Source organism: Dermacentor albipictus, chromosome 5 (genome assembly GCF_038994185.2).
Source record: "Dermacentor albipictus isolate Rhodes 1998 colony chromosome 5, USDA_Dalb.pri_finalv2, whole genome shotgun sequence".
Taxonomy (NCBI): Eukaryota; Metazoa; Arthropoda; class Arachnida; order Ixodida; family Ixodidae; genus Dermacentor; species Dermacentor albipictus.
The window spans coordinates 106,471,216-106,604,085 of NC_091825.1; the positions used below are offsets into that span (position 1 = coordinate 106,471,216).

Consider the following 132,870-nt stretch of genomic DNA (forward strand, 5'->3'; position numbering starts at 1 on the left):
CATATGAAAGCTTCCTAAGGTAATGCCTCTCAGCTTCCCTTCGGATATTGCTGTTTGCTTTTTTGTATCGTATATGTTTAGAATAATAATAAAGGGAGATAAAAAAAGCTCAAAAAATAGTTAAACCAGCTTGTCTCCCTAGAAAAAAAAAAGGCCTCCATTTTCTTTTAATGCGTAAGCACTACAGGGCTACTTCACTTGGACATCTGTCTGTAATACATGACGCGATGTGCTCCATAAGTATCCATGGGATCTTATGGGGTATATATATATAACGAAGTATGAGAAGGGGTGCTGACGCAGAAGTGAAAAAAATATTTCTTTAATCAAGTGACGTTTCTGACGAAGGCTGGGCCCACGGCCGTTTAGGTCAGTTTACTAATAAAAACATAATTTTCTCTTCAGTGTCAACACACCTTTTTGCACTTCCAGGATCCGGTGACACCTTGCCTTCAAATATATATATATATATATATATATATATATATATATATATATATATTGTTACACATGAGGTGTTTTAATGCAGAACCAGATGAATCTGGTTGATAGGCGCGGTTGTTGAAGAGCGGTCTCGCGGCAGCTTGGCTCACGTCGTTCTCTTCCTTCTTTCATCTGGTTGTTTGCGCGGCAGGCGTGGTTCATGACAGCTTGTGACAATATACACACACACACACACACACATATACGCACACGACCGGGTGCATTCGGGTACTTCAGAGACGTATGTGTGTTAGATGAGCGACTGGAAAGAATGCTTACGGACTATCTGATATGTCCCACTAGGAAATTTCCACAGTAATTTTTAGAGTGCAGCTCTTAATAGCTTGTTTCTGCGGCGAGCGGTGGCTGCTTAATCGGGAGAAAGAGCGCCGTGAAGAATGAAAGTGAACACAGAGCCCAGCGGCAGATGACAGAAAGGCCACATCGAAGAGAGGAGGAGGAAAGCGTAGGAGGAGGGTACAGTGTAACCATGAGGCAGAAAGTGGAGGAGCAGGGGAGGGGAGACGGCCTGCGTATGCGCTGAGTTGCTGGCGGCCATGGCATCCACAGCCGCTTGGGCGATCTCATGCATTTCCGAGATGGGGAGGGCTACGCTCATCCACGGTACCGGCATAGGTGTTCTGTGGTACCAGCGTGTTTGACCAGTATCACTGCTCCTGCAAGAGGCAATGGCGAGCGGCTACAATTAAGGCTTGATGTGACGCTTCCTTGGGTGTTGTTGCATGCCGACGCTGGAGGCACGATTTATTGGTGGAACGAAAGCGCGAGAAAAAAAAACGTAATGCCACACAAGACGGACTGTGCAGCGACATTGGCTACGATGTGGCGCCAGAGTAGCGTGCATCGTCTACATGGAAACAAAGTGCTGCATGAACAGAGGTCTGTCTGCGGCAGCTGCTGTGAACCCACGCGCTGCCTCTCGCGATCTCCCGATTAGCGAGACAGACACGCCACACTTTGCTCCATTTAGAATGTGCCACACGAGACAGATTGCACTCAGAGATGCACTCAAATTTCGCATTAGGGAGTATCGTAATTGGCGGATTTTCTAGTTAGCATTCAACATTGTCTACTTAAGTTGACATTGAAAATAAGAGCGGTTAATAATAAACAACAGTGATACAAAAAACGAAACACTATATAATGTTGAAGCAGTCAACATGAATAATCTAAAAATTAAATGCAGCTGTTTGTCCAGTCAGTACAGAAATACTACGCCCCAATAGAACGGTGCGCTTCCGATCGCGATCGAGTCCAATTAAGATAAGATTACTCGATCGCGATTGGCTCTTTTCCACAATTAAAGGAATCAAATGCTCTTGAGAAGATCAATACACGAGACGTTCATTTGAGGGATCGCCAGCCGTTTGTGCGCAGGCGCGAGAGAAGGACTGCGGTGCAACGTTTTTAGAGAGATCTAAAAACGCTGCTGCGGAGATCTAAAAACGCTGGGCATGACTACATAGAATAACGCGTACAACACGTTTTCTCTCTCACGCCCGCTCTTACTCGCGCCTGCGCACAAACGGCTGGCGACTCCACAAGTGAACGTCTCGTCATAAATACCACCACTATTTCTTTGAGTGAATGGGTCACCTCGATAGACGATCCGCACTTATCAATTGAAGCACGTGGTGCAATGTTGAGTGGTTCCGGCTGGCACGCACAGAATAAAAGCCACATAAAAGCTCATGCTTCGGCCAAGCTTCGGCCCTGTTCAATAAGCGTTTTACTGATGCTGATCCAAGCGAGGACTGATGTCTCTCTTTAGCCCTGCAGCAAGTAATGGGTACAAATGCTCGCAATAGTGCTGCCAATGTGGTAGAAAGTAAAGTCACAGATGGTAAATTCCCTACGTATACAGCTACAATACAGCTGCTTTTAAATGACCCGCCGCCATACTTTAATAATTTAATATTTGGGGTTTTACGTGCCAAAACCACTTTCTGATTATGAGGCACGCCGTAGTGGAGGACTCCGGAAATTTTGACCACCTGGGGTTCTTTAACGTGCACCTAAATCTAAGCACACGGGTGTTTTCGCATTTCGCCCCCATCGAAATGCGGCCGCCGTGGCCGGGATTCGATCCCGCGACCTCGTGCTCAGCAGCCCAACACCATAGCCACTGAGCAACCACGGCGGGTTGCCGCCATACTTTCCCGTCATGCCCGTGGCTGTTTTCAGAATCGCAGCCGAGCCAAGCCAAGCTTACCAAGCGAGCCCGCATTACCCGCATGTTTTGGAACTGGCGCGCTTTATTGGCTTTATTTCAGGCGCACTCCGAGAACATGTCATTTACCTGAGTCTTTCTTTCTTCTGTGGTTTACTTTACAGTATAGCCTGACATAACTGTACTTGCAATGGAGGAGCTGAAGAGCATATCGCAAGTAAGATTGTGATCAGAATTGACTTGTTCTTCCGTGCTTGTCTTTCGTGTTTAGGATCCCAGCTCTCTCTTCTCTATCAGCCTCTTTTCCTTGATGTCCTGTTTCATACCGTAGGTGTCAGGTGTCCGCTTCATGGCGAGACAACCTCGAAACATGCGCTAACTTCTTGTATTCTTCCCCCCCCCCTTTTTTTTTACTGTAAAACCAAGCCGATATCTAAATTCTTTCTTATATGTTTGACTTACAGGCGTGTTTTGTTTCGTTGCCTCGGAAAACAAAACCAAACAAGCTTGTGCGATCTACGGAACAGGAAATTGGTCGCAGGTATACAATATTCCGGGAGACCTGGGAATACTTGGAAAGTGAAGTGCTGGTGAGAGACCGTCTGTTCGGTCTTGTCCGTACCCATCTCTTTTATTTCAAGTTTTTTTTTCCAAGTCTCATGATGGTTGCTGTACTGAAGTGTAATAATTATTGCCTTGGCTTCGAACGCGAATTCAGTTGAAAGGCTGTTGTGCTGCCTTTCAATTGCAGTTTATTGATAATTTTAGTGGAAGCTTCTAAAAGAAACAAGCCAGTTTTCAACAGGGCTGTTGAAAAGAGACTTGCGCAACGCAATGCTCATTCTTCACAGCTAGTAAAAGCGCTAACAACGTAGGATGTCCTAAGTGGGATGACCTCTCCTTAATGCATACCGTGCTACCTGAGGCCCCAACACACACGAGCAGCAGGTTAAACATACAACTTCACTGATACACTGCGGATTTACTTCACCAGCAAACCTATTTGCTGGCTGTTAGCTTCTTGTCATGTGTAATCAAATATAAAGCTTGTATGATCGCACAGCATTGTTTTATTAACACTCTGTCTACATAGTAAAAAAAAAGTGCAAATTATTGATTAGAAATAGAAAGGTCACGTTTCATAGTTTTGTATCGATCATAGTTTTGTATCTTGCTGTTTCTGTGCTTTTGTAAATGTTAGTATGTGCATGTAGGGACAAACTGTTGCACCCTCTGGCAGTGCAAGCACCTAGTGTCGAGACACGACATTGCGCATGGGCCTGTAAATACAGCCATTTTTTGCCAGCGTGTAGTCAGAATCGTTATGATTGCAGAAGGTTATGCTAGGAAAGTGGTGTATGTTTCAGTTAGTAGAGGGCGCAGTGCATTCTCGCACATCAAAGGCTAGGTGGCGCGCGCCGCCGCCACCCGATTCAAAGGGTTGAGCCTCAATCATCCATCCATCCATCACACCAGTTGAAACAGACACTGCTTTCATATAAGCTACTGCTATCATTGCGTTCTGACAGCACGCTGTCATAAAAATTTACTGCCATTTTTATGCCTCGACACCTGGCGACACCTGGCCATGCCAGGTGTCGACACCATGCCTCGACACCTGGCGTTTGCTATGTAAGAAAGCACAAGGATGCAATTTGGCATGTGCTAACAGATCCTATACTATTAAGTCCTTGCCTAACATTGCTCCCTGGTTTTGTGCCAAATACAGATGTTCTTGTCTGATCACCTCAGTTAAGCAGCACCAGGCTTGGTTGGTTTTTGTGGGGGACTCCACATAGAAGCACCTAGCATCTGACAGCTTCTGTTCTGCCATAGAATCTGCCTTGAGTATGTCAGTTGCAGTATCCATTGGAGCAGATTCTTTAGTGACCAGATGATGATTTAACAAAAGGGAAAGAAAGGTCAAAATCTGAGATTAGCTGTAAATATTTACTGTCATTCCTCACTGTAAAAGTCCAAAGCAGAACCATATAGCATGTGAATATTAAACAAACTAAAGAGAAAACAATTGGGCAAGCCTGATTCTGAGGACTGCTTGTCTTGGCTTGAAGTCAGTTTTCTGTGCTTTTCTTCCATTGAGCTGAGCACGCTGGTAACACTGCCCAACATCTTTTTCACAGAGGTGCCAGGCAGAGGCACACACTGATGTTCTCAACAATGTAATGTCATTTGTTCAGTCGCATAATCCTGCCTTGACTGAGGCATCGCTGAGACTGGATATACCTGTTGCAGCCCTCATGATGGGTATGTGCTTTTTGTGATAATAATACTTCACATTAGTAATACTACAACCTTATTTGCATAAATTGTTGTCATCCATGCTTACAAAGGCTGCAGAAGGCGTCACTGACGCCCTTACAGGTTGCAGGCTCAACATGAGGTCTAGAACATCTGTCCAAGCACTTCCCACTGCCTGTATCTTTCACTTGCCAATCGTCAGCTGAAAGTTATATCCTCTTGTAACTATATTAATCACAAAATTCGAAAATTTCCTAGTAATAACTTTTTATTTCAACCAGATTGATTTTTATACAAGTTGAATGTTCAGTATAGTCCATAAAACGAAAAGAAAAAAAAAACATTGCTCTACCTGCTCAGCATTATAACTTATGGTAAATGGACAGTACAGTATACCATTTGGAGAAATAATGCTTATGCTTGCACGAGATACGTGGCAACCAGAAATTGTGACTGCCAGTGATTGTCAGCAGTAGTAATAGAACTCCTTGAAAGAAAATGGTAGCAAAAGATTGTTGCAGAAACTGGCTTGCAAGGTTTTTCATCGTACCGGCGGTTTCTAGAAGTAAATTTTTAATACCAGGATGACCTTTCACATTCACGTGGCATCTTACTTTAATTGACCACTTATATGAGAAGGTACATGCTAACAGTGGATGTTACATTTTTCTCTCATGTGACAACTTGCCTGAAATTTCGCATAGCATGCCTGTGATATATATTACCTTCTTTGGAATGACCCGACTTTCTTGCTAAGTGTTCCACATTACACTGAATTCAAAATAAATAAATTCTTTTTCTTGTATTACTGTCTTTCTGCTTTCTGTCCTTTTAATATTTTTGGTTCTGTAATTCTGGTCAGAACAGCCTGTCATAATTTATCGGCATCAGCTGCATTCAATACGCTGAGAGTCCACTGCAATTAAAGTTTCACATGCTAAAGATTAGAAAAAAAAAACTTTTTTCTCTGATATATATTTTGTCCTTTATTGTTGACCACTAAGTTTTGATTGTTACAGTCCATTACAAATTGGTTGTAAAGCTACACATGACAAAAAAAAACCTTTATTGTGTTTTTTGTGAAAAAATGGCTGTGGCTTAGGTAAGGTTAAGCCCAGGATGCGAAGCATACTAGCCTTTATTTTAGTTGTTGAACCACTGTTTAGCCTGGTGAACTGCTGTTGCTTGGCTATATTTGGTTCGGCTAGACGAAGAAACAACTCATGCATTACTTCTTCGCCTTCAAGAGTGGAACGCGACAGCGTTCCCGTCGACCCGCCAAGGGGTGTAAGACAATGGGCTACAGGGCAGCGACTACGCGCCCCGCATTGGACGCGGTGAGCGTCGAGCAAAGCAGCGTTCGGCGCGGCAACGAAATGTGCGCCTGAGCAAGAGACGCACGCCTTAGAAACAGCGCGTTTCTAAGGCAACACCGCATTCACTAGAGGCGCTTTTGTACCGCTTTGAAGCGTTGTACTCGTGGCTCAGTGGTAGCGTCTCCGTCCCACACTCCGGAGACCCTGGTTCGATTCCCACCCAGCCCGTCTTGCAAGAGTTGAGCCAAAGCCACTTCTCCTCTGTCGTGACGTCACGGTGTCACGTGATTTCATGGTCACTGCCGCGCCTGAGGAGCTGGGTTGAGCCCTCGTAATATGCTTCGCATAAAATTGAGCTATCAGTTGCCTGTGCATTTGCTAGCGTTAAACAGGTTATATACTACTGCCATAGGGATGCATAGCATTTTGTTTGTTGTTGGTGCTGAATAGCTCCACTTTTGACTCTGTTCATTGGATGGTGCTCACTGTTGTCTATGTGTTGAACTGTTGTCTTATTTTCTGTGCAAGTACGCATTTGTGTTTATTGTTTCTCATTCTTTCATCCCTTAGCATGCATTAAACCTGCAATGCCATGCCAAGCCTCTTGCTTGGCTAACCTCTCCAGTTATTATAAAACTTTATTTCATTGGCATGTGCATATTTTCATACTTGCTGTTTGATTAGGTTGTCCTCCTGATATGTGTTTGGAATATGCACGTTGTGTGTACAATAGGTAGGCTACGTAGTGCAAAGAATATGACAAGAAGTGTTCAGGAGGATATTGTCCAAGGCTAGTGGACTGGCATAACGCAGTGCCTACTTTCTGAGCAGTTTCGCTCAAAAGACCCGATATGCAAAATAGCTTATCTTTTTGTACCTTGCTGTATAGTTCAACACAATCAAAGTTCTGCATGCTCATGTGGTGCTAAGCTCTGAAGTGGTCATAAACTTTGTGTACTTGCACTGTGGCATTATGTAGCTCTATGGCAATCGTCATTGATGGTTTTTGTTGCGGTTTTTGTTTAAAGTGCTTGTGTTGACCAATAGCAATGTTAAATGGACAAATGCATAAGAGCTCTTGTTCATACATAACAATGCATGATCGGTTAGTGCGGCACGAGCTCTTGTGCGTGGCACAAGACGTCAGAAGTTTCTAACTCTTGCTTTCTTTTACCTTGTTGTTTGGTAAGATATTTACCTATGCATGATGTGATATCTACTAAAGGGTACCTCGCCAGGCCCTATTGCAAATTTTACTTCTACCCTGGAAGTTCTAAAACACCGTCTAGAGATCGTTTTACCAAAATAATTTTCTTGATTGCTTCATTATTCGAGGAGATAAAAGAAATTGAAAGCCATGTTACTAACTGCCATGAGGTGAGCGTGGTTTACAACAGAGACACACTCTCTCTCTGCCTCCAGTAGTGTCCGCAAGCGACGTTCCTTCCCCTACTTCTCTCATACCAGAGCCGAGGGACCACATTAGGTTCAATAGATGAGCCCTGCCACCTTGTTCTTTTTCTTCACATTCAGCACATTGTTCGGCACAATTGTCCAATTTCTGGAGTAACGTGCCATGGTGTGTGACATTGCTAGGACTGGTTTTAGAAGCACCACGGCATTTGTGCATGTTACCTTGACTCTCTTACTGGGAACGTGCCTTTCTTGAGATGGAGGACACACCACATATGGTTTGAAATTTCAGCTGTTCTCCTGGGTGCACACAGCACTGTAATGCTTTGCAGATACGGTCATTAGTGTGTGAAGTAAGCTACGCACATCCATTCAAAATGGCCAAACCTCATGAAGGGCCCTTTAAGTTCACAAAACCCAAACACCATGCCACATCACACACACAAAAAAAAGAATTGCGACAGCTTCTTCATCTTTTCCTTCTTTGGTCATAGAGTGTAAATTTGAACAAAAAAAAGATTGCATGGCACTGAATAAAAATAATTATTCGAGTAATTAGTACCATTATTACTATTTCATTTACAGAACTCTCCATGACTGAAAAATTATATAGACGTTTCATTTCATGAACTCTGATTATGTGCAAGCATATGGGTGTTGTTCTGGCTTTGCAATATTGCCCGATAGACCTGCACTGTTGCAAGCCACCTAGCATTTTCTTCAGGAGCCCACGTCTTTTGGTAGTCTTCGACTCGCGCTTGGCGTGGTGCCGCTTGCGTTGCTGCTTCGTTCTTATTACTCAGTGCTTGGCCTCTCGATCACCAGACGAACCCAGTACATCCAAGGCGCACACTGAGTTCATAGCAACTGATAGAGGAGGTGAACTCAGTGCACCTCGTTCTATCCTCTTCCTCTGCGACACTCTGCCTCCTTCCTCCTTTGCCGTACGCTCCTCCATAAGTTCCCTGGCGCACACTCCTTCTCTCTACCTCCAGGCACCCTCCTTCTCCAGCATTCACTTCCCTCTCCCAGCTCGGCAGCCTCTGGCTTAATCTCGCCAATTTCACAGACTGGGCATGTACACTTGTGCATAAATCACTCCACCTTATGAAAAATGCTATAATGGGCTTTCTGTTAAGTTATTCTTGGCTAAGTCAGAATTTTGATATATCAAAGTCAGCATAGCAAAAAGATACGTTGGGCTTTGGGGGGTAGCTAACGAATTTTCATCTTCCATTTTGGGATTTGGAACCCTTTGTACATCTTTGTGATTATCAATGACAAGACAAGCACTCCAATTCTCTCACAAATCCAGGTGTCAACATGTCTGACCACAATGCTGTCTTCGATCTTCTGGCGACGAAGCTGCACACATCTGTTACTCAGATGGTTGCTAGGCTACATGCAAAGGATTGCAATTCCATTGCTGCTATGATACAGAAAGTCGTCATGGACATTATGCAGGTAATTTGACTGACTTGAAGCATTAGTTCGACTTCTCATTGCTCAGAATGCACTACAGTAAAACTTCACTTGACAAAGCACGACATTAGAGTGCTTTAATTTGTCTGTAAAGATACTGCACTTCACAGAATACTGAGTTACCCAGAACATTTGCAGGAGTGCCCATGTTGGCGCCATCTTGTGACCATAGAGGACACAGTGCTATCATTGAAGGGAGCAACCATATTCTAGTTAGCTGCTGGCATAAACAGTCAGAAGGGACATAATGATGTCCCTTTTAATATTTCCTTCAACGAGAGCACCCATGTAACAAAATATATTGTAACATGTTGAGGTTGGACATAGCATCACAAGAGACCACTACCAGCATTGCTGCTGCCATCCATGACACTGGCAACATGGTATTCCCTAACTGTAATATGTTTACAGACAAGCTAAAACTATCTATTAAAGGAACATTCATACTTACTGCAAGTAATGGACTTTTGTGTGTTGCAGTGCTAAATAGTTGATGCTTAGGAGCGACATGCCCTGTACAATAAGGATCATTATACAAGGGCTCATTACGTGCATTCAATATGTAATCGATGTTGTTTCATTGAAATCAAGAAAGCATGAGGGGATAATCTGATAAAAGAGCTACTGGGCAAGTATTTGAGTGAAATATGAGGTCACATATTGGAAGTAATTGTTGCTTGTGTACAAATTAGGTGTTCTCTTTCATATTGATGCAACCTGTACTTGTAGGTAGCATGCACTTGTAATATGTTGCATTTAAATTGACATCAGCAGAGAAAAATAGTGTTCATCTGTCATTGATTTTTGTACACATCAACATGGTGTTGCTTGCAAGGGATCATGCCACCAAGTAAGGCATGATGTTTGTTGTACTCAGAGATCTGGATCTGAAGATGCCGAAGTCAAGAGAAATGTATGTACGATGTCCATGCTGGCAGAATGGCATGAATCAGCAGTGGTTAAGGTAAGTTGCTGAGTGAGGTGTATTGTGTAGATGGATTCCTTGAAAAACCGGTCCCACTGTCAGATTCCAGGCTCACCATCCAAGCGACAGAAGAAAAGCGTCTGTGGAATTTGCAAGGAAGACCCTATTATTGTCATACTGGAAGACTTGGAAGGATTTAAGGTATCGGCCTTGCAAGATTTCATACTGATTTGCAGGTAATGTTTCTTGCATTCACTAGGAGGGATGGGGCCATTGGTCGGGCAGTGTGCTAAGGTGTCGGGCTGTGCTTGAGGAAACCGTGGGACGGGGGTTCCATTCCATGCAGCACCGAATAAATTTTTTATGTAAGAGAGCCATATGGCTCATTGAGCAAAAAATCTGGTGTCACGCGTCTGTAGCAGTGAAACGACACCTAAATTCCCATTGATGATTGGATACAACGCCACAGCACGAACGCGCCTTAACGGAGCAGAGTGGGTGAAAGGGAATACTTGCTGTGGCAGTAGCATGCCAGGTGTTGCGTGAGGGGCAAGGGCATTGCCACAACACCAAGTCACTCTTGCGTTCGGAAGCCTGTGTTATCCGCGCATTCCTTGTCCGTGCAAGCTCTCACCCACATTCTAACTGTGCCTTGGTAAGGCCAAATCAAAATGTGCCAAGTGTCTCAATGCACTCACTTGCCCACGAGTTCCTAACTCAGACCCCTCAGCAGCGTTCAATCGGGCATTAATGCTTTCGCATTCGCAACTTGTAAGAAATGCTTAGGTGTCCTTGGATTTTTCTTTTTATACCTAGGAGGGAGCATCACATGACTGTGTGGAAGCCTAGTCATATAATTTACAAGAAGGCTAATGTTAAAAGAACCCTCACTACATGATAGGTAAGCAGCAACATCTAGCCACCTTGCATGTTGCTGCGAGGGACCGAGAGCATGGCACGATACGATCATGATGAAAGCATGCTGATCGCTGTCACAAGAACAAGTACTGCCAGATGCAGGGCCCTTTAGCCTAGAGTCAGCGTGCCACCAATCCCCCGAAGAAAAGGGGTTGGGCACTGTCAGTAGAGGTTGACTTGCCAAGGCTAGCTTTATGATGTCATGCTTCCTATTAATGTTTTTCTTACTCTAGGTCTCAATTTCTCTCTATACTGCCTAGAATGAGTTCTCTGGTGCCCTGTCACCTTGTAAGCAGAAAATGCATCTCCTAAATGTCTTTCTCTAGTTGCAAGAAGAGTACTGCAAGAGTTATGTTGCTTGTGAAAACTCAACTGCAGAGGAGTGTTTTAGGTGCAGCTTAGTGGGAATGTAGATTGCTGTGTGTTGTTAGGAAATTTAGAGACAGCAGTGGCAAACATTGCATTAATTTGTTCCAAATGGGCCCGTTTGTCAGGACTTGCAAACGGCACCAAAGAATTCCAAAGAGAAATTGGTTTGATTTTTCTACAGAAGAACTTCCTGCCAAGTCTCAAAGACATCAAAATGCCTTATGTTCGACACAAAGGGAATCAAGGCATATTGAAAAAGGACACTAAGAGAAAAATGATTTCACCTGAATTAGTAAATTACAGTAACCACAATAGTAACCACAATACAATAACCAGAAATGCCACTCTTATCATGAGAAGACACTTGGTAAGCCAATGAGCCAGAAAAAGTGCAAAAATGAGAGCAAGCAACTTTTCACAATTTTTGATAGGAGAATGTAAATCTCCTCTGCATGCAGGGCCATAATATTTGGCTCATATGTTCATAGAGCCTCTTCTACAGATTGGCAACCTTTTCTTGCTATGTTCAAAAAGTGTTTTAGCGCCCCTTTAAGGTGCCTAGTGATTGTCTTGATGTCTCCCTACTCATCCTTTGTGTTCTCTTGCACTGTATGCAATAAATTATGATTGTTTTATTACTCTTCTAGAAACATCAGCACATTTTCTTCTTTCCATGAGGTGGCTCTAGTTGATGGAAAAGCTGTGACTGAACACAATTATTGCTTAGTTCAAATGCCCACAATTAATTGGAGCATGTTAACATTGTGAGCAATGTTGAAGGTCATGCTCAGCTTGGTTCTACCGAATGTATACTTTATGGCTGGCTCATAGAAGGTGCCACACTTATACAAATAAAAATGACAGGGTAGCAGGAAGACTTGGCAGGAAGTTCTTCTGTAGAAAAATCAAACCAATTCAGTCAAAGTGTTTCTGACCAAGAACGACTAAATGATGCTTTATGTCGAATTTATAACTGGTGTGAAAAATGGCATATGCAAATCAATTTTGATAAATCTGTTTGCATGACAGTTACGAATAAGAAAACTCCGTTGATGTTTTCGTACGCTGTAAATAATAATGTCATTAAGCGTTCCACAAAGCTGAAATATCTTGGCGTAACTATCACTAGTAACCTCAACTGGAATGAACAGGTCAAAAACATATGTGGACCAGCCGAGCGCAAGCTTGGTTTGTTACGGCGTAAATTGAGAGATGCTGCACCAGATATTAAACTTAAGGCATACACTACCATTGTTAGACCAAATTTAGAGTATGCTTGTATAATTTGGGACCCTCATCAACAATACATAACAGATAAACTAGAGCGCATTCAGCGAATGGCGGTTAGGTTTATTTTTTCTGATTACGACAAAACTCACTCAGTAACCTCCATGGTCGCCAGGGCTGGTCTCACTACGTTGGCTGTGCACAGGAAAATCGCGCGCCTTAAGTTTTTATATCAACTCTATCACGATAACCTGAACCTGAATTCCAGTTTGTATTTGAAGCCTCCTGGAAGGGTTTCACCACGAACTAACCACAATTACGCTATAATGCCTTATGTGCCAAGAGTTGATGTCTTTAAGCACTCTTTCATTGTCAAGACAATTGTGTGGAATAACTTGAATTCTTGTATGTTTCCGAGCAATAACAGGGTGGACTGTTTTGAAGAAAATTTGACTGCATTCTTTGCGTGAACTTTGTGCTCTGTATTCCCACCCTGTAACCGCCCGGCAGGGCTCACAGTATTGGAAATAAATAAATTGAATTTTCTTTCATGGTGAAATGCAGCATAATAAACCTTTGCCTTTTACTGATTAACTGCAGCCTACCAATTATAGGCAGGACACATTATGTCATGGGAGCTGGTACTGAATTCTCACTGTAGTGCTAATCCTGTTTTACATCTATGTAATTTTCTTGTTTGGAAACCTGTGTTCTTAGTAGAAGTGACACTGTGGACATTTTGTTACACTCTAGCTTCACTTACTTCTATTTGCTCTTAGTAGCTCTTTAATATGTGTGCAACATACTGAACTCATCCCTATTTTTGTAAACTGTATCTTCATTATCTTCTTTCTGGTGCCATTTAATACAATCTGTTGAAAATTTAGGTTTAGCATGTCTTGCATTGCACAGCAGCAATACAATCAGCCGGCAGTGCCTCACATTTCTCTGTGAGTTTTTTTGTGTATGCATGTGTGGAATGTGTGAAAGTTCTGAGAAATAACATGGTTATATGAGCAAACTTCACTTATTTAATGTGTACTGTACTTGGAAAGCACCAACCATTTTAGATACCTGCATGGTATAAATCATTACTACCAAACGCAACAAAGGGCTAACATGTTACACGACCACACGGTGAACCCACCAGCTACCCAGATGTTTGTCTTCCAACACTTTTTTTCTTGCGCACTGCACATACTAACTGATTTTGCAGCACAGGTCTGATGAGAAGTTAACATATTTGCAGGATATTTCAAAACATAATTATTTTTGTTAATGCTTGCGATTCTGAAGCATTACCTTGGCATGCGTATTTGTAGCAGCAGTTGTTGAACGTTTATTTTCCCATTGTTACAGCTGACCCATATGTTGTTTTCCGTGCAGATATGGTTTTTCTTTTTTTTTTTTTGCATTGCGATGCACTAGTGGCATTGTTCATCTTACTGTGTGACCAAATGCCTGTTGAAGGGTGCAAGTATCTCTGAAGCCTGAAACTGTCTTGCTTGGTGCATGCCCCTTTTCTTTCAGCAAATACCTGGAGAAGCTGCCTATAGTTCTCATCTTTGGTGTTTCAACAACTGTAATGGCAATACACAACATGATCCCACAGAGTGCCTCATCATGCCTGGCCATTGAGACATTCTTTCCCATGCCTGTTACGGAGTACCTGAGTCAAGTTTTCGAGAAGGTAAAGTGGCTGCATTCATCTTACCACTCTTTCTTTTGTATTTTGGTTTTCTTAATCAGCAGTGGTTAGACTAATGCTACGTTCACATTCGCGACAATTTGGTCTTGTTTGGCATGCCATTTCTCAGAGGAAGACCGTAGCGCGAGTACATGGGTAAAAAAAAAAGGTGTTCTGTCTCTATCTTTTTTTTTCTTCTTATACATGTAACTGTGCTACAATTGTCCTTTTAGAAAAAAAGTTCATGATTCTTTGCAGTGGCTTGCATGTCAATTTCAACAACTTACAAAATATATTTTGCCTGCCAGATACTATATCTAGAGGAGTGCTAGCCTGTTGGTGTTATGATTTTGCACAGAGATTGCATTTTTGTTGTCTCATTTAGCAGCTAAGCACGTGATGTTAGTGTTTGTCAGATTTACTCGTGAATGGTAGAAAAATATGTGTGCACATTTGAATCTCAATAAAGGGGACTCTGACACAATTGAACTCAATGTCGTGGCCTGTTTGAATGTTTGTGCTGCTGTTGCTGCTCTGAGGGTTACTTATTTTGTACATGTGATTGCACATGGGAACACTATTCCACTTTGCTGGTTCGGCTTGCATTGTTGACAGCTATGTGCTAGATGTGCTGATGGCAGATGTTTTTAACTTTGTGGTGACATTACAGTAAGGGCTGCTATGAGCTCTTGACTTACTTGGATGTGTCCAGAGTCATTGGAGGCGGCAGTGTGTTTCATAACAAGTTCAGGATGTACATGTTTGCACTGGCACACCTAATGCATGCTGGTGAACTACCACTGCTGGGTAGCAGTGCACATTTATGTGTGCCTTATGCTTAAAAAAATTAATTGCCCCAGAGCCATTAAAGCCACCTGCTGCTTGTGTCTAGCTTCATGTGGTTGTGATTAACAAAATTGGGCTTCTTGGTCCCCCTTCTTTTCGTAGCAAATGCATGTGATTGACAGTGCTGGCATTTTCAGTAGGACTAGCGCCCGCGTGGACCATTAGTCTCTGTTGCTCGATCTGTCCAGTCACCACAGAATCATTAGATTGTATGCTTAACAGGCCTTGAAAGTGAACACACTAGAATGAGTGCGATGCCTTTCAAAGGACACTGTATTAACTCCTGTAAGACCCACAATTTTTTTTCTGGATTATTTGCAAGGTGCAGGCCTAACACGAGGCAGGCTTACGAGTGCTTACTGAAGCCTCAAACTCTGCTCAGACTGCTATTCAGAATAGTGCAACCATTCGTGGTTGGCTATGAACACCTTTAATTAATCATCCTCATGGATTCCGCTGCCCTCATCGTTTGATACGCTGTCGTCATCAGCATTCTCCGAAGCTGGTTGTCCCCTGTACTGTCCAGTTCTGTTTGAGATTGCTGTCACCTTGAAGCTCTTGATGAGCGCATGAAACAAAATCACACATGCCATGTGTTCTACATCCATGGGCACACCTTTTGCAGCAACGCCCTCTTCGTGCACCTAAAAGCATGATGCAGCTAAATAACAAGCTGCAGCACAGCTGATGCTGTTAAAGCGTGCTTAACCTATATCACATGATCCGGTGCAGTACTTAAGATGATGCTAATGTTGGCAGGACAGTAACTTGTGCCATCTAGTAGCAGCATCAGTTAGACACAAGCACTGTGCGAGGCTTAGCAAAACTTTTTTTCCAATAAATTTTCGTTCCAAAGTGGGAGCGGGAGCCTTACATGAGGGTGGCACCTTACGCAGTTAAATATGGTCTATCCCTGAAGAATCTTTTTTGAAAGAACCCAGTTTGCAAGTACGAATATATTGATATAGTGTTAACTTTCCCTGTTCCCCCACAACTCATCCCCTTGGCTCAGGTGGCACCAATAACAATGTCCGGTCTCTATTTCTCCTTTCTTCCTTTTCTTCATTCCACGGTGCACTTATAGTAACCCTTCAAAACTGTTGTCTGGCAAAGGTGCCCGAGGGCAATGAAGGAGCAGTGACAAGACTGATGGGACACATTAAAAACTGCTGCATTTTCATTCTCAAAAAAAAGAGAGAGAAATTTGCGAAAGGGCACGCATTTACCCAGTGGGTAGTCTCTATGGGCCATAATGCTTTATATAATGTCATCACTGCTCTTTTCTAAGGTGGAAAAAGTGCAGTTTCAACAATCTGCAGGAAAAAGCAAGGGATTTGTTGCATGAGATTGTAGGTGCGCAGTGCACATAGTGTACGTAGTACGCACTGCTCGCAGTGTTCAGGGACGGAAGTGCTGTGCCAATTGCACCGTCACGCATCAAACCGTCAAGCTGTGCCAGCCAGCGCCAAAACATTAATTTCGTATGAAGTTCTCAAATTTGGCAGGATATGTGTGTTCACCGGCAACCGCAAAGCCATACACATGCCTTGGCTATCGTCTAGTCCTGCAATCCAAGCCTAAGTAATGTTTCAGTGTCGTCTTTGGAGTGTGGATGTGTTTGGTGGCATAATTGTAACTAGGCTGCAAGAAAATGAAAACTGTTTTGTGCTATGCAACGCATTACGAATGTTTTATATAAGTGTTATGTGTTTGCGTATACGTGGACCAGCTAAGTACAATTTGAACTGGCGCTCATTTCATGGGGCAGTCAGCAAGGAAAGTGTTGCTGAATGACTAGGTTCATACAGTTTGCTCAGCATGTAGCTCATCAGTTTCATTATACATTTTAGCACTTGCTTTCGCACTCTATTGGCACATCTGCATCAATTAATGGGCAAACGCCATCCGTGTGACATTTTAAATCTATTTTGCACCTGCACCACATCTAGTTACTGGGATGATAGTGCATCATGCCGACAAATAACGTGCTTGCTTTCATGAAATTTTTTGGTCATAAATATCCAATGGCAACCGCAGTATTCACTCAAATTTGCACTCAGGCTATACGATTTTCAGCCCGGCCACACCACAAAATCAGGCTCTTGCTGCCACAGAACGCAAGCCAAGGATGTAAAGTTTCGTAAAGGATGTAGTCAACCTTAGCAGCCGAATTGTGGTCGTAATTAAACATTCGGCGAAACCACAAGCTTCCAAAATTGTGTTGGCGGCAATGATGTTCACGACACGACTTGCAGAGGTTGAGTACAAAAATTTTTTAAATCTATCGTTCAGTGCACGAAACGTCGGTTACCGTTTTTCGTTGGCTTTATGGCTCCTGTGGCGGAACCACGAGTAAGCCTGAATAATCGAGCTTATTAAAAATACCGGTGGACGATGCAGACCGGAAAGCCAGTGCATATTTTTATCCCTTTATTGTTTTCAAAAATATCTTAGAGCCTTTTCTTGGTAAGTGATGTGAAATACTGGAAAACGTGCAATGACCAGTATGTCACTTCACATTTATTGTGCAGTATTCTGATATCTTAACTGAAGGTCACCAAGAATTAAAAATGACCAGAGGGCACTATGTGAGTGGCGTTCACTGTACCTTGATAGGTGTTGTTCATGGTGGCGAACTGTGAATATTTCTTGTTCATTGTGCATGAGTATGTTCAATAAGCTAAATTTATAAATTTACATAATCAATGAGATGTCAATGAAAAAGTTATGGATGATGTTGACAGAGGACCGATAATAGTATTTAGAAAAATGAAAAATTTGTGAAAACGAGTTTATTGAGTCTTTAATGAGAAAGAAAGCCTGTAAAATAAAATAAATTAAAAAGAAGATGCTGTGACTGTTGGAAGGCTTCTGCACACCAAAGATTGCATCAATCTTTATGCAAACCTCTTGGGCACTGGGAACGAGCTGCCGCGCATTTTTCTCACTGTGTCAGAACGTTTTGGCGCGCATCTTTGGTCCCTGTCAAAAGCAAAGTAGCATGATCTTATAAAAATTCACTTTCTGAACCGTTAGGAGACAGCAATCTAGGTTCGTATGTTTCTGAGACCAGTTATATTACTGGTGCTGGTACACATTCTCGCGAGGATGTAAAAAAAAAACATTGCAGGCTTTCTTTTGTTGTTTTTCTCTTTTTTTCTTTTAAAAAAAGAACCACACAAGACCTAGGTTGCTATATATGCAGTTGTCAGGAATTTCTCGACATATTTCAGAACCTTTACATTGCCACCTTATTGAATAAGTAAGGTAATAAATGTTAGTTCATTAAAATGAAATACTAGTTTCTTGTTTATTAAAAAAAAGATCACTCAACTTGCATTAGCACAAGTCAAGTGGGTGCTTTCATGTAATGCCCTCGGTTATTTTTTTCTTGGACGCGTATAGTTGGCACATCCAGTATGTAACTTAATGGTGGTTTTTAAGAAACCCGTAGGGGTTGCCTTTGCAACTTCATGGTGGATGTCAGGTGGATGACAATTTTTTTTCCTGTCATGAATTTTTCTTGCCTTTCGGGCTTCCGCTGAACTGATCTGTTGTAACCTAATAGTGTTATAAGTAGAATAAGGAGCACATTTTCTTCATATGCCTGTATTTCACTCATACTGACCTTTATCAAGCTGCTCTAAAATGCCTATTTACTGCTCCAAAACAGGCAATTCGAGCTCCAAACATGCTCCAAAGCGCCAAATTTGCTGCTCCAAAACTTCCTTGGCCGCTTCCATCCCTGAGTGTTAATAGCATCTAGCTTGCATGTTCATGGTGGCTTCGTCTACAGATGGAGAACGTTTTTTTTTACCGTGGCCAAGAAAAGCTTTAGTGCCACTTTAAGTTGCAGTGAGTGAGAAGCATAAGTATCCTTTTTATTTACAACCACATGGAAGTCAATAAAGTCCAAGAAATCAACTTCCTTTTTTTTAAAATAAAGAATCTGTTCCTTGAAGTGCAACTTATTTTTTATGGTGCCGATAGCTCTCTCCACAAACAACTTTGGTGCATTGTGGCAGCCACCTGTGTTGTGCATATATACTGCCGTGCTCAAGCATGATGCTTCTATAGGTCCTTTTAGAGCCGTCCATCTCCTTCAAGCTAGGCCATGCTGTCTTCCAGTTTATCGTGGACGTCGTGCTGTTTCACGACTTTTCCCTAACAAACCTGCTTCAGATGTTGAAGGCAAGTTCTCTCTTCTTGTCACAGTATGTTCAGAATCACTTGTGTGATTATAACAGCAATGGACACACCTAAATATTTTGATCTCTTACAGCAAATAGCGCTTAGGTGCCCATTATGGACTGTTTCCTCTGTGCATGCCTAACTAGTGTAACCAATGTTGGGATTGGCCCAGGTGCTCAAGATTGGAAAGTAATAGTGGGTTACATATGCGTGTTGAAAGTGAAATTAATTGCCAGCTTTCTTGCATTTGCAACCTAAGTTTAAATAATTTAAGATATTTTCGTAAGGGCATGCAAAAAGGTTGAGCTGCAAGCACAACTTTTATTATAGCATCCCAGAGGTCTATACATATCATATGGCTCCCTAAACATGATTGCACAGTATTGGAGTCCGAAATAATTGCTTACTGTGCATGACTCTGTAAGCACTGATGTTTGTATAGATCTGTTCTTTATTTTTTTATAATGTGCTCTTGCCTAATGATGACAGTCATTATCCGTCTGGTAGGAGTTTTCATTCTCTAACAACATTCTTGGTGCTTTCCTGTGGAGAATGCTATGGATTGGTTTGATGTACATAGCAGCCTTGGCAGTAAAGCAGCAGGAATAGATATTTGAAACAAGATGCCCACAAGAATGATGTTCATCCTTGTGTGATGAGAGTAAATTTGAGTAGCTGTAACATTTTCAACATTGCAGCACACCTGCAGGAGTAAGCAGTCTAGTATCAACTGGCAAATACCCCATTATGTTTAAAGGATTAAATGTTTCAGTTAGATATAGGCGAATATCAATTTTTTTTTAATATGGATGAGTTTTGAATATTGAGTAGTCAAACACCAACATATATATACAGCAGGAATACATATTTCAGTATAATTAGGTACCACGCCTTTACTGAATAGTGTAAAAGAAAGGCAGCTAACTATCAGGAACAAAGGATCTGTTTTATACACAAGATCACTAATTGTCATTAAAAAACTGCATGAATAGCTTCTCAACATATTTAGAGTCTGGTTACAAACAAGCTTTTCAAGAGTGAATGGCTGCTGTATGACTTGCTTTCCAAAAACGTTAAAGAAGTGGTCGCCGAAAAAAGACCAAAGTTGTGAAAAAAAAAAAAAAGCTGCTGATGTACTTGTGTGCCGTAAATGCATGTAAACGGACCCATTATGAGGAAAACACCACTCGTCTTAATGTAGAAGGTAAAACTTCTACACAGCTAACTTCCAGAAAGGCTAAAACAAAAGCTACATACAAAAATCACTGTTGTCATGTAGGCTTCTGCCATGAAGCTTAAAACAAAACTTGCATTACCCATTTTGCATCTGCATTGCTTTGAAACCTTTTGTTGTCCTTTCATTTCTGATAATTTTCATTACTTTGTTTAGCAGACAGGATACAGTAGCAAGGATTTAATAGTAAGTTGTGCAATACTTGGTTAGTTTCCAATATTTGAATAATTAATAGTTCGTTTTTGAATACGAAAAATCAGTGTGTAATATTAGATACCCTAATATTTTCCTAATATTATCCCCCAATTATCCCTAAGATTCCCTTCCCTTGTTTCGATATGAATTGAGTCTACTTTTGAAACTTTCACCGGCGACTATGCTACAAAATAACTTTAATTATGTCCTTAGCTCTAAATGAGGTATATTGTCCGAGTGTTTTGGAAACAGATTGGAGGGTTTAATAAAGTGGAACCATCAACAGGAAGAAGTTGCTAGTGGTTGTGTTGAAGACAGTGACCTAGCCAGAAGCAATTTTTTTTTTTTTTTCAGGGGAGTGGGGTCTTGCACTTGTCTGGGGGATACGGGTGGATGCATGTGGGTGTTGTTGCACATTGTTTTACGTCACATTGTTTTACGTCATATAAAAGGCATGCATATAAAGGCACAGAAGTTGACACATTTGTGCAGGGCCACATGGGAATACACGTGCTAATTCGTATTATTTACTGTCACTAGTATGTTGTCATCCACCCCAGTGCAGCATTAATCTACAAAGGAAATCTGTGGATTTTTCTGAAGGAAATTTGGCAGTTGAAGAAATATTATTCCTATTTGTGAAACTTTCCTCGCCTTGTGAATTTCTGCAGAATTTTTTATGTTCAGTGTTCGTGCACTATAAGCAGTCTATTAATTTGGCTTCACTCTGTGTTGTGCTAGCCTCCTGGTTTGATTTTGGCTTCTAGCGCAAAGTGAAACACAGACACAGAAAGGAGCAGACAGGACGAGCGCTAACTCTCAACTAAATTTTTATTAAAACGAAGAACATATATATAGGTGATTGGAAAAACCATAGCATAAGAACATGACAAGGTAAAAGGCATCAGTTAAACATATTAGGGGGTATGGAAGTCAAAGAAAAAAAAATTACTTCAGATTAGTACACGTATTGCGAAGGTACTGAAATTCGCAATCTAACAGAGACAACGAAGCATGGCTGATGCAAGTGTCTGCTAATCTTTTTATGTGGAATACCTCGATAATTTCCCGCGTGGTTTGGCATCTGTGTCTAGAAAGAATTTTTGTGTCTTCAAAGAAAGGTTTGCAACCACAATCGAAACAATGTGCCGCTAAATGTGATGCATTAGGGTTGTTTAGTGAATGTTTGTGTTCTTTTAGTCTAATGTTAATGCACCTGCCGCTCTGTCCAATGTCTCTGTTAGATTGCGAATTTCAGTACCTTCGCAATACGTGTACTAATCTGAAGTAATCTTTCTTTTGTTCTTTGACTTCCATGCCCCCTGATATGTTTAACTGATGCCTTTTACTTTGTCGTGTTCTTATGCTACGGTTTTTGCAATCACCTATATATATGTTCTTCGTTTTAATAAAAATTTAGTTGAGACTTAGCGCTCGTCCTGTCTGCTCCTTTCTGTGTTCGTGTTTCACTTCGCGCTAGAAGCCAAAATCATGTTACCGTACCAACTCGCCCAACTGTCTATCCTTTTGCATTACACCTCCTGGTTTGTTCGGATTGTAGATCAACCACCCCAGAAAGCTGTTGGTCCCAGGTTCTACTCCCAGAACGGGAGGAATCTTCCTCAAATTTCAAAGCTTTCTCATAAATTTGTATGTTTCCTTTTATAGCATTACGGTACTCTTAGCTTGACCACATGTTTTTCTATTTCCTGGAACTTGCTCAGCCTTGCAGTTTCCTGGAGAACTGTAACATTGCCATAATTGTATTGCAGCAATATGTATTCGCAATAGGCTTTTCCTAACTGTTTTTCAGATGTGCATGTTTGAGCATTTTTACCATAATCCTGCTTCCCACCTATGCTGCCGCCAAGAAAAGCTGAAAGATGTCCTTCAGGGCATGTCGCAGATGGAAATGAATGATGTCCTAGGCCAGCCATCATACCAGAGGTACTGCATGACATCACTTCAGTCATTTCATCTGCAGTTGACTGTGGAATTAGTGCTCAAGATGTGCAACTTCGTGTGCTTGGCACTGATTCATAGATTATTATACATGTTTGTGAGCATCTTCTTTATTGCAGGTACTTGATGAACAACAAGCTTTCATCAGAAACAGCATCCAAGGCGAGTGACATTTTGCTGACTCTGTACCCTGCATTCACTAAAGTGAAAGGGTATTCTAGCATACTCTCTTTGTGGCAAAAGTTGTTATGAGGGGAAGTAATGAGCTGCGAAGATTCCCAAAAAAAGGCCTTACTGGGCAGACTTGCCCCTGGTCAATAGCAATGAAATTTTTGGACACGTCTATATGATAGTGTAGATACACAAAGCAGCTTCCGTGCAGAATGTTGTGTTTGATAAACGAGTTGCTGAATCACGAAAGGCTCACAGAAATGGGTGTTTCTGACACCAAAACTGACTTGTAAAAAAAAAAAAAGAAAGAAAAACACCATTGCTGCTTGTCGGATGTGATGCATTTCTCAGACCACGCAACTTCTTGGCATGACCTTTGAGATTAAGCAACGTCTGCAGCTGCCTGCGAATGCACTGAAAAATCTCAGAGGCAACATACTGTGACTTGCATCATTGCTGCTAACCACTAGATGCATGCATTGTCTGCTTAGGCAGCTATTAAAAAAGTGCTGATAGGAAAATTACACAATTACTTGCCGAGCAGCCTTGCCAAGATTGCTTTGGTAGTATGTGCCACTCATTTATTACCAATTTAGCCAAAGTGAAATTTCACTGCAGTTGGCCTTTAAAGGGGCCCTAAACCACCCCTTGGGTTTGGTGAAATAACATAATCTGCGGGTAGCACGCGCTGCTGTGAACATCTGGGCCATGTTTTGCTGTCGTACGCATTGCGTGGAGCTCGCAAGCGGAGCGTGACGTCACCCTTCTCTCAAATTTTCTCTTTTCAAGAGAAGCCTTCTCATCTCTCCTGGATACTTTATTTTCTAATAAAGTGGATTCCCATACATGGCTGCTATAGGTAGCTGTGGCTTGCTACATAGTGTTAGTACCGCGGTTGCTGCCAGGTGCCGCCACAGGTTCACTGGTTAAGCGCACTGTGGCTCGCTGAGGACAACCACGTTTGGCTTACATTTGGTGCGTCGTAGGCACCAAAATGTTAACACACAAAATGAAATTTGAACTGCACGCCATGGTGACATCTAGAAAGCGGAGCATTGTGGGCATGCCCCACTTCGCCATAGCCTTCGCAGGGCAAGGCATTGAAGAAGGAATGGGAGCACAGCGGAGGCCATATTTGATTACCAATAACTCCGCTTCTGTGCAATGCATTGAAGTATTTTTTGTGTGCCAAAGTATTTCTGAAATAGCCTATTCTCACTTCAAATACCTTTCTCCACTTCGATTAAAGGTGTTCGGGGTCCCTTCAGGGTGTACACGTAACAATATAATCAATATCTTGAGAAAATATTTTAGCTCACTGCACCTGACAGGTTTGTGTCCTTTTGGTTTCTCAGAGAATTTGTAAAATGGTGAAGGATTTGCACAGCCACCACAAGAACAGTCTGCTGTTACTTCATGTGTTGTATGAGTTTGCCAAAAAGCTCCCTGGCTGCTCCCTTGGAAATCATGTAAGCTGTTCAGAGTCTGTGAATTCCGATCAAGAACTGTTTGCTGTGATAAATTTCGCTTGTGAGCTGCTTGTTTTTTCTTTTCTTCTTTTTTTGTATTGTTTCAGCTTCGAGAAGTGTACATGACATTTCTTCAGGAACCTGTGTGCGAGACTGAAGAGTTTAGCAAGTTGGTCAAGCTGATTCGGTAATTTTTTTTCTTGATTCATTGTCATGAAGTAGATAGACGATTGTATGAGGTTGTGCTTTGCATTGATTTATGCATAATGCTACAATGTTACTTTGTGAAGAATCTCATTTGTGTTTTTGTGATGTTTGCATTTTAAAACCAATATGTTCTGTAGCCTCCACATCCAATACCACATGATGATATGGGATCCTACACATTCTACATCAGTTGAAAAAAGAAACACATCTGGCAATTGGCACAACCACCTTTTCAGGTGAATTACTTGAACAGGCAGACATTACAAACATGAAAAATAGTGAATTTTTGTAAACTTAATCAACAGAGTATTGCTAGCCAACATTTTAAATATTCATTTAAAGGACTGAGTCAGTTATGAAAATGAAATGTTTCACTTGAATGTGCCACTTTGATGTTTTCAGGTGCAAGTGCCCATTTTAGGGAAAACTTACTGGCTAGGTTTGAGGTAATGATATAAATACACAAGTTTTAATGCACGAAAGTAAACCTGAATATTTACAATTCATGTGCACAAATGTGCACATATAGTACTCCAGTGGTTGCTAGGTAACTTATGGAGAGCAAGGAACGAATTATGGTTCTTTGTTTTTGTTGTACTCTTTTGCATTAGAAGTGGGAAAGTGCCTTTATTTCATCTTGCTGATGTGGCAGAGCTGTCTGCAGTCAGTGACTTGTGCTGCCTTTTCTTCAAACTGCCACAACTTGTTTAACTGTGCTGTTTTCATTAAAATGCTAAAGGTGCCACTGGGATTGGTACAGTCATCTTGTGAAGATTAAGAAACAGGTGAAACTGACTTTATGAGTCTTTGTTTTTTGTTGTTTAAGTAGCTAAACATACAATGTGCATAATTGTGGGCTGAGTGTTTAAAGTGCTGATAAGCTACTGAGGATAAACACCGTGACATTTTAGTATAAGAGAGAATGAAGACCAACTTTTGACCAACTAGGGTTGGACAAATGGCTGAGGCGTAGTGTTGCACAGTGTTATGTTGTGGTTTTGATTGAAATGGTTGCTTACTTTTGGGTGAACGCAAAATTGATTGCGTACCATGTTTTGAGTGCACATTGAAGAACCAAAGGTAGCTGAAATTAATGTGGCGCTCTCCACTGCTCTGTCTCTCATTGCTCCTGTGATGCTTTAGATCTGTGATATTGATTAGCTCTTGGGCTAAACTTTGGAACACATTACCACGTAGCATCACATCACCCACAAGATTTAATTTGCATAAGCAGCTTGTTCATTTTCACCTACTATTTAGCTTATCAAAGGAACTACTATGCTAGTGTGTAATTTTTTGTTTTTTGCACATGTTTGTTAATTTATTCGGTCCTGCCGTTCCCTGCCTATATAAATATAGATTGTTATATATCATAAAGAAACAATAGAGATTGATTGGTTTATTGAACAAGAAACAGCTGCACGGTAGTTAGAGCACTCATAAGATCATTCGTGCCATCTCTAACACATGACACATTACCAATGAAGACGGCTCGGATGAAGAGCTGTTCGTAAAATAAAATTCATCCCTCTCTTGTCGCAGCTGTGCAACTGCGACACCTACTTCTGCCATTGAAGGAGCATCATGCACGCAAGCCTAGCATTAGGCGACACGATAGTCTTGCAGAGAAGGCAAATGTCAGGGGATAAGAGAGTCTAGTAACTTCTAAGGTAGCACATTGGGCTACCTTAGAAGATACTAGAATCTGATTGGATGATTGGCCTGAAACAATTGTTTCAGGCAAATCATTCTATCAATCAATACGTCTAGAACTTCTCTTTATGAATTCTCTGCCCATACTACTGTGCCCATGATATCATAGTGACTGTTCATTTCATTTGTAGTTATGCAGTTTTGCTCATTCTTGCACTATGAAAGGCGGTAAACTGTAAAACTGCTTTCATTACTTTTATAATAGTGTTCTCTGACCAAAAAAATATATATATATATCAAAGATCATCTAGCCTTGGGCAGTCGATGCCAAAATCTACAACATCATGGGTAGTGGTTGGTGCAGAAATATTACATTAGGGCTATTGCGTGTTCTTTGTTTAGACTTTTTAAAAACATTATTAACAGAATGTTTACAGAAAAAATAATGTTTGCAACTTCAAAACTGTCATCTACTGATCTGCATCTTGCCATTTGGATGTAGAGTGATTGTGTTCGTTTAACATTTAAATTCAGGCACTGTCTTCATGCAGTTTTCACACGGGTGATGTATATACTTTGTATTTACAGTATAATGTCCATTGACGAGTTACAGAAGAGGATTGGGAATGCTTTGTCAGTTCTTGAGTCTCATAAAGACCTCTCACAGGCTCCTACAAGCATTGCTGAGCTGAAAACTCACCTTGTGGAATATACAAAAAAATTCACAGCTTTGACTGGTATGTGTCTTGTGTGTGACTGGTTCAACTGAACGTTTTGTGCATGTTTCTGAATTGAATTTTTTGAAGTGAAACTTTCTTTGTGGAGCCAGACGGGTTTTGATGCTGTTATGGTTGGGCTGTGGAGAAGTGTGGTGGAAAATAAGTTGTCTGAGGTGCGGCAGGTGAGAGGAGGGTAATGTGAAGAAAATCAGGGTATGTGTAGGCTGTGGCCCTGATTAGTTGGTTGCACAAATGATGTCGCCATCTCTGCTGTGGCAGATGCACATCTGTGCTCATTCGTGGCAGAAAGGAAAAGGCTCAAGTGGCTTGTGTTACACCGATGCTTTGATTTGGTGCCTGTGTAACACTACAATGATGGCACCAAATGTAGTGGCTTACCAATGAAAAGTGATGCAGCATCGGAAGCTGATTTAGGCAAAAGACAAAAAGGTAGCTAGTGGCGAGAGGCAGCAGTTATGTTCAGGTTTTCGTAAACCAGCCCTAGTTTGTACCCTATTGGAGGTGCTTTCGTTACCTCAACAAGCTTCCTCAGTATTTCTACAGTGCCTGTGCAGTTTTGTTCTTGGGCATTGTGCATGTTATGATTTTATGCAAGGTGTTGTTTCTTTACTTAAACAGTGCTGCATTCTCCCAAACACTTCATTGAGCATTTTGAACTGTCAGGCTAGATGGCTCACAAAATAAAAGAAAGCCCTAATTGAGATGAGTACAATGTACATATCTTGGTCATTTTTTCTTGAATATGTCCAGTGCTGCCATAAAATATGAATGTGGCTCAATTATTTTTATTTGTTTCTGGTTATGAATACAATTAATGTCAGTTTACTTTGAAGCCTTCATTAACCTGCTTTCATGCATGTAATGTGCACTTATGCATACAGAAATATAATGCAGAGGTATATCTTTTGGTCTTCCAGCCTTGAATACTTCGGGAATTATGTTCCCGATATGCGTGTTTTATTGTTTCATTTTTGTTCTCCAAGGTGACTTTTCTGAAGCACAGGATGCGAGTGAAACAGCAGAGCCAGTTGTCTTGGAATGGGGGAAGCTGAGGAGCAGGTCACAGTTTCAAGAGGTTAGGTCTTCTCATGGCATAACGATAGCTGTCTTTATGAAACAATTTTCTGCCAGTCATTACTTTACCTGGAGGCCATTTGACAGTAACGTTTGGACAGTGTACATTGCTGAGGTGATTGCAGTGTTGAGGATGTTTTATTTGAATGCAATTTTTGCTATGTATTGCAAGCTTTATTTTGATGTGCCAAAAGTAGCATGGTCAGGGGGTTGTGTACGCTTGAACTGCCTGGTTTTTACCACTGCGCTGATGTTTTCTGCAGGAAGTAAGCTGCGTCAAGCCATTATAAAATGCCGTTTTATATTGTTACGCGAAGGACAAGTCAGTAAGACGAGCAACTATTTACAGGTTATATTTACAACAGCGGTTGCAGCGCTGACCGGTTAGATTCACAGCGCGAGCCCAGTTCGTTCTTTCTCCTCTTTTCTCAAGTGATGGTGCCCATGCTCCTCGTACGAACAATCAAAAACCACACACGTGTAGCATAATCCCCCGGCGGCAGAAGCAATGTCCCAGAGCATCTAAATGTCATCACTGGGAGGGTGATACTGCTTCAGTTGTGTAACGTGCACAATATCACTGGACTGGGAAGCAGATGGGGCGTCAGGGGCGATCTCGTAGGTGACGGGAGTCACGGCACGAAGCACTCGGTATGGGCCTGTGTAACGAGACAGCAGTGACGTGATTTTATTAGATGGAGCTCCGCGACAACTTCTCACAGACTGTGGCTGGACATTCCTATCCAAAGTTATCGCGGACATCCTGCAGTCCTGTGCCACGAGGCAGAAGCTATCCACATCATACCATCCGCAAACAAATGGCCTCACGGAGCGTCTCAACTGCACTCTCACAGACATGCTTGCACAATATGTCTCTTCAGACCACACTGACTGGGACCTCGCTCTACTGTTTGTCACATTTGCTTATAATTCCTCGCGCCATGACACAGCTGGTTATTCCCTATTTTTCCTTCTGTTTGGCCGAGAACCAGCACTACCCCTCGAATCAACCCTCCCTGTTCACGCGCCACCGACCAGTGAATGTGTACTTGACGCCATCGCCCACTGTGCCCACGCAAAGGAAACTGCCCGTGACCGCCTTCTGAAATCCCAAGAGAGTCAAAGGCGTTTGTACGACCGGCGACACCGAGACGGGCACTTCCTGCCTGGTTCTTTGGTGCTTCTATGGTCTCTGTCTCGTCAGGTCGGCCTGTCAGAAAAACTGCTGTCTCGTTACAATATATTTGTTTAATTTTGAATGGCGATAGCCATTCTATGTATTACAAGGACAACTTTTCCTTAGAGCTTCCATTTGGTTATCACAAAGTGCTGCTGAGCAGAAAAAAAGCTATAATCTTTGAGCCGAGTTCAATCTCATTACTTTTCGGTTATAAAAAATGCGCTTTAACCATTATAGTACGAGAATTCTACTGGAGGTGACAGAATAGTAGTAGATAGCATGTTATGCAGCTTGAACCACATACGACAAGGCAATTAGATGCACCACTTTGTATGAGGACTAGAGCTTAGTGTGCAAGCCTTGAAAGGCTATGCACTGCAGTGAAAAGTCAGCTCTGAAAAAATGTTCCACTCTGCTCCTACTTGGGAGAGGATTAGCCCAGTCGTGTGTGCAACAAGATTTGTTGCATGCATAATAATAAACGTGAAGCACTTGTCACAGGGAATGTCAGTGGGTGGGCAGTCCCTAGGCATCATAACATGGTGTGAACACATTGTAATGACATAAATGCTTTGTGAAGTGCTTGTGAAAACAAAGAAATAGTGGTTTCCTTTGGTCACTGTTTCCCCTTGTTTGTGCTTGTAAGCAAAGGGTCTCCTAGCTTTTTTTGCTTTCTGCTTGTACTACAATAGACTTCCTTTAATTATACTCAGGTAATTAGGTTTTTCAGTTGATTTGATCCCGAGTGAAGATCTTGGCCGCCGTCCATACATTTCTGTGGGAACAAATTTTAATTTAAATCCTGAAATTAGCCTTCACTGGATAATTAGAAATTGGCTGGTCATTACACAGGTGCTCGACCCCAGTGGTGACTGTAGCGGTGACTCCATTAGCGGCAGCGTCAGTCTTGGCGGCACTTAGGGTTTAGTTAATATGTTGAAGACATGTCATCTCCCATATTTTTGACCTGCTCCAGTAAGATTTTAAAGTGCAAATGCTTTAAGTTCGCAATGAATTATTTCAGTATTTACCCAATTCTAGCACGCACCTTCTTTTTCTCATTAAAATTCATCCAAAAATTGCTTGAGAGATGCAATCCTATATGAATTTAAAACCAAAACCACATTTATGGCGTGTGTAGCAACCTACTGTCGGGGCCAACATAGGTTTTGGGATTGTTGCAGAGTCATTTGATAAATGCAGATTATCAAATGCGCTGTGGAACATATGGAGGACGGCATGTTGAGGTTCTACAAAAACAGCGATTAAGTACTGTCTGATAGGGTGAAGGCGGACATTAAATAAGTTTTAATTGTGCGAAGGTAAAATTCGCTGCTTTCATCTTTGTCTTATTGCCAGAATAAAGTGTGCTATGTTCTTATTGAAAAAAAAAAATTGGATGCACGTTTGATTTTTTGATTTGTTTTGAAGTGCTATTGTCATGTTTACGTTAGTTTCTAATTTGAATCCATAAAAAGGGAATGCACATTCGATTTGTGGACAAGTTAGAATTGGGGAAAATACTGCCAAATGAATCAACGGTATGTGTTGATGTTTTTTCTGCCTTCGTTGAATCGACCAACTTTTCTGTCATGCCTAAATCGACTTAATGAATGTGTACTGTATCATGCTCATTATGAGTCACATTACGGTAGCCCATCGCCCAAGGAGCTGCGAGGCTGTATGGCATTGCAAACATTAGAAAATTTGGTGAACTAAATGGCATTGCGATTGATAGTAACAGCCCCATTTACAAGAATAATGGCAGGTAGCTTGCATTTTTCTTAGTGAAAGAAAAATGGCAGGTGTATACAGTGTTACAACTCCTATCGAGCACGATAGAACATGTCTGAAATAAAATACTAAGACTCGAATGAAATAATCAAAACCTTTTTTTAGTAACATGTTTCTAGAGTTCTCAACTGTATGCTCAAGCTAAATTTATCAATTCCATTCATGGTAGTCATGTAAGGGAGCACTTAAAGTATGAAACGACCCTGGATTTAACATACTTTACATTTGTGCATGTAACACAGCTCTGAATATAACTGTGCTTCAAATTACAGCCTATCAGGTAAGGGGGAAAATGAGTCTGCTAGTGTAACTTACTAAAATAAGCACCGTTCTGGTCATTATGAAAGCCACCTCGCGTGCCTATTAGCTTAAAGCAGATGTCCAGAGACATTATTGTTTTGCGTGTTTCATCTCATCTTGGCTCATGTCTTTTCAAGCTGCTTAATCATGTGTTATCACCAATCGCCCACTATTGTGTTTCCGCCATCACCGCATTTGCTGCTGCTGTCTATTGAAGTGCAGTGTGGCTTCACGGCAGTGCACGCTGTACTGCTGTGTAGTTGCATTGCAAGTGGAATTGTACGTGCAACTTGCACTCCTACTTAATACTAAAACTTCTCAAACTTGATGTTGGTTTCATGCACCATACTATACCGCACAAGGAAATCAACTTTCTAACTTGAAATGGCACTATAACTACTTTTTGATTGTGTTTCTGCTTGAAAATTAATAAACAGAGTGCATGTTTTGTGATGATTAAACATAAAAATACAACTTTCCTTGCTGAAGAAATGGCACTCGCTGGAGGTGTTCTGGCCAGTGTGAAATTTGACTTGGTTGCAGCACAATGCGTGTGGCTTGTGGGAAACAGAACATTTTTACAGAGCTTTTGTATATCTGGCTTCTTTTTTAACAGAAACTGAAGAGTCTTACGAAGACAAAGCGAGTGTCTCCCTTCGAAGCATTGAGAGACGAATTTTCAAGCTTCTTTGCTGAAGCATTTAGGTAAGATCATGTGAAGAAAATAGTACTCTTTGATGCCTTACTTGTCTTTTACTGCAAAAGAGAGTGCATGGTCCAGGAGATTCTTTAGGCCTTTTATGGCTTGCTTGAATTTATATGGTGTGACATTTGACTTTCGTTTATTCTATCTTAACAGGCATGTAAAACTGATTTTTCATTTTGGGGAGCTTGAATGAAAGAAATATTAAGAAAGCATGGGCTCTTTGCGGAGTCTATTGATTGTAGTTGAATAAAAAGGAAGATTGAATTAACTTATGCTAAATTAACTGAAGTTGACAGTGCCATGAACAAAGTACTATGTCTTCACAGCCATCGCAGAATTTTCTTTTACTCGTTTTACAAGTTTAAATAAAGAGAGGGAGAGAGAGGAAAGTTTATGGTTAGTGATATTCTGAGAAGGCTGCAAACATGGCTGGGAGTCCGTTTCAATCTTCCATTGAGATTTGTACTAGGCATGCCATAAACTTCTGCACATAATATGGGGTTCTCTTTTTTTTCCAAGTATCAGCACTTCAAATTTCTTTTTTATATTATGGTCAGGTACCAATGTTCTTTTAGTTGCTTTTTAAGTGTTTTATCTTTCGGTATGACGAAGCACTGTTTTATGGCCATAGTGTCCGTGTCTAAAATGACCTGATTATTTGAGCACTTCAGTTTGGTTTGTATATATATGACCGAAAAACTGTCTTTTGACACATTATGCAAGGATATACATCTTTCCTTTTTTTTTCCTTTTTGTGGCTCAAGAACTGCCCCTTGTATTATTATTAGAATTGGATTACAAATGAGGGTTTGATGTATGTGCATGTCCGAGCTTCAGAGCCATTTTTGACGCAGCTGTGGCGATTTAAGCTCCTTGTTTTGGCGCTCTGGCCATGCCCCTTTAAAGGACGCAAACATAGAGGTATTACGGGCAGAGAGCAAGGTACAAACTCTGACAATGTACCATTTGGTTGCCCCTAAAGGGGCTGTTACAGAGAAAAAAAAAGAGTGAAAGATAGAAAAAAATGGCAGTGGTGATGCCTACAATGTCATCAAGTGGGATGCCTCTGTAAAATAGCATAGAGAAGTTGTAGGTATGAATCATGGCATCGTTTGGAACTGTTACTCAAAAGCCACCAGTATTTGTGACATTCACTCTCAAAAACTTCCTTGGCCCACTCAAGCCAATAGCAGACTATACATCACAATAGTGTCACAATACCATGCTATGATTGGGCTCGCACTTTCCAGCCTTTGTTTTCTTCCTTGCTAATTTGTGGGAAAAAGTGTTTAAAGGAGGGATGTTTTCAATGGTTTCCACACGTCAATTTTCAGACGTTCCACCTCATGGGCCATGTTCTGGTTGATTCTAATGAAGAGGGGTAGTTCGTTCATTCCCTAGGACTTGATCCAGTTTCGTATACTGTCTGGCCCTAGTGTCGCAGCACTTCTGCAGGCTGTCCAGCGGCCTTAGAATACTGGGGCATACTTAGAGACCTCGGGTTCAGTCCAGACCTTCGTAACTGCGATGATGATGTAGTGGCATATTAAAGGAAGGCAGTCAAGGGTGGGAGAACTTAATTTTACTGCAACACCTGCTACAAGCAACTTTTGCAACTACACGGAACTTCTGCTCTCCAAGTTCAGGAGGCTGCAAGTGGTGACAGCTTCTTTTTTTTTCATATAGGGTCAGGTTATGGTTACAATTGGGTACTGTATGAGAAATCTGTATGATAGTCGTTTGTGCGAATTTTGAAGGAGGAGGTCCTCTACATCACCTATTACAGGGCCAAAGGCTTCCATGCTAACTGTATAAAGGAGCTCATGGACGAAGATCTGGATTTCACAATGCCTAAACAGGTGCAAAGAGTGGTGCAGCTTCGTTTGCAAAGTTCTTAGTGATGAAATCCTGGCGCGGCCTCCCATAGGCGTACCTGGTGTCATTATCCAGGTCAACAAGCGCCTCACGCATGAAAAGAGGATAGATGACCAGCGCCACCTTCTGGCAGGAGACAATGCGATCGTAGTCAACAAAGCTACAACAGAGATGCATTCAGAGGGCTGTGGGTGTTCAGCATGATGTATGGCTGCTCCAAAGTGCTCAGAAATGTGTATTTTTCTGCTCCCAAAAAATTGCTCCAAACTTCACTTTGTCAGTGAAAGCCCCGCATGAGTGTTTAGTATGTGTGCTGCAATATTAAGTTTGGAAAAGGCATGTCTTAGTCTTCTAGACACTACAGCAGCAGGTTATATAGTATCTCCAACCTCATAAGCATCAGACAATCCGGTAAAATTAAACATACCATAGAATTGCAGTGAATACTTCACTGACACTTCTTAGCTAGTCCCTTGTAGCCAAACATGGTTGGGACGTGTCCAAATCTAATATAGAACATAACATCATCCACGAGACATGCTTGGGATTGGAGTGGCAACGATCAGCTGGTTTTATGATGCTACATGTTGTGAAAGTGAACTGATGTGAAGGTGCTGTAGGTGCTTAGCATTAGCACTCTGTACCTGAATGTTGCCTAAACCTTGCTCTGTTTTGGACTGGTGCTTCCTACGCCAGTGAATATGCAGTGCTTGCCACTACGCTCATCTCATAGCCTAGCACCCACCTTTAGAGTGTCTCTACAGTTATGAAATAGGGATACAACTGCTTTTTAGTTAATATAGAAGCACATCAACATTTATTTTTGGGTTTATTTTACTTTTGTTTAGCGATCTGAAGCCACCGGCAAGCATGCCTCTTCATGAAGTACTCTACTATAATGACGCAGCGGCACTGAAGCAGTACTTCACACCATCTCCGAGGACAGTCCTACATGCTGCATTGGCTAGGCCTCAAACAATACTTAAGGTAAGATTTTAATTTGGTCAATTAACCCGTTTAGTGTTGGGGAAAACTACACTCGCCAGCACAACCACGCTGTAAGCTCTGGATTGTGATGGCCGTAGACCATCTAACACGCTTTGCGTAGACAGCCTGTCTACCATCGAGGACTGCTGCTGAAGTCGCCGATTTCTTTCTACGCAACATTTTCTTACACCATGGTTCTCCGCGCGTCCTCCTAAGTGACTGCGGCAAAGGCTTCTTCTCATCTATGCTTATCGAAGTTCTGTGCTCCTCAAACACAATTCACAAGACAACTTCCATCTACCATCCGCAGACCAACAGCTTGACAGAGCTGTTTCATTGTACCCTCTGATTGCATGATTGCAATGTACATCCACCCCGACCACACGAACTGAGATGCAATTCTGCTGTTCGTGACATTTGCCTATAACACGGCTATGCGATGCACCACCGACCTCTCACCTTTTTCCTTGTCTGTGGCTGCTCACTAAGTTTCGTTCTTGACATATCGTTCCTTTAGATTTCTGTACCCCCAGCAGCTCTTTTCTCGGAACAGTTTCTGTCTCGCCTCACGGACTGCCGTCACCTTACCTGCCTTAACACCGGTATGTCCCAAGACACCCACAAGTCACATTATGACTCGAATCACCGTGCTGTGACTTTTTCTCCTGGCAACAAAGTTCTTCTTTGGACTCCTGTGTGCGTTCCTGGCTTATGCGAAAAATTTCTCGTGCGTTTTATTGGACCTTACACAGTCATCGAGCAGGCGTCACCTGACAATTACTGTCTCTCGCTCCTTAGAACGCTGTCCGATCCCCGTTGCTGGGGGACAGAGATAGTGCATGTCTCTTGTTTAAAACCATATACAGTGAAACCTCGTTAAACCGTAGTTGGCCATAGCTTGGAAAAAGTGCGTGCTAAACGGTAGTACTGTTTAACTAAAATAGCACGAGAGTGCCCACTTACCTGTCAAAAACGGAACATGGAACTCAGAGTGAGTGTGATAAAAGGGGAAAAAACATTCAGTATTTATTTAGTAGTTATTTCGTAGTAGTTATTTAGTTATAGTTATTTAGTAGTTATTTTCGTTTGATGCCTAGCACGACGACAGCGGCCTCAAACTTACTGAAGCTGCGTGCCAGCTTTTCAGCAAACACTTGCATGGCAGATCCCTCGGCGTTACGTATTCTCCATGAACACGCACAGTAATACTGCATAAGTCCCGGGGTGCCTTTTTAATTGCCGGGTGCTGTTGTCGTTGCGAGAATTGCATTCATGAGGCTGACGTAACCAGCAGCTTCTGCCACTGTCGGGCCTGAGTCACCCGTGCTGTCGCTAGTCGACACTTTGGCAACAACAGAGGCAACGATGGTGAAAAGTCGAACCTCGTAGCCTACATCTCTTTGCGGTCGCAGTAGCGCTGCCAAGCAACTTCTTCGCATTCCAAATGCCACACACCGTAGTCAACAGCAGAGCCCTGTCGCGTGCCAGCACCGACTTCTTCGTGTCATGTTCAGTAGTATGGACAATGTCTAATTTTGGTCATGGTCAATGTCTAATTGAGAAAAAGTAGACTTAATGCTCCGCTTGTGACTTCCAAGCGCTGCGCACAACTGCACAGTTTTGCTGAGATGTTTACAGAAGCACATGCTATCCGTGGACTCTTTCTTCACCAAGTCTGAAAGGTGGTTCAGGACCCTTTTAATCTTACCATGAACGAGTGCAAAAATGCTTATCGAACCTGGAGAACTCATGACAATTGACGAAGCATGACAGTAAAATGTGCAGTCAAGTCAAGCATGTCAAAAAAAGACCCAAACAGAAATGCGTGACTGGTGTCTGCTCTTCAATCAACTATTGATAGTCCCCGGACCGCCACCGTTCCGAGTGACGGTGCTGTCGTGATTTTAACAGCGGCCCTTCCATCAACTATAAGAACTCCCATGTTCTCCGTGTGTGCAATGGAAGTTAAAAGAAAATCAAGAAATTGTTTCAAATAAGCGTGCAGCATAGCCGAATGCTACGGGTAGAACTATAGAGCAAACAAAATTGTAACCATGTTGTAGCAACCTTGATGTCCCATTTGTCTTGCCTTTATTTCAGTTTCATGCTTTGGTTTCATTTGTAAGCTGAACCCTCCACTTCGAATTTTCAAATTAGCAAACATAGGTTGACCTGAAATCATGTAAATACAGTAATGTGTCGTTGCAGTTGTACAATGAAAATAGCACTGCTGCCATTTCGAGTGCGACTTGCCAAGGTTATGTTGTATTTGCGTGATGTGTGCCCAGCCTGTGAGAATGGAAAGCTGTTGCTGTTAAATGTTGCTGTAGCACTCTTTTGAGTGAAGTGCAAAGCAGCTTTTAGTACTAGCTAAGCATATATACCTTTCTTCTTCCTAGTGGCTTCTGTTTCCAGTTTCAAATCTGCCTTCACGCTTTCAGCAGTACAGTCGTGAGGATGAGTGGGTCTAAAACACTAGGCTGACTAGTACATGTGTCGTTGGTTCGGGATACCATGTGATCACTACCCATGATTTCTGTGATGTCACATGCAGCACGAAGCCGTGCTGCACTTGGTGCATGTTTGGTTTAGTTGATTGAAAGGACGGTGTAATTCTTTTAATGAAAAAATTCTCATTTGAGCACCTCTTTAACGGAGATTAACTGTTCTGGCTGCACACATTTCTTTGTAAATATCTTGCTTTCATTTCTGTTTTCTTTTTCCTTCTTTTTGCATACTGTCAGTGCGAATGCTGCAGAAACACGAGCAGTTCTAACATCTCTGCATCGCTTCCTGACCTGAGCATCAGCTACAAGTTGCACTTGGAGGGTGGAAAACTGATAAACTTGTATGACATGATGCAGGTGCGTTATCGTAGAATCAAAGCCACAGCTTTCAGCTGACGTATAATGAGCTGCTCCTTTGCGTGCTGCTTTTTTTTTTTTTTTTGCAGTCTTTCAAATCTGTTAAATCTGGAGAAAAGAAGCTGTCAGCACAAGAGGAAAAAATCACCGAGTATCCTTTCGTGTCCACGTGTTGTCAAAGTGTCACCGAACATGATGACATTGAACTGGCGTTGAATTTAAGCTGGCAAGCGGTTAGCCCTTGTTAACAAGCCCAAAACAAGCAAATTATTTCATGTGAATGTTATTGAACCTGTTGTGTTTACTTACTTGATTTAAAAAGCCATTTTCTCATTTGCATTGTCACGCATGTATCGGGGATAGGTGTATCGCTAAAGTAATTCTGGGAAAATTGATCATATACTGGAATTAAAAATGCCTCATTGCATTAAGCAGCGACGCTGATTTCATATGTGCCTCTATTTGTGTTACTAGCAAGGTTTGCACATTTTATTGAACACTTCAATTGAGGCCATCTGAGAATTTTTTATTTGTGGCAGTATTATGCAAGCTGGCTTGTCCATAAATCACACAATTTACTTTCCTAGTGGTTAGTTCTTTCTGAAAGCTTTTAAAGGCATTGTTATAAAGGCATTGTAAAGTAACTCAGAGTGAATGTATCTGGAAGTAAATAAAGGACATAAGGGGGCAGAAAATTCAAAAACTGTTCCTCTCACATGACCCATTGAGCACGACAAAACCTGTTCGTACGAAATGAAAGCGCTTCCAACAGACAAGACAAAATTATAACGGGCTACTAGTCGCAAACTTGGTGTCACTGTTCATAGCTGTATCTGTTTACTAGGCTATGTTTTAAAATCTTCGTTCTGGGTGTGTTACAAATTATCGCTGGGATTGCCTTGTTGCTACGGTAACCTTATAAGTAGAGATTGGATTACAGGCAAATGCCTATTTGTTCTCATGTGCTCAGATCCCACGCTATTGGCAATTGAGCATAAATTACTATAGGTTGACAAGTGCTTTTACGCTGTGTTATATTGCCTATAAATGCCTATTTCCATCCTTTGTGCCTATTTTTCGCTTTTAGCACCTGAAAATATCTTTTTTTTTTTTTCGTCAGACTTCTTGTTTTGAAAACACATTCGGTTACTTCTTTCCACACGACTTGGCAGCATTGGCAGATACTGTTACTAATGGCAATGCGCCTTACAATGTGGCTTAGCAAATAAGCGTTTGTGCTGTCAACCTTAAATGAGCTTTCGATCGCCCCTCACCATCTGACACTGGTTAGAAATGCCAGAGGAAAAGATTACTAGAAGCCTCCTTTTTCATCACTGGACACGCAGCTCCATGTTGCACTGCAGGCGGGGATTTGGGATAGAAAGGCACAGCATTTTCAGAAGGTTGTACCGTACATTGTTGACTATAGATTGCGCAGTGCGCTTGTTAGGCAGAAGACTGTAAAGTCTGTTGGAATTGCCATGGACTGTTGCTACGTGGTCCCCTCTTTTGATGCCTCAACTCCATCTGTTAAGTACAAACAAACTAGCCAGTGGCACCTTATCTAAACTCTGCCTCTCGCCAGCTCTTCTTATTTAAATAAGTGTATGTAAGGATATACATACTCCTGTGCTGCAAATTTTGATGAAAAAGAGGAACACTTTGCAAAGCATAAAGTCATATCAATTATAAAAAAAACCATTCAAGAAGAGTTCTTGCGAAAAGTTAACGAATTGTGACACTGCTAGGGCAACATAACGCAAGTATAATGCATCCCATGTATGCCACAGCGGTTGTCGCAAAAGCTTGTGCAGTGTTGCAGTCTGTCTTAAGACATTGGCTTTTTTTTCTGTTCAGTTAAATTCCAGAGGTACACACAAGCAAGCGCTAAAGAGTCGCAGAGTGCATGAAGCGATCATACATATGGAAATTCAGCACTATTTAACACTTCTTTTCGTACAAGAAGGTTTGTTGACTTCAATCCATTAAGCATAGATTTTAGCATTTCTCATTAATGGTTTGGCACCTTCCCTGGTCTGTTTTGTGTTTTCCATGCTTGTGGCCACTGGATGCACCAGTGTAAGCAGGAGAGTTTGTCTATTAAATGTGCACCACCTGCTGATAGTGTCAGAGCAAATGTATTTAGTCTGTGAACTGTAGTATGTGGATTGATGAAAAGTGGTTTCTCATGTGACCAACAAAGCTTCATGAAGCAATGTGTTGAAAAATATGGTTGCTGCCTTTCAAACCTCACAAACAAGCCAAAGGCAGAAGTTGGCAAGTTTCAAGCATGTCTATCTTGCCACAATGGCCCAAGTTCCAGAAAATACTTTGAAATCCGTGTCGTCACACCCAAGTACTGGACGACGTAGTGTAGCGTGAAAGCACAATCACAAAGAAGACTCAATTGACAGGCGCTTGTGGCATGTGTCTGCGTGTCTTTGTAATTGTGCCTTTGCGCTACAATATGTTATTCAGTAAATACCAACTATACAACAAGTCCTCCTGAGGTACTGGAGTGTTTGGCTTTCGACATTTGATTCAAAAGGTGTAAACTTAGCCTCTGTTTTCTCTTCAAGTAATTAGCTTCTTATCATGACATTAGCAAAAACAGAATATTGAAAGAATACTTTGTCAGTCTAATTGAATTTAGTGTATCTCTATAGTGTCCTTTTAAGGGTGGCTGTGAAGTGCTTGGTTTAGTATGATTTCTGTGATTGCATTTTGTGGCAGTGTTTTGTTCACTCGAGTTCACAAATAAGTGTTTGCCCTTGCTGACAATGGCGTGTATGCCCTTGCTTTTAGTTGACACCTTGACAGTGTGCTGCAGAGCCCAATTTTTTCGTTCAATTGCTGAACTTCAGTTTTTGGGCCTTGTGAAGCCGACCCTAAGGAAGACGGACCACGTGCAACGTATGACGTGGGGATTCTGCTGATATTATGTGCCAAGGTTGTTTTTGATAAACATTTGTATTATATTAAACCATCTCTTTTATATATTACGCCTCTTTATATCCTGTTTATATTGCACCATACTACTTCTTTTGTCATATTTAATTGTTTGTCATTTGATGCTCTGTAACCTCTGGCAGTTTATATTGTGCCTATGAGCATGGAAATCGCCCGCTGTACTGGCTTCTGATGCAACGATGGCTGCGCACACTTCGACCCTGTACGCATTTGCTGCTTAGTGGCTTGCACGTTGACAAGGCAGCGCGGCCTTCTACAGCGGTACAGTCGTTAAAGCGAGACTAAAGGTTACTAAGGCGACGTGGACTGCTTGAATGCCATTCTAGAAACCTTGCAGTGCTTGTTTAGTGCAAGTGCTTAGTTTACGAGAAAATTTCATCTGGAGGATCCGAATGCCTTTATCGCAAAAGGAAAACGCACGGCTATGGAGGAACCGAGCCAAGGCAGATTCGCCGCTGCAGCTGTTTTTGGTCAAGTAGCGTAGGCCGTTCGGGCATCCCGCGACATCACATGCACGTGGAATTCTCTGCTACTTGCAGTTTGTGCAAGTTTCGCAAGCCAGCAAAACTAGCGCAGCACTACGCGATAACGAAACTACTGAATCCTGAAAGCGCGGGCGGCGCGGAGTCGAGCGAAAACGAAACCTTTCGACAGCCCGCGACGTTGTCAAGGGTAATGTCAGTGAGTTCTTTCTTCTAAATATGAAATAAAACTTGGCAGGCCGCATTTTATTTCGTCTTATAATGCAATACAATTATGTCTTTTTTTTCATAACGAGTGGTTGAGCACTAATGACATAATTGGGCAGCGGGGCGTGGCACATGCGGAGGCGCCGGACGTTTGTGCACATGCGCGACTAAGCGGGTGCGAGAGAGAAAATGTGGGGGCTTTTTCTCCCCGAATATATGACTTTATTAGTGCGTGTTCTATGCGTTTGTCCCTAAGCATGCCAGCATTGCGGAGTGGGGTCGAGTTTGTATACGCTTCAACACTGCCTGACGACGCGGTGAAACATGTGATAACATCGCATATGTTTCCGTGAAAGCAGTGGGGACTGTGGAAGAGGCCAATCTGCATATATTGAAAATCTAAAAGGCAGAGCGCCTTAGCAACTGCGGTTTAACGCGAGTGACTGAAAGGGCGCCGGTGGTGCTCGACGCTCCTGCAATCGCTATGAGAATACGCCGCGGCCTCTAACGCGTTTTACGCTAACCTAACGTAACCTAACCAGGCCGAGGCAAAAAGAATAATGCTCGCGACGTAACTTATGAGAATACGCCGCGACACCCTAACGCCTTTTACGCTAACCTAACGTAACCTAAACTAACGTGAACCTAACCTAAAAAGCTAACCTAGCCTAACGTGGACGAGACGCAAAACCAATAATCTTCACGGCGTTAGATCAGGCAATCGCGTCCAAGCGTGGTTGCTAAGACGCCGTGCGCTTTATTTCGCTCAAAGGGGATCACTCAAAAATGCTGAAAAGCCCAGGAGAGCAAGCCCGGCCTCTGTCGCTCCTCGGGAAAATCGATGTCTTTTGTTTTCATTTTCTTTTTGAAGGTAGAGTGCCGTAAGGCACGACACAGTCATAATTCGACATGCCTGACTCGGTTCCAGCCGCACGTGCGAGAAAGTCTGTCCAACGTACTTTTAGCCACAGCGATCCCCAAATGGGGTGTCAGTGCGCGCTAGTTCACCTGTTTCACCGCGCCGGCAGCAGCATCCGAGGGCAAACAAACTCGACCCCACTTCGCAATGCCGGCACACCTGGGGACAAACGCATACAACACGCGCAAAGGGTCTTCACCGTAGTGCCTAGGCAAATTCAAATTGTCGAGGAGCAAAGGCCCCCAGATTTTCTCTCTCGCACCCGATCTTAGTCGCGCCTGCGCAGAAACGCCGAGCGCCTCGAGAAACGCCACGCCCCGCTGTACCTACTAGCAATTGTAAAAATGGATCCTGCGAGAGTCTAATCGTGCCCTGCAGTTACCTCGATTTCTCCATTACTAAGGCTATGTTTGCGTTAATACTAACATCTTACAGATTCTCGAGTTCTAATCTATCACTTTACTGGACTTAAAGGGACCCTGAAACGCTTTTGACGATTTTCTACAAACGTACTGAGTCGTTACAGTAGGTCCTTCTGATCATTAATTGACACATCTAAGTGCTCTGCGTAAAGCGTGTAATTTATTATAAGGTTTTAAAAATGCACATCGCTGCCGATCGCAGCGCACTGCTGAAATAACCCATATGACGTCAGTGGGGTGAGCTATCCGATTGGCTGACCAGGGCGCGTGATCGATAATTTTTCCAACTTTATGGTAAACAAATGATCTTCGTAATAGTTGGAATGTTAGTTAATTCATTTTTACAAAGAGAAAGTAGCAGAAAGAGAATGCACAAGAACAATTTTTCAGTACACTTAAGCGCTTCCGGCACACAGCAAGTGTCGTCTGCTTGTGTTACAACGTACTCCATTTTGACGAGAGCTCCGCGGTCAGAGTTGGTCTCAGTCTTTTCGCGAGCACTATGATTCGACTTTGTTGCCTTGTGGACTGCAAACGTAGCGACTGGCAATATGTCAAGCTGCGACATCGTGTCCCTCTGCAGGGCAGCGTACGAGCGAACTGGCTGCTGCGCATCAGACTGCCGCTATCCGATCGGCGCCAGGATTTTGCACGTTTGTGGCCGTCACTTTACACAGGAAAATTACTAATGCACTAGCGTTTCGCGAGTCCCGTATTAGGGCAAACGTAAGCGCAAGGGGACAGGGTCTGGAACGACAGAAAGCTGAGCTAGTTGGTAAGGATTCATTATGCAAACTAGAAGTGAGGCGTGCAGACAGGACACAAGAGTAGAGAAGTGGATAACACGAACGCCGGCGTTCGTGTTGTCCACTTCTCTACTCTTGTGTCCTGTCTGCACGCCTCACTTCTAGTTTGCATGACAGGGTCTGGCCGCTTGACTGTGCCGTAGCGGGATGATCTGAGATGAGCAGAAGGGCAAAGGTGAATGGTCTGCACGGTGCAGCCACCTGGTGGCGTAGAGCTCAACCATACACAGTAGCAGCAACGAAGCGTATTCTTTTTTGCTGCCGGTGCGTATTTTTCGCAGGAGTGTAATCATCAACACGTTGTTTTTATAAATGTTTAAAATGTTTTACACTTGGTTAGAGCAATATTAGAGCTTTGTTTGGCTGGTTAAGCGCTGCGCCAACAAGTGTCTGGACCGTGCAGAGCTATCAGGCCGCTCAAGTACGTCTGCGCCAAAGTTCCTTCATCAGCTTGAGTTTATGCCTCCAGTCATTTGCCGATATGACCAGCTTGCCTGTGGCTAACGGAATACCAGACACGTTCGGCGCTACGACAGAGTGCTCGCAACGCACGCTGCTTCGATAGCTCTCGCTTGGGTAGGGTGGCTAGTATTGGGAGGTGTGAAGACCGCGCCGCCGCCGCCATTGCCTAGGGAGGCCCCCCTGCGCGTTCCTCCCACTGGGGGAAAATTTGGCGCTTCCGTCGGGGGCGCCGTGAGCTTGTCAGTCTCGTAGGCCACGGTGCAGTGCAAAGTGATCTCTCGTGGTCGGTGTAGTGCAGCTGTGTTTTTCTAATGTTTCCTCAGTTTTTCTTCAACGTAGTTGGCGTGAGCTGCTGTCGCTATCCCTTAACACCCTGTGAACATGTTACAACGACATGGAAGGTCGACAGCAGTGCCTTGACATTGAAAGTTGCACCCAAGTTGACATATTCACACACATATTCTAGTGGATTCGAAAAGATGCGGGTAAATCTGGCCTTCAATATTTTCAACAGTGCAGTTGTGCACGCCATGGACTTGCACAAAGAAAATATTGAGAACAGTACTCAAATCTGGAGCCAACAAGGGTGTTCATCGACCTGATGGCTCAAGCAATTGAAGCCATGACATCACGGTTTCCAACTGAAGCTCTGAGATGTGCCCACAGCAACTGTGCTCATTTTCGTGTGCCGGTGGTAAATGCTTTTCGTGTTTGAGACGTGGCAGTGCTCAAGAAACTGCACTTAACAGCATGCTAGCATTTCTGGATCAGTGGGAGGCCCATGCAAAAGGGCTCGGCTTCTTAAGCAAGGGCACATCAGAAGGTCTGCGTGTGACCATACATTTCACTAAAGACCTCTTGACGTATCTAACTGAGAAGGTTGGGTTCAGGTTCTTGATGACTTCCCGCCTCAGTCAGGACTGCTTGGAGCGTTCATTTGGTATTGTGAGACAGTCCAACGGAGCCAATGATCACCCCACTCCTGCGCAGTTCATCATTATAATGAAGTATGCAAGCTTATGCATTTCAGTCTGGGGGTGCATGGGGACATGGGGGGGAGGGGGGCTTCTGTATCCCTCAGTCTGTCTGTACAACCTCATTCAGACACTCGAGGACAGGTTCACCCATGCATTTAACCCTACGCGACTGCAAGCAAAAGTTGTCAAAAATTTCTTGCTTCTAGCAGCCAATGTGCCACAGATTGGCTGCAGGAAGCATTACGCTGATCTAACAGGATCGGTGTCTAGGTTTTATTGTATAACACGTATTCACTTTTTCCTCAAAGGCTTAAATCAGTGTGCCATACACAACAAAGCCAAGAAGGTTAAGCCCTGTGTTTTGTAAAAATGTGATTTTATGCAATAACTGTGTTATCTCCAATAAACATGTATTAAATCGCAAGCGCGTTGTACTTTCTAGAATTTCTTCACCACAATGCTGATATATTGCATGAACTTCCTCCATTTAAAGTTATGTTACAATCCCAGATATGTGACTTATGTGCGGGCGACACATTCAAGGTTATTCCAATGCGCTGGCCTTGCTCGGCGATTCCTATGAACTATACTTTCGGCAAGGAATAAGCGCGGTAATCTCGGCAAGAGGTGGTCGCAAAAACCGGTGCTGTGTCGGCTGCATAGTCGGTGCTCGCTGTTTCCATGTGGAATGAGAGCAGCGAAACATTAAATTCTCTCAGCATCTACAATGTAGAGAAAGAAGTCTGGTCAGATTCTAACACATTCAAACGCTAAAACTAAGCGCTACCAAATCATTTTCCCGCCCGGAGGTATGCCAACGCCGCGAGAAACTACAGCGCCCTAAACGGCGCCCCGGCCGGCAGCGCCGTCACGCGGCAGGAACGCGTTTTGGGGCCAGCTTCCGGAGGCCGGTCTTCACACCTCCCCATTCTAGCCACCCTAGCTTGGGGTCGACAGCCAAGCGGCTAGCGGAGAGGTTTCGCGCGGACGGGGGCGGGCTTCAAAACAACCGGAAGTGGACGATGTGACGTCGCATCGTGACGCAGGAGCAGTGAAGGCGGAGCTTAGCCCCGCTCGCTCGGCGAACGAGTTGAGGAGGAAAAGCATGGCTGGGGAGGAGGGTAACCTCTAATCGCTTGTAGCTCCATTAATACGTAACGTTTCACTTAAATTGTGGTGCGAATGTTCTACTTAAGCTGTACCCTACGCGTCTACAAAATTTGTCCGAACCGTTTCAGGGGCCCTTTAACATTCGCCTTTAATTCTCCCTTTAACATACGCAGGACTTACCCTACAGTAAAGAATAGTGTGACGCATGACTGTTTGTTTTGTAATATTTATTTTTTGACCTAGTATTCTTTGTATAAACCACTTATGCTATACGTTGACCGCTGCAGGCAGTGGCGTAGCCAGAAATTTTGTTCGGGGGGGGCTACGCCACTGGCCCAATATATATATATATATATATATATATATATATATATATATATATATATATATATATATATATATATATATATGTGTGTGTGTGTGTGTGTGTGTGTGTGTGTGTGTGTGTAGCTGCACGTTGCAGCTCAGCCTCCTCCTTAAGAGGAAGCTTTAGCTCGGGTGCTCCTATTTAAGTACGTGTAGAAGGGGAATTCGTTTTTCCCTGCAACCACTTCACCAAATTTGAGGAGGTTTGTGGCATTTAAAAGAAAAAGTTTAATTCTAGTGACTACTGGCTTCGAATTTTTCATTTAGGAGGTCAATTATTTATTAAAAATTGGCCAAAATTGAAAATTTTCAGGAAACGAAACTATCAAGTTTAAAGCTCCGTGACTAAACAAAGAAAAATGATATCACAATTCTGTGAATTGCATCTAATAGTACATCTACAGCGGACAAAATAAATATGTTACACAGGAATCTCAAAAAATTTAGTATTGTGGAAATACGGCTTTTGCAGAACCCTTGTACACAACGTAACCAATTAACGTAAGATACAAATTGACCCAGCAAACTTGTCCGCTTTGACTGTTATAATAAATGCCGTTTACAGAACCACAATATCTGTTCTTCATGCATAGCTATTAGTTTGTAAACGCCATGTTTCTATTTTTTCAAACTTTTGAATTTTCCAAAATATTTTAAACAAAATTCAGGCCCTAAATCGAAGTTCTGTTTCCAACAGACACTAGGATTTAACTTTCTCTCTCAAATGCAACCAATTTCAATAAAAGCGATTAGCAGGATTATCTCAGAAAAGCGTTTCTGTGTTTTACAAGTATTTGAATAGGCCGCGTCGGATTGGGCCCGAGCTAAAGCTTCCTCTTAAACAATTTATCGAGGGATCAAATACATGAATAATAACTGCATTGTCATTGCCAAAGATGCTGCAAACGAATTCTTGAAAGCTACGCTCTGTAAATACAAGTAAAATATGTATTTTTTTCATAAAATATTATACTCGTATGTGCCAAAAATTGTGCCCAACAAAACTGACGTCAATGCTTCCATGTTTTTGTCTATTTATTAAGTAAAGAAAATATCACACAAACTTTAGAACTATATCAGTTCGAAACCAGGAAAGCAGTGCATGCCGCTTATATGAAAAATTAAAAGGCAATGAACTGAACAAGTTGACGACAAATATTTTAATAAAACTTTGTCATTCAAGAACCGTGCTTACATTCTTGTATATATGCAATGGCCAGTGAAAAATCTCAATGACGCTGTCGTTTGTTCCATTGTATTACGCAGGAGTAGCTGTCCCTTGTCGTGTATCGTGAGTAATTGCACCGAAGTTATAGTCGCGACAGAGAGCACGTATAAAAAGCAGGTGTTCTGCAAGATATATGAGGGCAAGTCAAATGAATGAGCCAACAACGGGGTACTTTATTTAAAAGTAGTCTTCATGAGAATTTAGACATTTGTAATATTGACTAACGAGTTGCATGATTCCCGTCTTATAAAACTCCTTGGGTTGCTGCTTCAAGAAGTCTGTATCTGGTTCCCTTGAGTTGTTTTTTCGGTTGCCCCAAAATGTAGAAGTCGCAAGGTGACAGGTCTGACAGGTTGGCCCGGTCTTGGAATGTCTTTGCAACGTCCTTTGAACCGTTTGCTCCAACGATTCACAGTGGTCAATGAAATGCAGTGTTCAACGTACACGGCAGTCATATGGTGATTAATTTCTGTTTTGGAAACACCTTCAGCTGTCAAAAACTTCGCGACACCGAGTTGTTCAACTTTTGAAGTGTCCATTATGTGACGCAACCATATTCAACCCAGCTGTATGAGAGCATTAAAGAACATTTATCTTCACACCTGCGTGTCACTTTTGTAAATGAGACATGCCGTTCTCCTACGCGTATGCCTCGCAGATAATGAACCGAACCATTATTGCGCGGTTAGGGTAGGCTCACTTTCATTTGACTCGGCCTCGTACATTAGAAATGCAAAGGTACAATGGGATATGCAAATGCGAAAATACGGCTTGATAAAGGACAAAAAAGTGTTACTGAAAAAAGTTCACTGCATGTATACACAAAACCTCGCAACAAGATATTTAAGTATACGTATAAGTCTCCAATGAGTCTATGTATGTAACTGTATAAGTTAACTGTATATAATGCGTCTAATAACTGTATAACTGTAATAACTGTATAATGCGTATATAATACTGTAATAAAGAAGTAACTGTATATAATGCGTCAAACAAGGCAAATAAACATGTTGCACAATCATAGATTCACAGAATCCTAGATTCCGCCCCCATTCCATCCACTCCGCCGATGTATTGCCCGCGACGGAAGGCGGCGCGCTTGCTCCCCGCTTTTCTCCTTTGCGCACACAAGACTGAGCCACCATCGTCGGCTCACCCATTCCACCTCCCCTCCTTCGCTTTCACTCGCACATACAGCATGTAGCGCGTGGTCACAATGTTATCACCCTTGGACTTTATACGAAACATGAGGGCGATGGCAGGAATGCGCCTGGAGTGTCCATATAATTGCTTTCGCAATAATATGATAAACTTATCCGGCAACTGAAGCGTCCCGTCGCCCATTACTTTCCGCAAAAGAAGTATCAAAATCGAACTTTCACCCTGCGACAATTCGCTGCGCCGCAACAATGTATTTTTTTTTCTGTGAGGCGGAGGCACCGAAAGGAAAAAGAAACGCATAGGAAAGTATCTTGGCCAGAATCTAATGCCTACTTCGGGCACCTAATGGGGCTACGGAAGGAATACCGAAGATAACATGAGACGCTTGGTCAACTGAGAACCATACCCATACTGCTCAGTATCCTACAGCGGCGAAAGAAGACTTTCCGGAAAGGTTCCGCTCAAGGAATGCGGTGCAATCCTTCGAGTCCCCACACTGATGGCGGCGAGCGACCATTGTTTTTTTTTTCTCGTCTGCTAGCCAGAAAGAGTCCAAAACTCTGTCCGGTGAAAATCCACTCGGCCAGAGCAAACCGAAAGCGCACCGAAGTGTACCGCACGGTGGTCGGGGCCATACGAGAAAAACGTATGCGCTCTGGTTGGCTCTGGCAGCCCGCGGTTAGGTTAGCGAGAACAAAAAAAAAAAAAAAAATTGAAGAGGCTCAATGTCTCCTCGCGAATAAAAGTCAAAGTAGAAAAAATAAATAAGAACGTATTTACTTTGGCTGGCTTTAGTGTCTTGACATGGATGTTCTGGCGTAGGTTAAAAAAAATGTTTATATTTTTTATGTGACATGACGGCACAAATGAACCACCCCAACGCTTCGTCTCATTGAACCTCGCTGCCTGCTTTGTCAACTCGTCTGCTAGTGTGTTGATTTGGCTTGTCTCGTTGTATGTTCCGATGTAAGACTTTAGCAAAGTCAATAGACATTTGGCGTCAAATGTTTATAACAACATTAAACCCACAAAGTTCCGCAATTGAAAATCTAAAGCACAACTTTGGAAATGTCAATGCAGCTTTCACATCAAGAGCTTATGAGATTTATACCCATAAAGTTTCGCAATTGATATCCATGCGCTCCATAGATTCCGTGGCCTCAGTGAGATGCCGCGGTGAGCCCGCTCACCATCAAAGCGCCCTTGAAACTTGGTGCTCGGATGGGACTGCTTGGTGTTATGTGACTCCCGGTGTATGGGCGTTGCCACGAAATCCAGCCCGAGTTTGCAATCTTCGCGGTTAAATGTCTTTTCGAGCGTCAAAAAGACATTCTAGACAAAATCCAGAGTGATTTCCGGCGCCGGAGGTCACTTTGGTCGGCGGTGCATGAACAGCACGAAAAAATTTCGGGGGGGGGCTGAAGCCCCATAAGCCCCCTCCCTGGCTACGCCCCTGGCTGCAGGGTAGTACAGGTACTGAATTGAAGCGTACGTCACCATGTGATGTCAGAAATATCAAACATTACATAGCGTACTTACCAGTACTGTATTCTGTATGCAGAAATTTCAAACGTACGCCAAGAGATAACGGTCTACTCAAAATTTACTCGGCCCATATTGCGGCCCTCTGGACCCCGTGCTGCCCTCTGGACCCCGTGCTGCCCTGTCTTGTCGAACGATTTGATTGACCACCAAAGTGTTGGACACGGCGCACATCCTTACTTTGAGGCTACAATTTGCGTAGTCGCGAATACCTCCTCAAACACGACATCGCTTTTTGCACTACTGATATTTAACGTCACATTAATTTGCTCGTAGGAATGGCGTTTTCGTGATGGCTATCGTGATTAGTCCAGAGAAGGAAGTCACGTTTCATTTGGTAGAAGCATGGCATCCAGGGACGCGCGCAGAACTTCTGCTGCAGTGACTTTAGCGTTCTCCTGCTGAGCATGATAGAGACCCTACATACACGTGCGCCTACTAAGTTCGTTCAGTAAAGATTTGCTCTAAGCCACTTTACTTAGGCCCGCAGAAAAAATTGGCTGGGGCTTAGCTATGGTTAAGCCTGGATATCTCGAAGCGAAAAGGTTCCGTGATGCTTATGGTTTAGCTTGTGGTTATGCTTTATAATTTAGCCTATGGCTATGCTTACGGTTTAGCTTGTGGCTATGCTTTATGATTTAGCCTATGGATATGCTTACGGTTTAACTTATGGGTATGCTTGTGGTTTAGGTTATGGTTACGCTTTATGATTTAGCCTATGGTTATGCTTGCGGTTTAATTTATGGATATGCTTTGGTTAGCTTATGGTTATGCTATACGTGTGCCTTGCGTAGTTATGCAAATTGCTTATCAATAATATATACCATAAGTTATGCAGGATTATTAAACTTCTTTATTCATCATTGTTGGGCACATTGTCTTGCGATTTCTGTACAGCCATAAACACGTACATCCCTCTGTATCGGTAGTGTCACTCTCTTCTCCTTCCATGTTGAATGCGCACGCCTATTCTCTGGCAAGCGGTTATATAGTCGGCCTCCGCGATAAACACGCGCTTGCGGCGAACGTCAAACGATGACGCATAGCGCGCGGCAGTGGCCACCTGCGCCGACTCCGAACACGCTTACGGAGCCAATTCCGACATACGCCGGCTCGCGCGAAGCGCAGTGTTGACTAGCGTAGTGAAGCTTTTTGCTCCAAAACAAAATCACGCTGTGCTGGACGTGTACCTCTACAGTCCAGAAAACATAACATAGCATTCAGATCTTTCCTAATGCATATATCATTTTTACAGGCCTGAAGACCGAGGAAGGCGTTTGCATGGAGTTAGGAATGTACAAGGAAGTTATTGCCGTTTCCCTTTCTCAAAGGCGACACACCCAAACAAATTTTCCAGGAAATGACGGTGTATGGAACAGATGCCCCGTCGTATGGCGTCGTTGATTACTGGCATCGGCAGTACGAAAGCGGACGGAACTGCATAGAGAAGCCACCGCTTTCTGTTTGACTTTATTCAGAAATAGATCAGTACACTGTCACAATATAGTGGAGGCTGCCATATTGAAAGAATGCCCCGCAAAGGTTCGAAGACCAGCTGAAAAGTTCACGATTAGTGTAGGTTCCATTCGAAACATTCAGGAACACCCTGCAGATGCAAAAGGTGTCGGCGTGTTTGGTTTTGCGCTGCTTTCCTGCTTTTCGCGTGGAAGAGCGAGTGACCATACAGCGGTAAACTTTTGACCACGCGCCTTAAAAGCCAAGATTGAAATTTTTGCAAAACTGATTACACTCGATGAATGTGGATTAATTTTTGTGGCCCGCAAACTGAATCCCAGTCTGAACAATGAAGTCACTACGACTCGCCACTGCTCTAAATGGCACGCTTGTAATCCTCAGAAAGCGAGGTGATGCTGACAGATTTGTGGAAGCAGCAATGAGTGGTGTTGACAGATTTCCTGCCGAAAGGTGCCCACGTAACTGGGACCAGTGAAAGGAATTCGCTGACAAAATTATGGGGAGCCGTTTTGTCAAAAGGCGTCCTGCTTTTGCTGGTCAGTGCTTCTGCTCACGACTCGCATATTGCACAATTAAATGGAAGCGTGCTCTCAATTGCGGATACAAGATTGTTCAGCATATCCTGTACTTATCCGGCCTTCCGCTCCCAGATTTTCACCTCCTTCCTACTACGAAGTTGTTCTTCAAAAGCAAGCAGTTGCCTGGTGACCGCATGCTCATTACTGAAGTCAACTCATGGCTCCAAGGCCAACCTGAGGACTTCTACAAGAGTGGTATCAGCAGCTGCATGCGTAAAACGATGGCAGAAGTGTGTGACTCTCGGTGGCAGCTATGTAGAGAAGGAGAATAAATATGCCAGTTTTCTTGCTCCTCAGCCCGGAAGAAGTGAGTTGGGGGAAATCTTTATTGAACGCTCTTCGCATGTAGGCAGATAAAGTCGCGGGTTCCCGCCACTCGCGATGGTCGCATTAGGACGGATGCAGGGTGCAAAAGTTTGTGTGCTGGGTCCTGACGGATTCACGGAACTAAAGTGTTATTTCTCAATGTTTATTTTCTTTCATCCGGCAGGAAAGGGTTAATCGCGAGTCGATAGATAGAGGTCAAGCTATTGGTCTGTTGCTTTGGGACGTTAAATCCCATCAGTCAGCTTGAAGCTAGCGTATCGCGGTAAGAATACGGCAAACTTATCACGGGAAGAAACGCCGCTATTCGACAATTTCTTGGGAAAAAGCACGTTTACTCTGGTCACATAAACTCTCGAGAACAGTTAAATATGTTATCGGCCATTACACCCGCGAAGTGAGCTGCTAGCTGAAGCTGCCATACACCTGAATCGGGTCCCAGGATCAAGTCCAGGCACTGATCTGAGGGGGCGCGATGCTGTACAGTTGCACCGCACTTCCTGTGGGAATCCGTGGAATTGTGGCTGAACGTTTGTGCATTAACGTATCACGCTGGAATCAGTGAAGAACTTTAAGTCGGCGTGAAATTTTCCCATCCTTAATCTTAAATAATGTTTGTTTCACGGAAATCCATACTTATATTTTTCCTGACCATTTTTTTAGGTAAATAAGTGATGTTATGCCATTATATTTTGGGGTTGTTTAGGCAAACAAAGCATATTTTAGCTGAACAATTAAGCTTGAGATGTAGGCTGTTATAATTTAACGTTAAGTTACAACATAGTATATTGTCACGTTGTAGTGATAACGGGCCTTTGCAGTGACATATTTTGTATTTACAAAGTAACTGAAACAGTGGTTAGACGGTGATAAGAGGTCTCCGAAGAAAAAATGTAGATATGCCGTGACGTGTGTCATATGACATTAACAATACAGGCATTGATTTTCAGGGCATTGTGGAAATATGTCAGTTAAAATGTCCAGCCTTTAAATTACGTGATTGAGTTTCGGCGTTTGCTGTGTCCGGTCGCTTGTTACCTCCGCAAGGCACCAAATGTACTCGAGAAAGTCGGTTGCAGTTCGATAGCTTGAACGAAGTGGTCACAACACTTGAATGACATTCCACGGCGATTCCTGATGGACTGGTTTTGTAACCAGTCGTTGCCGGTGTCTATTCGAATGCACTGAAATGAAGGTGTGCTTCTCTAGCAACCGTATAGAGCTTATCGAAACAGGCGTGGCGGTCGCTCAGCTATGTCGTGGTACAGTGAGCGGTAACCATGGGAACGGTTAGAACATGAATTTCCCTAAACTTAGCGCTTGTGGCATCAAACGTTCTTGTCACATTATTTATTACAATTTGTCTTTCAAAATTTAATTTCAAGCGCTCATAGTTTTCCAAGCACACCAAGGCAAACAGCGGGCATGCATTGTCATAGCTAATTATTGTTTTTTTCCGCGATATATTGTTGAAAATAATGAATTTGCATATTCTCAAAACCGTTTGAAGCTGGGAAGGCGAAGTTCGTAGGCAAATAAATGTACATCCCATCATTCCCATGCTGACTAAACCACCGTACTTGCACTTCCCATTTACACTAGTGTCAGAGTTTCTAGTAATTTTTGCCGGAAGCCATATGCAAGCAACTAACTACTCATTGTAGCCACCACCGAGGAGCATTAATTACTGTTGCAGTGTCCTCGGTCGAGATGCGACGCAGTGTGCTCTCCCAGTGAAGCTCCAGGAAGAGCTTCGAGTTTGTGAATATAGACACGGGTTAGAATAAGCGTGCCAATACACAGGACTATATGATTGCTAATACACGGGACATGTAGTTCTAGAGCTGGTTGGCATGCACAAGCTAAGCTTGGCGTGTATATACATATACTCACCGTATCATACGTAGATGAGAGGGTTGCCCTTCGGACAGCTTTAGGACACCTATAGGTGACAGTCCTTTTTTTCAGAAAAGATTCTGGGACGTGGCCTCCTGCGTCTAATGTGAGCAAACCCACAAATGCGCTGCTGTTTTACTTACCGGGCCTGTAGAAACCTGGCAATTTGATTCACCGTTTTTGTACACGTTGTTAATCATTGCCATTGGAATGATTCTGCTGGCGATGCCACGCACCGTCTGGAATGGCGACTGAACTTTTACTATTGGTCAGATTCGACTATTGCTGGCAGATTGGGGATGCTGGAAAAATTAAATTTCGACTGGAGGCATGAGTGAGTGAGATAACTTACGACCATACCTCGACTGGAGGTATGGTCGAGACTAACCTCCAGTGCTCCTAGCACTTTTTCAATAACATGATGCAAACTGTCCGCTTTGGTCGACTCGGCAACGTAATTTCTAAAGTACATTAGCAGTGAAGATTCAGAAGCCGCTGTCGGGTTGTGTAATTCTCTGATCCGACGTCTAGGCTGTTTCAACGATGTCTCAAACAACGGTAGATGCTCATGATTGCGAGTTATTTTGATAATTGCGTTCCACTAGCATCAAGCGTAACTTTATTTTTCCCACCACGGATTGTTTTTATCCATCATCGTTTTGACAGCGTATGCACAAATTTATTACGAGCAACCCTTCCCTTCGTGTGGTGTTTTCGCTCGCACAAGAGCACGCAGTCGATTTCAGGCTGACATTCAACTGAAGCTTGACTAGCGGCCTAACCTCTTACATTTTGAGCACCGTCTGTGCAAGTGCCCTTATTAAGTACTATGCAACACTGTAAGGTACTCTCCAGGATGTGAAAATGAACGTGGAGGCTCCACCGGTAGTCAAATGCGCACTAGACGACCTTGCTCAGAAAAGCTGATTGGGCGCAATAATAAAGTATGAGAAGGCTTCCGCATGCTCCCTGACCTGACAACCATTGCTTCGCGAGCCTAAAGAATGCAGGAAAAAAAAAAAGAAGCACAAACCAGGGGCCCGCTGCAATGAGTAAGAATAAATGCTCCCAGCACAATAGGAACTTGCCAGTTTTCACATTTGCGAAGCAACTGCTTTCCCGCATAGCATGGACATCACTATGGCAAGTATTGACGCGAGCAAATCTGCATAGTAATTTTATTGCGTGATCTTGCTTACAAAAATTGGGAGCTAGGAGCCAAGCGCATCATATTTAGAAAATTTCGCATTTTTTTACTTTCAGTAATTATACTAAAATAGCAAACTGTTAACTTTCATGTTCCTTGAAGTGCTTCTTTGAAGTATCACATTAGAATTCTCAGAAACTGACCTATCAAATTAGTACTCCATTACATGCATTCAAAACACCAGTAGTAAGTCAGACTATAATTTGAATGAATAAATGCTACGTCTCGAAATAAAATGTTAAAGCATAAAACCACCGAAAATGAGCACATTTTCAGCGGTAAGGCATGAGTTAAGGTGCGCCAGCCAATGTGACCGCTTGTGATGAACTGAACTGTGAACACTTCATTGCGTATGTGTCTGTGCATGCCTTAAATTTCTCTCCTCCTCATTCTTCAGTTCTCTCTACCAACTGCAGGATAACCAACTGGGCTCAGGCTGATTAACCATCCTGCTTTTACCTTATCACGTACATCTCTCTTACCGTATGTTTCGTGGTGTCCGCACAGGTGTCACTTGATGATTGTGAAGACACACTCTGAGGGCCGCCGTTGCCATGACTTGGTGAACGGTCCTATGGGCATCTCTATATGTGCTGTCTCATGTACCACCATGAGACGGCGGAATTCTTTTCCTGTTTTCTTTAATTAAATACATCTTTATTAAACAAAAACGCTCAAAAATAAAGGCTTCTTTCGCTCAAATACTGAAATATGAGGTCAGGAGAGTACTGTTATGTACAAAGAGAGAGAGAGAAAAAAAAATATGACCTGCGGTCCTGAGTCCTGCCCAGCAGTATACGGACCGCAGGTGTCAGTCCGGCAGTGTTAATGCTCAAGGAGTCGGCTCGGCAGCAGGGCTTGCTTCAGCTCGTTGTCGTTCTCTCGTTTCACAGGCGGCCATGGCCGGCCACAAACACCGGGTTAAGTCAGCGTGCGCTCATGGATTCTTTGCAGTTTTTTTTTGCACCCGCACAAGCCCAACCACCCCTCATCTACCCCGTCCCTTGTTTTCCTTTCTGTGCAGCCTTTTCTGCTTTCGAAGGTACCACATATTCCGGTCTACGATCCTGGCACTATGTATGTTCAAAAATTGTTACTCGCGGTGCGGACAATTCGTGATCACGTCAAGATCAAAGATGAAACATCAAGATAACTTCACACAGCGAAGCCTGCCTGAACTACTCTCTCACTCAGCGGCACTTCTCTTACTCGGGGCAAGCTCGAAAGTAACGTGTTCCGAAAACGTCGGCAACGTAATACAAATAATTTAACTATCCCGGGCCCTCAATTACCTTTTTTTTTTGCACGGGCGACAAACAGTTCAGCCAAAAATCGCACGTGAGAACTACACGCTAGGTGCGAAGTGTAGACCGGAAAATGTGGTGGTGCTTCAACTCGTATTGCTCGACCATTTTGTAGAGAATCAGTTCGTGTTGCCCAGCACTTTAGCGTCCGTGCGGAGCGCGACGCATATGCCAGCCACAGTATACGCGGGACACTCTTGCCGAGTTGGCATGTTGGAGGTCTGGTTGCTGCGCCCTGTTGCTGTGGTATTCTGGGACCCTTCTGTCGCATCGTGTCTGTCCTCCGTCTTGGGTCGCCTAGCTTCCTTTGGGGCGACGTTCACTGTTCGAGTGCAGGTCACTCCGCGCTAGATTTGGCGTCTGGCGACTGCGTCGTGGACTGTGTCGTGCTCCGTTGTCGCTTCTGTCCGCCGCTTCCCTGCGACGCCGCGGAGGCCCGCATCTTCGTTACCAGCTTTCGTGCCCGCACGATCTTTCGGTCTCCAGCTTGGAAAGTCATGGTTGCGTTCTGTAGCTTGCCCAGTGCGTACTCCGTGGACGCTCCTGCTTCGCTGCCGGTGTAAGGCGCCAGCGTGTGGGCCTTGGTGCCGGCGGCGACGCTGAAGCTGACGGAACTGCTGTAGCTGGGGGGTTGCGGAGCTTGAGTCGTGGTGGGCTGGCGCACCGCGGGAGGCGACAGCGGCCGCTGCTGCGGCTGCTGCGTTCGGCTGGGCCACCTGTACACGGGGTAGCCGACGTCGTCGGTGAGGCTCTGCAACGAGGACTCCTTGACGGCTTGCGTCTTGGCGTCGGGCGGGCAGGACACTTCGTGCCACCATTCGCACACCAGTGACTGCTGGCTGAAGGCGGTGCCGTTGGGGCACAGGAAGGTCTGCAGGGAGCCGGCGGCCGTGCAGTGGTGGTACACCTAGGTTTGGGAATGCGCAAAAGGAACGAAACAGTTATGTAGGCTTGCGCCTGTTTTCTTTTGCACTGCTGTGTACCACGGGCGTCAATATTGCTTGTCGACTTGACCCTCACTGCGATATGCGGCAGGTTGCCTGTAGGGGCAGACAATGCCAGATTGGGACAGGGACCTTTCCCTTCACCGCGTCCCCCTTCACATTCCTGATTCTAAATTTCTGAGATGACTAACTGATTAATCGACTCTCCCCATCTCAAAGCTCAGAATGTAACAGTTACGGCACTTAACACCAAATCAAGAACTCTCATGTAGTCATTAGCACTGGCATTGCGTTTAGAAGTGAGATTCTCGAGCGCTATCGCCACGAAGCTTTCCCCAAGATCTTCGGCAAACCGCACGCCTGTCTGGTTGACCTCCATGCCTTCTTTCTTGCTTTCTCTTTGGCCCTACAGAACGAATCAGTGAAATTCTTTTTTTCATTTGCGTCTACACACCAAAATCATGTTCCAGTGTTCCCATATTTATTGTATGCACTTCAAATTTGGAAGTTCCGAGGTTGACAAATAAGTGCGCAGAAGTTCCGAAGGAAAGTTGCATTGCGTATACTCATGAATTAATTCTCGTACTCAAGGCGATCCGACGTGGTGAGTGATTTGGCGTTAAAAACACACAACTTCCCTTGGCGTTGCAGATGGCTACAGGGTCGGATGAACCCACAAAGCGCTGAAGTGTATGTCAGCGCCTTGCTACAGCAAACCGCGAAACGTGAAAATGGCTGCATGACAATTGAATGTGCGTTTCATTGCTTGTTGCTCGGAATTACGTTGTTTATGATGATTAGAGCAATACCTGTCTTAGACGCTTCACTTTCTATATTCTGAGGTATGTATGAGCTGAAATGTAAAGATTTTAGGGATTTTAGGGATAGGAATCGTTAATAACCCGCCCTTCCATTATGCATTGCAAATGCGTTCAAGAAGATGTGATATAAGGACATAGACACAGTTATTAGTATTAGCTTATCCAAAGCTAATATAATTAGTAATTTATCTATGCGTCGTTCGTTTATGCCACCTATTGCTACTTGGAGTTCAAAGAAATAAAGCAGAGCTCGCGGATGAAATGAGCCTATTTCGGTTAATGTTATTCTAGCGCTACAGCATCCCAGTGACAGCTGCAAAACAAATTAATATTAAATGCATGACATTCGGTGACTTCCGTATAGCTACACCGAAGGAAGTTAGCGAAGTGCAATAACTAGATTTCTGAAGAGAACTTGTCGAATAGCACAGTAAGGAAAAAGTCATTCATTTTTAAATCACCCTGCATTGAGCTTCCGAAATGCTATCATAGCGAACAGAATTTTGTGTATCAACCTGCAACGCTTACTGTATTTTTTTTTTCGCACGATATGCCGTCTTGCCCATCAGATCGAGCTTCGGAAGGCCACAAAGCGCTGCTGCGATTCCTGAGAATTTCCATTACGCAGGCGACACGAGTGAACAAGTGAACGACTCGAGCAATTGACTTTCTGGCCTCTTAATATTGCCCTTCTTTCCCCTTCTCCCAGTTCAGGGTAGTCAACAGGGCCCAGTCCCTGCTAACTTATCTGCCTTTCATTTATAATTTTTTCTCTCTCTATCTCTATTTCTCGTAGAATGCAATAAAATAGTAACGGATTCGGACATTTACACAATATCCAAGGTGTTATCAAGACTTTTTCTAACATCATAAACTGTTTCTCTGCAAAACGGCCCTTCGAATGGAGGTTCATACCTGACACCTGTGCTCGGTGCTGGCATAGTAGCCGGGGACTTTGTTGTGGCAACTGAAAGTCGTCTCCGGGATCTTCGCCAGCGCCGGGTACTCCTGCGCAGAGTTGTCCTGCACAGCAGTAGAGTAGCCCGAACCGTACGGCAGCTCGCTCAGCAAACCGTCCGATGCCGAGGAGTACTTTCGCCTGGCGTACTGGGAGACATGAGTCGCACGTCTCTGGGCCGCAGCACCAAGGCCCGAAGACAAGGATGGCGCCGGAGTTATTTGTTGCCGGTAGTAACTGTAGGTGGACGACGCCCTCCTGGCTTGGTTCGGAGACGACACAGTCTGTTTCGGCTTGTGATGAGATTGTTGCCGTGGCCTACCCGGTTCGTAAAACGCGGACGCCGAGTTGTACCCTGTCTTGCCCAAATTGCCAGTCTTCAGCTTGCTGTTGGGCGAACCGAACGACACGGAACTTTGCGGAGCGACGACGTCGTAAGGCACTTTCGGTGGGCGGTACTGGGATGTTGGTCGGTGATCGTTGTACGCTCTAGGCGCTGGTGTTGTCGTCTCGGCCGAATTAGCTGGCAAGTGTTTGTTCAGTGCTGTCGCCTGATAGTAAGTATTTACAGCGGGGCTCGAACGTGAATTTGGAGAGCCCATTCCCTGCGTGCCTCTGTTCTGTTCGCTTCTTGGAAGGGCGATGATGACCACCCTACTCCTGTTCTGGTCGTTCCCGGGGCCGTAGCTGTATCTACCAGTATTGTACTGCGGTTCCCCTCCGACTTGATGGTACGGACCCCCGGCGTTTATAGTGCTGGAGAAGACTTCCTTGCTGGTGCCGTCTATGGGATTCCTCACGAGAATGCGGATAGCCGTGGGCTGCGCGTAGTTTTGTGTACCGTCGACAGGTTGGTAAGTGGGCTGAATCCTGTTGTCCGAGGAATCCAATCCACTGGGCGGCCTCACGTACGTAACTGGCATATAGGACTGGGCTGCGACCGGGCCGCTTTGTCTAACATGCCCTTCCTGCTCGAAAGAGTCGGTCATAGGACCTGCCTCCTTCTGCTGCTTGTCCTGTAGACCTTGGTTTCTCGGCGGCAATATCACGTAAGACTGTCCTCTGGGGCTTATAAGGACGCGGTTGCTGGTGGCCTTATCGAACGTCTCTTCAGCCATTTGATCCATGTTTCCTTGGATAGGAACTATAAGCGCTTGAACGTACTTTTCGCGATTAGAAGGTGCCTTATTCGGGAAGTGGAACATTATGGGCTGCATGTCCTTGCCTGGCGACGGCGGCGGCTGAGACTCAAGCTTGTTCGGGAAGAAGCTGGACGCCTCGTGTCTGTCCCTTAGTGACGTGACGGCGTCGATGTGCGGCGAGAGGACCATCTTGGGCTCGTCGAGGAGCCCCGAGAAGTCCTGGTGCCTCTGGTGGGATATCATACTGCTGAAGTCATGAATCACGCTGCCGGGAGAACCCGAGTAAAACCCTGGCGAACTCGTGGCTCTTGGATTATTTCGCTGCTCCGACGCCATGAGCGTGTCGAAGCGGCTGCTGTCCGCCGGTTGGTGAAAGAAGCGTCCCGAGTTGGGATTGTATCGCAGGATGCCCCTGGGTCCCGTGTTCATATCGTGCAGGAAGCTACCGGAAGGCTTGGGCACCTCGTCCTCGAATCCACCGCCGCCACCGCCGCCGTCGCCCCGCATGCCGTACGGCCGAGAGTCGGACAGCTCCTCGATGTAAGTTACGGGTCTCTTACGACTCGGGTACGCCGGTTCGTCCTGCTCGTCGTTGTCGTAGGCGAACGGCGGACGTCGACCACGGCTGCGGTATGGCTTGCGGCCGCGCAGCACTATGGGCCTCGTCGTGTCGTCCTCCTCGCTGGACACGTCCTCCTCGATGACAATGGGTCGCCGCCGCTTGCCGTGGTGCTTGCGGCCGCGTATGATGATGGGCGTCTCGTCTTCAATCTCACCCGACTCGTAGTTGCCGTCGCTACCCTGCGGCTCCTTGTCCGCGAACACCACGTTGTGCCCCGGCCCCGGCCTCTTGTTGACCTTCGGAGGCGGTGGCGGAGGCGGCCGCGGGCTCGGCGGAGGTGGGAGTACACCGAACGGCGATGACGGCGGCGGCATGCCGTGCATCATGCCTCCCGGTCGTGGGTAGTACGGCGGTCTCATTGGGTGGAAGCCGGCCATGTGATGGGGCATCGGGTACATCGGCATAGGAGGGGGCGGGTGAATCATGGGCCTCACCGAAGAGGGCGCTGGCAGCCTGGGCATGCCGAAAGGCATCGAGGATGGGTACATGTGGCTTGCCTGGGGCGCGTTGCCTCCGCCGTGCATCGGAGGCGTGGAGTACTGCTTCAGGAGGAGCTTGTGCAACGTGGGCATGCCCGGTTGCGCGCCGTTTTGGAGGAAGTTGGTCAGGTCGGTCTCCATGTTTTGCCCGCTCTGAAGCGGCTTCGTCGTCTCCTTGCGGAAGAAAGGTAGCCGCAGCCGGCCGGAGAGCCTCGGAAGCTTGATGAGCTGCACAGTGGCACGCGCACTAATGAGAAACTCGTCAGGCAGAGCATGCAGTAAACATCTTTGCACCGTTATGGGTGCTGGTGTCTCATGGCTAACACACTTACTGTTGAGGCATTAAAGGAAGTTACTGAACACGACAGCGATCTCAAACTACACCTCCGATTAGAGAAGCCTTAGTTAATTTAAAACTGCGCACTAATTCTGAACGCCTCGTGCGCACCGAACTATCTTACACAAGTTTGGAAGAGAGAAGTAGTAAAGTTTATTTCGTTTATCCCCGTCAGAGTCTCTATCTTACCCTTTAACGGTAAGTCTGTTAGCCGCGGAAAAAATCAGCACCCCGAAGAGTGAAATAAACATTTACAGTGCACACGAATTCTCAGTTGGAGACAGCACTTGAAACGGCTATGGGAGTAATGATAGGAACAGGCTGCTTCTAGGAAGCTGTTAAGAAGTCTCTGCGAAACGCGTAGGTGCACACCCCCTCTCTGGCGGAGGTATTGTGTGCAGGATGGTCTAACCTACGTTCGTAGAGATAAAAGTGAAAACCCTTCTACTTGCAGCGCAAAAGGTGAGACAAGAAGCGAAACGAACAGAGACTCAGGTAGCGCCGTGTGGCTGCCTGTTTCCAGACAGGGACCCTTGTAAGTTCGCTGTATATGTGCATCACTAGTCCGATTAGCGCATATAAGCGGGAAGCGACCTTTATGCGTCAGATGCAGTGATAAAACTTACGTATTGGCAAATCAAGTACAAGCCGTGGTATATCGTTAAGTGGTACCGGTGCTCGTAAACTCGGCTATAATCCTGTCTAGATGTACCACGACAGCTTTTTCTGCAAAAGTTCGAGCAGTGTTGCACTGTATTCCTGGATCATTGTCACCAGCTTAAGGCACAGTTCGCGCGGATGGGCTGCAGCGGGTCTGATGACGGGGCAGCTGTTGTGACAAAGCCAGTGCCGACGAGCACTGGCGGCAAGCATGCGATAAGAACAGGCTGGCCGCTATCGCGGATTGTTCTTTCGTTCTCTACGCCAGTTCTCGCTCTCCCCGACCAAAAGACGGTTGCCCCCTAGAAGCGCTTTAAATTCTGGTCTGTGGTTGCGTTCGCTTACGGCTCTATCAAAAGTTTTACCCAGTATAGGAATTAATTTCTACGTGGTTAAACTGGTTGGAGTTGAATCTAAGACCGGAAGTGTGTCGTTCCGCTTACCTGTGCTTCTGCGCCATTCGGTAACCACAAGAGAGGACCTGCGTGGACAGAAGGGGGAAACGAGAGAGAGCCATTACAACTTGCTCAAGAAGGTCAAGCGCAAAAGGTAATGTATGCCACGTATAGCACCGATCGCATTCTATGTAGCGCTTTCATTTCGTCGTGGTGCCTGTTGTATGTAGTACATCAATGACAGGGACTCGATGCAACTTCCCGGCATCAAAGTGCGAACCGACAGACGTGCCCGCGATGAAGGGCCGGTGCACGCGTTTCGCGCGTGTTAGCTGGTGACCTCTTCACTGCTTGGTATCGCATATACGACTTGCGTCTTGTAACTTTGTGCGTTCCATATTTTTTTTTCTTTTTTCTTTTTGCTTCAGATCATAAGCTTGTCCCACTTTTCTTTTTAACGGTCCGTCTTCCCGTCTGGTTTGTCCGCGAGTTGTATGTGCTTGTTCGCGCAGGAATGCAGTTGTGTACAGCGTTTAGCGGGGTGCCCGTGAATTCGTGTGCACCTTCCCAATAGAAAAGGAAGCAGAATAAAAATAAAGCGCCAAGAAGACTAGTCACAGCGGTGCTTTGCTTTATAAGAAGCAGCGTCGTGCACCATTTTGTTGTAGAAGCCGTGATACATTCAATAAAGATACGTGAGTGCGGCGTGGTTGCACGCCGTCGTTCTGAAGGGCATTCGCGGGCCCGGCGTGACCGAACGCTTAGACCGTCGTGGCCGCGAGTATGCTCGTCCTTTCTTAGCTTCCTGCATGGGGCTAAAGATGCGCACCTGTATTGCGCAACTCTGCCGGTGGGCTTGTTTGCGGGGAGCACGAAAAAAAGTTAGGCGCGCTTGAGGTGACCGCTGTGCGCGCCCCTGCCTTAAGAAGAATGCGGGCGCTATGTTTCCCAAAAAAGAACGACTGCATGCGTACTGAGGAAAGAAAAAGCAACATCTAACCAAGTTGTAAAGCCGTTCAGCGTGTCTCCTCACAATTCGTAAACTTGGAGGCGGTTCAGCGGTTCAGTTCAGACTCGTGTATATTGAGTCGGTGGCAACATAAAATTTACAAACAAGCTCCACCCACAAAAACGCAGTCACCCCTGAAAATGAGCTGAACCAGCAGGAGTCCACTCACAATTATACAGAAGTTACATACACCCAATAAGGATTGCGTAATTCTCTGACGTCAAACGCAATTGTTCATTTAAAACAGCCGTTTTCTTCATTTACAGTGGAGCTGTTAGAACCTCGCCAGGTTTCTCTTTACGTCCGCAGCTTCGCCGAGCTGGGGGAGAAAGAGCTGAGCGAGAGTGAAAGCATAGTATAAAAATAGCATCGCGCAGCATAGCGACGCGGCGAGGGAGTGTGGGGCCTAGCGGGCGAGGAGGAGCGGCGTGCACCCTAGCCAGGAACGCGGCCCGGACGCGTGCACTGTCCTGCGGCGCTCGAGGCAGGGTGGTCAGGTGAGGGAGGAGGGACATTCTTCTCCGGCGGCTGCCGCCCGCCGCTCCGTACAGAGTGGAAACAACCGCGGCGTCTACTACGGCGCTGGCCACGCGAATCCCGGACGACGAAGTAGACTCCTTTGGCGAACGCCGTATGGACACGTTGCCGGAGCTCATGTGTCTTGTGTGTGGTTTGGCACTACTTTACTCGCCTTCCCCAACTCCACTGGTCTCTGGTGTTTGCGATAGCAGAGCCACGTATATTTTTTTTTCTTTTTTGCGACATGGGGCCCTTGACGCTGTCGCGTTAAGCGGAAGCTTTAGCTCGAGTGCTACTATCGAAAGCCATGTAAAAGGTGAATTCGTTTTTCTCGGAAACCACTGCATCAAACTTGACGAGGTTTGTTGCATTTAAAAGGAAAATTTAAAATCTGGTGACGGTTGGTCTCGGATTCTTTATTTAAGTCGTCAATTTTTTACTAAAAATTGGCAAAATCGGAAATTTTCAGGAAACGGAACTGTCAGGTTTACAACTCCGTAACTCAGCAATGAAAAATGATATCACAATTCTGTGAATTGCATATCATAGTACATATAAAGCGAACAAATATGATATGTTACACATGAATCTCAAAAGAATTAGTAATGCGTAAACGCAACTATTGAAGAACCCTTGTACGCAACGTAACGAATTCACGTAATATATAGATTGACACATCGAATTTGTCCGCTTTGAATAATCTAATGGATGCCGTGTACAGAACCGCGATATCTGTTCTTGATGGAGAGATATTAAAGGGGTTGGGACACCAAATTTTGAGGCTATAAAAAGCATGTTGCAGGCTGCTTCCGTATGCAAGGACACCCAGAACGAGGTATCGGACGCTGCAAACATTTCAAAATAATTTTAATTCAGCTCCAAAAAGTCATTAAAAACTCCTTCTCGTAGTCGAGACCCATCGCTAGCGCGGCAGCTACTACGTCACAGAGGAGGAACGAAAATATTGACGTCATAGCACACCAGCACAAAAACGTGACGTATGATGAGTAGCGATGAAATGCCGATTACGGAGCCTGCTGAGCCGAGCGACCGAGCATAACCTCCACTATGACCGAGCTACAGGCATATAGAAATCCTTTCTTAATGCAAAGAAGGGGTAAGGCGTGCAGACACAGACACAGGAGGAGAGAAGTGGACAACACGAACGCCGCACGGCGGCCCGCGAATGGCAAACTGCGTGCAGCGAGTTGCCGTGCCGACGGGCCTTTGCACGTTTGAGTGTAAAACAGTAGCCTGCCGACTCCGAAAGGGACCAGGATATGCGGCGTTCGTGTTGTCCGCTTCTCTCCTCGCATAGTCGCATAGTTCGGCAGCTCGGAGCCGTCTCTCCTTCGCTTGGCCTTTCTCAATGTGAAGGCCCGTCCACGTTACCGGCACGGAAACTCGCCGCACGCCGTTTGCCGTTCGCGGGCCCCCGTGCGACGGCGGTTTTGCTCGCGAACGGCCAGATTTCCTAGCTGTAGAGAGCACGGGCCCGGGACCCATTTGTGCGGCAGCCGTACGGCGACGCGGCCAATCAGCGTCCGAGGAGTGGTCACTCTGTGCACCGGCGGCAGCTTCACCGCCTCTGATCGTTCGGCGCCGCCGATATCGTGGCTAGGCCTTTTCCGGTTCATTTCGAAGCTAAAGCTTACGGCGCTTCGGAATGAATCACCGACTCTCACAAGCCGCAATATTTTCTTACCGTTGTTGTCGCTCTTCGCAATAATTATAATAATCGCGACATACACTTCGAATTGCCAGTTGACCTCTGCTGGCAGAGCACTCGTATGCGCGAGCAGACGACGCAGCATAGTTTTACGTCACTATTTTTTGTGGCCCACGTGACCAAGCCATGTTGCGTTTCCTCCTCTGTGACGTCATAGCATCCCCCGGAGCCCAGAAACCGAAACCGAAATCGCTCGGTATAATAATGCTATTATTAAATTATTTATCGGATATATATGAATCCCGCTGTGCGTATCGTGCTCCCTGAAGCATGACGCAACGTTTGAATCAACAAACGCATGAACGAAAATTTTGATGTCTCCACCCCTTTAACTTGCAAACTTCGTGCTTCTATTTTTTTTTAATTTCGAATTTCTGAAAATTCTTTCAACAAAATTCAGGTCCTAAATCGAAATTCCGCTTCCAGCAGTCACTAGAACAGGCACGTACCCAGGATTTTTTTTCGGGGGGGGCCCACTACCTCCATCATCATCATCATCATCATCATCATCATCATGTTTTATGTACACTGCAGGACGAAGGCCTCTCCCTGCGATCTCCAATTACCCGTGTCCTGCCGCCAACCGATTCCAACTAGCACCCGCGAATTTCCTAATTTCATCGCACCATCTATAGTTTTCTGCCGTCTTCTATTGCGCTTCCCTTCTCATGGTACCCATTCTGTAACCCTAATGGTCCAACGGTTATCTTACCGGCGCATTACATGACCTGCCCAGCTACATTTATTCCTCTTGATGTCAATTAGAATATCGTCTATACCCGTTCGCTCTCTGATCCAAACCGCTCTCTTTCTCTCTTAACGTTATGCCTAGCAATCTTCGTTCGATCGCTCTTTGCGCGGTTCTTAACTTGATCTCAAGACTCTGCCCCATATGTCAGCACTGGCAAAATGCGCTGAGTGCACACCTTACTTTTCAATAATAATGGTAAGCTTCCAGTAAGGAGCTGGCAATGTCTGCCGTATGCGATCCAACTTATTTTTATTCTTCTGTGAATTTCCTTCTCATGATCAGGGTTCCCTGTGATTAATTGACCTAGGTAAACGAACTCCTTCACAGTCTCTAGTGGCCAACTGGCGATCCTGATGTCTTGTTCCTTTGCCCGACTATTTATCATTATCTTCGCCTTCTGCATATTAATATTCAACCCCACTCTTACACTCTCTCAGTTAAGGTCTCCAATCATTTGTTGTAACTCGTCTGCATTGTTGTTGAATAGAACAATGTCATCGGCAAACCGAAGGTTGCTGAGATATTTGCCGTCGATCTTTACCCCTAAGCCTTCCCAATTTAATAGCTTGAATACTTCTAAGCACGCATTGAATAGCATTGACTCCCTGTCTGACCCCTTTCTCTATAGGTATCTCCTTGCTTTTCTTGTGTAGAATTAAGGTAGCTGTAGAACCTCTGTAGATATTCTTACGCGAAGGACGAGTCAGTAAGACGAGAAACTATTTACAGATTATATTTAGAACAACGGTAGCAGCGAAGACCGGTCAGATTCACAGCGCGAGCCCAGTTCGCTCTTCCTCCTCTTTTCTGGAGTGATAGCGCCCACGCGCCTCGTTCAAGCAAACAAATACCACACGCATGTAGCAATATTTTCCAAGCTTTTTACGTGAGCGTTCTGTACTCTTTGATTACGTAGTGCCTCTATGACTGCTGGTATCTCTACTGAATCAAATGGCTTTTCGTAATCTATATAAGCCACGTAAAGAGGCTTATTGTACTCTGCGGATTTCGCAATAACCTGAGTGATGACATGGATGTGATCCATTGTAAAGTATCTCTTCCTGAAGCTAGCCTCTTCCCTTGGTTGACAAAATCCAGTGTTGCCCTTATTCTATTGGAGATTATTTTGGTAAATATTTTATATAATACTGGGAGCAAGCTATAATTTGCCCTATAATTTTTCAATTCGTTAACGTCTCTTTTTTTGTGGATTAGTATAATATCTGCATTCTTCCAGTTTTCTGGGACCGTTGCAGTCGATAGACACTTCGTATAAAGAGCCGCTAGTTTTCCAAGCATTATGTTTCCTCCATCTTTGATTAAATCGACTGTTATTCCACAATATTCTCTTCCCGCTCTTCATCGTTTCATTTCTTGCAGGGCCCTTCTGACCTCATCGCTAGTTATAGGAGAGTTTCTGTATCCTGTTCATTACTGTTTCTAAGTGAGGTATCGTGTCTCCTCTGAGTACTGTATACAGGTCAGCTTAGAATTTTTCCGCTGTTTTTACTATATCTTCGAGATTGCTGATGATATTATATTTTAGTGTATACGTCATGGTTTGTCCCAAGCCAGGTTTCTTTTTTACTGATTTCAGGCTGCGTTCATTTTTTACAGCTTCTTCAGTCTTTCTCGTGTTATAGTTTCGAATATCAGTTATTTTCGCCTTGTTGATCAGTTTTGACAGTTTCGCGAATAGCGTAACGCTGTGCGGCCGCCAGTCGCACACAACCGCATAGAGCGCAGGACACTGCGATTCTAGATGTACTGCGCTCACCGCGAAAGGTTAGATGAACACCCACATAAGCACAGCAGAGAAGTGGCTACGTGAGGCGGTTCAACCAATAACTGTAGAAGCGTCATTCAAAGCAAGTAATTATTCTCCACTTCCGGCAGCGTTTTCTCTACTTCCTCTTTAAATAAAAAGATGTTGATCCATAAATATTCTCATAAATAACGGTTAACATTTTTATTATTCGATTTTCCTTGCAGTTTGGTTGTCGCCCTGGCTCTCTCCATTAGTAGATCGCTAATTTCTCATCTCCTTGCGATTTTTGTTTCCAGTTGCCAGTTTTGCACGAAAAGTGCTATACAATTAGGGAAAAACAGACGAGGTAACGGGCGACAGTCATCTTGCTTATGGGTTTAAGGGTTATTGCAGGGTTTCATGATGGACGAACTTTCACATTATTTTATTTCCCATCTTATCTAACCCATATCACGTGTATATGGTTGCGGGCATCTGTCAGCCTCGCGGTGAGCCGTAACCCAAGGAAATAATGAAGCAAAGGGATAAGTTAAACGCAATTGGCGTTTACTACGGCCGCAACTCGTTCCACGAGAGTACAGACCAGCTCAGTAACAGCCGCATCCCTTTCCTGGTCCCAGGATCAGCCTAAACAAAGAAGGTTGAGCTAACAAAAGCAACAGCTATGCGCGTGACGGTTGAATAGATGGTGACAACTCAACGCATATCGAGTTAATCGCACGGGTGCGGAATCTATGAGAAAACTGTCCTTCACATTACAAGAGATGCCGAGAACTACCGATATCTAAAAGGAGTGAAAAAGGCAGCATAATGCTGACCGATTAGTAGCTGCCAAGTCTCAACATTGATCTGGTGGCGCTTTAGGAATGTGTGAGGAGTGGTGGCGTGGGTGGGGAGGGGGGCGGGGTATGCCACTTAATTTCGGGGGGGGCCCGGGCCCCCCCGGGCCCCCCCGGGCCCCCCCCTGGGTACGTGCCTGCACTAGAATTTAACTTTCTCTCTCAAATACAGCAAAATGTTGTTAAAATCGGTCCAGGGGTTATCTCAGAAAAGCGTTTTTGCGTTTTACATGTATTTGAATAGGCCGCATCGGAGTTGGGCCCGAGCTAAAGTGTATGTAGCAGCGCGACTGAGTAGAGTGACCCAGCCGGAGACCCCAACGTAAGTGACGCCCCCAGCAGAAGTTCCAACAGCGGCTACTTCTTATTTATTAATTAATTAATTAATTAATTTTGTACAGATCTGTCTGCGTCGCTGGTTTCAGGACGAAACATGAATGTGAAGGGCAAATCTCATGGGTGTTCCTGATATGCATCGGTCAAAGATAATATTTTTAGCTTGAAACATAGCTTTTGTGATCCTGCTAGTCCAGAATTCATTTTTCCAGAACAAAGTGATTAAGCTGTGAGTGGGCTCCGGTTGGGTCGGCCCTCTTTCAGAGGGGAAGGGCAGTTTCTTTTTTTTTTGCACTTGGTTTGCCTCGCGGCATAACGGAGCTAAATACAGGCATGCAGGCTTCTTTAGTGGAGATGTGTCTGTAATCTTCGGACGCTGATCGAGACCTTCCTCAGCACAGAATGCGTTGAACGCGTTCTTGCGCTTCTTGAGAACACATGTGGACTGAGTGACAGACTGATTAATGTCGCGGGCTATACACAGCACTATTGTAAATGTTTTCGGTGTTTTTATTTGTATTTTATTTATTAGAGCGCCGCTCTTGGGCGCCCGTTCTTGCGGCGAGCGTCGGTGTTGTGCCTCGGCGTAACCGAGCGGACGCGAAGCGCAGCGGGGTATGAAAGACGCGCGAGAAGGAAAGCGGAGAGGAGGGTACGGTAAAAGCATGAGAAGAAAATCATCGTGCGGCGACGATGGCTACGAGACGGAGCGCCATCTGGGAGGTCTCTCGGCGGCGGCTACGGTGAATCGCGGCCACGCGTCAGCCACGCGCTGGCTGTCGCGATCTACATATTAGCGAGGCAGTCGCGCCACACTTCGCTCCGTTTGCAACGTGCCGCACGAGACAGTTTGTCCCCGCCAGTCAATATATCGCGAAATGAAAACGAGTATAGAGATGCGCTCAAATTTCGCATTGGGGAGTGTCGTAATCGCTGGTGATTTTTTTTTTGCTCTTGTGTTCTTCCATTACCTTTAATTCCCTTTATCCCCCTACTACAGCAAAGGATAGCCAGTCGGTCTGTGCACTAGCCAACCCCCCTGTACCCCCCCCCCTCCTCCTATTCCCCATTCCCTTGGCACTCTTGTTACGCTGATAGGCCATTGATAATCTGCACTACCCAACTCCACATCAGTCTCGGCTAAAATGCCAGCTGCACCCGTTTGCTCTGTAATCGCCGTCTTCGTGTCTGTTAAAGTTACGTCTCTAATTTTTTCGTTACATTGCTCTCTACGCGGCCTTTTACTTCTTCACAAGCTGCTTCGCTTTCCTCGCAAGTTTCAGCCTTCTCGTGATCCAAGTCCACCCGTGACAACGTGGCTAGATGCACTTTAATACGGCTTCATGAGGCTTACTACCATTCACGAATTGCTGTTCCTATGCAAGGCTGTTGCGCATTTCCTAAACTTATAGCCCATTTATCAGCAGACCTAGCTATTCTTAGGCTGATGATTCACTTTCCCAATCATTTGTTGTAACTCATCTCCATCGTTGGTGAACGGCAACATGCGCCCTACAAATGACTCATACCAATGGCTCATCATCATCAAGAATGGCTCATACCCCCGTAAGCAAGCAAAGATGCAAAGGCGCTATATGAAGAAACCAAAGAATGAAAGACCGAAGGAAAGAAAGAAACAAAGAGGAAAAAAAACGAAAGGAAGAACGAAAGAACTTTTAGGTATAGTGCATTAGGTGCTCGCATGTGTCGTTGAGGAGGTCGACCTACAGCGCAATGCGTTTACTTCACACTGCGGTTCGTTATGTCTTGCAAGAAGTCTGACACCTCCAATAGTATAACTTAATGCACTACCACGCGTACAGCAGGCTTTCGTCTTCACGTGTTACAGGAGTGTAACATGCTGCCGAACTTATTTATTTAGTTATTTATTTATTTATTCATTCATTCATTCATTAAAGAGATCCCCATTCAGTGGCACAACGAACATTCCAAGTTCTAAAGCCTGTCGTGTTCTCTTACGTTAAAAACAACCGACAGTTTCTTTTTCTCTTTTTTTTCTCCACCTGTCAAATGATCGCATAAAATTTTATAGGTTATATTGTATCAGATACAAAAGTGACGCCATACGGCTCGGATGACGCAGTCTGGCGTCATAAGAGGTTCGGTGCCTCATGTGCCTTTGTATATGGATGCGGGAAAAATCAAGTGCTGTAAGTCGAATCTGAGAAAACTAAGCGCCTAATTATTGAGGAAATGAGAGAGGTAAATGCAGCCTGAAGTGCGAAAAATCGAGTGATCGACATACATCGGCACCTTAAAAAAAGAGCTTAATATTTTTCTAGTTAACTGCTTATCTAATAAAGCTTGCTGCTTTGTTCAGGCTATAGCTACCGCGACTGACTGTGTAAAGGCTAGATATAGTTCGACGTTTGTATGAAAGGCGTCTGTGGCATCTGTCTATGCAGCTTGTTTTTGCCAGTTCTGTCCAGTGGTGGGCAATGAAAACACCTCTGACATTGTGCTGCAGATAAATTGAGCCCCATTCATACTCAACATGACTCCGTTTCAGATCAGCGCACTAAGTATTTCTGCTCACGACCAGTGTAGTCAAGGCGCCACATTTACTGACGCCCTCTTCCATGAACTCCGTTTCGTTAGCGATGGCGAACTAATCTTTTCTCGTTAGTTTTTTTTTCTCGTAATGGTTGAATCCAATGACTAATTTGTTCATGCGCTTCGAGCCGGTCAACCAGTTATATATTTAAAGATAAAAAAATCAAAGAGAGCAGGAAAAATAATTTGCTCACATCGAAATTTCATTATTCAGTGATTGCGAATACCGACTAGAACGTGTACGAGTAATCATCCTATACTGTCTTGACTTCAGGGGCGAGTGCAGCGACATAAGTGAAAAGAAATTACGCAACTTTTACGCATTTATCGACAGTCTGTCATAATTCCCGACATAAGGGGTTATAGTCGCCGAAAAAGAGTTCTCAGAAGCAGACTTTCCGCCGTGACGATAAAACGAGCGCATCGCCGACATCGTCCTGCAGGTTAACTACGCCCACAACACCCGGGAAGACGGGGCGCGGAACTGCGCCGAAGTCGGGCGAACTGTTTCGCGTATACGCAACGCCGTCACGATCGCGCTTGCCCTTCCGGAGGGGTCGTCAGCGTGAGGCCACGCGATCTCTCAGCGCACCTAATTCGGCAGTGGAAGATAGCCATCGTTCCGAACGCAAGGGCACCGCGAAGTTACGCGGCGCGCACCGTCGTGCATCGAACAACCGCGCCGCGCGGCGATTCGCGAAGCATGCAGCATGAGGCTAATGAGTCACGTCAAGCCCCCGAGCGCCCTTGCCTGCCTCCTCCTCCTCCTCCTTTTGGAATGGGGCGCCAGCCCGAAACGCAACGATCAACGCTCGGTGCGCGCCCGCCGCCGAGACGGACGCAGCCGAGGAAGGAAGGGGGAAAAAAAAAGAAGCGTGGCGTGGAGGAAGGAAGCGCTCTCCTGGCGCCAATCAGACCTTGACACTGGACGGCCGTTTGCCGCGGGAACGGCCCGCTGTTCATGTGTGTTTGTGTGTCGACGCGCTTGGCCGCGAGGAAGGAAGCCTGGGCGAACCGGGCAAGGGCGCTAATCTGGCCTTTGACTTCTATTTCAATACGGCGACGCCCCGCGTTGACCCCGAGCAGCGTGCCGAGCGAAGCGCACGAGCGGAGGTTATTTTACGAAGGCGAGTGCGAATTACGCGCCACTCGCGGCCCGCCATTTTTTTTTTTTCCGGCGCCTCTTTCCCCACCTGTGCGCCCACGTTCGGCGGCGTGTTTGTGCAGACGAAACAGGATGGTGCTGGTTGTTCGTAATTCCTATAGCTAGCGTTGTCAGCTGTGAGAGACGTTTGCGGGAGCGAAGCATTCTGAACATTGTAGGAATTTCGCCAAATTGACGAATTCTGTAAGGGCGACAACTTGAGCCAATCAGAAAGGCCGTGCCAACGCTCGGGACCAGCCAGAGCTGACAATGTGGCGCATTCTGCAATATGGCGGAATTCGACAATGTCCAGAATTAGCACACTAATTCATTATATAATAGTTCTCGCCTGTCTGCCATATTAGAGCAGTCTTGCCAGGTTGTCACGTGTATCTATTTTTTCACGTTCCGAGGCAAAAATGTCCTTTATAGACCTTGTTCAGCAAGATGGTAAGATTCCCTTTGCTTTCCTATATTGAACGAATTTATTATTCAAATACTTCTAAAGTATCGAAAAAGTTCTTTGTTTGATTCGATACACTTGCTGCTAAAAAAGTCAGTTGCATAGCATGCACATTTATAATCAACTCGTTCAAAATGGACCAGAAAAGAAATGGAGACGCATTCAGCTAGCAAACACCCGAGATACGCGGTAGAGCTTCGCATGTGTTTCTGTGCGGGCAGCCAGTCGGGAGAAATGTTTAATAGCCATTTACAATGTTCTGATAACATGTTTCTTTTCTAAACTTCAGGCAGAAAGCGCTTTCATGCAGCACTCGTTTTCAATACTTTTTTTCCTAATCCATCAAGCGATTCGTAAATGAGCAGCTGTAATTCCCGCTCGCCACGTAAGCAAGTTTCAAGGATCATACTTAGCTGCGAGAATAAAAGATAAATATCACTGAATGTTGAATTTTCGATGCAAGGACGTGTCCCCGCCAAACATTGGTTGATGGCACAAAAACACATGAAGTTCTGGTAGTGGTCGCCATTAATTGGAGCTAGTAACCCCTTTAATTAAGGACTTTCTAAGCACCTTTGCCGGAAACTTCTTCCTACAATTCGTTTTACCAGCGCTGCGAATAATATAAACCTAATTGCAAGGTCGCTTGTACGTTACTCCTGCTTTGCAGTAGTCATCGCCGGTCGGCTGCTGCATGCTCCAACAAACCTCGCCGGCCGCAACGTGAGCGGATTTCGAAACTATGCAACGTAGCGTATGCGCGCGAAGGTATAGGCTGGCCCGATTGACTCGAAATCAGTTGGTTCTTCACAAAAGTAAATGTTGCTGCTACTGTTGGTAGTCGGCACTGTGAGAAACTGACAAAATACTGTTATCGACCACTTAAGAATTTCTGATGTTCTACATTTAAAAAAATAGTAATTTTCACGTTTTCCCTCGGATCCCTAATTTTCCGCTCATCATGGGAGAGTTCCCAGGATTTGGCAACACTGGAAGGACTAGATGTACACAACAGCGCTAGTGGTACCATCTTGTGACACTGAAGCCAACTAGAGCACACGTTACTACAATTGCAGTTACAATTAATGTTCTACCTATCAGATGGTAAAATGGCGTCGGCAGCAACAATCATGTCTTTGCCATTTGTAAAGAGTTGAACTGAGTTACATTCAATTATCCCAGTGCAGTAGGCTTCTTTTTCTTTCTTTTTTTCCACTTTGCTAGAACGATGACGCAACCCCAAAAACACTTCCAACTCCTTGTAGTTGAAACTGTCACAAGATAGCGATAACAGCACTGCCGTCGCCATCTACTTCACCGTTGACGTCTCAGATAATCCACAAACTGCGAGCTAAAGTTCTCTAATATACTACTTTACAGAATACGCAGAATACCGGAGCTTTTGTGTTGCGTGAATGATGTGCATTTCCGCGATCCGCCTTTCCGGTATGACAGGCTTAAACTACCTAATATCCTAAAACTACTGCGAAGACATACAGATCGGACCGTGGACGGACCGGTATACGGACAGCCAGAGGGACAGAAATAAAAGTTGCTGTTTCTCCATAAAGGCGAAGCATCGATTGCGATAGCAAATTACAAGACAGCCATACGAAGTAAGGATAGCACTTTTATCGGCCGTATGAACTTCTAAACGTTCGCTTGCTGACTAAATTAACAAGCATGGTGTCAACTACACGCGAACAGCAAACATGAACACATCACACTCGATAACCGCGGACACCCGCTGTCGAAACGCAGACGTAAGCGAGCGCTGCAGCGGCAGCAGCTGTCTGTCGCTTCAATGCAAACTGAGCGTCGAGAACACACAGCATGTACAAAGCTACGAGCCGTCGACGGACCTAGACTCTGCCCCCAACGCAGATCGCTCTCAAGATACGGTCGTGCTACCGCGTGCAGCCACCACATAAGCAGTTGCAGCCGGAGTAGAACGCCGCCACCTCCACCCCCCCCCCATTACCTCCACCCGGTACCTCGCAACGTTGGGTGCCTCGCGCGCGACTGAAGACGGCGCGCTTCCTTCCTGCTCTCCTATTCGCGCTCGCACATTCAGCGTAAGGCACGCGGCGACGGTGTTATCGTCCTTAGATTTTATAATGAACATCACGGCGACGCCGACGGCAGAAGTGCGCCAGGAGTGTCCGTATAAGTGCTATCGCACACACAAAAAAAAACCAGAGTAAAGACAAGCCGATCGATTGATAGGATACTAAACTTGGCACCATACGGCCCAGCTAAACCATACAACGTCAAAAGTGCCTCGCTAGGGTGACCTAGAATACTGGTCTCTCTATCTTTAGTCTCGGTACCTGCGCTAGAAAAGATGGCTGCGCAAGATGGCTGCGCAAAAAATGAAAGACGCGAACTTGAAAGCATGTCCTACATTCAAAGAGCGATTTGAATTACGCATTACGAACACTTTTTAATGTAGTCGTACGTTACAACACGTGTTAGCGAGTAGGGCGCGAGCAGTACGAATTATCATTCGCTTATGCGGCTGACGGGGCGAAAAGTCGGCCTGCATGCGCCGCCGCTGCAGATGCGACGCAGTCGCTCCGTTTGCGGAGAGAGAAAGAAAATAAAAGGGGAGAAAGGGGATGGGGGGGTGACAGAGTGGTTTCGCTGGTCCATTTTCGTCGCCGACTCGCCTCCAGCGGCGCACAGTAAGCTCGCTTTTCACAGGGAACAGGCTCTTCGCGTGGCCGCTGTCGGTGTGACCCGCCCGGCGCCTAAACGGCACAAAAGCGCCGAGCTGCACGTGCCGCGGGCGACGAATATGAATGGCGTTACGCTCACTTACACTCTTTGCGTGGCCCTGCGCTTCTTTCTTTATTTATTTCTATCTTTTCTTTAATGCGCGTTAGTTACGGTTTGGTTACGTCGTCTCGTATTCCCTTGTTTACGTTTTGTGCCTTCGCGTTTTGCTGCCCGTACAGCTCCACCTGTGTACATAGAAAGTTAGCGCGCCCCGATTCCTAAAAGAGAGCGTTTCGCCGGCCTTCTTGTTTTCCGCGATGTGCACTGAATTTCACGGCAGCCTGAGAACGAGGCCAGTGGCGGCAGTTGTATGATTCTGTGGTCGAGAACAATGGGAGTATTCGTCTTAATTACGCTCGTTCTTGTTTCTATCGGATTTCCCCCCCTTTTTTTATTCCTCGCTTTACACAGAAAATAGCTTCAATAATTGGCTGTGTTTGTGATTCGATGGTTTAAGATGGATGGGTATACAGTGGCCGCGTTTAAGGTATCACGAGTTTCTGCGTTTTGCTTCTGTTCGGTGCTACTGGATCGCGCTTTTGACGAAGTGGCCAGTCATTTACCGCTCTTGAGAACGAAACTGATCTACTGAAGTCCGTCAGAAGGTAACCTTGCGCACAGTCGCTGTGGACTAATTGGTTGGTTGACTGATTCACTGATTATGTTAAACGCCCCAAAACAACAGATGGGTTATGAGGGGTGCATTTAGGGTATATTTCCGGATTAATTATCACGATATGTCGCTTTTTTTTGCCTGTACCTAAATCTACGTGCACTAATAACTTTGTAGTTTTTGAAGAAAGTTGAAGGAAAGGCAGGGAAGTTAACAAGAACAAAGTAGACGTTTTGCTACCCTACACTACCGAAAGGAATATGGTTAGGTAGAAAGATAAGAAAATAGCAGAGAGAGAGAGAGAGAGAGAGAGAGAGCTCATGCATCACAGCCGTTCACCGCTACACGGGGGGTAATGCTTCAATTTCATCGAAAAGTTATGCTTCCCTTAGTGAGCGGATGAAAAGCGCAAGGCGCGCAGGAAGCTCGTAGGACTTAATAAAAAAGAAACACATATTCTCAGAGCCACTTTTTCTGATGTACGTTCAGCGCCAAAAGTTTACGGGGCGCGGTTCTCGCGTGAAAGATGAATTCCCGCTCAGTTTGCGTCCTCGCTGGTAAAATATTATTACAACACTGCGTTGGTCGCGTGTATATACACTGCTGTTGGCTACAGTCCTGAATTCGTGCACAGGTTGCGTAAATATTCAACTTTTTTCTGCTGACCTCGCGCCACGTAGCGTTTTGACGCCGATAGCATACGTTTCAGCTGATACAAATTTTATCGTCTCGATCAGGGATGGTCGCGACTGCTCCCCATCGAGATAAGTGAACCGCTGTAATGCGTTGACAACCGATTCATCCGACACGTCCGTGGCGAACACGACACGAGATGACAGGCACCGATCATCGAAAACCGTGAAACTCTGCGTAAGCTCTCATTTTGTTTATTTCGAATACATCTCCAGTGCTACTTCGTGGGCTTGATACAAGTTCATTTACCAACTGTTCAGAAGTTAGCAGGATATAACGGGAATAGACATCGCTGAAGACGTGTTGGCGTAGAGTTGACTATTTGGCACGGCGTTTGTTCATTCTGGATTTAGCACTTTCTTTTTCAAGTTACAGAAGCGTGTTATCACAAAGTGATAAAACGCCAGTAGGATAAAACAAGGGAGAACATATTATACGCATAAATGTTCAAAATTTCGCTGTGTTATGTGGCATAAGTGGGCGCTAAATCCGCTCGAGCCCCTAAACCATAATCGCCCGTAAATGTGTCACGCCACTGTCACGCTCAGTGGCGAATGTCAAAAAGGGAAATGCACTTTCTCGATTGTCGTTTTTTTTTTGTAACAGTGGAGCTGTTAGAACCTCGCTGGGTTTCTCTTGACGTGCGTCGCCGAGCTGTGGGAGGAGGAGCTGAGAGAGAGAGTGAAAGCAGACTATGAAAATAACACCGCGCAGCATAGCGACACGGCGAGGGTGGGTGGAGCCTTGCGGGAGAGAAGGAGCAGCATGCACGCGAGCGAAGAACGCGGCCCGGATGCGTGTACTCTCCTGTAGCGCGCGAGGCAGAAGGGCCAGACGAGGGAGGAGAGGCGTTCTTCTCCGGCGGCCGCTAGGGTTCCTCGATGTCCTCCTCGCCCTCCGCTTTGTACAGAGTGGAGACAACCGCGACGTCTACTACCGCGCTGGCCATGCGAATCGCGGACGACGTAGTAGACGCCTTTGGCGGACGCCGAAGGGACGCGTTGCCGGCTCTCGTGTGTCTTGTGTGCGGTTTGGCACTACTTTGCTGGCCTTCCCCCAGCTCCACTGGTCTCTGGTGTTTGCGATAGCAGAGCCACGCATATTTTTTTCTTTCCAGTCCCCTTTTCCCTTCCCCCAAGCGTATAGTAGCCAACCAGACGCTTTCCCATTTAACACCTCCATGCCTTCTCTTGTTCTTTTATGCGTTGCATATTGCAATCACTCAGTTCAGCCCTTGGGCGCGGCCGGGCAGCCACCATTGACCTTTAGCGAAACCACGTGACGTGACGTCACGACAGCCGGAGGAAAAGCTGGGCCCCAACTCGCGCAATATGCAACGCACTCTTGGCTTAACCAAGCTAAGCCTGGCCATTTTTTCTCTATCTTGCTAGTTTGTTTTCTCACGCTAGCGTTTCATTCTGGCGTGATCGTTAGCACCTAAATATTCAGTTTAGTACACTTGAAGACACTTTGTACGACCACACAATGTTGCCGGTTCGTGTGGTGGGTATTACGTACCCGGAAGGGCAACCCTGATACTCTTCTATCTTCGCAGTACCCATAGTGCACAGGGCATTCATGCAGTTAAAGCCTTGAGCACCACTATATAGCGGAAGATCAATCGCGGCGCAGGATTGAGTTTTTTTTTCTTCAGGTGCGCTGCTCGGACGGCGTTGTTGACTTGACAGCACAGTTACCAGCACAGATAGGCACGATTCAAGAATGGTCGACGAGTTTATTACGATACATTTCCGCAACAGCATCGCGAACTGGACAATTCGGTGCAATTGCATTCGAAAATAGAACTGTGCTACGTAACACCGAAGTACTCGATTTCGGTCTCTGTCTGTGTGCCTCACCGTTTCGTGGTGCTTTTCTTTAGCATGCATTGCCACCTTGATGTTTAAGTCCTTGAGCAATCAGCATGTTGTGTAATGCTTTAGAAGAGAAAACAGCGTATACGTCGTACGAACAAACGTCAGATGAAGAGTGAACAATGCGTTCCAATGCACCCAGTATAACGGACCTCTTGTGTGACGTGTGCGCTTTTTCCGAGTAGTCTACATTTTGCCGCACTAAGCTGCGATATAATGCGTAAATAATGTCGCTTTCGACAACGTAAAAAGTTTTCAGCTGCGCGTGTAGCGGACCTGCAGAGGGTGCTTACCAGGCTGCGTTGGAGCAACGTGGCGAAGCGCGCTTTCCGGAATCTGGATGAACGGTCGTTCGCGTTGCACATCACTCCAAGTTCCCGTTTTATCTAGTAAAAATCCCAAGATATCCTCCCTCAGAATTTCTGAACTGTGTATTGTTGAGTTTCGAGTGTCCATTACAAAAAAAAAAGAATAATAGTAAGTTGATTAAGAATAGTCGATCCTTGTGCGACATTCACGGTACAAACGGAGGCAATGTGTGCTGTTATTCTTATCACTCGCGCCAGGCGCTCGCAACGAGCGAGCATATAAGAGCTGACATGATATGTCGTAAGCAACGTAGCGTATGCAGAGCATGGCAAGCGTCAGCGTAGTAAACTACGTAGCAGAGCATGTCACGTTCGCCACAGCGTACACAAGTTCCTTCTCTGTCAACTCAAACGTTTTACTTACAGGCCGTATTTTTTCTCAACTCCAAATTGCTTGTTGCTAGAAGCTAACCAAAATCAAACGGATTAACGTGCGTAGATATTTCCATTCGTGATGGTCGGCGGCATACGATGCTACCGTGCTGAGTTATTCCTCGCATGCACTAATCGGCTCTGGCTGATGAATGCCAGATTTCAATTTATCCGTAGGGCCTCCTGAGTAATCAGTGACGCATATTATTTCCGAGGCAACAGTTCAGCACTTGACCGCGCGAGCACGTGACGGTTATTAAAAGAGGCATTCAAGCCTTTGCGGTGAGCGCGTTCAGAACAAAAGGGGCCGAATTCACAAAGCTTTTTGTTCGTAAGTGGTCTTCGTCATTGACCAGCCGCCTTCGCTAATACAGCCGAATGCCTTTATAATGAAGTGCTCGGAGCCTCCGAAATCATTCGTTGTACAGGTCACTTCGTTGTAAAGGTTTGCGCAAAGCACCACTTGCAATAGAACGGGGACATGGTTATTCTATCGTTATACAGGTAATTTCGTCGTAGAAGCGTTCGTTGCAGAGTCATTCGACTGTTATATAAGTCCATCATCAGGATTGACTGATCTTACGAACAGTAGTAGCGTAACATGGTTTTGTGGATACGCGTCCAGATTTTCAGATGAGGGCATGCCGACAGCATCTCTCGTGTTTCCTCGTGAGCATATATTTGCTGTAAAACTGCAGCCTTTGAGGCCAGTGGCAAAAATACAAGCCCTATACTATCTTCAGTGGGAGACATTCAAGGAGACAAGTAACTGCTGTTTTCGATAGATTATCACACCTACCTACTGCTAATCAGCGCCAGCGATATCCGCGCGTCGTGCCGCTATCACACCGTCTAGAAGATAGCGTATGAAAGTGAGAACACCGGTCCGCACTTTCAAGATGGAGAAAACCAAAGCGCGATTGTAGTCCACTTGATTACGATGCTTGCCTATTTGACTGATGACGCCCAACTGAACAGTTGGAGACGTGTATTCAAATAGCAACTTCAGCAGGTCAAATGCAATTGTCCAACACACACGTCTTATCCATCGGTGCATTGACACTGGGCCCCATGATTACGTGCTACAGACTCTCAGCACAGCAGCAACTCAGTGTCGCTCATGAAAGAATGTGGGAAATAAGAGCGCAAGTGCGGGTGATACTCGTCGCGAACTGTTTCTGTATTACAATGTCACATTACTGCGAAAGAATTCTGAACGGAGTGTGATTAAGTTGTGCACGACCTACAATTGATTCACTTTCGCATTCCCAAAATACACACACACTCTAACGAATATAAATATCTCTGAACCCGTTTTGACTAGCAGGTGTTCTTTTAAAGCTCACCAAACTCTCAACATACCAACACATCTTTTTTTCCCCCTTCCATTATGGTGCAGCTTTCCGACACATCACACTAGAAAAACTCTCGATCTGGACGACTCCACCAAAACGTTTACTCCGGACCTGGAGCAAAACAAACTTCTGTCTCTCATACTGCGTCCACCGGAATGCTTCAGGTAGCCGAACGCGCGACCACGCGCCAGCAGAAGGACGCACGTAGCCGCCGACCCACCGTGGCGGGTCCGTACGAGCCAGAACACATATACCCGCCTTGATAGATTGACTGCCTGCGCACAACCCAAGATCCGAGCGTAGGGTTCACCTCGTCGATCGAGAGGTTCACGGCAGAGCTTCCACTCACCGATCAGGAGTAGCAGGGTCGCAGCCCGGGTTCCGTGCCTCAGCATGGGCAGGGTTCGCAGCCGCCGAGGCTGCTGCTGCTGCTGCTGGCGGTGGTTGTGGCGCATGGCTGACGGCTGGACCCACACTGGCGGCGGTCGAATGGCCGTGCGCGCCTCGCGAGGGCGCCCGGGATGATGAGGCGGTCGCCTGTCCCGCTGACACGCTTTTTCTGGAAAGAGAAGCGAGAGCGCCTTTTTTGCTCCGCACCACCGCTGCCGCCGCTCCGCGCTTCCAACCCCCACCGCCACTTCTCTCTACGTCCACGGCGCATCGTGCGTACTAGCGCTATTACCACATGCACTGCTCTCCTCCTCTTCAACCCCTTGCCCGTTCCTCTCTCTGTTCTCGGCGCGGGCCGATCGCCGCCGCCGCGTGCGAGCACCATTCCATTGCAAATGTGAGCGCGCGCATAAGCCAGTGCACCGCTTAGGAAAGAAAGAAAGAAAGAAAGAAAGAAAGAAAGAAAGAAAGAAAGAAAGAAAGAAAGAAAGAAAGAAAGAAAGAAAGAAAGAAAGAGAAACAAATGTTCCTTCGTTGAGCGCTTCTTTCTCCGTGCATCTTTGCTTGCCATCGGTCTGTGACTATGGCGCAATCCACCCCCCCTCTTAGTTCGCCGCCGGCCGAAGCCGAGAACTGTGGAACGCGGACTTGCTGCTGGGAGGGGCGGCTCTCGGCATGCCGTGCGCGCCGGCCTGTACCGCCAGGTTTCGAGAGGAAAAAGTCGCGCGTCAGCACGCGTTGTCGCTGACCCCTGTACCGTTTAGTTCTCTCTTTCGCATTTCGCTGCGTAATACGTTTAGGACAAAATATCCGCGCGCGAGGTTCTGCGCGCTTAAATGTCATTCCTCTTTTCGTCTGCGCCTCGGTTGGCTTATTTTGACGAGTAGGACATTATGGGTGCATGTTGTTACGAGGTACTTTAGAGCCGCGTCGGAATTCTTGTTTGGGAAAACCCACCCGAACTCTTGGTATAGAGACCACAAGTCAGTGATTCTAGTACGACTTCTACGGAAGTAATGTCTAGTAATCAGGGACCGTCATAGATTCCAGGCGAACGGTGCGGTAAACGCATGAGAAGCTTGCGGAATGGTTTCACTACCCACGCAAACGTTCTGCAAACGCAAACGCAGATCGTTTGTCCAACGGAAAAACGATCTATCCCTTGTTAAATTATCATGCTTAGAAGAACGTGTCCCTTCACGGTTCACAAGAAACACAGAACCCTGGACTGTGCACCATTTTAGGACTAATTACAGCTCACAAATGCTAAAAAACAACTTACCAAGGCTTTTAAATGCTTACAACAAATCTGGCATTGATATATATGCCCTTACCCCATCAGAATTTTCTCGACTAATTCAGTGTGACTAATATTAATGTTTATATGGCTATATATGTTTATATTTCAGAAGTGCAGAAGATGAGTTTTACAGCTTTTTGTTCTCATTTATATTACATATATATGTGTATACATGTTTTTTTTTTGTCTGTCATATGTGAAACAACTACTCACTTTTTATGCATTCTTGCAAAACTGTGTATATTTTTTTTTTGTTAAAAACACGCGGCAGCTCCGCGCTGCCCATGTCTTGTGGTCATAGGGGGCAGGGTGTTTTTTCAAGCTGCACTTGCAGCTTTTCTTCCCTGTCTCCCCCAATCTATTGGAAATAAAGATATTCATTCATTCATTCTAATTGAAATGGGTAGTGTCACATAACTTTGCGACGATCCATGTTTGCCGTTTTGGTAAACGAAGGCCAGTGCAGAGCCCAGTTGTATTACCGGAACGGCAGTGACTGGCGCGCAGGCGGAATTATTCCCGAATGCGCACTGAGCGTTTTTATCACCGGCGTCCATGATGCCTAGTCAGCTGCTAAAGAAGAAGAAAAAGACAGCCTTAAAGCTGCCTGCGTCATCTTGCCTGGGGACCGCCAACTTCTGTGTTGGAAATCGTTTTTGTTGTTGTTCCTTTGCAAAAATGGCACCCACCCACCGTGGAATCGGCTAAACTGGACTCCTCCTCCTCCTCCTCCTCCTCCTCCTCCTCCTCCTCCTCCTCCTCCTCTTCCATCTTCTTCTTCTTCTTCTTCTTCTTCTTCTTCTTCTTCTTCTTCTTCTACTACTACTGCTACTACTACTTCTTCTTCAGTATCCATTATGCACTGCTCGTAAAGTCGAAACAGGAATAATACCAGTCACTCGCATGTATTAAATTAGAAACGTGAATGGTCATTTGTTCTTGTTCGGAAGCCACTCTGTAATTATTCCAGCCACTCAATCACCGTGCACGTGTTCACCAAATGCGTAACGGAAGCGTTGTTTACAATCGTCGTAACCACTGCTTACAATTTCGAGGAGAGAGAGAGAGAGAGAAATAGAAGACAGGAAAGGCAGGGAGGTTAACCACATGGACAACTGCGAGGACGTATTGAATATAGCATTCAAGCTGACGTCACTCATTAAAGGAGTGCCAGAAGATATCTGAACGCGAGTCCACAGCTCTCTCGCCGTTGGTGGAATTGAGTTAGTTTCGATGTGCACATCCAAATGAAGCGGCGGCCTCGGAATTCTTTCTTTCTTTCTTTCTTTCTTTCTTTCTTTCTTTCTTTCTTTCTTTCTTTCTTTCTTTCTTTCTTTCTTTCTTTCTTTCTTTCTTTCTTTCTTTCTTTCTTTCTTTCTTTCTTTTCACCCCAACCCCTGTCCATCTGTGTAGGGTAGCAAACCAGATGTGCGTCTTGTTGACATTCAAGATTGCCTGTATTTTCATTTTCTTTCTTACGCTCTCTCGCTCTGGTAGCGGTTGATGGCCAGCTCTTTTCGTTCTCAGCTCTGTGAACACTTTATGTTTTCAAACACGACAATATTAACTCAAAATGTTGAAATAAACGTGATCTGAAATGTTGTTATTGTCGTTTATTAACTGTGATAATATGGGAAGTTTGACTTCAGTTGACTTGAAATGAGGCTTCCTCTAATCTTTAAGCTTTAAATAGGTTATAGTCTGGACACGCTGTAATGAAGTGAATGCAAACCACGAAATAAGATAAGTGAGTGATAAAACTCAAGTGCATGTGCTGAGATAAAGCGGAAAAGTTTATAGCGTTTGAACTATAGCTTGGGCTGCTGATTTGATTGACGGGGTCGTGACAACGTCAGATGGTAGATAATCCGCACACATCGGAGGGCTCCGAGCACAACGTGCTGGCGGTAGTATGGATGAGCACTGCAAACTCAGCTACGAGTGTGGAACTGCCGCCGTCGCAGTAAAACGAAATTGAAAGCGTATACACACGGGCATACGCGAACGGCAGTGTATTCTGCCCGCAACAAACATCCTACGAGAAGCCCACATCACGCTTCGATTGCTCGGACACGTTCAGACGTCACACTTATTAGAGAGGCATGACGAGAGACCAGAATGGTCTCCACTTGCGCCCTATTAATATGCGTATGCCGAATCAGTCTTGCTCGCTACACACACCGTATAGGAAGGCACTCACGTCATTCGCACACTTCGCTTCTGAAAAGAGCCGCGCTTGTAACCAAACTTCCTTATCTCTGTGCGAGTGTGTATACAATTGATCGCCGAGATGCGTCGCGGCAGAACTTGGCCGAGGGTTACGCCCTGCATTAATTGCAATCGCGACACTCACGCTTGGCAGGCATACACTGGCACACCGAAGGAGATTAAGCGGGGTGCCTCGATATAACGAACAGAACGCGTCGTTTGCGCCGCGTCAAAGAAAGAACGCGGCTCGCAGCGCGTCGCGAAGCCGAGCTCCACGCGAACAGCTAGGCGCATCTGCGGAGCGATAGAAGCGAGAGGGAAACGATCGGAGGGAGATGCCGGGGGATACGCGACGATCGTTTTTTCCGCGCTTATCTAGGACGTATACACTTTCATCCCGGCTGATTTATATAGTCTAAATACCGCACGGTGCGTAAGACGGCAATTGCGAAGCGCGTTTCGCAACGACGTCAGTGAATAACGAGCCGTCAGCCGTGAGCGCGTCGTGAGATGGGCCAAAGATGGGCCGAACGCTATAAGTAGAACGCTGAAGTTCGCTCTGCTTTTCTGTTAATGGTGGCTGCTGCATGCGCAGCTTTGCGACATTCTCGTGTAACGATCGCTAAATGTATTAGTTAGGTTTTGTTACGTCTACTATATATGGCCATATATACCAAAACGTCGTTTTACTTTCGGCCACCACCACCCACCGCGCTAACCCAGTGGCTATGGCGTGGCGTGCGCTGCTGAGCTCGAGGTCGTCGGTTCGATTCCGGTCGCGGCGGCCGCGGATCGATGGGGACGAAATGCAAGAACGCTCTTGTACTTAAATTTAGGTGCTCGTTGATGAGCCCCAGGGGGCCAAAGCTAAGCCGGAGTCCCCCGTATACTGCGCCTCGTAATGAGATCGAGGTTTTTTGCACGTAAAACCTCGAAACTTAAATCAGCCATGTTTTCTTTTCTTTTTAGTTTTGTTGCTCGTCAGGCGCTGGTTTATGGAAAACAGTGACTTTTTAATGTCGCCTTTTTTTTTTCACTCTTTAGCAAAAGGAATCTGTACGATATGCGAGATTATTAAATTAAAAAAAATCTGGAGCACAGGTGTTTACGAGTGCAGAAAAAGTGGACGCGAAACGTAGCTTGACCTCCCTAAGACACAAACTCGGATTCTCTAGGTAGGCCTCGGTGGTTTCGCACTGAAAGAACGGTATAGTTAACTGCAGGTCTTAGACAGAGCCTTATATCGCGTACTCCGAATGCACGGAGATTTCTTTTTAAGCGAAGGATTTTCTACAAGTTTTGTAAAAAAAAAACGAGCTTGAGAGCACCGCGCAGCTATATATACGACGTGCAGATTACTGCAATGGCGCCTTAGTGAACTTTGTTGCCTCTATGGGACATCTTCGGGTTGTAGATGTCTCGTACATTTGGCTTCAGCCTGTCAGTTTGTTATCGTCTTGCGTATTATCGCACGCGTTCCAGGGTATAGCAAAAGCAGGTGCATAGCGCCTACCAAATCCTCATGCAGTGCACCTAAGACGTGCTCAAAGTACTGGGTTAAACTTCAAGAACCTGCGCAGTGGGCTAGGAGAGAAGGCGTATAGTTGGTATCTCCGGATGGATTCTTACCGTACACCATGGGGTTCTTTAACGTGCACCCAAATCACGGCACGCGAGTGCTTTTTGCATTCCGCCTTCGTCAAAATGCAGTCGCCGTGGCCATGTACCGAACCCTTGACATCGTGCTCAGCAGTAGAATGCCATAGTCGCTCAGAAGTCATGTTCTGTGGTCACCACGTGGCGGCTGCTGTGGTGCCTGGGTCACTCCGGCTTGAAGTTCTCAAATAGAGAGAAATCATGTAGTCCGCTTCTGTTGCCGGGAACCGGGCACTGTGGGCCAGCATTGAGGCTGCTTCGTCAGAGGTTAACAGTTAAAGCGCGAAGAATAGCTTGAGGTTAGAAGAGAAGAAGGAGTCGTGGGGTATCAAAGGAAGAACGCGATCGAGCCATTTGGTCGGCCGCGTGGTTGAGTCTTCGTAATCGATACGCCCACTCCAGCGATACATACTTCAACCAATATCTTGGGGCCGAATTTACGATGCTTTTGGTTCGCAAGTGCTGTCAACCTGAAGATCTCTGCCACTGACCGGATGCCTTCTGGAAAATGACGTGCAAAATGACGATAGGCTGAGTAGCGACGTTCTCGCAGTTCCCACCAAGAGAGAGAGACAAAGTTCATTTTCGCAGGGCGGGTAAGAACTTTCAAAATCGGAGTGCGTGAAAGAACAGAAGAAAAGGAAAACAGCCGTTCGGTTCTTTGCCTTTGGCAGGAGCAGTTGCTCGAAGAGCTCCGCGGTCTTTTACATAGGCCCAATCGAAGTATTGTCATGTCAGGGTCCTCACGTGGTTTTCTTCACTTTCTTTTTACATAAATAATAAGTAAAGTCCAACGCCTTTATGAATGCGCTACGCATCTCTCTTTTCAGGTAAGCAGAGAATATCCGTCCTCTGGAGAACTGCTTGTCTGTTATCTCTGTCTTAGATAACATATCATTCAACACCTCGCTATTTCTATCACGGTGACAGCCCTCTGTGCCCCCTTTTTAAGCAGCCCTTTCAACTTCGTAACGCTTTCCTCTCCTCCTTCCCCGTCCGAGAGGGCTTGAATTGCGACTGTTCGCTGTTGCCCCAGCGGGCGCAGCAGCACTCGTCGAAACCTGGCAACCTCACCGAAGCTCCTCGATTGTTCTCCCAAATTTCAGCGTCCCAGTATAATTATTTTTTCTTCCGAAAGGCAGGCTCGGGTGCACGACATCAACAAACGTCAGGCGTATAGTGTGTTTGCGTGCGCGTGTGTGTACGTTTATAGTCTATGTCAAAAGCACTAAAGCTGTACTGCGTGCCCGCTGTATAGAGTGTACTAGATATCCGCTAAAATTTAATCATGGCCGCGAGGGGTTGCTCGTGCAGCACTCTTGGTACCGTAGTGCTCTAGGAGTCTAGCTAAGGGCTCAACGTGAGAGATCGCACCCCATTTCAGAACAGTGCGCATACAACGGGTGGCCCACTGCGTGGCGTGGAGCCAGTTTTGCTCATTCTGCGATTGCCAAATGTTTGTGTTTATCGGGCTATTGGCTGTGGTGGTAGAATCGGCTTCACGTCAGGCAAGGTGAAGTCCGTCGCTGTGGACAGGCAATCGGCCTCGTGTGCACAGATGTTTATGATGCACATCCTGCGTGCGTTTTGCGAGACCGCTAACTATCACAGCGGGGATGTGGGCACTTTGCTTAACAATAAGCATTGTCACCTCCCACGCCCTACCCTGTTAACTTTCGTATCTATTTCCGCTGATTTGGGGTGCAGGTCAGAGCCAGAGCCTTCTGGCTGGCATCTCCACCCTTAACTTACCTTTAGATCTTCTGTGCGTCTCTTTAACGTGTGCTTGAACAAGCGCTTGACTGCTTCGTTTTCGAATATGGACCATTGTCCAGCATCACTTGGCGTAACTCGCTGTGCCCTTCTCACGCATGCATGACCTGAAAGAGAATAACGTCCCATCCAACGTTTTTATAGCCAACTTAACGATGATCATATCGAACTATATTGGCACGCCTGCCAACTTTGAAAATGGCCAGCTGTTGATGCGTGGCATTCACGTCGCGAAGTATTTGCAGAGAAGCGCCTACTAGTATGACATTTGATTCTGGACGGAAGCATGGCCACATTGTGCGAAATGCTATTCGAATGAAGAGCGGAAACGCACTTCTGTTTTGGTACTTTTGCACGACTCGAACGTTTATTCAATTCGTACGCAGCGTTCGGTTGGTCGTCCATCTACTTGAAAGCAAACTCCCGCCCGGCTCATGCAGGGATGAAATTAATAAGACACGTGTCAGGTCTCCTCAGCTTAGAAATAGTGGTGCACACATCCTGACACCATTTTTATCGTATAGTAAAAAAGCACGTGAGAGTTTGAACTGTCCGAAACAAGAGCTCGCTGTGCGATGACTGCCAGCAAAGCGTCGTGCTCATCTCTGATCCTAAATGCTCTTGTCAACCACATTTCGTCGACAAATATTCGCACGTACGGCACCGTCTCTAGGTAAACCATCATTTATGAAACACGACGTAATGGGGGCTTCTTAGGGTTACGAAGTTAAATGAGGCGACGTGGCCAGTGTGGCTCCCTTGGCGTGCCTGCGAAACAAACTGCTTCGTCTTCGAGTTTCTCGCTGCACGTCGCATATGGCATACACGCACATACAGCCCCGTGAACCGCTGACGAGACAGCCGGTATGGGAAAAGGAACGACCTGCTCTCGAACGAGATCACCGCTCGCGCGAAGCTCGGCAAATGGCCCGCTTTCGCTTCGTGGCGCTCCCCGGGTCTCGTCGACGCCGCGTGCTGCGCCCATGGGACGTTCCCTTCCTCGCACGCCCCCTTTCGCTTAGTCATCACCGCTCGGCGTACGCGTCGTGGGACGACAACCTTCTGTGAACGGGACCGCTCACGGAGGGGGGGGGGGGGGGAGGCAATAATTAAGGAGGCGTCGGCTAGCAGCTTTACTACCGATTCGGAATACGAGTTCCGATGCATCGTGAACGAATTAGTCCTCTATATATACACGCGCGAAATGGACGACTCCACCGCCTTATAATACAGCTCCACATGCAGCGCGTTACGGAGACTGAATAGGCACGCGGAGGCCCCCCCTCTCTCCTATTATGGGAAGAGCGCATTCGATTGAACTGCATCAGATCGTCAGGGCGCGGTGGTTGATAGGCGAATGTCCCGCTTTCGCTTCGTGGCATTTGCGTCGGGAGATTGCGGCTGCATCGACGCCTTGCCCTAGCTGCCCCGCTAGGTTTCCACATATTCGCACGCCAAGTACACGGCGGGCAATCATGAACGCCATCCACCGTCTCCTCACGTCGTGGGAGCCTTCTGAGGTCGAAGGAAGGCCCGCAGGGAGGAGTAATTAGGTGGAAAATCTTGCGGTCCCTCTTGCAGCAAGTGCGAAAGCGTACCCGCGGCTGTGGCTCAACGGTCATGGCGTTCCGCCATACAGAGCACGAGGGTCGCGAGTTCGATTCCCAGCCGAGGCGGCTGCATTTCAGTGGGGGAGATATGCAGAAACGATTGTGGACTTCGCTTAAGGTGCTCCGGATTGATCGAAATCAACCCTGAACAGCAGATACGCGTTTACTCACGGGTGGCTTTAGTTTCGTTTTTTCCTGGGCTGTTTCTGCCTTTTTCCAGCGCGTTCACTATAGTATTCGTAGCACAAAAAGAATATTTGCGCCCTTCTGCGTGCTGGCTTGGCCCTTATGGCTAACTTCCCTCACCCTCAAAGGGGTAAGATTGAAAGATTGAATCACTTATGGGGAGAAAGGAAGTTTTCTTTCTTCAGCGACCTTTTGTGAGAACATAACGATAGGAAAACAGATGACATAAACTATATATATATATATATATATATATATATATATATATATATATATATATATATATATATATATATATATATATATATATATATATATATATATATATATATATATATGTGTGTGTGTGTGTGTGTGTGTGTGTGTGTGTGTGTGTGTGTGTGTGTGTGTGTGTGTGTGTGTGTGTGTGTGTGTGTGTGTGTGTATTCATGAGCAGAGATCATGCAATAGTGATCCGGGAGACATTGTCACCGAGGAGGCCCGACCAGTGGCAAATAAGCACTTACGAACGAGCAGCTTTGTGAATTCGGTTCCAGATGGAAAGAATTAAAACACATTTCGGGACTTTCGTGACTACGATTTTTGCGTGACAGGGGCAGTTTGAGCTGCTCGCTGTCGTCTACAATACAAAAAAATATGAACTTTAAGGTACATGTGTTATCCAAAGGACAAAGCGGCACTATTACGCGTGCAAAAATTTTTCAGCGTGGTCATCGCAATAAACCGTCGGTCGCTAGTCCAGAGTTGTCTCCCACGTCTATTAACTAAGGTTGTACGTTGGGCTTCTTGCTACATCATACTAAAAGGCCTTGGACTTAGTGAACTCGACACAGGACAGAAGAGCGACGCTGCTACAGCATACACACATACGCAACGCACTTTGTGTCTTTGTGTTGTGCGTCGCTCGTTTGTCCCGTGTCGGCTGCCATATACGCTCAAAGTCTTTTAGCATACATATAGTATACCGTGTCAGCTAGCCGTCTTCCCATGTTTTCGCTGTTTCTTCACCGCCACAAACGTTGGCGCAGATGGCATTACGGCGACGCCCATGCAGCAGCCGCTCGTTGGAAAGGCCTGTGCATACGCCCCGCTTTCGCTTCGTATAGCATCGGCGTCGGCAGCGTGGTCTCATTGACGCCATTGCCCGCATCGGCCGGGCCCGGGTCCCCTCCCTTCGCACGCCCCGTTCGGCGCTGGCCATCGCTCGCTCGTCCGCATATCGTGGGAGCCCGGACCGATCGAGGAGCGCGTATATGCCGGAGGAGTAATTAAGAAGATCGCCGCGCGGTCGCCGTCCATGTCATCCCCGAGGTGGTGGTGGCTCCCGAGAGCTCAAATTGCCGCGCGTTCCTCCGTAATGGTCGAGAAGGGGGCATGGCGCGTAATGCGTGTCCATAGGCGCGCACTCGCGGAGTTCAAGCAACCAGGGCACGCGCGTCTTTTTTTTTTTCTGTGTGCATACTTGTAAAACAAAACGGCGTGCGGTTGTTCCCGAATCGCAAACGCATGCAGATACCGATGGCAAGAATATGCTGAAAAGAAAAGAGAAAACGAAAAGGAGATGCGACGGGTGGAGTGAAAATAGCTCGGCTAATTAGGCGTGGCACGCGGAAAGGAGAAACAGAATGAATGTGCAACTAGGTTTCCATGCGCAACGAGGCAGTTTTATTGCCACGTGCTGTGCGACCCACGGAACGCGTCTGCAGGGGCCACAGATTAATTGTGCAAAACTAACAAGGGCGAGCGACTTCGGGCTCTTTCTATAGGGTAATCTCACCCTGCAGAACACGTTGGTCAAACTTTTTTTTTTTCGTAAACAAGATGACGTTGCCGGTCGTGCAACACACATCAGAAGCACCTGCTGTTCGTGCTTGCGATCGCGGCCGGTCAAGCAGCGCCGACTACTTGTAATGTAATCGTCACATCTCGGGAGAACATGTTCTGTCGATGCCTGTTGCAGGTTTTCTCAGTGAGAGCGTGGCCATATAAAGAATGAAGAAATTCAGCAGCGGCAAGGAAGAGGAAGGTCGTAGCTTACCCTCTAGCCTGTATTTATAAATAGCCGTAATAAGTGAACTTCGCGACCGCTGCGGGTGCAGTGTTGGTGAGTGTTGCTCACGTAACAGCGAAATCCCAATACAATAAACGTCGCGAGCCCGTCTTGGGCGCAGCAAAACACGAACCATTGAAATAACGATAAACTCCTCGACTCCTCCACGTAGGAGTAACCGTGTGTCTACTCTTCTTTCTTCTCGTGCTCCTCGATGGAGTAGCCCTGTGCTGTTTGTGCGCGTATAGTCATATCCAACGTTCTCACTTGGGCGGCAGAGACACGCACTTTCGAAAATATACAATTTAACGTAGTACAAAGCAGCTGCTTCTTCACAAATATAGGTGCCAGCGTTTGCTTTGTGCGAAATTTTGGATGCTGTGTTGCATCCTACGTAGCCGCGCGAGTCTCCTGCACAGGCTAATACTAGATGTTGCCTTTGCGCGAGAATAGTTGTATCCCATCCAACGCACGGATTCGCCAGACTGCGACACATGATACACGAAATGTTGACGAGACAGTGAAGCACATACAAATGTGACCTTCTTGATACAAATATGACCCCGAACTGCACGCATTGACCTTCTCGTTGGCACCTGTTAACAACAGGTGTTCAGCGAAGTAAACTGTGCGGAGGCTTGGCCCGACCTAATATCATTGAAGTGAGCCATGAAAGGATCACTTGGAATATTGATTTAACACCGGCTTTGATTCAAGGTGGTCAACAAGATCTCCGGACACGAAGTTGTACATAGTCGCATCCTGCAGCCCATCGTCAGCATCGCAATAATAATAATAATAATAATAATAATAATAATAATAATAATAATAATAATAATAATAATAATAATAATAATAATAATAATAATAATAATAATAATCGTCATCATCATCAGCACCAGCACTCCCCATACCCTTCCCCTTTCTATCCTCATTCCATTCCCTCTGAGAACAGAAGCAGGCTAGAGCACTATCACTTTAGGTCGACCTCCCTGCGTTTCCCCAATAAGTTCTTTCCTCTCTCTCCATCCTTGTTGTAAGAGAGAGAGAGAAAATAATGTAGAGAAAGGCAGGGAGGTTAACCAGAGGTAGTTCCTGTTGGCTACCCTGCGCAGGGGAAGGGTTAAGAGGGATAAAATGAAACAGAGTAGGAGGGGGAGATAGAAAGAAAGGGAGAAAAGCACGAACAAAGCGCGTACACTACAGAGCGGTAGGGGGTGGCATTCTTAGAGTCTGTCGTGAAGTCCCGTAGACCGCAAGAACCTTAATAGCGCGAGTAAGGCCTTCAACGCGGATGTTCTTTCGGAGCATTGGCCTAAAGCTTTTAGTTCTGAAAGTGGACGATTGTCCAACTGGTCCAGTACTCTGCACATCACTTGTCTCTCAGCACTGTATCGCGGGCAGACACAGATAATGTGTGCGAACGTCTCGTCGATGCTACATGTGTCGCACGTGGGGCTGTTGGCCATTCCTATGAGGAAAGCATAGGCGTTTGTAAAGGCAACGCCTAGCCACAGACGGTAGAGCATGGTCTGTTCACGTTGTGGTAATCCAGGCGGGAGATGCATCCGTATGTCCGGAGACAACGAACGCAACCGACACATGGTGAAAGCATTTGAGTCCCACAGGGGCAAAGTACACTCACGGGACATCAATCGCAGCTCAGCCGCAGCGTCTGTTCGCGAAAGCGGAATGAAGACTCGTTGACCACTTTCATGTGCAGAACGGGCGGCTTCGTCGGCGTGGTCATTCCCGCTGATGTTACAATGTCCTGGAAGCCACTGAAAGATTATGTTGTGTCCCTTGTCATAGATTTGATGGTATATGTGCCGAATTTCTGAGGCCAGTTGTTCATTGGGTCCGTGGCGCATTGGGCTTCGTATGCACTGAAGGGCTGCCTTGGAGTCACTAAAGACTGTCCGTTGTTGCGGTGGCTTCTGCTTAATGAAATCAAGTGCAGCACGGAGCGCCGCGAGTTCTGCACCCGTCGATGTGGTCACACATGAAGTTCTTAATTTGATTTCCTCAGATTGTGCCGGGATGATGACTGCAGCAGCAGAGCTGTTGAGTTCTACTGAACCATCTGTCTATACATGTTGCCGGAATCTGTGCACGTTGTGAATGTGCTCCAAAGTTGCTTGTTTCAAAGCTTGCAATGGCGCTCCAGCTTTCTTTCTGATTCCTGAAATTGGCAGTTGCACTTGCGGCCGGTGCAGACACCACAATGGATCTGACAATCGTGTAGCAGGCGTAAATTCTGATGGCAAGTACGACTGATGTCTTACAATAGTTTTAGCAAAAGTTGAAAGTGGCCTTTTTGCTGGTAAGCAAGCAAGATGGTGTGAGGGAATCCGAGTCAGGTGTCGGATGTGCGCTCTCAGGACATCTGTATCAATGTATACTGTCAAAGGAGCGTCTCTGGCTATGGCCACTGTCGCAATCGATGACGTTGTTTTGGGAAGACCGAGACAAGTCCTGAGTGCTTGGGCTTGCACACTCTGGAGTTTGCGAATATTCGTAGTGCAAGTATTTCCGATTACAGGTAAGTTGTACCGCAGGAAGCCCAAAAACAGTGCTTTATACAGTTGCAACATTGACGGTACTGTTGCGCCCCAGGACTTCCCGCCGAGAAACGCAAGAAGGTCCACAATGGCGGCCAAACGCTTTGTCATGTACGACATGTGAGGGCTCCAAGACAATTCTCTATCAATGATGACGCCAAGAAATCGGTGCGTTCGTCTATATCGTATAATTTGGTTGTAAGAGTGTAACATTGTGGACCTGCACTAGAAAGCAACATAAAACAAATATGTAAGGCTCATAACCTGAACTATTATTATGAGGACGCGGGTCGCACACCTCTACCGAAATGTTACGTGTGGAGAAAGGCTTATGAAAGGGAATAGCTGCGATATATTTACAAGGGTAGGCGCGCCAGAGGCAAAACATGAAAAAACAACCCACGCCAAGAGCCCACGGGCACCTCTTCGCCTTCCTCGCAGTCTCTTAAGCGCTTGTTGTATCGCAACGATATGTTGCATGGTGTGAAAGCGGTATCACGTGAACCGTGAAGATTTGTTGCTGGGCGCTTGCGGGTTGTCTCTAACTACACCCATGTTACCGACCTATATGTTGCGACACCCATCGCGTCTCCGACGTGTCACGCTGCGCCAAATTCTCGCCAAATCGTAGAAATTGGGTACGTTTCCCACAAGGTCACAAGATTCAGTGCCCCATTCTCGATATACTTCCAGGGCGCAGCTCATTCGTCGGCAGCGAAGCGAGGTAAAAGCGTCCAAGGATGTGCCTCGATGCGGCCTCTATAGCCCGTGTATTGCCTCCAGGCGAAACGCAACGTATGATTAGCGGCGCACCGTGTATATATGCAGGCTCCTCGTGTTGTGGTAGTATATACTCCAGGCAATGCAGCAATTAGAATTTGTTTTTCTGACTTCACGCTTCAAATTGTCACCCCGCTCAGGCCTTAGGAGGTGTAATACTTTCACATTTTCTTCCTGTTTCACCTATCAAAAGCAATGTTGAAGAAATAACCTTGTTTTGACTTCTCTGTTGCTCTCCCGTGAGCTGTATCACTCGGGGTAATTTATGGTGAAGCGATTCGCGCATCCGTAAGAGTATCTGAGAGCTAGAAGTACGATCTAAACACACACACACACACACACACACACACACACACACACACACACACACACACACACACACACACACACACACACACACACACATATATATATATATATATATATATATATATATATATATGAGAACGACACAGCGTAAATCACAGAATGCGCCTCCATAATAGTATGAAAGGGCCACGCGGGAAACGCCGCGTGGCTGTCAGCGTATAGCCGAAAATGAGAGCACGTCGGGATGACTTTACGCGGAGACCGCATCTTCGCCTCGCAGGATCTGAGGAGATCTCGAAAGGGCGACTGTGCGTTGCAAACGAGCCAGCAAATGAGAGAGAGAGAGAGAGAGAGAGAGAGAGAGAGAGAGAGAGAGAGCAACACCTGCTGAACACAACACTCCCCGTGCACACGAATCTCGTGCGCGAGTACGTGCGTGCTGCAGTCCACGGGACGAGTCAGATCCAATCCGCAGAACTCAGCGAAGCCAGGGGTATACAGGGAATGATAACAATAATAATAAGTATGTATATATAGAGAAGAACGGCTGGCGTGGCTGTTCGCCGCGAATGTACACACACGCAAACTGTTACACGTGCAACGGCCCGAACAGCGGCGACTGCATGCGAGCGGCCGCCCGCCCGCCGTACGACGACGCTGATTACGCGCCATTAGCAAATGGACGTCGGTGACGAATCGTCCGAGTTGCGTGCTCTCGACGCGGTGGCTCCGCACCTGAGGGGTATGCAACTATTCGGCCGTCCCGTTATAGGGGCGTCGTGCTTGTTTCGTCGCGGTGGGGGAGAGGAAAAGGAGGAAGGCGAGTTCGACCGCAATCGTGGGCGCATACACAGCCGCGAAGGGCCACGCCGGCGCGCTCTCGCTACCGCTTGGCATTGCGACTGGGCCGTGAGTAATGAAAAAGATACACAGAGACGCGAAAACGACTGCGACGACGGTGACGCCGATGAGCGGAGAACGTCCCCCGAAGTGGCGCGTCAACTAGAACGAGCTCGGACCGCGAAGGCGATCATAAATAGAGGAGAGAAGGGGAGGAGAGCTTGCCCGAATGGACAGGAAAGTTGCTACGAATTGGGCGCAACGGTGGGCCACGCGGCGGAGGTGCTGCGTGGACTTTTGCCCGTGTGGCCTGTTGTCCAGAATCGGCCGCACCCGCTGGAGGAAGTGAACCTACGCGAAACGAGATTTAAAAAAAAAATAATAAAGAAAGGTATTCGGTAGTGGACAAGGGCGCAGTCTTTGCCGGCGTTGCGGTTGCAATCAATCGATCATTTGTGGGGGGGGACCTCGTTTCGCGGTCTTCCTGCGGAGACCCGCGCGAGATGGAGGCTGGCGTTGCGTGGACCCGATGAATAAGGTCGACGCGCGTTGAAGGCACGAAGATGACGTATGTAGACATTGGTAAAGACGCGGCGCATTGTGCGCGCGCAGCGGAGATGCGTGAGAAAAAATGAGCAGGAGCAAAGAAGGCTCGATAGTCGGTCAAGTAGCTGCCGTGTGGAGCCATGGGCACAGTCGTGTGAGGCGAAGGGAAGTTCCGGCGCTTCATCGCAATGACGCGCGTTGCTGGCCCTCCAAAGATTTGTCGAAGCGAGCAGTATTCTCAGGAACTATTGAACAGAGTGTTTATACCTGTGATAAGCTCAGTCTATGGGATTTTTTAAAACCCGAATTTGGCCATATGAATGCCTGGATTCAGGTGCCTTCATCTGAATCTAATCCGTGCTTTCTTATGTGCCCTAGTTTTAGTGGATAGTTGTGTGACTGGATTTTGTGTTATTGTGTTTCTGAGTTGGCTTTCAGTTTTAGTGTGACATTAGTGTATTTATGTGACAGGACTTTGTGTTATTGCGATATGGAGTTGACATTTAGTCTTAATGCGATTAATTTAATTTTATTTCATACCTATATGTGAAAAAGTGCTAGCAGCCGACGCCAATTAAAGGCGACATCTCCTAAGTACCATATAATAATAAAAAATGAAAAAGAAAGTTCCGGCGAAATGATCTTCATTTGTTTAATTCATATTTCAGGTAATTGTATGGCGGGGTGGCATATATGCTTACTTATGGATCTCTACTAGAAGTGACGTACGGCGAATGAAATGGAAAGAAATAGGCCACCTTGCCGCCGGCAGAATTGGGCGCACAACGTCCTCAAGACCTCTGCAATTGCTGCATGCCAATGGGAACTAATGACGGGGCATGGCTGTGCGTGACTTCAAGTATGACGTGCTGAGGAATGCTATGGCGATCTTTGAAGTTGTTCGTGAGACATAAGAGTACGCGCCAGTCGAGTCAAAAAGGGTTTGTTTGGCTTTTAACGCGATAGTGATGAAGGTCCCGGGTCGCAGGAAATCCTGTGTCGGCGTCGCGCGTCCAGCACCGACCGTCGCTTCAGTAAAAATCATTTCGAACCACGGGTACCCAACCACTCTTTTATCACCGTAGTTTCTCACACCTTGTCTTTCATTCTTTACAAAATTATTGCTCGGAATTTTGCGAATGACAGTTCACAAACAAATGTCATGTATAAAGAAAAAAAAAAGAACACTGACACCACATATACACCTTTATGTTATGTGCGACACAGTAACACGAGATCGGCGCACGCAAGGGGCCGCGTTTCGACCAGAAAGCTTGCCTTCGTGCGAAGCGTTTGTCACCAGAGTTTCCTGATAAACATTATGGTTACATAAGCTGCAGTTTTCGAGAAGAGTGAAAAGCAGTCAGGGATCTTTGAATGCTATCGCGTTCTTCTCTTAAATGCGAAGCTTAAGCATCCTCCAGTTTTTCTGGTGGTGGTATAGTGCTTTTCCTCCGTCGAGGCTTTGTAGAGGTTACGCGTAGCAATCAAATTTAGTGGCTGGCGGTCTATACGCCTTCATGGTCTATAGCAGCTCGGCTGTGAGTCTCGTTGTTGTGGCAGTCTTCGGAGTGGTTCCGCATTCTCGGTTTCTTTGTAGAGCAGCGCATATCACAGCGCAGAGTCGTTCTTGCATTACACCTCTATTGAGTTGCGCTGTCAATTTGCGTGCACGAATTCAAATTTCACCGCGCCTTTTTTGTCCTCTCTTTTTTGAAACCGTTGTGTTACAAATTCCTGTTTCCCCAGCACAGGTTAGCCAACTAGAAGCTATAAGGTTAGCATCGCTGCCTTCTCCTTTCTTTTCACCTCTGTCTCCATCTTCTCCTCCTTGAAGCTGTGTTGTCAGATATTATTTTGATTGTTTGCGAAAGAGATTCGTTGATCGCACACGCTGTCTGTTCCGTCTAGAAGCTGTACAGCTGTACAGCGAAGCGCATCTCTTGTGTACGGTAGTGGTAGGCATAGCTGCGCGTAGAATAGTTGCATTGGGAATAAGGGAATTGCAATGACGGAATGCCACGTCATGGAACGTGTCATTGTCATTACTCGATCGGTCAATGCAGAGCTTGTGTCCCCTTCGGGCTTTGGGAGAGAGCCTTGGCCAGCTCCGACCTCGAGGATCAGCAACGGCTGATTGCGAGGGCCCAGGACGCAGCCCGAGCTCAAAGCATTCTGGAATGAGGACGCCTCTCCAAAGCTGCATTCACCCAATAAAAATGTTTACTCTCTCTCTCTCTCTCTTTCCCCTTCGGGCTTCACGAATTGTTCTAGAAAGTGGTAAAACGTGTCTATTACTGCTTGCCACAAACACACACAAAAAGAAAGACATCTTGGTGATTGAACAAAAGTGCGATTGTTGCCTTCCACTTCGTCGGCACAGTGGCACACTGACAAACGTTTTTTTTTTTCAGCCTAATTTTCTTTTCTCGATGTTGCAAGTAAACGCGTACGTAAAGTTACGGAGACTGGCCACTGCCGCCGCGCCTCTTTTCTCCACGGTCTGAGGGAGCCGTCATCGCCCGACGGGACCGGCCCAGCCAGCGGCACGGTGCTCTTCGAGGATGGATGACGTAACGCCGGAGGCCCCCATCGCTGTCCTCGCTTCGTTTCACTCTGATTAGCGCCCGCGGAACTCCACAGTCCAGAGCTGACGCCGCGATACTGCGCACCCGAGTCGGCAAGCATGAAGCACGTATAGGCGTGTAGACGCACATACACACACACCCGCGCACCCATCACCGGGCTCGGCCGCGCTCCAAATAATGGACACCCATCCCTGGCGTGGCTAAGCGAGCGCACCGGACTATCGCCGCCTCCTTAGTTTCATTTTTTACATTTTTCGTTCGTTTCTTTCGATTTCGGCTTTTCTTTCTCCTTCCACCTCATGGACACGTGCGTAAGCCGGCATAATCAGAGTTAAGGCAGCGGAAAATAACCGTGGCTTATAGCGCTTCTCTCTGTGTCTCTGTGTGTGTGTGTGTGCGCGCGTGCGTGAAACGCGAGTGTGTGGGTGTGTGTGTGTAGGTGTGCTTTGGTCCCTTCGTTTCAAGAGGAAAATACGAAGATGGATCGAAGGTCTCTATATATGTGTTGATATACTGCAGTTCCTGTCACTCTTTCGTTCTTTGAGTGAGCTATTCGTGAAGTGAGTGATAACACCCCCCGCGTGCATTGTTGGCGCCATGTCCGGTCGGCACCCTTGAAAACAGCAGTGGTTTAGATCTCGCAGTGAAACGTTCGGCCGGAGAGCCGGGATAATCACCGGCTTCTCAGGCGGATACTGTCGCGCAGGCCTCGCCTCCGAGCAGACGTCTGTTCTGATCGCGCGCGTAGTCGCGCGTTCACACTGGCGGTGCTGGCGAGAAACGCGGCTGGATTGAATGGAGCGCGCGTAGATGATGCTCCGACGCGAAACCACAGTTTACACGCCGTTTTAGTCGGCGTTCGGAGTGGGCACGCCACTGGATTCTTGCGTGTTCTTTTCGCAGTGGTGCAAGAGGGGTGCACTTATTGGTAAAAGCACGGTTCGCTGCTGACGCCTGCCTTCGAGAATGTAAGAAAGACGAGTCGCGAGGAGTATATTGTGAGGTTCGGTGACAGCGGGGGAGACCGCAGCCGTTATGACGACTCTTGTCGAGTTGTCATTTGCCGCTTCGCGTTTCGGTTTAAGGACGCCAGCTCTGGTTTGATGGCTGGGTGCGTTGCGGTGACGCTTTCGCAATATGGAGCGCGAAACGTTAACTTGGCTGACAGAAAGTTGTTATTGGTTACCTAAGTATACGGTCACTATATAGGAGTAGTGACCGTATACTTATACGTCATACTTATGTACATATTTTCAGTAACTGACGCACTCCAAGTCTTACAGACTTGGAGTGCGTCGGTTACTGAAAATATATTTAGGTGCGCGTTAAATGATGACCCGGTGGTCCAAATTTATTCGGAGCTCTCCACTACGATGAAGTGCAGATTTTGCCGGTTGGTACATGTCGCATGAAACATCCGCTACAGCTTGCTAAATATGTTGTTTCTGGCGTATGGTACGGAACATGAAAAAAAGAGGAAAAGGTAAGACACGGAAGAGCGCCATCTGTTCAAATGGCGCTCCTCTGTGTCCTAATAGTCCCCATTTTTTAATGTTGCGTAGTTTGCGCCAGAAACAAGATGTTTAACAACTTAGACACCGAATAGCTCACGAACAAGTTCTTCTGGATCCGTATACAGCGTCCCTCGTGTGTGTAGACGTTAGATACCATTGACGTTCTTTCTTTATTTTTGAACTGAAGATAGGGTGTTCACTGTACACTCTCAGGGAAAAAGACATTTGCAAGAAGCCTTTTGATGACGTTTCTGCAACGTGTCGGTTTCGACGTCACAGATATCGAAGACTGTATAGAACGCACCAAGACTCGGCAAGTACAGGTTTTTCTAGAGGCCATTTGACCAGAATAACAAAACCATATGTCCGTTTTTGCAGTCTTTCGAGACGCACGGAGATTAATTTCTCCATGAGAACTTGGGCGATCAGAAAATGGGTCGCGGTAGATGCACCAGCATAATATTACATCTTTCGGGCCATGTTATCTTACGATCATGCGTGACATCCTACCAGATCGGGGGCTTCAGGGCGCATTCACAAGGAAGTTCTTACGTCATACTTGTCCGGTATAAAAACACACGCCGGATGCAGTCTTCATAATGGACATATTAATCAGCGGAGGCGGTCGGTCGGCCCATGATAAACTTCTTTTATGAGCTAAAGGATTTGTGAACTGAAATTAAATTACATTCTGGGGCTTTATACATGCCAAGAACACGATCCGATTATGAGGCACTCCGTATAAGCGGAGTGATCCGGATTGATTTTGACTACACCCAGCGCACGGCGCACGAGCGTTCTTCGCATTCCGCCCGCATCGCAATGCGGACGCCTCAGTCGGAATCGAACTCACGACCTTCGAGCTCAGCAGTGCAACGCCACAGCTACATGGGCTACTCCGGCGGGTTGTGTGTGAACTGCAGCGCTTCGGTTTTCTCGTAGCATCTTATGTAACAACATTAAATTGTGAGGTCTTTTAACAAGTCAAAACTGCGCAGTTTGAGGGACGCCGTATTGGAGAGCTCCGGATGGCTTTTTTACCACTTGGGTTCATTTGACGTGTGTGGCCAGCAATCGAAGATTCTTCATAGACTATCAAGACATTCTTTCTTTTTTAAATTCGAGTAACAGGCATCAATGCTATACTAGAAATATTGTGAAACTAAAGCCAAAATAAGGACAGTAAGCGTTGTATTATAGTGCAGCAGTCTACGATATGGCTTTGATAAATTATTATCCGCTGCCCTACAATTATCGTTCTTCGTGATACATAGCAACCGAGTTTGGCCTCCTGAGCTCCTTGCGTTTGATTGGCACGCGCACTGACGTGCACATTGTGTATTGGTGCTTGAGGGGGCGGTCGCTTAAACTAGAGCTCCGTTTAAATTCGTGTTAATACAGTGTGCAGTTTTTTTCGTGAGCTTGATTCATAGGGCAACGTCATTCGTCAATCGGAAATTACGGTTATAACGCTCGTAAACGGTGGCAACTGAAGACTCTATACGCTTTTCGATAGTGTGGACACCTTGTTGCAAAACATGTGGCCGATAGTAGCTCCTCGTCCACGAAGAGCAGCCGCAAGTACAGGTTGGCGAGTACGATGTCGCGGGCCCGATTTTCTGCCGTCTTGGATGAGCTGATGAGAAAAACACCTGCTCCGCTCTGGCGCTGTTATTCGAAGCTTACACAGAAACACCACGGTGTAAAAGTCACAAGAGCGACCGGCTCTCACCCACAAATTTTCTGCTCCACAGAATTGCGCAATGTCCGCCAGAACCCACACGCTCTTGTAAACACTACAACCCCTGATTGCTATACGAGCTCGTGCGTTTCTTCGAGCTCGTGGAGCGTGGCGCTGCTGGATGTGCGATTGTTCGCGATTCTTTCTGTGTCGCCTAGGTTGCTGGTAAATCTTAATTCTCTCGCTTTCCAGTGAATAGCAGAGCTGAGCAGGACTACTAGAAATGTGCTGTTGAGGTGGCTTGAACAGTCACGTGTCGTGGATTGTGAAAGAAAGTCATTTTAACCATGCGTCCTTATCCGGAGTCGCTAAATAACCACGGCGGATACTCTCAACCAAAACAACGGGTAATTGGCCACCAGTGAGCGACAGGAGTCAAGGCCAGGTTATACAACCGACTTAACCGACTATTTTATCTCTCTTTTGATCTCACTGTGAACAGATTAAGGCTTTCTTGCGAAAGGCGAAACTGTAGCGTTTTAGTAAATCTCTTGAGGTCCGCGTTGTCTTTTTCATTCATCATCACATGCCTGCATTGGTGATGATAATGATGATGACGATAAGGAATATGATCATCTTAGAAACTGTGGCGCGTACTTACTTTAAGTGAGTTTACTTAAAATATCTTTAAATTAAATGTGTGAATATTTTAGAGAATGAGAGCAAAATAGTATTGAAGTGTAGTGAGACGAGTATGAGCAGTATGTAACAAAAACACAGAGAAAGGGGGAAAATCAAGCAAGACAGACCCTTGCTGCTCGAGACAGACAGGTGCGAGCCTTTAACTTCCTCCGAGTATTGCAATTTCGGGACATACTAGTTCTGAGCACTTTACTCACAACGGGTCGTTAAGCTAGGAAAAACCCGATCCTGACGCCATGTGTGGTTGTCCGAACGATAGCACGTGGGCGTCTCACCATCTCTCATTTAGAACACAGCGTTCTGCAGAAAGATTTTCTAACAAGCCTGAACACTTTCCGAAACTCTGACGGTCTGCATCCGTTCAAGCGCACAGTTGAAGTCATCTCAGCAATACCAACTGCTTTACCGTCTCTCATAATGTTTCGACGCGGTTCCAGCTCAAATGTCGTACAGCGAGTGAACGTGAGGATATCAAAGCATTCTTCCACATTATACACCTTTTTAAATTGTTTTTATATGAGAAGGCTACAAAGGTCACTCAGGGGCAGCAAATGGCGCAAAAGTAATTTTGAATATACGCTACGGCAAGTCAGGCACGCAGGACACGGACACAAGTACAACGTGAATGACAACACAAAATTCTCCTTCTCGCGCTTTTCTCGTGTTCGGGTTTTGTACGCCTGCAACGTTTCCGTACCGCGAAACCAACAGCTCGTGCAGCTTTTCGTCGTCCTAAACTTGCATGAGAGAGAGAGAGAATGAAAAGGAAAGGCAGGGAGGTTAACCAGATATGAGTCTCCGGTTTGCTACCCTGCACTGGGGATGGGGGATAGGGGTTAGAAAGATGGCAGAGGAAAACGCTAAAAAAAGGAAAAAAAAAAGACACGCACACATGGAGGCGCACACACAAATGGCGTTCCAGTTAAAGTCGTTCACACAGGCCGGTAGATCGTAAAAAGCGCAATAGCGCTTGCACGGCCTTCTTCTGTGACGATAGGTCCTTTCGATGTTGTAGAATTAATTTTTCGGATAGCGGTTGGTCATCCAGTCGGTTAAGTTCGTCGCGAAGGCATGACCTCTGGGAACTGTACTGCGGGCAGGCACACAAGATATGGCCAATTGATTCTTCAAGGCCGCAGTGGTCACAGGTTGGGCTGTCGGTCATCCCTATGCGGAATGCATAGGCTTTAGTAAAGGCAACGCCCAACCAAAGTCGATATAAAAGCGTGGCGTCTCTACGGCGAAGCTGTGATGGCGCTCGAAGACTTAGTGTGGGATCAAGTGAGTACAGTCGCGTGTTTCTTGAATGTGGCTCATTCCATTGCGACGCGGTGCACTGCCGAGCAAGTAGGCGGAGCTTCCGTGCTGCGTCAGTTCTAGAAAGAGGAATTGGGACGTGGCGCTCCTCAGTATGGGCTGAGCGGGCAGCGCGATCCGCCCGTTCATTGCCGATAATCCCGCAATGACTTGGAAGCCACTGAAAGGTTATTTCGTGGCCTGCATCACTTGTATGTTGTAAAATTTCTGTAATATGGAATATTAGCTGTTCGTGCGGTCCGCGTCGTAAAGGTGACAGTAGAGACTGCAGTGCCGCCTTCGAATCGCAGAATATTGTCCATTTGTGTGGTGGTTCATCACCAATGTGTTGAAGGGCAGTAAAGAGCGCTGCGAGCTCTGCTGCCGTCGATGTTGTGGCGTGAGTTGTCTTAAATTTGATTGTTGTAGCTTTCGCTGCTATGACGATTGCCGCCGCGGAGCTGCTTGGAAGAACAGATCCATCAGTGTAAATATGCGTAGAATCACGGTAGTTCTCGTACAAATGTAGTAGCGTGAGCTGTCTAAGGGCCGGCGACGATAGATCAGCTTTTTTCGAGATACCAGGTATAGCGAGGTTGATTTTTGGCTGAGCGAGGCACCATGGAGGAATCGAAGGTCTCGCAGCCGGGGTGAAACAAGCTGGCAATGACTCATTATATGCGGTTATCGTCTGGCTGAAAGATGTGTGTGGTCTGTCCTTTGTTAGGGAAGCCAGGTGGTGACGGGGAGTCCTGGCCAGATGCCTTATATGTGTCCTGAGTACTTCAATTTCAGTGTGGGTCCTGACAAGGTGATCTCCAGCGATTGCTATTGTAGCCACTGTCGAAGCACTCTGAGGCAGGCCTAGACAGACCCGGAGCACTTGACCCTGAAGACTTTGTATTGTGCGTAGATTCGTTTTACCTGTGCTGCTTATTGCTGGCAAGCTGTATCGCAGAAATCCTAGAAAAAGCACCCTGTACAGTTGCAACATGGCACAGGGCGACATTCCCCAGGTCTTGCCAGCGAAAAACTTGAGCAGGTGACAGATGCCTGTCAACCTTTTTTTCACGTATGATACGTGTGGGCTCCATGACAAGTCCCTGTCGATTATGACACCTAGGAACTTGTGCGAGCGGACACGTCGTATTATTTGGCCATTTATCATTACACTGTAATTGGCCATGGGTTTGCGCGTAAATGGCACTAGTGCGCATTTCTCTGAGGAAATTTCCAGGCCTCGATTACGGAGGTAGATAACAGTTTGTGTGGCGGCTCTCTGAATTCTCGCTCTCAACTGTAGGCGTGTTACTGCAGACGTCCATATGCAAATGTCATCGGCGTACATTGAAAGCCTGACTGTGGTTGGCACGTGCTCAAGGAGAGCAATTAGTGTTAGGTTAAATAACACAGGGCTAAGTACACCGCCCTGGGGGACGCCGCGGTAGCTGTAATGTAGAGAAGTATGGCCTCCCTCGGTGCTTACAAAGAAGGATCGCATGGATAGATAGCTCCTTATCCATTGAAACATCCGACCACCCACTCCTACCTCTGCGAGAGCAGAGAGGACGGCTTCATGCGTAACGTTGTCATACGCCCCTTTAACGTCGAGGAATAAAGAAGCGCAGAGACGCTTACGGCATTTCTCGTGTTGAATGTAGGTGACCAGGTCGATGACGTTATCGATCGATGATCGACCGCGTCGGAAGCCCGCCATGGCATCTGGGTAGGTGTTATGGTACTCCAGGTACCACTCCAGCCGTCCTAGGACCATCCTCTCCATTACTTTGCCCACACAGCTCGCCAAAGCGATCGGGCGATAGGATGAGAGCTCCAACGGCGATTTGCCAGGCTTCAGCAGTGGAACAAGGCGACTTGTCTTCCAGGTTGTTGGTAGCGTGCCATTTCTCCAAGATTCATTGTACACCTCGAGGAGAACTCCTCTCGCTCGCTCCCCCAGGTGACACAGAGCTCGGTAGGAAATTCCGTCAGGTCCTGGCGCTGATGTGCGGCTACACAAAGCTAATGCTGCCTTAAGTTCGTGGACTGAAAATGGTAGATCCAACCGGTGATCACGTGATGGCGGACAGCTGCTCGAAGGTGATAGAATGTTGGTAGCTGTGAGTTGGCCGGATAGTCTGGCGCAGAAATCCTCTGCCACGTCAATCTCCGATCTCTTTTGCGAGAGGGCAAGCGCTTTGAATGGGAATCGCTGTACGGGAAGTGTCCGGAGACCGCGCACCGTTCTCCATAGTTGAGATAAAGGCTTGCGTGGATCTAGCGACTCACAGAAGGCAGCCCAACGTTGCGAATCGAGCTTGTCTAACCGGCGCTGTATCTTCTTTTGCGTGCGCCTGGCGGTCCGTAGATCGTCCATTGTCTTCGTACGTCGGTATCTTCGTTCAGCACGTCGTCGGATTGCTCGAAGTCGTTCTAGTTCCACATCAAAGTCATTCAGTCTCGAAGAGCATGTGAGAGTACGCATAGTGTCTTGCACCGCGCTCTTGATTGCCTCTTCCAAGTCGAAAGATGGATTGGCGTCGCAGTGTTCTTCCATAATAGATTGAAATTTAGGCCTGTCCACTCTTTGGATCGTATGCCTTATTTTGGAAGGGGACAATCCTCTGATCTTGATGTACGTGGGGATATGGTCACTTCCGTGCGTCTCTATGTCCGCAAACCACCCTGCGCGTCTGACTAGGCTTCTAGAGACGAAAGCCAAGTCAAGACAGCTGCTGTAAGTGGAGCCACGTAAGAACGTAGGACTTCCATCATTCAGCAGCCAAAGTTCATTACTGGAGGCGAAAGATACCAGAGATCTGCCTCTTCCGTTGATCGTCGGACTTCCCCAGAGTGTATGGTGGGCGTTGAAATCTCCAATGATGACCCAGGGATGGGAGGTTGAGGAAAGGATGTCTTGTAGTCTTTTGTAATCAAATCGACTTGACGGAGATAGGTATGCGCCCACAAAAGTAAAGGCCAAGTTCTTTTTCCTTACGTTTAGGCATATATATTGGTTATTGTCATTAGGTGGGACAGGCTGATGAGTGTAGGTGAGGTCACGGCGAATACACACCAAAACCTTACTGTTTCCAGAAACAGTTGACGACATGAATAATTCATATCCAGAAAGCCTGATTGTGTTCGATAAGTTCGGCTCGCAAATGACGATAATGGGAAACATATTGGCGTACACGAAGCGACGGAAATCCGAAAGGCGCGCTCTGAGTCCGCGCGCATTCCACTGGAAAACAGCTGCTTGTCGGACCTCTTCCCTAAAAGACCGTGGCTGTGGAGCCATGATCTACTCAAGGGTTGCCAGCACCGGACCCAGAGCGTCCAGTACTTGAAGCGCACTTCTGGCAGACGGTGTGTGCATGTTGCTTAGCAACACGCGAATGGCATTCATTAAAGGCCTAATAAGTGCTATCACTTGCTCATCTGTTTTCCGCGACTCCTCGGATACAGCACCTTGCTGCTGTTGTGCCATCACCACAAGCCCGGATTCCGAATCTGCAAGATGCAGAATCTATCCTGCGAGCGCCCTAATTCTCCCTTCACAAGTCAAGATGCTGAGCCGTCAGGCAGCGGGGTCCTGCGGGAGAAGCCTCGGCGAGCCGCATGTTTGGACGTGTCGGCGTGTGCCAGACAGCCCGGCGCCGCACCTCCCTTTGCCTGGAGGTCTCCGCGCGCGCGAACTTTGAACCGGGTGGCCAGCGCGGTCGCTGGTTGGACCCCTCGGACGACCGTCGTGTGCTGACTTTGTATTGGACCGTTTGAGTGACAATGGTTCTCGGGGATTATAAAAGCAGCGACGCGCTGCCTGAAAAACAGGATCCGCCGACCCACCGGGAGACAGTGTCGCTCCCGACTGGGGTGAGATGTGTCACGCGTTTTCGCCGGACGTCGTCGTGCGAGAACAGTCGCGTTTGTTGTGAGCACTCGGCCCCAGTGCCGACCCGTTCATGTCCTGTATGATAACCTGTATATAATGTATAAAGTCCCTTTTGTTATTCTCATCGACGCCAGGCTCGGAGTCTTCGCTACCAACGCTCTGTCACGAAACGGGTGACGAGCGCTACGGGACCACAAAGTCGTAATCGTGGTGCAGCGGTACAAGTTCGTAACACTGGTGGCACCGGTTGGGTGTCGTAACACTGTACAGGGGGCGGCTTCTTCTGCGGCTCTTCTGGCGGTCGTGTACGCGGAAGTGGCGGCCATTCCTTTGTGGAGAGAGATCTGGCAGTATTCTCCCTTCCAACATCGGTGTTCGGAGTGCTGGAAACTTCCGCTGATGATGATGCTTGACGCATTGACTTTTCCTGGAAGCTTGACGTTTTCCGTCGTGAAGACCTTCGACGGTGACGTCGTCTTCGCCGTACTTTCACAGCGGCCTCTTTGTGGGTAGAATTGTCTCTCACCATTTGTTTAAGAATGGTGATCTCTTTCTTGATCTGGGGACAGTCTTTGGAAGAGGCGCAGTGATCACCCTGACAGTTCGGACACTTCAATGTGGTTGCGCTGCAGTTGTCTTCTGAGTGGGGTTCGGCACATCGGGGGCACACGGCCGAATTTCTGCAGACACCCTTCACATGGCCTATCTTCTGACAATTGTAGCATTGCATTGGTCTTGGGATAAATGGTCGAACCTGGTGGCGAAAGTGGCCGACCTTCACGTAGGGTGGAAGGCAGTCGCCTTTGAAGGTTATCCTCACACAACGTGTGTTGCCGAGGCGACCAACATGCACAATCACGTTGTGTTCGCTTGCTGGTTTTATGAGAATTGGCAGGTCTGCATTAGAGATTTCATTGTCAATGTCATAGATGACTCCTGTTATTGTGGCACCATTCGTTGGCACGATGGATCGGACCTTGATGTTTCCCAGCTGCGTTACATGTTGTAGTATGGTCAGCGCACTCGGGTTCATCACATCGATTGCCAGGATGTTTCGCCTAGTATTTATCCTAACATCCTTGATCTCGTTTGGCACAGTGTTTTCGAGATACACAGAAAGGGCTTGCCTGTTGAGGACGCGCAGGTTGTCGGTAGCGTTCTGTGTCACAAACAGGATGGAGTGAGGCCATCGCTGAGGAGCTGTTTTCACAGTGTTCGAGCTGGATGCCGAAGATGAGTTGATAATTCTTCGCTTGGCCTTGCGGTATTGGACAAGTCGAAAGCTGTCTTCGGAGGACTCGTCACCTGATGCGGAGTACAGCTCTGTGTCCTCGCTACCACTCGACGTATTCCCTCGCTTCCTCGAACCGATGTCTGCGGGTGGACGGGAACCGAGAGGATCCTCGGGGTGTTGCACATCCATCACCGTGACGGAGGGGGCTGTAGACCCCACAGGTGCAGTGAGAAGTCCAGAAAAGCACAGAGACAGGCGAGATGTGTTCCACAATAGAAGCACTTCGTCTTCGTCTTGCATGATTTAACGTCACACACAAGCATACAATTTTTAAGAGCAACTAGCGAGTTCTTCTTCCGGTGGGAGGGGGGTAGGATGGGGAAAGAAAGATCTGGCAGTTAAGAGATTAAGTACGAGGAAGCCTTTTCGATCAGCCCCAAGGACAGCGTCCATCTGTTCACCAGCCGGATTGCATTATCGCGCACAAAATACACACGTTCCTGTTGCTGCCCCGTCTGAAGAACCCTATACGCGCCTTTTACACACGCGTTGTTTCGCACTTGCACTTACCGGTCGGTTCCGAACAACGGCGCTCCTTCTTGAACTCGGACCAAGTGGGACAATCTACTTCAACTCGGACGCGAAGTCTTATTGTGCTTCGTCGTACCGGGTCCACATGCGGCGCACACTGCAAGTCCAACGGCGAACGTGCGGGGAGCGGCACTGTGCTTGCGCTCGAGAGAGAGGTGCCGATAACGTGGATGTCCGAGATCCCCGACCTGTATGCACAGAAGGCGGGACGGACGCTCGCGCGGCAGCAGCGAGCGTGAGCACAGCGCTGCTCGTCTCCGTCGTTTCTCGGCGCGTAAAAGCAGGCTCAACAGCTTCGGCGCGGCCGGTTGGGGTTTTAACAAAAGTTCGCGCGAACGGCGTGTATTCAGAGTGGAGTTAAGAGAGCTCTATGGGAAGGAGGAGGAGAAGACAGTCAAAGAGAGTCCCCCTCCGCAAACTTGGCGCTCCCTCCACGACCACCCAGCCGCTCCGTACGTGATATCTGGGTTAAGCTACCTACCTCACGGCGCGGGAGTCCACTTGCGGCGCCGCTTGATCGCGCACCTAAGCACGCCCACTCTCTCGCCTATCGCACTGCCACTGCAGTGGAGCTAGGCTTGTCGCCGCCTCTTTTTAAGAAGGGCTCTTTCGGCGGGCTGTCGTCATTTGAGTACCGAGTGGATACATTGTATATAGAGATCGAAGCTATAGCTCTACTTCAGGCCACGCTGGTGCCTCAGGCAGTCGGTGCGGAGACGGTAGCGGCTCCTGGCGTCATCGCAAGTGCCAGACGGATGCTCCGCGCGGTTTGTGGCTGTTCCGACAACTATACGCGCCATCGAGTCCACGCACCCTGAGAAGGTGCTCCTGTATCGGCATATTGACCCCGAGCTTCGTTTTTTTTTACTTACGTTTGTGGTAGCGGAGGCGTCCACGTGCCTGTTTATCTAGAGCCATCTCAATCTGCGGGAATGTTCGCGTGAGCTAGAATGAAACGCGAATAAGTAACCGAGGAGCTGGAAGAATACACCCCGCATTTCCTGCTAGCCTCGGAATCTGATCGATGGCAAAGAGCAAGGGCCTGTGTGCAAGCTTCAAATTTCACAACCTGAATTCGCTTTGTAGCTGCAGTACCTGCTAAAGGTATCATCAGCAGGAGGTCATTGTTCGGCTCAGTATTGCAGGACTTAGCGGGCTCCGTCCTATTTAAAAAGACAGGGGACAATTGTGTGCGGTGTTCTGGGTGAAACATAAACACGGAAGGATCGAGATAACTTCAATCGCGCCCATTTTGTACTATACGGGATCACTTGTATACGTTGAGCATACGCCACCGATCGCATCTTGGGCGGCGAGACGAGCTTGGACCGCTTGGACGAGCGCCACCGGTCCGTGCCGAGTTATGAAGGCGCTTTTAATTTTCCTGCGAGATACTGGCCTCACTTTAGGAGAACCAATTTCCTCAAGTTTAACTGTAGGACGAATACACAGCTATTAAGTTGGCAAATTCCTAATCTGTTAAAACTTTTATCCTGCTCTGATCTACATCATTGAAACCTGTTCCTCTTTGCCTAGCTGCTTTCCGAAACCAGGCAAAGAGATTTTTCTTGAATCGTGTATTCAGTTAGAATTTTTTCCTTTGTTTTTGTTTTTTTGTCAAGTGAACGTGTTTGTCAAGTCAAAATTTTTTTATTGTTGTTTAGGTGATCTAGTTAGGATTTCTTGCTTTGTTTTCTTGGTCAAGTAAACATGTTTGTAATTATTATAAATTTTTAATTAGATTGATTTGAATGTACGTTGTGTGCATATTGCCATATGTGAATTGTTGTAGTCTTCCTGTAAGAATTTGTTTGTACTTCGAAACTCACCATGTCGAAACTATGCCTGTGTGAATGCAGGATGTCTAGGGCCTAGTCAGGTGACCATGTGTATCACCTTTAGCCCTCTTCATCTGGACAACTGTATATTGTCTAAATTTCAATAAAGTAAAAGTCAAAGTCAATGGGACGCTCTTGTTAGATTTGGATGTGCCTGAGTGTTGTGTGTGTTTGTGGAGTGTGTATTCTGCCTGTTACAATAACAGCTGACTTTCCGATTGCGTCGTTTGAGGAGGAATAAACTTAATAGAGAAATAAGCAGACGAAAGTGTTCGCCCTATGAGGTCGGCGTCCTCAGTCCAGGAATCCGTAGTCCCTGGTCGTTTGACATCTGCGGACCAGCTCACGCTGGTGGCCAGTGCAGTTTGGGACGTATTGTTTCTTTTTTTTTTCTTCTCGTGCATATGGCATTTGTACGGCAAGAGACTTCTGGCTGATATATTTTTTTAGTTATTTTTTTTCTTTTTTTTTCTTACCGTTTCTGAGTTAGCGCGACCCACGGTAACGTTATTCATTCTTTTTCTGTTCCCACTGGCGCGCTTACGTAGAAGTGGCGGCGCAACGCTTTAGTGAAAGAAGGAATGAGGGAGGGAAAAAAAGGAAGCGATGACAAAACGTTTTAGTCTGCGTTTTGTCATCGCTTCCTTTTTTTTCTCTCCCTCATTCCTTCCTTCACCTCCTTCTATCTTTCTGTTTCTGTGACCTCTTTCCTGAAGAGCAGGCAGGAGGCATTAGGTCCCTTCTTGTGACAGTCGCCAGCCTGCTCCTTTCTTTCTTTCTTTCTTTCTTTCTTTCTTTCTTTCTTTCTTTCTTTCTTTCTTTCTTTCTTTCTTTCTTTCTTTCTTTCTTTCTTTCTTTCTTTCTTTCTTTCTTTCTTTCTTTCTTTCTTTTCATTGTTCTGACTTTTATGCCCATAGTCTGTTTGCATCATCGAATTCATTTTGAGCAGCTTGCTATTTTATTTATTTTTTATATTGATTTATTTCATATTTATATTTGATTTATTTGCAGATCATGTTACAGATCCAAGCAGCTCAAATACAGAAATTGATAACATAGGTTCGAAGGTAGCAAGTAAAAGCAACTTGAAAAAATATATATTGAGCCGCTATGAGAGGCGCCATCCAAACATCTCCACGCGCACTTAAATAATCTTTCTGTCTAACCCTCTCTTTGTCGGTCTGCTAAAGTTACAGATTCGTTGCGCAATCATTGCCTGCGTCGCGCTCCCGCCCGTGATCTCACAGACAACGTTTCGTTTGAGGACGGCGTAACATAAGTCGCGCAGCTCAATTATACTGCGATAATTTAGTCGGGCGCACGCTGGCTCGTGTGATATATAGCTGCTCTAGTCTGCGAATGCAAGCGAATTAAGTATGTTGTTCAGTCGGAAACTAAACAACTACCTCAACGTTACACCTCAGCATTCTCTTTCGACACGAATTCCACGTGTAGCCTACTCCGGCGCAACACCGTCATTCGCAGCGTATATAGTGTTTCGGCGCGCTATTATGTACAAGCGTGCTGACAGCATAGGGTTGATCCGTGCGGCGCACTGAACCGTTTCGCCTGGGGACAGCGCCTATATTAAGTCAAGAGGACACAAATTCGTTCTGCATTCTTTTTTCTATTTGTGCGACATCCGCCAAACTTGGGCCTTGCTCCGCCCTCGCGAAGAGAAAAGCTGTCCTCTCCTTTGTTGCGCTGTCCAGATGATTGCCCTTCCCTGTGGTGTGCGTCGGCCCACATGTGCTAGCGGTAACGCTTGACGGACCTTTGTCTGGCACAACTAAGTAACAAGAGGACGTCTGGAGTGGAGGTGACATCCTGAAAAGTGAAATCGGAGATGCGATGTTACCGTTGATGACATCGAAGCAGTTTACAGCGGCCCGCAGGGCGCCTCTACTGCCCGTCTTGTTTAAGGGATAGTAAATTGGATATCAACCGAAGCTTTATCTTTAAATTGCGCTTCTGGAGGGAGGAGGAAAGAGAAAAGAAGAAGGCAGGGAGGTTAACCAGAATAACGTCCGGTTGGCTACCCTACACCGGGGGAATGGGAAAGGGGAAAGCAAAGATCACAGGGAGAGAGAGGAGGGAAGGAAAGAAGGAAATTGCGGCAAGTTCGCTGACGCGTGTGGTTTTACAGAAATTGTCTTAATAGTCACAGGTGGTCGCACAAACCCGTCGTCCTTAAGAAACACAAAAGTGCCTTCACCGCTTTATGGGCCGGCGGGCGATGGGGCCGGTGTTCCAGCAGCACCTGCACAGAAAGCGGCCGATTGTCCAGTTTTTGGAAAGCTTTCGCAAGTTCTTGTCTCTCTAGGGCATATCTGGGACAGTGGCACAGCAGGTGGTCGATGTTTTCTTCGGTGCCACAGACCTCGCATGCTGCACTGTCAGTCACTCCAATTAATGTAGAGTATGCCTTTGTGAAGGCCACTCCTAACCAAAGGCGACAGAGAAGCGTAGCTTCACGTCGAGGAAGTCCGGGTGGAGGTCGGAGCTGCAGGGAGGGGTTTAGTCGATGTAGTCGTGTCAGTTGTAAGTTTTGCGAGTTCCACTCGGTCACTGTGAGGCTACGTGCCAGGTGTCGAAGCTGCCTTGCAGCGTCAGTCCTCGAAAGCGGAATCGGAACGCTGTGCTCTTCTTGATGAGCTGTGCGAGCAGCGTTATCGGCAGAATCATTGCCACTGATTCCACAGTGGCCTGGTACCCACTGAAAAACGACTTCGTGGCCTTTTTGTTGGACGTCATGGTGAAGTTTCACGACTTCGTATGTCAATTGGTCATGACATCATTGCGCTTCTGGAATGCCGAAAATACCACTGTGGAGGCAGGAAAGGCAACTAGGGCGTTGCAGCTAACGTTAGCCTAGCGGTCCAATGAAAAAATGTAATGATTAAAAACATACGATGGAAGACACGATTTTAAGACCCACGGTGTTCGATTGCCAGCGTTTTTTGTGTCTTCAAAGAAAGGTTTACAACCACAATTGAAACAACGTTACGCTAAATGTGATGCATTTGTCTAACAATTGTCTAACATTTGTCTAACATTTGTCTCGCAAGTTATCTAACATGTGCCCTATGATAAATAGGAAACTTGAACAGGGTGGGAAAAGAAGAAAAGGTGATTGCGGCGTTAAACATATGTCTCCTTTAGTGCCTTGTAACACCGGTATAGTTTATCAGATTCCACTCAAGTGCGGGAAAGCTTACATTGGACAGAGCGGCAGGTGCATTAATATTAGACTAAAAGAACACAAACATTAACTAAACAACCCTAATGCATCACATTTAGCGTCACATTGTTTCAATTGTGGTTGTAAACCTTTCTTTGAAGACACAAAAATTATTTCCATACACATATGCCAAACCACACGGGAAATTATCGAGGCATTCCACATCAAAAGATTAGGAGACACTTGCGTTAGCCATGCATCGTTGTCTCTGTTAGATTGCGAATTTCACTATCTTCACAATACGTGTACTAATCTGAAGTAATCTTTTTTTGTGTTTCCTTCTGTGACTTCCATACCTCCTGATATGTTTAACTGATGTTTTTTTACCTTATCATGTTCTTATGCTGCGGTTTTTGCAATCACCTATATATATATATATATATTCTTCGTTTTAATAAAAAATTAGTTGAGAGTTAGCGCTCGTCCTGTCTGCTCCTTTTTCTGTGTCCGTGTTCACTTCGCGCTACAATCCAAGATCAGGTTTTTGAACTTTCTCGGCACAGAGTGCGCAAGAATGCTTTGAAATCTGCAGCGTCTCACCGACGATGCCGCTTGGGGACTTGGGTGCAAAGTTCAAGAATGGAAAACTGTGGCCCTTCACTTCGCCCGCAATTAACCAACCGTTCTGATCCCCGTGTCATAAATAAAACAAACAAAATCGAAACAACGTCTCGAAAAATTACTTAGCTACAGTCAAACCCGATTTACCGCCGTTCCTCAAGGTTCTTTTAAGATTCAAAGAGCGAGTCGTAAGAATCTTACTCTCCACGTATGTTTTCCATGCGTGATGATTTTTCCGGTCACAGTTGAAGATCGAGACAACTTTGATGGTCGACTACAAGGCACCAGCCATCGTGAGTCTTTCAGCTTTAACAAAAGGGATAATAGTTAGCATTATAGCGGGAGGTAATGGGGATTCGCCCATCATGCTTCTAAATACCTCTCTGAAAGTGAATTCCTAACCTATTACGCATCCAAAGAGGCGCCAACAGCACTCGGCGTTGTCACGTCCTGCCCGTCCTCGTGGGGCACCAAGCCCAACGCTGTAAGCTTCGGCGACTATTCTACATACAATGCCCGAACTCTTTATTTATTATTTTATCTAAATATATTCTGCAAAGAGAAAAAAAAAACAACATGGGTCGGAGCTATGAGAGATTATTAGTCAAAGTCAAGCTGTAGCTTTCCGAGAGACCTGCTGAGATGCGCTATTTGAGATACTTATTAATTCTCGTCGTTAATCATGGGAGATGTACCGGTGGTCTGACGTTGCACTGTATCCAGAATTGGACCACCATACAAACCACACTGAAATGCTTGCGAGAACACTCCTATTTTCTGGAAGTGTCTTAACAGGTCTTTCTTTGCAAATGTCTCAGGATTGACCCACCACGTTGCTACTTTCGATCACGCTGTCTCCGGAATCAGCCGGACAACCATTCACGCAAAGTGGGCGAAAGATCCAAAAAAGTATTTTCATTATATTCTGGAACATAAAAAAAAACGGACTGTATTTTCTTACACGCAATTCTTCACCTGTCTTCCCACATAGGCGGCTTAGAGTACGGCCACTCCAGTTAGCTTTGTAACCTCGTTTTGTTTGGCACCCCCGTTCCCTTTCTCTCCATCTCCCCTTCTTTCGACCAGAGCGTCTCGTAGCTACTAAGAAAGGGAGACCAGTCGAGGGTGACACAGTGGGCGAGTCACGCCTGCCTGCCTCACTACTTCATTTTTTTTTTTCTGTGGTATACGTGGAATACCGCGACAACGCGAGGATATAGACCATTGTCCGGATGCCCCGCGGTGATTAGCGGCCATAATACGGACACACGAGAACTTCCATTTGTGTCTTGGTCCGTGCGCACACGAAGGGAGACAGGGGGAGGGGGGGTGGGGGGGGACTTCGAGGCTTTTGTTTTGCATTCGCGTTGATATATGCGCTGGCGAGATTGCGCCCGAAGTTGCTTGTTAGGAATATAATACGCGGCGCGTGCCTACTTGCCGGCGTCACTGTGTGCATTGTTGCGCGCTAAGAGAGATCTGTGCAGAGCATAAGATCCTTATGAAGTGGGTTTACATCGAATTGCTTTTAGATGCAGTTCTACAACGGCACGTATACTCGTGTCGCTGGAACAGCCTAGCGAATGTGTGCACGTGCATACTTATTGTGCGTGCGCAGTAATGTGTGCATTAGTATTGTGAGTGAGTGAGTGAGTGAGTGAGTGAGTGAGTGAGTGAGTGAGTGAGTGAGTGAGTGAGTGAGTGAGTGAGTGAGTGAGTGAGTGAGTGAGTGAGTGAGTGAGTGAGTGAGTGAGTGAGTGAGTGAGTGAGTGAGTGAGTGAGTGAGTGAGTGAGTGAGTGAGTGAGTCCTGTGCATGTGAGTGTTGTGAGTGAGTGCGTGAGCGAGTGAGTGAATTAGTGTAAGGGAGTAAGTGTGAGCGTAAGTGATTGTAAGTTACCGAGTGTGAGTAAGTGAGGCAGCGAGTGAGCTTGTGAGTGATTTATCTACGGGTGGTCATATTTAAGATGTATGGAATTTTTAAATATCGCCTGTTGCAGATAGCACGACATTCATGTCCTTGAGCTGCATTACACGAAGAGGTGGACTTACACGACAAATCGAAACACACGTTTCACTAATTAACAGGTATTCACTAATGAACGTGTTAATTAATTACTTTACGACATATATTGCAATTTATGAATTGTAGCTCGTGAGTTTGCAAGACGTATCCACTCGAAATTAATTTCCAGGAGTGTACCAGTTTCGAGATATTATTTCCCGAAGTGGAGGGACGAAATACATGGGTGTTCCAGTTACTTTTGTGCTTCAGTGCATAAAATAGCGTTTAATAAAAAAATTCACGGAATCCTAGCCATATACACGTTCGCTGTAATATCATGAGCCATTCCCCTCTGTAAAGTTGGTTGACCAGCGAAGCTGTTTAGCACACGACACGGAGGTGACACATAATTTTGAACAAAGGTGCGAACTCATTCATTGTCTTGATGGGTAGTCATCGTGACGGAAGGTACGCACACTAATTTATTGTCTTGAACGGTGGTTGTTATTTCACTCGTAACATCAATAACATTCTTTGATAATGTCAAATCGATGTACGTACGCCGCTGGGTGGCCGGTTGGGCCGGATCAATGTGGCATCGCAACGGACATGTCTGCAACGCGGAACGCGTAAATCGCTCCCTTTTCGGTACCGGCACATCCACATTGAAATCACCGACAACGACAACAGGGGTAGTGTCATCGCAGCCAATTCACTCAAAGTGAGTAGCCATGAACCTTACGGGACTATGAGTCATTGTATTTTTTGCTTGCTTACAGGGCATGATCCATTGCTTACGGGGGTATGAGTCATTGATGATGACAGTTTTCGACATGCTGTTCTGTATGTTGCATGCGTGATTAGAAAGAATTTAAGCACTGTTCGCTTCACTTTGCTGAATACTTGCTTGTAGCCTCTGCCATAGGGGCTATGAGCCATTGCATTTTTTGCTTGCTTAGGGGAATAGGAATGCTTAAGGAGGTATGAGCCATTGATGATGATAGTTCTTATTCACGGAGAACAAAAATGCACGGAACCCTAGCCATATACAGCTTCGCTGTAAAAGTGGAAATACAACGCATCCTACGTTGAGTTTGAGGGCGCATATATTTCAACAGGTGTCATTAAGGAAGTTCATTCCAAGCGGATACATATTGCAAACTACGCGTCTCCAATTCATCAATTCCAATATGTGTAGTAAGGTAACTAAACAGGAAGTTAATTAGGGATGTTCTTTGTTACATAGTTGAATATGTGTTCCCACTTCTCGTGCAAGTATACTATAGCGTCCGCCTTTCTGAATTCCGTAAAACTTGAAAATGGTCACCTCGCATATACGGGAACCTCGGCTTGGCTTTTGTTGGCTTGGTTTCTCGTGTGATGTCCCGTGGGCTGCTGATATTTCCAGAAGAAATACACTCAATTATCATGTATACGATTCTGCAGAGCCCATGTGTCATCTTGTGTCACATCTTCTTTTTGTGTAACATTTGCAAAGTGCGCCATATGGAGCATCACATCGAAAGCGCGTTCCTGTGGTTCTATAGTCTTCGATGTACAGCCACGATACATTCTCGACGATAAAAGTAGAGAAGGAGAAGAGGAAGCAGACACAGAGCAACATGCATAAAGACATCAGAGGCCGTTTGCTTAAGGGTCAGTCACACTAGGCCGACCCGACGCCGGTTTCGGTCTGCCGACTCTCGGCGACAGCGTTTATTTCCCTTCGTGTCGGCGCCTCTGTCACACTGTACCGACGCCGAGCTCTTCGCCGACCGTCGGCAGATTGTCGGCGTCGGTACATGTGCGACAGAGGCGCCTGCACGAAGGTAAAAAGCGCTGTCGCCGACAGTCGGCAGACCGAAATCGGCACCGGGTTGGCCTAGTGTGAGTGAGCTTTTATAAAACAAAAAGAAACCAACTCGTTCGGATCAAGCTCCGCTGCCGACAGCTTCGCGTTTTTATTTTTTCTCTCTCTCGCTCTCTCGCTCTCCCCACGTCTTTACGGCAAGCGAATGGTCCACGAAACGTGAACGACCCCCTTGCACGCTTAGGCGCGTAGCTACCCGTGCTTCGCCTACCATTACTATCAATCGGCGGTTATGAACTGTACACACTCGACGACCGAAGAACACAGTACAGGCCAACCGACTAACGCGCATCTCCGCGTAGTACAACCGAAAAGCCGAGGGCGCCTTTAAACGCCATTGCCCAAACATCGTATACCGACGTGCTTGCTTTCGCTGGCCGCCTAACATCAGAAGAGCCACCGCTATAGAAGAACACGCATGGCGCCGGCGCCTAAAAGAACGCCACGAGGGCCAAGAACGCGCATTCGCGCAACAGCAGCAGCAGGAGGAGATGATTTGACGAGAGCACGAAAGCGTTATCTCGGCAGCAATCCGAGCCAAAGCGCGCGCGCGTGCATGCGAGCGTTCGCCTTCCCTCTGCATGCAGCCGCGCGTTGGCGGCGCTTCTCCTCCATCGCTCCACGATCCATCGTCATGGTCAAGGCTGCGCGCGAGGCACTCTCTTCCTTTGTCCCGCTCTACTTGACGTCCGCGCCGCCCCGCTTGCGAGTCGGACGGGCCGGCGCTCAGCGCGCACCGCTTCCTTCTGGACGAGGAGCCGAGTCTTTGTCTTTGCCGAACGCTTCGGCGTGTTGCGGAACGTATACGCAATGTGCTTACGTGTTTTGCGCTGCCGCCGGTGGGGGAGCGAGTGGAGGAGAGTGAAGCCGGGAACGAAGGGGCTGTAGAGGAGAGGCGTCAGGGCACATCGCTCTACGGTTCCCTATCTTCTTTCTTTATCGCGGCCAATACTTTTCCCAACAATTGAGTAGCGGAAGTTGCGCTGTGAGAACGGTTCCGTGGATACCGAAAAAAAAAAAAAGCTTGTGACCGTAAGTACGCACGCTGGAAGCGAGCACTGTATGACTCCTGCAGCGTGGGCTCGTCTCTGCATTTCACAGAAAATGTGTTTCTTTCTTTCTTTCTTGTTCGGGGAATTCTGCAGAGAGACATGAAACGAAGGGAGGGCGATCGACAGAGGCTTAAGTTCTATTTTTATTTCACTGCGAAGACGACGCTCCCTAGTGGTACCTTTTGCTTCACTTTCAACAGCTGTTGCCCGCGTGTTTTGAATCTTCCTGCTCATATACACGGCGCTGCATTGCGCATCATGAAGCCAGTTTCCTTTTGTTTTTATGCTTTTTCTATCTTTCATCGTGTCGCAATTCGCCCGCTCTCAAAAGCACCTATGGTAGCTGTTAGTGCGCGTAAAACAATTCAGTTAAGTTAGTTTTCCTACAGCATTTTGCGATTGAGTGCAGGAAGGAATCCATTCATGCGGCCACGTGAAGCTATAACGCGACGCTTTGAGTGCATAGACGATCAGAGATTTAGGCCAAATCGACTTGGATAAGAAAGCATTTCGGACCTTTTCGGCGGGCAGTTTTGAATCCGAAGCGAATTGCGCCAAATCAACTCAGGACAAAAGGATAAGGAAAGGGACAGACGCCAGGCTCCTGTGCTTCTTTTTGTCATAGAGGCTTGACGAGAGCACTGCGTGTCACCGCGTCACTGCGTGTCCAGCAGCGCCCTCTCGTGCCGACTGGGCTACCACTGCATCTAGCAGCGCAAGTTGCTGCGCCCTCAGAGGGAGCAATATCCCTTAACGTTCGATCAACTTTCACGCTTCGTTGCCTCTATAGTGAATCCATCGTACGGCCGCCATTCGACATTCAACGTCGAAACCCATCACGCCACGGACACCTCAGACACGTTGACGTCTACATATACGTCGGGTTCGCGGGTTTCTTAATTTTGCAGTCTTGCATATACTCGAAGGCTCGCGCGCGCGGACGGGGACCTCCTCGAAGGGACACGGCCAGTTTCGTTTTCCTCTTGCGTAAGCCCCCTCGGCCGTGGTCTGGTTCGAGCGCGTCCTCTCCTCGCCGCCTCGTCCTCACCCTCTTCTCCGAGCTCAGTGCTTTGCTCTCGCGCTCTCCTCGCCAAGGGCGGCACGAAAGTCCCGCCAAGCGTAACGATATGTGCTCTCGCCGCTACGCTTTTGCTGTGGGCGCGCGTCTCCCGACTTGCCTGCCTGCCGGCCCTCTTCACCCCGCTGCTTCCTTCCCCGCGTCTTACGTTTCTTTTTCCCCATGCTTCGCCATATCAGCGTTCTTTTTGTTTTGTTTTTACCTTTATACGGGATGCAGCGACGAAGACGCACCCGTCGCCACGCCACTGGGTGTAAATCTGGGTTGGGTCGTTTTTATCTCTTCTCTTTCTGTCTTGCTTTTTTCTTCTCTCTGTTTTCTTTCTTTTTCTTTGTCTTCTACCGCTGTCAAATTAGCGCAGTTTTACGTCCGTGAAGCAACACCTTGGCTGTGAGCGATGGCGTGTCGCTAGGTTCCGGATTATACGTATACGTACTCTTCGACTCCCGTGGAAGTTGCTTCACGCTTACAACTACGAGGAAGACGGGCGTGCAACGGCCGTTCTGTGCTTTTCTTTCTCTTTTTGTTTTCTTTTCGCTTGCGTAGAAAATGCGGACGCAGGACGCGAGCCGAGTGATGTCGCGCTCGTCGTTCAATTTTTCTTCATTTTTCTTCTCTCTCTATCTCTCCTAAATTTCGTTTCAAAGCTTGCTTACTTTAAGGACTGATTGATGCCCTGTTTAAAATTAAATTGTATTCCGGGCTTTCACGTGCCGAAACCGCCATCTCATCATGAGGCACACTGTATAGTGGGGGACTCCGGCCGGATTAACTCTGTCCACCTGGGGTTATTTACCTTGCACCCAATGCACGGGGCACGGGCGCTTTTGCATTCCGCTCCCATCGGAATGCGGCCGCCACGGCCAGAATCGAACCCGCGACCTCGAGCACTGCACCGTCACGCCGCAGGCACTGCACTACCGTGACCGGCGATACCGCGATAGTATAGGCTAATACCGCGCCTCCAATGACCGGGGAAATGAGAATTATATATGTACGTTGACGGGAGTAAGGTAACCAGCTGTGGTACTGAGAATACTGGAATACTTTATCCTGGTGATATCTATTTTTTTTATTGTTCCTTGGTATACAGATCGATTCTGGGACAGACAATGTTGCTGTTGAAAGCGTTTATTAAACAGAAAGGCAAGCAGAACTACCTTGCTAAAGCATCAGGTCGATGTACAAGTGCATTCATTAGTGACGCCTGTTAATGACCGTGCCTGCGAGTTTCTTTCTTTCTTTCTTTCTTTCTTTCTTTCTTTCTTTCTTTCTTTCTTTCTTTCTTTCTTTCTTTCTTTCTTTCTTTCTTTCTTTCTATGCGCTTTCGCAGGCAGACAGCGAGAAAATGAAAGAATACATACAACGCCATCCGACACAACCCAGAAACGATGTCGCGCGATCAAATCCCGACCACGGCGGCCGCATTTCGATGGGGGCGAAATGCAAAAGCACCCGTGGTACTTAGATTTAGGCGCACGCTAAAGAACTCCAGGTGGTCAAAATTAATCCGACGTTTCCCACCGCGGCGTACCTCATAATCAGATGGTGGTTCTGGCACGTAAACCCCCCACAGTTTAATTTTTAACTCGGGAAACGATACTCCTTAGCTACACACTGACATTGATGTGCTGTTATCGCGGGAAGTTCTCCCTTTTCTAGTCAAACACTTAGCCGTTGAGTTGGCGTTGCGCTTTTCGTAGCGTAAGCGGGCCTTTGTAGCGTCACGCTATCCCTTGCGCATACACGCGACAGCGGAAAGCGAATGCCTCAGAGAGCAGATAAGAGCGCGTTTGAACGCATCGCCGATAGCACTGGAGTGCCTGGGTCTACACAGTGGAGAACGGGCGAACTGCAAACACAGAGAGCGGAGATACGAGCAATCCCATTGACGGCCGCGTGCACGGAGATTGCGGAAGTGCGTGAGCTTGTGGTCCTTGCTGTCCTTGCTATTGTCAAGGACGGTCGTTCGCCTGATCCTTATCGCAGAGTCGGTGCTCGCGGCGAACAATGTCAGCGCAGCGGCGCGGAAGCTGATAAACAGTGTCGTGATGAAGAGAAGGGTAGCTTTGACTGTGGTGACTCTCTAATTGCGTAATAAAAAGCTTCATTGCGATAGCATTAGACGAACTGCTTGCTGAGCCACGCAAGAAGAGGGTAAGGGAAAGGGATGGAGCGAGGGAGGGACATTACTTAAAGATGATACGAAGTAGAAACGCTAATTCGGTGTGGAAAGATAAAGCAGGTTTTCGAAATTTTATTTTGGTTAAATTTGCTGTAAGAGGTTGATTATCAGAAGACAAAAATGGAGACCAATGTTTGGTTTTTTTATTTTCGCGTCGGAACCTCAATACCTGCCTGTGACGTCCGTGTGACATCGCGACTCACGGATTTCGAAGTACGTTCTCGTATTCGAGCCGTTGTGGCGAAGTAAAAGTTCTCGAAACATGTTAGGTTCAGTATTCGACTCCTTTAGATAACAATGCAGTCCATCTTTAGCACAAAAACATTAGCCATAGACCCAAGCTGATGCCGTTCATATCAATGAAGTCATGGCAAGCTGGTGCGAAAAATTCAAGATCTCGCTACTCGTCTCTCGTTGTCACGCTTTCTTTTTATGCGTTGCATATTGCAATCACTCAGTTCAGCTCTTGGGCGCGGCCGGGCAGCCACCATTTAACCACGTGACGTGACGTCACGACAGCCGGAGGAAAAGCTGGGCCCCAACTCGCGCGGTCGCGCGCGGCCGCATATTGCGCGGCCGCGCAATATGCAACGCATTCTTGGCTTAACCAAGCTAAGCCTGGCCATTTTTAGTTTTTTTTCTAATGTACCAATCCTCTCCTTACGGTAAGAGTGGCTTTTTTTTGTTTTGTAAAGGGGGTAATTTATTAATGCGGCTCAAGTAATTTTTATCTTTAATGTCCACTGTAGCGTCATGTAGTGCATGTTAGGAGAGTTGATGCAAATAGTTTCAGCGCAAGACAAAATCGTAAGGACGAGAAAGAAAAAAAAAACGCGTTTGCGTTTTGTGTTGCGTTGTCGTCCTTACATTTTCGCTCACGTCGCGTACAAGCTACCGGGAGGAGGGTTACCTCTCTCCCGTGCATAACATATTTCTCCAGGCTATGCGCATTTTACATGATGGGTCGTGCACACGACGCACACAGCGTAGTAGTCAAGAGACAGGAAGAAAATAGGAGTCGCAGTACTCTTCTTTTTTTTATTTACATTCCTTGCTTTTCCCCCGTACGAGGGAGAGAATTCCGAATTATTCACACGCAAATTCTGTACAAGCATTACTAAAAACCTTGGCAGATTTGCATGGCCAGTCCGAGCAGCTCATACATCGAACACACCCAAGACGAGCTCTCACACCCTTTCGAAATTCCTAGGGGCCTGTCCTGCCCCCATACGGAGTCTACCCGAGACTTTTCAGATGCTTCATCCGAGCTTAGCTCTTGTACACTCTCCGTTACATCGGACGCATGTTCCTGCATACTGCGTCGACCGTGTACCGACACTGGCGGTAGGGCTGCTTCTTCCCGACGGTCTCGTAGGGCCGCGTTCCTGGCTGATGCATCACCACCGACACCGGCCTCCGGTATCGCGTTCTCAACGTTCTCGGTTCTCACCAGTACCCTGATCATACAGCCGCTTCAGAGCTCCGATGCACACCGCTAAACAATTTACACCCTTAAAAGTGAATAAGGGTGCAAACGAGTCCATAAGCCTCCACCACTACACCCTTCTTATATTACACCTTCAGAAGTGAATAAGGGTGTGGATTATATTGCAGTGTAGGCTGCGTTGATGGCTGCTATTTAACATTTGACACACATCACGCCAGCGCACGCCGCCGCCGCCGCCGATCGAGAAATGTTGTATAACTTCCCTTGAAGTATATTCGCTGTAAAACAAACACGCACGCGTACGATTTGAATCTGATACAGGCCTCACGGAGAAACGAAAGTCGTAGGGGTGTGGCTCTGCAACGCACCTCGTAGAATTGCGCAATTCGACCTGCTCCCACGTGAGCTACATGCGAGCGGTAACTTGCCGATTCAAGGGAAGCACAAGGGGGTTCGGGAGGAGGGTGCTGCACTTTCGGCGGCGGGAAATGATCCGTGAAGTGCTCGCGTGAGACGGCGCGAGTACAGAGGGAGATGAGCGGGGCCCTGCGGCAGGAAAAAACACGAGGTGCATCTTGCTTGTACCCCTGGCGCTCACGGCAAACGCGTTTTTCTCACTTTTCCCTCCCCCGCGTCTCGCTGCGCGCACTGGCCGCGAAGTCTGATGCGTCTGAGAGGTGAATGAAACAATGGCCCATTTTTTTTTTTCTTCTTGCGAGGCCATCCTTGGTGTGGCGGATCCTGTGCTCTTCGTTACGATTACGCCGTGGGATGAAATGCACTGGATTGTTCGTTTTATTTTTCCATTCGCATCTGTTATGACTTGTTATTCTTTTTCGGCTCTCTAATCAGCCTTTCAATAGGCCGTGCCGAATACTATCAAAACTGTCGCCGTGGCAGCAATCAAATAAATATATATGAATAATAAGCACCCACTATTAAAAAAGGAGAACGTTATCATTAATTGTATGTATTGTATCATATAAAAAAATATCGGGTTTTACGTGCCAAAACGGTGATCTGATTATGAGGCACGCTGTAGTGGAGGAGTCTGGAAATTTCGACCCCCGGGGGATCATTAACGTGCACCTAAACCTAAGTACACGGGTGTTTTCGCCCCCTTCGAAATGCGGCCGCCGGGACCGGGATTCGATCCCGCGACCTCGTGCTCAGCAGCACAACACCGCAGCCGCTGAGCAACCACGGCGAGTATTGTATCATCTATAGTATAAAACACATACAGCAAGCTGAATGTGTTTTATATGGCTTGATTTTATGCAACTTTCTTTGCCTTAGTTAATGTGTCCTTCAGTAGCCTCACTTTACATTACAATGTGTTTTAATGACTTTTTTTGTAAGCTGTCTTTAGTGCACCTATGCCACCTGACAAGAGAGAGAGAGATAATTTAATTGAAAGAAGGCAGAGAGGTCGGCCTGAGCCAAGGTGCTCTAGCCTGCTACTCTGCACAGGGGGAGGGGGAACGGGGACATAAAGATGTGATGAGGGATGATGATGACATAGCAAGAGAGATGCGCAAAGGCGAAAGCAAGTTCAACACTCTGATGATAAACATTCACAAATGTCATCCATGAAGCCACAATCAGGCTTCGCATCAAGTTTGTAGTCACCAATTTGAGTGAACATAAAATAAAGGCGTTAGGACGAAGCTGGTGGGGGCCTCCCCTGCGTGAACAGCACAAGCGCCAAACAAGATATTTATAGAAAAAGACCTGCGATAAGCGGCTCTAGCACGGCGAGCACTTGTAGGGCACTTTTAGCGGCAAGAGGCTCGAGACCACCGAGAATCACGCGCATTGATTCTACTAGGTGCTTCAGCATTTTTTGTACACTCTCCTCATTGTGTTCATCTCTTTGCTTGCTCGTAGTGTCGCCGGTTTCATTGGCCCTATGATTCTTGGCTTCATGGCACAGAGGACCGCTAGTGCCCGCTGGCAAGGCCGTGGGCCTAGAGGGCAGCAAAGGCCATTCCGTGTCTGTATCAGCCGGTGGAGGTGAATGTTTGCCGCGTGCTCTCGTAGATCTTGGATTATCAGTAGACGCCGTTACCGTCCTCGGTGGACGCACAGGCAGAGATGACCGTGGTACTTCTGCCACGCTAGGTAGTTCTCCTGGAATGGTTTTGTGATGCTTCTGTCGCGAGCGTTGGCCACTTTGGCGAACAGATTGAGCAGCCTCTGTACGCGAAGATTGGTCTCTTGCCATTTTTCGAAGGATACGAACCTCCTGTTTTATCTTCGGGCATTCCTTCGAAGTCGCTTCGTGAGAGCCAGTGCAGTTGGGACATTTAAATGAGGACGCCTCACAGTCGGTGGTATCATGCTCTCCGCCGCAACGCGAGCAGGTGGCTTTGCTTCTACAAACAGCGCTCACGTGTCCTATCTTGTGACATTTCCGGCACTGAATAGGCCTCGGAACGAATGGTCGTACTCGGTGTATAACGTAGCCCACTTTGACAGACGCTGGTAATGTCGAAGAAGCAAACGTTAACTTGATACATCGGGAGTCCCCCAAGCGGTGAATGTCAAGAATGCGCACCGATGACCTCAAAATACTCTTGAGGTCCGCATGCTTGATTTCAAGCTCTACGTCGGAAATCACTCCAGTTGTTGTCTCCTTCCCGTAAGTAATAAAGGAGCGGACGGGGATTGCGCTTAACTGTGGAATGTTCTTTAACTTCTCAAGTATTGCGGAATTTTTCACATCTATTGTCAGGATGTTCTTGCGAGCGTTGATCCTGATTTCGTTAATTTGCCCAGGGGCCACACTTTCAAAATATTCGGTGAGGAACTGCCTGCTGAGGGAGTTCATGCTGTATGACATCGAGAGGGGCACGTAAGAAACCATGAAGGATTCTTGCTCACTCTGATACGATGAAGTCGCCTCAGTCACCTGACAAAATTGCAATGTCTATATATGTGACCTCTTCATTGATTCGGCCTTTACAGTGATCAACGTGGTGTTGCTCTTTTATGGCCACAATATCACCTTTCATTGGATAGCTGCACACTGTGGCGTGATAGGTAATCAAAAGGAAGTCGCTGAAGCGAAAACTGCTTTAAATAAGCCTTCTGAAGTACGCATTGCGTTCTCGCGAACAGACACAAACGCGCTACTTCGTTGCGTAATACGCAAATCTGCATTGGAGCGCCGGACCCAATTAGATCGACGACACAGTAGAGTGCATAATGGGACCTAGAAATGAAATTCCTTATGCCTCACACGCTCAAGGGTAGCCAAGCAAGCATGGCGCACCGGATTCGCCTTGGTGTCGCATTCACCGAGTGTTATAGACACTTCATAGGTTACAATGATACTTGCACAAATTGTGATTGCTGTCAGGTGCCAGAAACGCTTGATCACACATTTTGCGTTGTCCCGCGTACGCGCAAGAACGACAGCAACTGGTCTTTTCCATTGCAAACGTCGATAAGAGACCGCTGTAAGAGGAGTTTCTTTTGAGTCCTTGCCCTATAATTCAAGCAGCACAGCTTTGATTACAAGTGCCGCTATAGCCTTTATGCAAGTCACTGGGCGAGAAGCACGGTTTTAAGGGTGCCAAAAGGTTGTGAACTTGTATGTACGCACCTCCTCCTCATATCATCATCATCACTCATCAGCCCTCTTCCTCCTCGTCACTCCTCGTCACACACACACACACACACACGGAGAGAGAGAGAAAGAGGGAGATCGTTGTTGGGTTTGGGCATGTCGTTAATTTAAACTGTGCATTTTCTATTCTGCTTTCTCATAAAAGAATAAAAAAAAGGATTTTTTCGTTATTAGAATGGAGCGGTGGATAACTGGACGCAATTCGCATTTCCAAGCCTGCATTCCTTGCTTGGCGCCTCTTCTTTCCCATTCATTTGGCATGGTGTCGCCATGATTTGTTCGTGTGGCAGCGAAAAGTATCTTGAGCATTCGTGATGAATCTTCACGAGGTGAGCCGTCACTGATGCTGTTCAGATGCGGACGAACTGCTGCTCAACAAGTATTGCAATATCTGCGGATATTGCTGGAAAAGCGTTAGCTGCAGAGCTGCGTCTATAAAAAAAAATAATAAAAAATATAAAAAGTTTGAACGCTGTCCCCAGTTGTTCAAGAGAGAGAGAGAGAGAGAGAGAGAGAGAGAGAGGGGAAAGGCAGGGAGGTTATCCTCATGCTAGTTTCCGGTTTGCAACCCTGCACTGGGGTGGGGGATATAGAGGTTCTAAAGACAACAGAGGGCGAGAAGAAGAAAAAGCAAAAAGAACAAGAACAAAAGTGGAAGAAAAGAAAAAAAAACTCAGTGCTCTTGCACTTTGTGAAAAAGGGTGACGAGATAAACTTTGTATGTGGGCCTCTTAATGGCGAACTGCAGGTGCGCCGCGGGTCGGCCTGGCATCGCACTATCTTCGGGATAGGCCCACTTATGGGGAGTGCTTAACGCCTTCTTCATCTCCGCCGTGGGTCGGCCCGGCATTGCACTATCTTCGGGATCGGCCCATGCATGGGGACTGTTTAAAGCCTGCTTCACCTTCGCCGCGGGTCGGCCCGGCATTGCACAATCTTCGGTATCGGCCCACATATGGGGAGTTTTGTGTTTACACACGGACGCGATCTTGGGGGAATTAGCGCTTGACAGCTTCGCTGTAATCCGCTGTAAAATTCGTTACGTCCTTGTGTTTCTTAATTTATTAATTAATTTATTAATTATTGATGACGATGAACGCAGGAGCAGTAGCACGAGCGCGTTCGCGCGGTAGCGCCATCAGGCGCCAACGAGCCAGCTGTGGAAGAAGACGCTGGAGCCAATCCTGATGATGCCAGTTTTGCGTTAACACACGAACACGATCCTGGGGGACGCAGCCCTTAACAGCTTCGCTGTAAAAACAGGTACAAACGTTCCATTCACAGCCGTTCACACAGGCCGTTCGACCTCAAGAAGCTCAGTATATAGCGCTTTGCACGGCCTTCTGATGCGATGTTAGGTCGCGTCGATGTTTTAAAATTCTTTCTTCCAGCAGAGGCTGGCCGTCCAACTGGCTCAGCATGACGGAAAGCGATTGTCTCTGCCCACTGTACTGCGGGAACTGGCAAAGAACATGACCAATTGTTCCCGCGTCACCGCAGTCGCTACATGCTGCGGCGTCGACCATCCCTATACGCAACGCGTAGGCAGTGCTTAA

The 132,870-nt window shown here is 46.3% G+C and overlaps 2 protein-coding genes across 4 annotated transcripts; one reads left to right on the top strand and one right to left on the bottom strand.

Moving 5' to 3' along the window:
* The first annotated feature begins 1,031 nt into the window (after positions 1-1,031).
* Orc3 (origin recognition complex subunit 3) lies at positions 1,032-40,715 on the top strand. 2 transcript variants are annotated; one of them, XM_070538691.1, is made up of 20 exons: positions 1,032-1,175; positions 2,839-2,891; positions 3,139-3,264; positions 4,816-4,939; positions 8,978-9,126; positions 10,022-10,108; positions 10,172-10,305; positions 14,114-14,273; positions 19,194-19,307; positions 22,550-22,683; positions 22,818-22,860; positions 24,225-24,338; positions 24,446-24,525; positions 26,787-26,935; positions 27,922-28,013; positions 31,903-31,991; positions 34,716-34,854; positions 37,599-37,718; positions 37,808-37,869; positions 40,549-40,715. In XM_070538691.1, the coding sequence occupies exons 2-20, from the start codon at positions 2,865-2,867 to the stop codon at positions 40,652-40,654; spliced, it is 2,049 nt and encodes a 682-aa protein (XP_070394792.1). In that variant the 5' UTR covers positions 1,032-1,175; positions 2,839-2,864; the 3' UTR covers positions 40,655-40,715. The 2 variants fall into 2 exon arrangements, with proteins under 2 accessions (XP_070394792.1, XP_070394793.1); XM_070538692.1 differs by lacking the exon at positions 1,032-1,175 and adding an exon at positions 2,329-2,347.
* A 15,781-nt stretch (positions 40,716-56,496) lies between these two features.
* On the bottom strand, positions 56,497-83,219 carry LOC139060017 (uncharacterized). Of its 2 annotated transcripts, XM_070538694.1 has the most exons (4): positions 83,048-83,219; positions 63,562-63,599; positions 59,836-62,349; positions 56,497-58,062 (listed from the first exon to the last, which is right to left on the bottom strand). In XM_070538694.1, the coding sequence occupies exons 1-4, from the start codon at positions 83,151-83,153 to the stop codon at positions 57,493-57,495; spliced, it is 3,228 nt and encodes a 1,075-aa protein (XP_070394795.1). In that variant the 5' UTR covers positions 83,154-83,219; the 3' UTR covers positions 56,497-57,492. The 2 variants fall into 2 exon arrangements, with proteins under 2 accessions (XP_070394795.1, XP_070394796.1); XM_070538695.1 differs by lacking the exons at positions 63,562-63,599; positions 83,048-83,219 and adding an exon at positions 63,085-63,148.
* Positions 83,220-132,870: the final 49,651 nt, after the last annotated feature.

What these genes read in the sequence shown, in the direction of transcription:
- Orc3 (XM_070538691.1), top strand. Translation starts at nt 2,865, where the DNA reads ATGGAGGAGCTGAAGAGCATATCGCAA. An exon ending in TCGTCATGGACATTATGCAG is followed by an intron (nt 9,127 to 10,021) that starts GTAATTTGACTG and finishes TGTTGTACTCAG; the next exon opens with AGATCTGGATCTGAAGATGC. An exon ending in GATTTCATACTGATTTGCAG is followed by an intron (nt 10,306 to 14,113) that starts GTAATGTTTCTT and finishes CTTTTCTTTCAG; the next exon opens with CAAATACCTGGAGAAGCTGC.
- LOC139060017 (XM_070538694.1), bottom strand. Translation starts at nt 83,153, where the DNA reads ATGCGCCACAACCACCGCCAGCAGCAGCAGCAGCAGCCTCGGCGGCTG. An exon ending in GACCCTGCTACTCCTGATCG is followed by an intron (nt 63,600 to 83,047) that starts GTGAGTGGAAGC and finishes CTGTCCACGCAG; the next exon opens with GTCCTCTCTTGTGGTTACCG. An exon ending in CGAATGGCGCAGAAGCACAG is followed by an intron (nt 62,350 to 63,561) that starts GTAAGCGGAACG and finishes GCCACTGTGCAG; the next exon opens with CTCATCAAGCTTCCGAGGCT.